The sequence below is a fragment of the Rhinatrema bivittatum genome, chromosome 3, assembly GCF_901001135.1.
Source record: "Rhinatrema bivittatum chromosome 3, aRhiBiv1.1, whole genome shotgun sequence".
Classification (NCBI taxonomy): Eukaryota; Metazoa; Chordata; class Amphibia; order Gymnophiona; family Rhinatrematidae; genus Rhinatrema; species Rhinatrema bivittatum.
Genome location: NC_042617.1, coordinates 41,830,101 through 41,974,279, shown reverse-complemented (window position 1 = coordinate 41,974,279; position 144,179 = coordinate 41,830,101). Strand labels below are relative to the sequence as shown.

The window sequence follows — 144,179 nt, the reverse complement described above, 5'->3', positions numbered from 1 at the left end:
CCGCCGCTGGACCACCAGGTAATTTAAGGCATTTGGGGGGGGGGTTCGGGAGGGTGGGGGATTTAATTTAAAGGGTCGGGGGTGGGTTTTAGGGGGTTTTAGTGTGCCGGTTTTCCTGCCCTCCCCCTTCCCCCCCTTCCCCCGATTTACGATTTTTTGACGATAAATCGGGGGAATTGATATTTTATCGTGGCCCTAATGATTTTTGACGATTTAAAATATATCGGACGATATTTTAAATCGTCAAAAAACGATTCACATCCCTAGTGCACGTACCTGGGTTTACACGCGTGGCCGGGCCCATAGTAAAATGTGCACTAGGCCCGGCCATGTGTGGAAACCCCAGTTTTTACTCACATAGCCCTTTGAAAATTCACTTGTAAAAGAGCATCTAAATGCATAACTCTTCTCTGCAAAATACAAGAGAGCAAAATACAATAGAATTTCTTGTACATGCTCAGATCTTTCAGTGGGAGGATGTCAGTGTCACTTAATCCAGATGGCAGTTAAAGGCTAGTTTAAGAGATGCTTCAGTGTGATTTGTCCACCATCTGGTCTCCTTGCCAACTTGCCCTGCTTCAGATCCCAAGAGTCTGCCATGTCACACAGGCAAGAGGTGGTTGCTAAGTTACCAGTTAGACCCTGCCTGCACCTGTTGTTTGCTCTGAACAGCTCTAGACTTGAATGGAAAACATCAATGGATGAGATGAACATTTTTGTTTAAATTTGAGGGCACCCTCCATTCATTTCAGGGGTCCACAAATAAAATGAAAATTGACTCATTTGTTGCATTTTGCCCATTCATTTCAAATGATCAAATGAATGCACATCCCTATTAAGTAATGAGACACCTATTTGTCTCAATGCATACTGAATATATATATAAACTTTCTTGCAATTTGAGATCCTTTGGATGGAGTTGGCTTGATGTACCTTCCATGTGCTTGGCCCATATGTCTGAAATCCGTGACCAAATGTTTTTAGTTGATGGGCCTCTTATTTGGGCCTCTTCCTGAAGAGTTCTGAGCAGTGCTTTCAAACTTTTAGGAAACAAAGACGCTTTTATTTATACAGGCATTTGGTGGGAAGGAAGATAAAAAGAATATATGAATAGGAATTGTGTGGTTGTCAGGTGTGACATCATTTGTTGATATACAGACTGTTCTGGGGTTCAACGCTTTTATGGCTATCATGAGCATGCCTTTGTAATGGGCAGAAATTGCATGTTGTTTGAATTATATGTCTGCTTTTTACTATGAATGTGACTATGTTATCCACTTAGATTGTAGACAGAAGGGCTACAAGTTTTCTAGATAAAATAAATAAGCGTATCCTTGTTAAAAGGGACACATTGCTTACTAAGGAATCCAATGGAACATTACATTGAGTTTTCTTCTGTAATAAGGTAATGTAGAAATTATAAGCCTTCTTTATGTGACAAGCATACTTGCACATCTTCAGAATCTTAAGAAGCACTTTTGTTGCCTTTTCTTTGACCTCTTCTCCAGCACACTCCCTTGAGCCCAATGCTTCTACAGATGGTCTCCAGCTCTTTTTGCAAATACCAAATGCTGCAGTTTCAATGTTTTCTATAAATGTTAACACTTCTATTGGAACACATCCAACCTATATACTCTGTGGAACCTAGGTAGCTTAACTCCTTCAGTTCTTTGACTTCTTTATGATTAATCAATGTTGTCATTGCTTTATTTTCATACACAGTCCAAAGTCAACAATAAAAGCAGTCGCACATATTAGGTGTTTGGTGCTTTTGATAAGATTTGTAAGGAAACTGGTGACATGGAAAGAATTCATAGCATACCTGAATTTAGAACATCTGTGTATGGGTAGATTTTCTTTATTGTGTAAATGGCAGCAGATTTTGGTATGTTTATTTTAATCAACTGATAACGTTCTGCTGTTTCTCAAAGTATTGAGATAACTGCTAAGTTTTAAGAGACCAGTTTTCAACAGTGTGCTTAAATCACCAAACATGTGCATTAGATGGCCCACAGAGATTTTTGGAAGTATTTTAAAATTTCTGCACTGGGAGCCATGCAGGCTTTAAAATATATGAATCTCTGTCCCCAAAAGTATACGTGTACTTGTAGAGCATATATATACATGCCAAAGTGAAAAAGTGCACATCTACTTTTATAAAACATGTATTCGTACTTTCACACAGATACTGCATCCATTTCTGCTGTACCAGGTACTTGATAAAATGATGCTCCTTGCTCGCCAACCCAATTTCATGGATTGGCGAGAAAGGATACTCACCTTTCTAGTTACTGAGCATGAGGGCAAGCTCTTCCCCACCTGTGGGATGTGCAGAATCCTGCAGACCATGAATGCTGCCTGGAAGGCCCTGAGGAGGCAGCATAATCAGCAAATGGACCATCACCATGGAGTAAGTGCCTAGAGAAAAGTAGAAGCAAAAGCTACTCTTTAGTTTAGAGAAAGCTGGGTACTGCTGTCAACCCCCTTCCCCAAAGGTTTCCCCAGATCCTTACAAAACTGAAACCCTCTTCCTTGCACCATCGTCTCATCCACGCATTGAGACTCTGGATCTCTGCCTGCCTCTGGGGACCTGCACGTGGAACAGGAAGCATTTCAGAGAATGCCACCCTGGAGGTTCTGGATTTCAGCTTTCCACCTAAAATCCTAAATTTGGCTTCCAGAACCTCCCTCCCACATTTTCCTATGACAGCCGGCTCCTCCCCAGCACTGTCTACAATCCTATCTAGGTGATGTGTGAGGTCTGCCACCTTCGCACCAGGCAGGCAAGTTACCAAGCAGTCCTCATGTCCACCAGCCACCCTGCTATCTACATTTCTAATAATCGAATCACCAACTATGATGGCCGGCCTAACCCTTCCCTCCTGGGCAGTAGCCCTGGGAGATTTGTCCTCAGTGTGAGAGGACAATACATCACCTGGAGAGCAGGTCCTTGCTACAGGATCATTTCCTGCTACACCAGGGTGATGTTCTCCTACTGGGAGACCTTTCTGATCCAAGGCAGCACTGGGGTTGCCAGACTGGATTTGGGACTTGGCTACTATGTCCCTGAAGGTTTCATCCATGTACCTCTCTGTCTACCTCAGCTCCTCCAAGTCTGCTACTCTAGTCTCCAGAGATCGGAATCGTTCCCTGAGAGCCAGGAGCTCTTTGCACCGAGTGCACACATACAGGGCCGTATTTTAAAACCTGCATGCGTGGGGTACATTTGAGCACACTACAAATGTACGCCCAATTTTATAATATGCATGCGCAACTGCACGCATGTTATAAAATCCAGGGTTGGTGTGCACAAGGGGGTGCACACTAGTGCACCTTGCGCGTGCCGAGCCCTAGGGAAGCCCCGATGGCTTTTCCCATTCCCTCCGCCCCCCCCACCTTCCCCTCCCTTCCCCCATCTAACCCGCCCCCAGCCCTACCTAAATCCCCCCTACCTTTATTTTGTTATTTATGCCTGCCTCTGGCAGGCATAACTTGCGCACGCCAGCCGGCTGCCGGCGTGCGATCCCCCGGCATGGCCGCTGTGCCAGAGGCCTCGTCCCCGCCCCGACCCAATCCCCGCCCCTTTCACAAAGCCTTGGGACATATGCAAAATAGGCTCGGCGCACATAACCCTTTTAAAATCCGTCCCACAGTCTCTCACCGGCAGGTAAAAAATCATACATGTGACACTCAATGCGAAAGACTGGGAAGCCCCCCTCTTGCTGCTGGATTGCTGTCTTCATCTTAATTTTACTGAGTTCCTAGTTAAGTTTAGGATACAAACGGAGTTGGAATTAGAGAACTTTAAATTTACAGGTGTATTTACTAATTAATCAGCTAGTGTCCTACAAGGGGATGATTAAACTTTCAATAAGGGCTGGTACAATAGTATGATTTAGATAAGACCCTGATTGATGTTTAATGAGAACGTGTCTCTTGCCTAAAAATCAAGGGTTGAGTGAGTGGGAAAGACAGACACTAGAATTAACTATCTCTGGTTTGCTTATTACCTCAGACACACACAAAGTCTAAAGAATATATCCCACTATTTCACCTTTCTCCAAACTTTTATAAATCCAAAGATTCCTCAAAGCTATACTTACCAATCCTTTTTAACCACCATTAAATTGATCTTCCAGTCTTCTTCTACTGCAAAGGGTGCGGGGCCTCTGGAAGCTATGGAATTCAATCCCTGGATAGCTTGCGATGACCTCTGGACTCCTCTCCCAGGGGCTGCTGGGAGGAATATACAGATGAGCCTTCCAGTCCTTTTCTACTTGTCTTCTTTTATTGTCTTATTTGGGGGTTTTTTTCATGGGAATGGAAAAATGTAGGGTGTTTTTTCTAACTTATATACTTCTACTTTAAAGAAATAATATAGAGAAGGAAAAAATAGACTTTACTTAAAATGTAGGTGGAGGAGGGGGAGGGAACCCAGCTCACATGATTATCTGTCAGAAGCAAAATGCATACTATTAGGAGTGCCAAACTCCACCATGAAAGGTTGAAAATGTTTCAAGCTGTGTAAGTTTGTTCAAATAGGCACAAATAATTATTGTAATCACTTGTAATCACAATCAAAGCTTTACTTCAAGAGGCAGAAGATAGGTAACCATCATAAATCATTTTATAGTAATTGTTAGCTATTAAAAGAAATTGTTCAGAATCATTTTTCATGCTTTGGAAGAGAATTTGTTATTTGGGGATGGGTAAATAACATTTTTATTTTCATGAGTTAGGGATGGCTGCATTAGTTATGGTCACACAAAACAGAAGGCAGGTAGCCACACCATCAATTATCAGATGCAAAAGAAGAAGGTATGGTACACAATTAACCTTGTCCAAAAATTCCAAGATTCTTAAAGAACAATTGTTATTTTATCAGAAACAGCAAAAAATTGCTTATCACAGTATCCAAGTAGCAAAGGCCGACAGTCCTCTGACACAGACCGTGTTTCGCTATGCTGCATCGGGAGGGACCTAAAATGAGGCTTAGATAGCTTAATTTTGCGGATGTCAGCATGAGACCCGATGCAACGTAGAGAAATATGGTTCGTGTCAGGGAACTGTTAGGGTTTGCTATTTGGAAACTGTGATAAGCAATTTTTGCTTTTTCTAATAAAATGAAAATTGTTTGTGGTACCTTCAGTTTTTTGCTACTTGGATACTGTGATAAGTAATGTTTGCTTTTTCTGATAAAATAAAAATTGTCTTTAAGAATCTTGGAATTTTTGGATAACTTCTTGTTTTGCATTAGATATGATTCCATACATAGCTGCATTAAACAGTTAATGCTGAATTTCCAGAAAATGTTATACCTGAAGCACTAGATCAATAATTTATTACACTTTTTAAACAGTCATCCTTGTCCTTTAAGATCAGTTTTTGAGAATATAAAGGATTTGTTCATGTATAGTTGATTTTAAACATGTGAAACGGATGACTACCCCTTTTTTTTTTTTTGCAAAGAAGATATTCAGTTTTCCATTAAAGTCACATATAACATGCATTGTTTTCAAACTGGGAACTACTGTTGGATCCTTGGATTCTCAATCTATTTGCATCCTGATATTCTCACCACTAGCATCGTCTGTCTGTATGACTATATGGAAACATCGGGCATTCCTTTGGCTACATGATATTTTTGCACCCAACCCGTTTTGCTTTTTTAATGCAATAAAAACATTAAAACAGGGTTGTTTCATCTGATTTGCACTGGATCAACATTGGGGTTTGTGATATACAACGAGAACATTCAAGCTGTGTGTTGCAATGGGATGGAAGAGAGCGCTAGAGGGCGCACCCCATTGCGGAATGAGGAGTGTGTGCCCTTGCAGTGAGACAAGTCCTCGTCTGGGATGGAGTGGAGACCAGGCCTCTGCTGACCTGCACACCTCAGTGAGACCAACCACGCAAGTTTGACCTCTGAGTAGTCCTCTGAACACTCCAAGCCCTTTCGGACCTGCCGCTGGGTAATGGCAGAGGCGGCAGGCCGGACATGAGGCAGAGATGGTTGAGGACTTGAACATGGATGCTGATGACAGCGGAGCTGACGAAGCCACATCAGGGAGTGACGATGACTAGGACAGGTTAAAAGCAGACAAGATAAAAGTCCGGGACTCCAGGAGAGCAGAGGGCCTCCCGCCGCTGGCAGACACTACAATAAAGAGCAGCACGAGCACAGGACGGACGACGGCTCAGAAGGAATCCGGGAGCAGCAGACAGACATCTGGACAGAAGGAATTTGGACAACTCTCAGCAATGACATCCTGGACTGAGCCTTGGGACCCAGCGTGATCGACACACCTGACAGATCAGTAGATGGAGGACGAGACCTCTGACCCGGCGTGGAAGACGCAACAGGGGGAATCCTGAGATTGGGCTGAAGACGGCTACTAGGGTTTAATCTGGAACCCAGAAGGAGACAAGGACATCAGGACATGATGGACGAGGGGGATCTTCGGCCCCGTGGGATGGAGGAATCCCACTAGCACCCTACACACTCCAGTGGGGGTGGTCGTGGACCACAGGGCCGCTGCGAGCCCTTCTCAGCCCAGCCGGGCTGGTCGCGGACCACGAGGGACGGGATGACGGATCCTCAGGAACCTCTAGAGGAAGAACTTTGAGATGAAGATATCAGGATGTGAAGACATCAGGACACATCAGGAACAGCAGGACTTGGATACAAGATTAGACGAGACGAGAGGCCAGGAACAATGACGAGGGATCCCACGAAGAACGCCAAGCAAGAGTGGAGAGCAGGAAGTCCAGGAAGGACCAACTCCTCGCAAAGGCAAAGCATGACTGGCAACTGAGCCCTTTTATAGGGCTGAAGAAGGAAGACGCCCAGGGAGGAGTTCCAGGAGGAGCCAGAGGAACCACTCCCTACTGGCCCTTTAAAAGACTGAAGGAGGTGCGGCCCCGCGCCTAAGGAAGCCGGAACAGGAAGACTACAGGACTTAAGACAGCGGCCATGCTGGTGCTGAGGAGAGGAGGAGCCGGAGCCGGCCTCAACCAGGCCCGATGTCGGAGCGGTGGTGTCCTGGCCGCGGAGGCGAAGGTGAAGGCGGCTCCCTGCCGCAGCAGAGCTAGTGCTGAAGGCTCCTTCCCACAGAGGGCATCAGAAGGCATTGGTGGCCTCCGGGCCGCATGGAAGGAGTGTCGGCGGCCTCCTGCCACGATAGGGACACTCGGGCAGCTCCTGCCGTGAAGGGGAACCCCAGCATGGCTCCTGCCGCACCAGCACAATGGCGGCCTCCGGGCCACCGAGGAACGTTGGTGGCGGCTTCTGCCACTCAGAAGGTCCAGGGATGGCAGTGGCCTCCAGCTGCAGAGATAAGCACCAGCTCATGGCTAGGCCCACAAGCAGGAGCACAACACTGTGGTTCCTGATCCATGTGCACTTTGATGTTACAGACTGTTTCACACACAGACAGTTAAGCAATGTAGCTTACCAATTGTGAATCATCTTTGTCCATAATCACTTCTATAAGAAGGAAAAGCAAAGTGCATGGATGTTAAAAACTAGATTGGAGAAACATTAGAGCAGTATTACTGCACCAATGGGTGACCATGCATGGACATTCCCTGCCTCTGACCTGTTTTGTTACAGATCAAACTGAAGTAGACTGGCAAGGTTGTGACCAACAGGAACTGAAACAACGTTGGACTTCCTGACTGAATACTGTATAGCCGGGGGGACTTAATTCTGAATTGGATCTCAGTGATATGCTTTAACATATTTTGTTTACACATTTTTTGGATGACTACTATGGTTTGAAGAATAAGGGTTTTTTATGAATAATGTATGATTTTTAGAATGAAAACCTTGATCATCCAATCCTTGATCTAACAGGGAGATAGTTTACAAAGTATTTGAATTGATCTATGAAATGACTTATTGATGAGCATTGCCTTCAAATGGATGGGTTATGCCACTGGTGGTTTGTTTATAACGTTTCATATTATGATATTTTTGGTGGCGTTACCAATTTGCTGTTTCCAGTGCAGTAGCACTGGTGGCATTTTTGAAAATGTATATAGTAAGTGGATGGGATGCTGAAATGCGAGGATGACCCCTGACAAAGAACGAAGATTACTTAAGCAAAACACAGCCCGTGAAGGGCTTTTTAACAGCATGTCCCTAGGTTCATGTTATGTAATTATGTTTTGGACTCTGAAGTGAATTCTTGATTGATGTTTTAAATTTCATTTGAATTATTACTAAAAATTAGTGACAGTGCAAGACCTAAGATTAGCATTTGTGGATCAATGAGAAAGAGAATATTTTTACTCTTACCCTATTTTCTAACTGACCCTTAACATATTTAAAATATATTTTAACATGAGAGAATTAGAAGAAATCAAGGTCACTATATTTGATTGCTTCATCCATTAGTCGTGAGTCATTATTATAAAGATTTTGTAACACTTTCAAAACTCAAGTCGAAAATTGTGAGAAAATGCCAAAATTCATAGAGGGCATGGAAAATGCCAAATAGCATGAATTATATGATCTTCATGTCAACTATGGCAAACACTGTCCATATAAAATATTGCATTTATTCTGGGTTAAGATGGTAGCTGCAAAACCTAGAGCAGCATATAACTTTGGCTTTCTCCAGATACATGTATATGTTAACACTTGAAAGTCAATATTCTGCGAACGAGCAAGCAGAAAAGTAATCCAGCAAAAGTTACCCAAATAACTTTACCAAGACATTCAGTAGAATATACTAGATAAGTGTTCTGCTGAATATAGCTGGATAAAGTTATTTGGGTAACTTTAGCATATGGTATATTTCTGACCAGCCTTATCCCGCTAACTTTGTCCAGGTACTGCTGAACATCAGCAACAGCTGGCTAAAGGATAACCACATGCCTGCAATGTCTCCTTCACACCTCTTTCTATCCAGCTAAATTTTGTCTGGGTAATGAGTTACCTAGACAAAATTTAGCCTGGGAGCAGGAAAAAAATGTTTAAATTGCATCTTTTGTTTGGATAACTCCAAATGTTACCTGGATAGAGCCTTTGAGCCTCTCAGAGCTCTCATAGGTGAAGCAGATGGCTCAACCTGTGTATTTATTTATTTATTTATTTATTTATTTATTTAAAGTTTTTGTATACCGACGTTCGTTTGGCAAACATCACATCGCTTTCCATGTAACATAAATAATTATTTATATAATTATTTATGTTACATGGAAAACTATTTATATAATTATTTATATAATTTATATAATTATGTATTAAATAATACTATTAGTACAAAAAGTTGATAGGCCAAAGAAAATGAGATAAAATAAAAAAATCTCTAGAAGACTATATTTGTCTTAGTAATCACCAAAAAACATCTTAAAGCAAAAGTGCTGGCAAAATATATTTTAATAATTCCACTTACAGCTAACATATACACAATAATAAAGGTCCACTTGTGTCTGATTAATATTTCATTCATAGGGAGGTATGTGTTTAAAATTTTCTGTTATGACCCTGCTTGCGGAGCTCATCCTGCTCGCATCCGTGATGAGCAGGATCCAGGTCAATGGGGATAGTTTTACTCCCTTGCTCAGATGGTCTTCCTGTAGCCACCATTGGAGCTGGGTCCAAACCTCTGCCGGTAACCTCTCCATTCACCTCCAGCCGGTAGCTGGAGGTGAATGGAGTAGTTCTGGGACATCGGGTTCCATTGTGACAGTAGGGAACCTTGTAGTGGGCGCATGTGGGACCTTGCCCATGGGACGACTTCTAGGGTTGATGTCATGAGACCAAGAACTTGGAGGTAGTCCCATATCTTGGGGCAAGCATAGCTCAACAGTTTTTGCAATTGGTCCATCAGCTTCCTTCTCCTTGTAGGGGGAAGAACAACCCTGTCTTGTTTGATGTCGAACCGGACTCCCAGGTACTCTAGCGATTGGGAGGGCTGCAGGCAGCTCTTGGCTGTGTTGATGACCCACCCGAGATTCTGCAATAGATTGTTGACTCTGAAGGTCGCCTGGTAACTTTCCCCTGGAGATTTTGCCCTGATCAGAAAATCATCCAGATACAGATGTACACAGATTCCTTCTTTCCTCAGTGTCGCTGCCATTACCTCCATGATTTTGGTGAATGTCCAAGGAGCAGTAGCTAGTCCGAAGGGTAGCACTCGGAACTGGTAATGATGGTCCAGTATCTCAAAGCGTAGGAAGCGCTGGTGGTCGTAGTGGACCGGGATGTAGAGATAGGCTTCGGATAGATCTAGTGAAGTCAGGAATTCTCCCGGTTGTACTGCCCTTATGACTGAGCGAAGGGTTTCCATGCGGAGGTACTGCACCCTCAGGTAGCGATTGATGGTCTTGAGGTCCAGAATGGGCCGGAACATTCCCTCCTTCTTGGGGACGATAAAATAGATGGAATAGTGACCAGTATTTTGTTGGTGCGTGGGCACCGAGGTTATCGCCTTTAGGCTGAGTAGTTTTGTCAGTGTGGTTTCCACTGCCATCCTCATGGAGGGGGAGTGGCACGGTAATCTCACAAATTTGTCTGGAGGGATGCTGTGGAAGTCCAGATAGTATCCCTCTCGGATGATGGTTAGGACCCACTTGTCCAACATTATCTAGACCCATCTTTTGATAGAAGAGGGTAAGTCTGCCCCCTTTGGCTTCTTCCTGTGGATGGGTCTGTTGATTCTCATTGTGGGTTGCGGCCGGGGCCTGTACCTGAGCCGGCTCCCCTCTTATTGTGTCTGTTTCAAAAGGACTGGGCCCTGCCTGCGGGGCGAGGTGCTTGGTATGTGTTTTTGTATGGTCTAAAACGCTGGGCTTCTCTGCCCTTGGTTCTTCGGGGAGAGGAGAGCAGGGTTCTTTTGTTCCTGTCCTCCGGTAACCGAGGTACTGGGGATTCGCCCCATTTGTTGGCTAACTTCTCCAGTTCGCTTCCGAAAAGGAGGGATCCTTTAAAAGCCATTCTCGTGAGTTTCGTCTTGGAGGTCGAGTTGGCTGACCAATTTCGGAGCCATAGTTGCCTTCTAGCTGCCACTATTGATGAGCCTCCCCTGGCTGAGGTATGCACCATGTCTGAGGTTGCATCAGTGAGGAAAGATATTGCCAGTTTTAATGTTTTGGCGGAAGTGGTTGCATCCCTGGAGAGGAGCAAGCAGGCACGTGTCACAGCGATGCAGCAGGAGGCAATCTGCAAAGTCATTGCTGCGACATCAAATGACTGTTTGAGGATGGATTCCTGACGTCTGTCCTGGGCATCCTTCATTGCAGCTCCTCCTTCGACTGGGATGGTGGTGTGCTTTCAGATAGCGCAGACCATGGTGTCTACTTTTGGGAACCCTAGGAGTTCTTTGGCTGTGGGTTCCAGGGGGTATAGGGCTTCTAGGGCCTGTCCTCCTTTGAAGCTGGCCTCCGGGGCATTTCATTCCAGGTCAATCAATTGTTGTACAGCCTGCAGCATTGGGAAATAGCTTGAGACCTGATGGAGACCGACCAAAACTGGGTTCGTCTTTGGCTTCGCTGTGGAACTTGTGCCAGGAATGGCCAGCGTCTTCAGGCTCAGAGACATGAGATCTTGTGTCTTTGGAGAAGAACCGCATCATGGTTCGTATGGTTCCATCCCTGGAGGGATTTCCCCTTCCTCCAGGGAGTCAGGCTCTTCCTCCGAGGTGTCTGTGTCCCCTAGGGGGAGGCTTTTGCCTGGCTGGGGCACATCTCGGGAGGTCCAAAAGGGGTTTGGAAGGTCTTGTGCTTCTGGTGGAGACTGTGGCTGTGTCGCAGGTGGTACCAATTGTGCCTGGACAAAGGTTTGTAGCCCTTTGAAGAATTTCACCCAGGAGAAGGTCCCTGGGTCCATATTGAATCCAGTGGAGTTCCCCGAGGTGCCCATCTGAGGAGGGATCGGGTCGGAGATACAGAGGTCTGGGGTACTATCGTTGGTGGAGCCGGATTCCTCTATTGGCTGAGAGGGGCCTTGCATCGGTTCCCCCAGAGTCTCTTCGCACTGCAGGCATAGGGCAGAGGCTTCTTCGGATTGCGCAGCTCTCAGGTGGCAGACTGGGCAGAGGGCTTGTCCCTTGGCTTTCTTGGCTGGCGGTGCCATGATTTGTGCACATGGAGTGGCTCAAAAGTCATCTGTGCACGTAGGTGTGCGTGCCAGGAGACTTAGTTGTGCGCTCCGGGTGCGCCGACGATATGCGTGCAGGAAGCGGAAGATGTGCATGCAGGCCGCTATTTGTACACTTATTGGGGATGTGCGCGCCGCTGTGCGCACAGGCCTGGGCGCGTGGCACCCTTGTGTGTGCTGCTGTGCGCCCGGCACCATTGTGTGCGTCACTGTGTGCATGGCACAGATGCGCGCGCCACTGTGCGCACAAGTCGTTTGTGCGCCCGACTCGCCGCTGAGCGCACAGCTCAGTTGTGCGGACAATACGGCGATCAAGGGGGGGAAATGGCGCCGACGACCACGTGGGCAAGATGGCGACCCCCCTGGAGGGTCTTCACGTATGTGGACTCTCGCACCGGATCGGGGTCTAGCCTGGATGGGGCTGCTCAACCCGATTTAACAGACGCTGGAAGGACGATCTGAGCGGCTAACCGAGCTATGTAGACCGGAGGCTTTAAGAAAGTTTTCTACCTTACCTTGTCTCGGCGCTTCCCGGTCTCGTACCGGGCAGTCTCCGGCTGTGGGGGGAGAGGGAAAATACCTTCACCGCCGCGCTCAGTATTGCACCCACTGCCTCTCAGCCACTCTGGGGGCTAAGTCCACGCTGGGAAAAGGCTACCAGACCGAGGCTTGCCTCTGAGGGATCTCAGAAATCACCTCAGGAATTCTCGACTGGGGGAGGGACCCTTTAGGTATCACCGCAGGAGAGCAGGACTTGTCTTGTAGAGGTAAATTTCTTTCTTCTTTGGTTTGGATTTTCCTAACATTGTGCAAGTGTGTGTAGTGTCCCTAACTGCTTAGGAGTCGGAGAAATACTACATATACCCTGCACGGATATATGTAGGCTGACGTCAGCTGGAAATCTGACTCCGTCTCCTAACTGCTATCAGGAGTACACTATACCCATTGGTCCTGAATCCATCTGCTACACGCTAGGAACTACGGTATATTTTTTACTTTTATTTTTAACCTTCATGTTTATGCATTAGAGCTGTTCTGCTGTTTGCAGCTGATCTAGCTGGGGTAAGATTGCTTTTGTATCCCTCTATGTTTTTCTGATATCATGTTTGTCCTTGTACAAAAACAATATGTAACAATTGTTTATTTCACTTTATTTTTTAGATCACCGGTCCCTCCTGATGCAGTTGTATGAAATACAATCCATGTCGGGAGACCATGGAAATTTATAATAAACCCATAATTCTTCATGACATTTCTGTGCAATTATAAATAAATATCTTTTAAAGATAAAAACTTTGGACAATTTGAGATTTCATTGCCCCATCATTTATTATTTTTGATTAATTTATGGTTGGGGCAATCACCTTTTTCTTTAGGCTTCCAGCAGTCCCAGGTGAACTTGGCAGAAAGAGTCAGAATAAAGCAGCAAGCAGTAGCAGGGCTGTGAGCTGAGCCTTGACTCAATGGTTCAGGTGACGTCACTGGGTTAAGTATTAGCACAGCTAGCATTCCATGGGAAAAAGAAGTGAAAGACGAAGCTGAAACAACAACAGTGGCAGGCTTCCAGTAGTCCCAGGTCACCTCCGGAGAGTCAGATGATAGCACCATGCAGTAACAGTACAGAGTTCTTTGGTACTATTCAGTAGCGGCTAAACAATTACGCTGATAGTTTACGCTTCCAGCATGGGCTGGAAGCAGCAGAGAGAGATCGCATGCTGCTGTGATCCTGGGCCTGCAAACAGGGCGGCGATTGAGGTACCAGGTGAGTGGGAAGACTGGGGGAGGAGGGGGTGGGTAGTGTGGAGAGAGGATCACATATTTGTTTTTTAATTCTTTGAGGAGGGAGGGGTAATGGGGGGAGAGGACCAGCAGTATTATTACAGCTCCTTTCATTTTGGAGGGGTTTGGTGAGGCTCTGGCAGCAGAGATTTGGAAGATTAATGCTGGTAGGGGATGGAAACTGGACTAGAAAGCTTTCAAGCAGGTCTAAAGTTATTCAGCTAAGTTAGCCAAATAACTAAACCCTTCTTTGTAACGCTCCCAGCATGGGTCTTTTTTTATCCGGTTAAATTATAGCCGGATAAGTGACTGAATATAGCAAAATGTGTCATTTGGATGGATAACTTGTGAGTTATCCATCTAACTGGCTTTTGAATATGGACCTCTCTGTGAGTGAGGTAGATTGGTTATTACTTCTCCAGGAAGCAGCTCTTACACCTTTCCACAGCAAAAGAAATTGACTTTTGCAAGCTGTTAACACAGAGAATAATTTTAACCCTGTGGTTTCTTTTAGAGGCACAAAGAATAATTTTAACACTCTATTTCTTTTACAAGCTTTAAACAACACTTTCCTCAACAAACAAAATACCAACAAGCTCTGCTTAACCACCAGCAGTTGTACCTTCTACTTTTAACACTCTTTCAGAAGGGGAGAAAAGCAAATTGGACAGACTCATAGGAGGAAGGGATCAGATAAGCTATAGGGGATAAGCTATAGGGGATTACAAACTGGTTAAAAGACAGGAAACAGAGAGTAGGATTAAATGGTCAATTTTCTCAGTGGAAAAGGGTAAACAGAGGAGTGCCTCAGGGATCTGTACTTGGACCAGTGCTTTTCAATATATTTATAAATGATCTGGAAAGGAATACGACTGTTATAATTAGTGAATCGTTTTTTGACGAATTAAAACAATCGTCAGATATATTTTAAATCGTCAAAAATTGTTAGAGCCGCGATACAATAACAATTCCCCCGATTTATCATCAAAAAATCGTAAATCGGGGGAGGGGGAGGGCGGGAAAACCAGCACCCTAAAACCCACCCCGACCCTTTAAAATAAATCCCCCACCCTCCCGAAGCCCCCCAAAATGTTTTAAATTACATGGGGTCCAGTGGGGGCCATTTTGGTGCCATTTTGGTTCCTGTCACCCGATGTCACGAGTGCAGGAGATCGCTCCCGGACCCCCGCTGGACCCAGGGACTTTTGGCCAGCTTGGGGGGGCCTCCTGACCCCCACAAGACTTGCCAAAAGTCCAGCGGGGGTCCGGGAGCGACCTCCTGCATGTGGGCCATATTGCCAATATTCACTCAGGGCAAAAGTAGCACCGGCGCCATTTTGACTTTTGCCCTCACTATGTCGACATAGTGATGGCAAAAGTAGCGTCGGCGCCATTTTGAATATTGGCACTAAGGCCCGCGTGCAGGATGTCGCTCCCAGACCCCCGCTGGACTTTTGGCAAGTCTTGTGGGGGTCAGGAGTGTCTAATTTGGGGACTCATAGCTTAGGGCACAAGAACACTGTCTTTGTATGTCTTTTGAAAAGGAGGCCCCCCCAAGCTGGCCAAAAGTCCCTGGGGGTCCAGTGAGGGTCCGGGAGTGATCTCCTGCACTTGTGACGTCGGGTGACAGAAACCAAAATGGCGCCGGCGCTACCTTTGCCCTGTCATATGGTAAGGGCAAAGGGCCACCGGCGCCATTTCTTTTAACGCAGCCGTGGCCCGAGAGTGGGAGATCGCGCCGGGACCCCCCCACTGGACCCCAGGTAATTTAAAACATTTTGGGGGGCTTCGGGAGGGTGTGGGATTTATTTTAAAGGGTCGGGGTGGGTTTTAGGGTGCCAGTTTTCCCGCCCTCCCCCGATTTACGATTTTTTACAATTTAAAAAAAACAAAAACCATGACGATCAGATTTCCCTCCCCCCCCCAGCCAAAATCGATCGTTAAGACGATCGATCACCCGATTCACATCCCTAATAATTAGTGAGGTTTAGGTGGACCCTTGGGCACTGTGGCAGCTGACCACACCCACGGGGGTGGGGGGGGGGCCACAGGTCAGGCTCAGCTTAGGACACACAAACACAGAGATTGATCTTTTATTAGACAATGTGGTGAAGCCACCAGAGATGGCAGTGGTGAGCAGCAGAAGTTGCCCGGCTGGGCTAGTATCACTCAGGCGCTGGATCAGCGACTCCTCCGGTAGCAGTGCTGAAGTGGAAGGAACTGAGAATAATGAGTACAGTGGAATATGCACAAAGCCCCAGAATGGAGAACCCCAGGATAGGGAGAGCAGGCCCTCGAGGAGCGAGTACCTGATCCCTGAGAGCTGAGAGGCTTAAAGGTAATGTAGTCACATCTCACATCTTTGTGCCATCTCCACGTGGGAGATGGCACAAAGGCTGGAATGGAGGCAGGCCCTCGAGGAGCGAGTACCTGGTTCCAGGGAACAGCTCTGAGGTGAAGATGGTAGTATTCACTGGTGTTGAAGATAGCGAAGCCTTCCAGGCAGAAGAGAAGGTAGGAGCAGGCAGCGAGTCAGGGAACATGGGCCCTCGAGGAGTGAGTACCGGTTTCCTGATAGCAAACAGAAAAGCAAGTGAGGCCCCCAAGGAGCGGGTACCCCTTTAGCGTTAAAAGTCCAGTGGAAGATTGGAGAAACAGAGTAGCTGGGTACAGAGAGTGAATCCCATCCGTAAGATTCCCCCTTGCTAACTCAAAGGCTAGCAAACATCATAGGCTTTAAATATCCGGGCAGCGTGAAGTCATCACAGGGGGACGCCCCTGAGGTTCGCGCCAAGTAGGAAATAAGAGTGAGGGCAGTGCGGCGCACGCGCTAAGGTACTAGCATAGCATGGTGGGAGGCAGTGCCCAAGCCGGTCCGGAGATGCCAGAGAGGATGGTAGGCAGACGCCATGGCAGCCAGGAGTCCATCCATAGCGAGAGGAGGTGCAAAGAAAGAAAGGTAGGCGGAGTGAAGCCATCGGGAAGGGACGGTTGCAACAGTACCCCCCTTCAAAGGGGCGATCTCCTCTGCGGGTACCAGGTTTTGGTTTCCAAGGATGCGAGAGATGAAACTGATGGAGCATCTCTTTGTCGAGGATATTAGCCAGAGGCTCCCATGAATTTTCTTTGGGGCCAAAACCTTCCCATGACAGAAGGTATTCCCAGGTTTTGCCTCGTTTGCGGACATCAAGAATGGCTTCGACCTTGTATTCTAGGTCATCTTCTGCATTGATAGGAGATGGTTCCTGAGATTTGGAATAGAATTCACTGATGATGAGTGGTTTCAGAAGTGAAACATGAAAAGTGTTATGGATGTTCAATCCAGGTGGTAAAGTCAAACTGTAGGTAACATGCCAAGATGTCGGAGGATTGTAAATGGTCCAACGTAGCGAGGAGCAAATCGAGAGGAGGGTAACTTCAGTCTAAGGTGCTTAGTGGATAGCCAGACTTTGTCACCAGGTTGAAAGACAGGTGCTTTGGAATGATGAGTGTGATAAAACCTTTTGGCTCAATCACTCGCTTTGAGTAGCATTGTTTCCGACTGAGTCCATAGTTGATGGATTTCTTCAGCAGTGGATTGAGCTGCTGGGGACGTCACTGAGAGCTTCAGTGGAAGTGGCGGTGATGGGGAACGTCCATATACCACTTCAAATGGTGTTGATCCAGTTGATGTTGCTGGATGAGAATTAATGACGAATTCAGCCCATGGTAACAGTTTGGCCCAGTTATTCTGACGGCAACTCACATAGGTCTGTTTCAGGGTCCTATTCATCTGTTCAGTTTGGCCATTAGATTGAGGATGATAGGCAGATATATAATCTAGAGATATGTTGAAGAGTTTGCACAGGGCCTTCCAGAATCTTGCCGTGCACTGTGATCCTCGATCCGAGACTATGTGCTTTGGTAGACCATGGAGCCGAAAGATATGAACTATGAAGAGCTTCGCAAGTTCCGAGGCTGAGGGTAGGCCAGGTAATGCCACGGAGTGGGCCATCTTGCTGAAGCAGTCGACTGTGACCCAGATGGTATTCATACCCCCAGAAAGAGGTAGATCAACTACAAAATCAGTAGCGATATGCGTCCAGGGCTGTTCCGGAGCTGGAAGCGGTTGCAGCAATCCCCACGGTTGGCCAGAAGTAGGTTTGTGCTTGGCACAGTTGGCACAAGATGCCACATAGGAGAGCGTATCTTCCTTGATAGTTGGTCACCAATAATACTTCTGTAGCTTCAGCAGGGTACAGCATTGACCAGGATGGCCAGCCAGCTTGGAATCATGTGCCCAATAGAGACCTTTCTTTCTGAAATGCTTTGGCACGATGGTTTTACCGGCGGGCGCAGAATGAGTAGCCGCTAAGACGACTTTCTTCGGGTCGATTGTGTGTTGTGGCTCTTCTGGAATATCCTCCGAGAGAAAGGTGAGTGATAGGGCATCAGCTCTGGTATTCTTGTCTCTGGGGCCATATTTGAGCACGAAGTCAAAGCGGTTGAAAAATAAGGGCCATCTAGCTTGTCTATAGTTAAGACGTTGCGCATGGTGGAGATACTCTAGATTCTTATGATCCATAAACACGGTAATTTGATGTTGAGCGCCTTCGAGCCAAGGCCGCCATTCCTCGAATAAAAACGTAACAGCCAGAAGCTCTTTGTCACCGATCCCATAATTCTCTGCCGGAGAGAAACGCTGTGAGAAGAAAGAGCAGGGACGTAAGGACTTGGAATCTCCAGTCTGGCTTAGAACAGCCCCCACACCGACATCAGAGGCGTCGACCTCTACAATAAATGGCTTGTTGGGGTCCGGATGACGTAGGCATGGTTCCGTGGAAAAGGCAGTCTTTAAATCTTCGAATGCGGAAATGGCCTCCGCTGACCATTTAGAAGCATTGGCCCCTTTCCAGATCATAGCAGTCAAGGGCACCATTAAAGAAGAATAGTTATTTATAAACCTTCTATAGTAATTGGTGAACCCCAAAAATCATCTCAGGGCCTTCAGGCTGGTAGTTGGGACCAATTCTTGATACTTTCTAATTTTTGGGGATCCATCTGGAAGCCATCTTTAGATACAATGTAGCCAAGAAAAGGCACAGAGTCTTTATGGAATTCGCACTTGGATAGCTTGGCGTAGAGCCGGTGTTCTCGGAGTCTTAGTAGAACTTGCTTGATGTCTTCTAGATGAGTAGACAGATTCTGAGAAAATATCAGGATGTCATCTAGGTACGCTATGACACTCTTGTACAACAAATACCGCAGAATGTCATTCATCATGTTCTGGAACACAGCGGGTGCGTTGCACAGGCCGAAGGGCATTACTAAGTACTCAAAATGACCATCTTGAGTGTTGAAAGCCATTTTCCACTCGTCACCACTGCGAATCCGGACTAAATTGTAGGCCCCCTTCAGGTCAAGTTTCAAAAATATCTTGGCCCCCTGAAGCCGGTCAAACAGCTCTGAGATTAAAGGCAGGGGGTAATGGTCTTTAATCGTAATCTCGTTTAGACCTCGATAGATGATACAAGGACATAAGGTTCCGTCCTTCTTCCCCACAAAGAATCCTGCGCTGGCTGGCGACTTTGAAGGTCTAATGAAACCTTTCTGTAAATTCTCCTCGATGTACTTGGAAATAGCCTTATTCTCTATTGCAGAGAGTGGATAGACACGTCCTTTAGGAGGTTCAGTGTTTGGTCATAAGATCTGTGTGGAGGGAGAATGTCAGCAGCTTCTTTGGAAAACACAACACTGAATGATGCGTATTGAGGCGGCAGTCCTGCCATCACTGGAGTTGTAGGCATGCAGAGAACAGGAGAAACTTCCTTGAGGCAACTGCCATGGCAACCTGGGCCCCAGCGGGAGAGTTCCAAGGAGGACCAGTCGAATTGAGGCTGATGCAACTGCAACCAAGGTAACCCCAGAACGATAGGGTGCATGGCCTTCTCTAACACAAAGAAGGGAATTGTTTCCTTATGGAGGGCTCTGGTGCGAAGAGTCATTGGTTCAGTGCGATAAGTCACATCACTGGGCAAAGGCTCTCCATGGATAGATGACAAGAGTAGTGGAGCTTCTAAAGTAACGAGGGGAATCCTCAAATGTTCCACTAGGCATCGAAGTATAAAGTTGCCTCCTTCCCCCGAATCCATAAGGGCAAGAGTTTGGATTGTAGATGGTCCGCAAGTCAGGGAGACTGCTAGAGAGAGCGGAGAAGAAGGCCTGGTAAGGCCTAAGAACAGTCCTCCTGCAGGACTTAGGCCCATCCGTTTTCCGGACGAATAGGGCATGTTGGGACATCGTGACCAGCTTGTCCACAGTACATACATAGGCCATGCCTCTTCCAAAGTATTCTCTCTTTTGAAGTCAAATGACTTCAACAAAGTTGCATCGGTTCTTCTCCACTGGCAACAGGTACTGCTGGAACCATCCGAAGTGCAAGTTTAGCACGAGTCTCCTTCTGAACCGGTCCTTTAGTAGGCTTGAGTTCTTTCACCTTATCATGAAGCCGGTGGTCAATTCTAGTAGCCAAAGCCACTAGTTCATCCAGCTCGTTCTTCAAGCGGGTATTCAGACCACTGAAGAAGAGAGTTTTCAGGCATCTAGGTTCCGAGCATAATTCGATAGCAAGAGTCTTTACTCTATTGCAAAATCAGCCAGTGGTAGGTTGCCATGCTTCAGGTCCACCAGATCAGAACCAGCAACAGTCACTCGAGCAGGATCATCAAAAACGGATTTAAATAATTCTAGAAATCCATCAATATCCTGCAAGATTGGATCCTTACGTTCCCACAGCATTGAAGCCCAAGATAAGATAGAATATAAGTAGTCTTGGCGCAGGTTGTGGGGAAGTGTGCAGGCTGCAATGTGAAATGCATGCAGCATTGGTTTAGGAAACCTCTAGTTCTTTGATTCTCTCCAGAGAAACAAACTGGAGCAGTCAGAGGTACCATAGTCTTTATAGTTACTTCAGGTAACGGACCTTCATTAATGGAAGCAGCGCCTTGCACCTTCTGTGCTTGTAGCTGATGAAATGCTGAAGCGAATTTCTCCAATGCATCTTGTAGTTCAGCAGTGCGTAGGGCCAGGCCTGGAATGGCCTGCAAGGCATTGAGCTGTGCCGGATCCATGGAGTTAGCAATCTGTTATAATTAGTGAGGTTTAGGTAGACACTGTGGCAGCTGACCACACCCACGGGGGGAAGTCCCGTGAGGGGCTACAGGTCAGGCTCAGCTTAGGATAAGCACAGAGATTGATCTTTTATTAGACAATTGGTGAAGCCACCAGAGGTGGCAGTGGTGAGCAGGAGAAGTAGCCCGGCTGGGCTAGTATCCCTCAGGTGCTGGAACAGCAACTCCTCCGGTAGCAGTGCTGTAGTGGAAGGAACTGAGAATAATGAGTACAGTGGAATATGCACAAAGCCCCAGTATGGAGAACCCCAGGATAGGGAGAGCAGGCCCTCGAGGAGCGAGTACCTGATCCCTGAGAGCTGAGAGGCCTGAAGGTAATGTACTCACACAGTGGTTCCACATGGGAGATGGCACAAGGGCTTGAATGGAGGCAGGCCCTCGAGGAGCAAGTACCTGGTTCCAGGGAACAGCTCTGAGGTGAAAATGGCAGTACTCACTGGTGTTGAAGATAGCGAATCCTTCCAGGCAGAAGAGAAACACAGATAGTTCTTTATTAGACAGGAAGTAAAACCACCAGAGGTGGCAGTAGTGAGTTGATATGCTCGGCAGGGCTGAAGTCCCTCAGATACTGGGACTGCGATCTCTGGGTTGCTGAGCTGTAAAGAGAGACTATAGGTAGTGAGTAGACAGGGTATGCTGGATACATAACCAGTAGTAGATGATACACTTACAATTGTAGATATCTGTAATGGCTTCTATGCAACAGAGAGTCTTCAGTAGATTCAGGAACAGGAGCCGTAGGCGAGTACTGGTTCCTATATGCAGTCTGGAATAAGAACTCACAATATCTGTGTATGAGATGGCTTCTGGAATAGAAGAAAGTCTTTGGAGAGTTTTAGGAACATAGGATCTCGTGGCGCGAGTACCGGTTCCTATCTGTAATCTATAATATTAATGTACCAGATATAGGTATGCGATAGCTTCTGAGATAGAAGCAAGTCTGTGAAGAGTTTTAGGAACATGGGCCCTCGTGCCGTGAGTACCGGTTCCTATCTGCAATCTGCAATAGTAATTCACGATCTCCGTACCTGCGATAACGTCTTAGACAGAAGGGAGTCTTCAGAGATTAGGAACATAGGCCTTCATGGAGCGAGTACCGATTCCTATCTGAAATAGAACTCACAGTGTTCACGTCTGCGATCGCTTCCAGGCAGTAAGGATGTTCTGAGCATTCAGGGACGTTGGCCCTCGAGGAGCGAGTACCGGATCCCGTCTAGTAGTCTGAAATCAAGAAGAGAGAGCGGGGCCCCCGAGGAGCAGGTACCCCTTGGTAAGTTTGTGGAGGCAGAGCAGCAGAGAAGTTTCCTCCTTGCTAACTCGATTCGTAGTAGCAAACGAAGACCTTTTAAGTTGGAAGCGGATGATGTCACTAGGGGGGACGCCCCTGAGGTTCGCGCCCTTGCCGGTATAAATTCTGGAACACGCTTGCCCGCATGCCCTTACGTCATCAGGAACATAGCGGATCCACATCAGGCCAGCCCGGGGAAGTGGCAAGGAGAAGCCGCGGCAGCATCTGTCCGTCAGAACCAAAGGGAGTCGCCACAAAGGTAGAGAGGGTGGAGCGAGGGCGAGAACAGGCATGAACGCAACAAGAAGGTAGGAGCAGGCAGCGAGTCAGGGATCATGGGCCCTCGAGTACCAGTTTTCTGATAGCGACCTGAAAAGCAAGTGAGGCCTCCGAGGAGCGGGTACCCCATTAGCGTTAAGAGTCCAATGGAAGATTGGAGAGGCAGAGTAGCTGGGTACGGAGATCGAATCCCATCCGTAAGATTCCCTCTTGCTAACTCAAAGACTGGCAAACATCGTAGGCTTTAAATATCCGGGCAGCATGACGTCATCACAGGGGGACGCCCCTGAGGTTCGCACCAAGTAGGAAATAAGAGTGAGGGCCACATGGTGCACGCGCCCTAAGGTATAGCGGAGCATGGCGGAAGGCTGTGCCCAAGCCGGTCCGGGCGCGCCCTAAGGTACAGCGGAGCATGGCGGAAGGCAGCGCCCAAGCCGGTCCGGGGACGCTGGAGAGGACGGCAGGCAGACGCCGCGGCTGCCAGGCATCCATCCATAGCGAGAAGAGGTGCAAAGAAAGGTAGGCAGAGTGAAGCCATCGAGAAGGTACGGTTGCAACAACGACGAGTGAGGTTATCAAATTTGTGGATGATATAAAATTATTAGAGTAGTTAAATCACAAGCGGATTGTGATACATTATAGGAGGACGTTGCAAGATTGGAAGATTGGGCATCCAAATGGCAGATGAAATTTAATGTGGACAAGTGCAAGGTGTTGCATATAGGGAAAAATAACCCTTGCTGTAGTTACATGATGTTAGGTTCCATATTAGGAGCTACCACCCAGGAAAAAGATCTAGGCATCAAAGTGAATAATACTTTGAAATCGTCGGCTCAGTGTGCTGCAGCAATCAAAAAAGCAAACAGAATGTTAGGAATTATTAGGAAGGGAATGGTTAATAAAATGGAAAATATCATAATGCCTCTGTATCGCTCCATGGTGAGACCGCACCTTGAATACTGTGTACAATTCTGGTCGCCGCATCTCAAAAAAGATATAGTTGCGATGGAGAAGGAACAGAGAAGGGCAACCAAAATGACAAAGCAGATGGAACAATTCCCCTATGAGGAAAGGCTGAAGAGACGGCTTGGAGAAGAGTCGCCTGAGGTGGGATATGATAGAGGTCTTTAAAATCATGAGAGGTCTTGAATGAATGATGCGAATCGGTTATTTACACTTTCGGATAATAGAAGGACTAATGGGCACTCCATGAAGTTAGCAATAGCACATTTAAAACAAATTGGAGAAAATTATTTTGCACTCAACGTACAATTAAGCTCTGGAATTTATTACCAGAGGATGTGGTTAAGGCAGTTAGTGTAGCTGGTTTTAAAAACTGTTTGGATAAGTTCCTGGACAACAAGTCCATAAGCTGGTATTAATCAATTTGACTTAGGGAATAGCCACTGCTTATTGCCGCCAGTAATAACATAGGATATATAATGTTTGGGTACTTGTAACCTGGATTGGCCACTGTTGGAAATAGGATGCTAGGCTTGATAGACCTTCAGTCTGACCCAGTATGATAACTTCTAATGTTCTTATGATATATTGCTTTTCTGTGTTAGTTGTGTGCATTAAAGCTAGCAAGGATGATATCTGTATTACACTATTTGTTCTTTTTCCTGAGTCTGAAGTTTGATGGTACAGTTTTAATAGTACTACTACATAATTTAAAGTTGATTTTTTATAAATGTATGGGGTGGAGTAAGAACTCAGAAATATGTACGGAGAAAAAGAAAGCAAGAATTTTCCTTAACAAGGCCTACCATATTAATAAAATCTAGGAATGTTTTCAAAATGAAAAGTAAATTATCCCATATCAGGAAAGTTCAAAACGCTTTCAACATTCTACCAAAGAGCTTGTGTGACCTGATTGGCAGCAAAATAAATATAACGGGTGGTCTGTTTAAGGCATTTTTCCAAGTCCAATCATATTACATTTTCATAGCATCAACATTTGAAAACACTGTAACTGTTGCATCAACAAAACTATACCGGAATATTTCCAAAGCAGATGGCAGTTAACACATCACAGAAACATGCAGATGCAAGAGCCAATTTCCATAAATGAAAAGCTAATGAAGGAATAATTAGTGACCAAAAACAACATTTGGAGCTTTAAAAGTTGTCAAATGCATTATGTCAGGATTAGAGAGAAATCATCGCTGCCATGGAATACTTTCATTAACTATCCTGATCCTTCTGCACAATATTCTGTTCTAGTAGACCAAGTGATAAAATAAATAGGCATACCTTCAGCGCAAGATGTGTTCAGAAGTATGACTACTTGTGATAGCGATAAAAAAAAAAAAAAAATCCATCTCTAACATGGGCATTCATGGCATGGTGGGTGGAGGGGGTCGGGGTGTGAATACTGGGATTGTGATGGCAGGTGCCAAAACTTGAAATGCAATAACTTGGGGTAAAACTTCCAAAGTTCTCAAAGCTAATGAGATTTAATCACTCTTTTTCATGCATATTTGTATTACTGCAATCAGCAATCATGATCTGATACATCCCTATCCATAGGAATCAGAGGTGGGGGTTTATGATAGCAATCATCGACTCAAGATCACTTAGCTCCTAAGTAGCACATTTCTGCACGCGGTCTTTGAGATAAATGCAACCAGTGCTACATGTATTTATTATATGAGATTTCGTCTCACGGCCTATATGGGGATATTCCCCTTATGCAGTCCTTTTCCTTCTGTATTAATTGACTTACCCTGAAACTGAGTTCTACTGAGCATGGCTTATACTTATGACATCTGGAACATCTGGATTTGAAGGCACAATCTGTTTTCTTAATCCTTATCACACATATAACAAAACTACTTATTAGCATTATCCAAGCTGGCAGGCATCAACAGTGTAATTGACAGCTTTCTTGCTTTCATTTGTACAATTTTTTTTTATTTTCCAGTTTAAATTAAAGCACTAGCTGCACTCACCATCACTTCTTAACAAAAGTAGAAACCAGGGGGCATGGATGTTTCGGTTCAGTGTACATGTTTACAGGACTTTTCACCTCTAGGTCACCAGATCATAATCATCTCCATGTGATAGCAACCTAAAGTCATTACCATTTGAAAACTCATCGGCAGGCTTTGCTGTGATGATAGAATTAATTAGTATCTGGGTCTCTCTGGCAAGCTGCCAAAGCAGCAAAAACTGGAAATTCTAGTAAAAATGCAGGTGCGCTTGTGGCAGGCTACGCGCTACTCATTTATGTTATTAGAATGAAAATAGTTTTCTAAGTGTTGCACCTTAACCATTTAAAATAAAAGGACACTCAAGGAGAATAAACAAGTTTTATTAAAGAGCTAAGCTGGCAATCAAGTAGGCATTTTCTCTTCTTCAATCACTGTAAACAAATTTCTTTAGTTAATGCAATTATAAAGTGTTTCATAATGCAAACAATGCAAGGTGACTGTTCAAAATCTTCAGGTTACTCTTTGTATCAATAATCCACTTATTTTATCTTTCAGATATTTTAATTTGGACCCAGTTCCCTGAAGAAATTCCAGAATAACATCAGATAAGTAAAATTTTCGTTTACCCATCTATCATTTAACTACAGTTATATTTTCACTTTGATTTGGAGAGCTGGTGCTTTGTGTGTCTTATATTTCGGGTGCTGACAGGCACTTCTCCAGAGAATCAAGATCTCTGCAGGTAAGTATTCCATATACTTTACTATACTTCTTGTGTGTTTCTATTCGGGGATGATAACTTTGATACCGGCGCTCGGGCGCACATGTATGTGTGTATGCAGGACATGGCCATATTATAACATACGTGCGTATATGCGCGCATGCTGTAAAATAGGTTGTACGCGTGTACATGTGTGCACAAATTTATATGGACGTCCACATGTACATGCAAATGCCATCTCGCGTAACTGGGGGGATTTTAATAGACACCATCACCGATGCAATTATTGGTTTCCCCAGTTTGTGCCCAGTGCGACCAGGTAAGGGATAGAATTTCCTAAACTCCCTAGTTAAATAGCCTCCCTTTTAACCCTTTTAGCACTAACCTTAAAGGCCCGATTTTAAAAGGCCTGTGCGCATAAAAAACGAGGGTTATATGCATGGCTGGGCCTTGCGCATGCCGCGCGCATTTTAGAACAGGTCCAGCCACGCATGTAACCCATTATATGCAGAAGTGCTGGGCCAACAAAAAGGGGTGGGCCGGGACAGTGGACATTGGGCCCTGTCCCGAAGAAGCATGCGCCGGTAGCCAGCCAGCATGTGGAAGATACTTCTGCTCGGGAGGAGCAGTAAGAATTAAAATTTAAAAAATGGGGAAAGCTAGGGTAGGTTTAGGAGAGGGGAAGAGGGAGGAAGAGGGAGGAAGGGATAGAGTTAGGGTAGGAAAATTCCCTCCCAGTTCACTCCTTAATTGTAGCGGATGGGAGGGAACTGGGCAAAGGCTTGATCACTTGCCGCATGTACTTTTGACTTTTCTCCCACCCTGCGTGCGCAAGTTGCGGGCCACCCACACATGCGCATGTGGATGTTAAAATCCGGCACTCATGTGCTCGCAAATATCACATTTTATAGCATGCACGCATCAATGCACGCATGTTATAAAATGATTGGATCCATGTGTGTGTGCTGGGAACCACGCACACAATGATGCATGCGTGATTGTTTTAAAACCTTTTAAAACCCCGCTGACTAGCCTAGAATATTTTATTTTATTACTTGCATGCCATCCGTATCAGTGGTAAAGTTATGCAGCAGGGGGCCCAGGCGCGTACCTGTGTTTGACAGCAATGAGTCTGGTTACTCAGGAAATGCTGAAAAGCTTTAGGTGAATTGAGAACAAAGCTAGCTAATACTGCTTGAGAACGACATGAACTTTAATTCTTGATCAGGTCATCCATCCAAGATCCAGGCAGACTCTCCATCTACTACATTATCTTTAACCAAATTAAAAGGAAATCTATCTTCTGTCAACCAAACTTTTCTGCCACCTAAGTGTAACCCTCAGTGTAGATCTCGCAGACTTAAGGATCAATTTTAAAAGCCCGGCGCATGCATTAATTAGGCAATGCATGAATAAGTTGGGCTTGCGCATGCTGAGCAGATTTTAAAAGCTGGCAAGATACATGCGTATCTCCCTCAGCGCGCACATCTAGAAAATTTTCAAAAAGGGGCTGCGCGTGGTCTGGTCAGGGCATGGGCATTTCGGGGCATGAACCAGAGATATGCATGCAAACGCTTACATAATCCGGTGCACGACGAAGACCCCTGCCACATAACTTTACTTCTGCTATGAATGATGTGTAATTTAGAAAATAAAGAAAAATAGGTAGATCTGTGGGTTTTAAGGATAGGGCCAACTGGTGGAGTAAAGGCTCTCTCTTAACTGGGCGAAATGGGGACGAACTTGTAAAACTGGGAATGGCGTCAGCATACACTTCTTTAAAAATTCCCTGATTTATTTGGTAGAAGCGGGATTTGCGCACCCATGTGTGTACCCACATAAATTTGGCGTACATGTGCACGTAGGCAGGCTATTTTTACGGGCCGACACACATGTACACATGTTCACCCACGCGCCAGTTTGAAAGTTACCGTCTTATTGTACTGAGACACTAGCTAATTAAAATCAAAGGATAAGTGCAGTTACCCTATTGTGAGAGCACAATGATTAAGAGCTGAGAAGTATGAACTGAAACTTGAGGCATCAAGTATGGCTGTGACTATGAGATATGAAATGAGTGAGTGATGTGAGACAAGGGACAACTGACTGTAAACCATAATGATGAGACTTCTTATGTTCACAGTATATACACATTTACTCTCATACTCACTGTCAGACTTATACATTCCTCCCTTCTCCAATACAAAAGATGAATTTATTTGTTTCCTTTAAAACAGATCTTATTTATTTCATGTCACTTTACCTCTGTGACGGATGTTTTTCTAGCACAGCTGAATTTATTTTTCTATCTTTAATTTCCTTTCTGGAGGGTAATAACCACTTAACTCTAGCCCAGGGACAGGTTGGTTATGATTGATGAGCAACTAGGGGGCATTCCAAGAAGTTAGCAAATAGCACATTTAAGACTAATTGGAGAAAATTCTTTTTCACTCAACGCACAATAAAGCTCTGGAATTTGTTGCCAGAGGATGTGGTTAGTGCAGTTAGTGTAGATGGGTTCAAAACAGGTTTGGATAAGTTCTTGGAGGAGAAGTCCATTAACGGCTATTAATCAGGTTTACTTAGGGAATAGCCACTGCTATTAATTGGGAATAGCCATTGCTATTAATTAGTGTTTGGGTAATTGCCAGGTTCTTGTGGCCTGGTTTGGCCTCTGTTGGAAACAGGATGCTGGACTTGATGGACCCTTGGTCTGACCCAGCATGGCAATTTCTTATGCTCTTATGTTCTTAACTGGAATGTAATCACGGTTCAACCAATTTCCTTATAGCCAATCTTAAATAACAGACTAACTTCAGAATAAGTCTATCACCAAAGGACTTCCCTCTAGTCTAAGGGCTCTTATTCATAATCTATCTTATGAGCTAATAGGTATTTTTATTTAATTTTGTATCCTTTCGCTCAATTCTTTGCAATCGGCTGTTTAAGCTGATAAAAATCCGATCAGCTGTTTTTCTTTACTTTTAACTAATTATTTCTGTATCTTTCTCGGGTTTTTCTTTAGTATAAACATTTTCCCATACACACCCCCACATTCACACAAGTGTTTTCTCACTAATATTATGTGTTTTTCATAATTCCTAGATCTCAGAGAAGCCAACAGTGACAAAGGCTCCTCCTTCAGCACAGCTCTGCCCTCAGTTCTAAACTGTCAGGAAGATTCCTGCTTTGATGATGTCACTAAGGAAACAATTCTTGCCCTGCTTATATTCCCTATTTAATACCCATGAACCCACTTATAAACCCCTTAGCTATAGGTTGATGAGTTGAGAAAAGACTTTTAATAGCTTTAAAAGTTCCTTCTAAATAAAGCTGATTAACTAAAAATTACTGCCCTTTGACCTAAAAAGTTATAGTTTCACTTGTCTGTTAACATGTTGGCTTCTGGTAAGCGCTGTTTTTCCATGGTGTCTCCCTAGTGATGGCTTCATAGAAACATAGAAACATAGAAATGACGGCAGAAGAAGACCAAATGGCCCATCTAGTCTGCCCAGCAAGCTTCACACATATTTTCTCTCATACTTATCTGTTTCTCTTAGCTCTTGGTTCTATTTCCCTTCCACCCCCACCTTTAATGTAGAGAGCAGTGATGGAGCTGCATCCAAGTGAAATATGTAGCTTGATTCGTTAGGGGGTAGTAGGGGTAGTAGCCGCCGCAATAAGCAAGCTGCACCCATGCTTATTTGTTTTACCCAGACTATGTTATTAGCCCTTATTGGTTGTTTTTCTTCTCCCCTGCCGTTGAAGCAGGGAGCTATGCTGGATGTGCATCGAAAGTGAAGTATCAGGCACATTTGGTTTGGGGTAGTAACCGCCGTAACAAGCCAGCTACTCCCCGCTTTGTGAGTGCGAACCCTCTTTTCTTCTCCCCTGCCGTTGAAGCAGAGAGCTCTGCTGGATGTGTGAAGTATCAGTTTTTCTTCTCCCCTGCCGTTGAATCAGAGAACTTTGCTGTATATGCATTGAAAGTGAAGTATCAGGCTTATTTGATTTGGGGTAGTAACCGCCGTAACAAGCCAGCTACTCCCCTCTTTGTGAGTGTGAATCCTTTTTTCCACATTTCCTCTTGCTGTTGAAGAACTCTTACTTTTTTTCTGGGCTGATGGACCTTTTTACTAAGCATAGCACCTGAAATTTAAAATTCATATGAGAAATCCTCTGAAACAAAGTCCAAAAATCACTCAGAAATCACAATCTTAAAACCCCAAACTGGTCCAAACACATGTCACCCCATTCAAGAAACACCATAATACCTATGAAAATCATTACCCCAAAAGTACCTATGCTCATATTTTGAAAATTATATTTTAACCACAAATAATAGTCTACAAAGTTTGGCTAACAGCTTCATACTTGCCCACAACTAGAAATTAAATTTTCCAGAGGTCTTTTCCATGTTTTTAAACTCCAGAAACATTCACTGTAAAACGGGTCAAATTGCAGCTATAAAATTCAATTTTAACCCCAAATACTGGTTTGGTTCAAGTCCCTAACTTCTTCTTTCATGACTCCAACCAGCATTTTATTTTAAATGAGGTGTTTTTAATGTGTTCTTAAACTTAATGGCGTTGGGTTCACCAAAGTGCTTTCTGGAATGTAAAACTTCAGTTGGGGCCTCTTTTCAGGCTCCCCACCTGAATCGCAGCATTTTAAAATTTTAAATGTATTGATTTCCCCTTTTTTCTATCGTTTAAAATTTACATTGGGCCGGGTCCAGGGATCTTGCGACCCTGCTGATGTCATCCGTGATGTCAGTGGTCGCGGCCTGCACCACAGGATCACGCTGGGGGCTTTCCCAAGGCTCCCGACACCTTCAGATGCCCAAATACTGCAGCATCTGACATCACGCAAACCGCATGATTCCACAGCCTGTGGCTGAACTGCAAGCATGCCAGCCGTACCGCCCGGGCCTCCAGTTGATTGATGTTCCAGCGGGACTGTTCGGCATTCCACTGCCCCTGGGGCTGTTAACTCCAGACAGTGAGCCCCCCAACCGTGGAGACTCACATCTGTCGTGAGTATACAACCAGGCCAGAGAGCACAAGGGAAATCCCTTTTTCAGATGATCCTCCTGCAACCACCACTGGAGGCGGGAGCAGATTTCTATTGGCAAGTGGAGCCAAACTGCATAATCCTGAAACTGTGGGTTCCAAAGAGATAGCAGAGAGCACTGAAGAGGACGCCCTTGCCCACGGCACCACTTCCAGGGTAGCTGCCATCAAGCCGAGTATCTATAAGTAGGACCACACTGTCGGGCATTTGGTGTTCATCAACTGACGCACTTGAGACATCAATCTCTGGATCTGAATTTCCCACAGGCTTTGCTTTTCTCTTCTCACCATAGGTAGATTCTGGAACAAAAAACTAACCTGGGGGTGCGCCCCTTTGGCTCATGGCTTTAGTTGTGTGCCGGTGGCTGCGCACCGCAGGGCACTGGATTTTATAGTGCCAGCGCTTCAGGATGACATCAGAGCAGGTCACCTCCTCCTCAAGGGTCCTCCGATTCCCTGCTGGCAAAAAGGCTCCTTCGGGACAGCTGGTATGTCTCTCACAGCCCCCACTTATGCCACAGGGTGCTGGATTTCATAATCCTGGCACTTTGGGGGTAACGTCACAGCAGGTCACCTCCTCCTCGAGGGTCCTCCGATCTCTTGCTGGCCCAAAAGGCTCCGTTGGGACAGCTGGTATGCCTCTCACAGCACACCCCCCCCCCCCCCGTGAACATAAGTATTCACGCGCAAATAATAATAATATTTGCACATCCCCTAATTGATATGCATGTTGGGCTTTTAAAATTCAACCTTAAGTGCACAAAAATGTCCTTTTGTGCAATATTTTATAAGCTAAGTTCAAATTTGTGTCCTACAAGCCAGTATAATGCATATAATATTGGGATTTCTTGTGCGCGCTATTTTGCCATGTGCGTGGGGTTCACGACATGTGTGCCCGGCATATACGCACAGTGAGTGGAGTTATCTCTTCCACGACCCAAGAGCCCATTGCCTAGTTTACACACGCTGAGGTAGATCTTTAAAAAGTACACGCGCGCGTACTTTTGTTCGCGCAACCGGCGCGAACAAAAGTACGCCGGATTTTATAAGATACGCACGTAGCCACGCGTATCTTATAAAATCCGGGGTTGGCACGCGCAAGGCTGCGCAAAATTGACAGCCTGCGCGCGCCGAGCCGCGCAGCTTGCCTCCGTTTCCTCCAAGGGAACTTTCCTTCCGCGTCCCCCCCACCTTCCCCTCCATTCCCCTACCTAACCCACCCCCCGGCCCTACCTAAATCCCCACCCCCTACCTTTGTTGGGTCTGTTAAGCCTGCTTGAAGCAGGCGTAACTTGCACGTGCCGCCTCGCATCCCCCGGCACAGGCCGCAGTGCCGGGGGACTCTGGACCGCCCTCCCGGCCCGCCCCCGAACCGTCGCCATACCCCCAGACCCGCCCTGGACTGCCCCCTGACTCTGGACACGCCCCCGGACACCTCCCTCCCGCCCCTTTTACGAAGCCCCGGGACTTACGCGCGTCCCGGGGCTTTGCGCGCGCCGGTGGCCTATGCAAAATAGGCGTGCCGGCGCGCGAGTGGAGGATTTACGCGCGCAGGGCTTTTAAAATCTAGCCCAAAACGTAACAGAAACATTCTTTGAGGAGTCCTTACCTTTTTTACATTTCTTCCCTTTCCTTCCTCTCATCCTTTCCTCACCATTCTATATTGTCCTACATTCCTTTATTTAGTATATAATGGGCCTGACCTGGGCTTTAAGGTCCCTTCAGCACAACTATGGCCTGACTACTCTGCCCCAGCACTCCTCCTCCTTCTCCCTGCACTGTTGTTCCATGTCTATCTGTGGCCTCCACTCTCCTCCTGACACTCTCTCCACTCTCGTTCTCCTTCCTGCTAGACCTAGCCATACACCTTCCATATCCTTACACATGCAAAGTTATTCAGCTCCATTTTTACTTCAGCTGCCATCTTTTATGCAGCTCTTTCAAGATCCAAACTTACATAGAAAACAGACAAAGGGAGAATCCAAGATGGCTGCACGCTAGTCTCAGGCGTTCCGGACCTTTGTTACCCTTTTCCTTAAATTTTCACTTGGATTGCCGCAAAAGCCGTGGAATTTATTCCTCCTGAACTGAATTGGGTAAACGGAAGCAAGATCTTACCCTGAAGCTTCTGAAATGTTAGCTGTGACTGGTCCTATGGATCAACACGTGTTCCGGACCCCTGGAATTGACTCCGAAGTGAGGTCCTTGGACGGTGAGGCAGGTGGTGATCCACCGCACCCCGCTCCGGACCCGGAATCATCTTTGTCGCCGGAACCAAGTCGGGCCCCTCCTCAAACCCCCCACCGTGGAGAGCGCTGACGAGAATAGCGCTCTCCTGTCTCGCGATGAAGATCTTTCTCTGCCGGCTGAGTTGGCGTTGGTGGAGCCGCTAGAGAAGGGCAATCAGCTGGAGCGGTGGCCGGACGGCGTGGGAAGGAGTTGCTGAACCTGAAGCTGTATTGGAGTGTACCGGGGTCCGTCTACAACCGGAGATGGAGGTATTGATTGATATTCTTAAAAAACCTTCTTCAATAACATTAGAAAATATATGGGAAGCATTAACCAGACTTACAAATCAGCTTTCAAGATTAGTTTCTCAACAGCAAGATCTAACTGTTCAAGTTAATGATGTTAAAACTCAAGTCTTGGAAATTAAAAATCAAAGGGAGGTTCGGGACATAAATGACTTGAAAATTCAAAAAACAGTGGATATAATTGTTACTGGCCATACATATTTACAGAATAAGATGGAAAATTTAGAAATCACTGTTCGCCGTTGTCATTTAAGAGTTCTGAACTTTTCCAAGAAAAAGCTGGTGAAACCAATTGAAATGCTTAGAAAGTATTTCCTGGATATATTACAGATTAAGGGCCTCATTTTCTAAAGTATCGCAGGCCTGTGATACTTTAGAAAATCGCGCTAACGGTGTAGTTATTGGGCGCGAAATAGAGAGCGAAAAGGGCCTTACCTTTCCGCTCGGCGCGCTGTCCTCGCGCAGTCGGCCCCGGTGACGCCCCCGACTCCTCCTCTTCCGGGGCCGACTCCGCCCTGATTTCAGTAGCGCAGGCCTGCGCTACTTTCGCTAGCTATCGCAGGCTTGCGCTAACAGCGCAAGCCTGCGATAGCTTTGGAAAATGAGGCCCTAAGGAAGAAATGATACCACCTATCTCTAAAGCATATTATCTACCAGTTAAAACATCGGCGCAAGTGAATACTAGACCAGAGATATCCCCCAGAATAGATATATCGCATCTATCTTCCTTTCTGGAAACATCTATGGAAGAAGAAGAAGAAGTAAAGACATCTACTCTGACTGTGACGTTAGAAACCCTAGCAAAAAGAAAACGTTTCCTTTTAATGCGCTCAGCAGTGATAGGCCTAGGTGCTTCTTTCTGGCTTTATTTCCCGTGCAAGTGCGATATTAAGCATGCTGGAGTAAAATATGTTTTTTTCGATCCTTTGCAATTAAATCCATTTTTGAATAGTAAAATTAAGTCAGCTCCTCCCATTGCTAGAACCAGCTCTGAGACCGACTAATTACAGAATAATTGTACTAGCGTGTGTTCAAGGCCATTTATTTGTGAGATATATAAAATCTTTTTTCTTTCGTAATTTCTTTCGATTCTCCTCACTATTGAGGTCTAACAAGATGTAACAGAGGTAATTGGAATGTATTAGATATTATGGTTTTCTTCTATTTTTTGATATTGTAAACCTTTGTACATCATTTCCTGTCAAGTATATGCTTGTTAACTGCATATCAGAAAATTATAAATAAAGATATTAAAAAAAAACAGACAAAAACAAACACGCACTCACTCACCCTCTCATCCACAGACCCAGAACAAGAGAAAAACAATAGAAAAAGCCTTCAAGACACAATACAGGCTACTCTGCTGTCTCTCTTTGTACTTTTTTTTTTTACCTTTCCTCAGCTTCTCTTTTCATCTTCCACCTCTTCACTCGGGATTCAATTATTCTCCTATGCTCCAGTCAACACTGTGTTGCGTTTCCTTTTATAGCACTTTTAAGAAGAGGAGGAAGGATGAGGAAAAGTAGACTGAACTTGCTCAGATTTCTGGCTTTCTGCAACGAGGATTCATGAAAGAATACACTGATTTTTGTTTTATTACATGATTGATTAGATCTGTTTGCTTTTTATGATATACTTGTGCATTTATAAATTGCAATAAATATAAAGTAAATTAATACAGATTAAAAAGAAATTTTTAATGCTGGTATGTGCTTGAAATAACTGAAGTAAAATATTTGAAAGTTTCATACATGATGCATAATGGCTGTTGCAAACTTCTTAGAAAGCCATTGTAAGGTGCAGTATATGGCATTATTTATCAATAAAAATACAACTAGTAGGATCTGCATGCCTACAGCCCACCCATGTTAACCTTGTGCCCACCCAAAAAATCTATTCTGGCAACATCACTGCATCATGGGGGTGGGCAACTTTAAAAAAACAATTTTCAAAGCTAACTCTTAAAAGGTATTGCCTTCCAATGCACTAAACATTGCTTGGAAGTAATAGTTAAATATTAACTTTCAATAGATTTTAAAAATCTTTTTAAGGTAACTGAATTATAAATGCTTTTGAAAACCACATGCTTGGACAGTAAGGGTTGAGGCCATATTCTGCAAAGGTTAAAAGTGTTAAACAGGCATGGACATTGTTTAAAAATACAATCCTAGAGGCGCAGTCCATATGTATTCCACACTTTAAGAAAGGTGGAAGGAAGGCAAAACGATTACCTTCATGGTTAAAAGGTGAGGTGAAAGAGGCTATTTTAGCCAAAAAAAATCCTTCAAAAATTGGAAGAAGGATCCATCTGAAGAAAATAGGATAAAACATAAGCATTGTCAAGTTAAGTGTAAAACATTGATAAGACAGACGAAGAGAGAATTTGAAATGAAGTTGGCCATAGAGGCAAAAACTCATAATAAAAACTTTTTTAAATATATCCGAAGTAAGAAACCTGTGAGGGAGTCGGTTGGACCATTAGATGACCGAGGGGTGAAAAGGGCTCTTAGGGAAGATAAGGCCATTGCAGAAAGACTAAATGAATTCTTTGCTTCAGTGTTTACTAATGAGGATCTTGGGGAGATACCAGTTCCGAAGATGATTTTCAGGAGTGATGAGTCAGACGAACTGAAAAAAATCACCGTGAACCTGGAAGATGTACTAGGACAGATTGACAAACTAAAGAGTAGCAAATCACCTGGACCGGATGGTATGCATCCTAGGGTACTGAAGGAACTAAAAAATGAAATTTCTGATCTATTAGTTAAAATTTGTAACCTATCTTTAAAATCATCCATTGTACCTGAAGACTGGAGGGTGGCCAATGTAACCCCAATATTTTAAAAAGGCTCCAGGGGTGATCCAGATAACTATAGACCGGTGAGCCTGACTTCAGTGCCAGGAAAAATAGTGGAAACTATTCTCAAGATCAAAATTGTAGAGCATATAGAAAGACATGGTTTAATGGAACACAGTCAACATGGATTTACCCAAGGGAAGTCTTGCCTAACAAATCTGATTCATTTTTTTGAAGGGGTTAATAAAATTGTGGATAAAGGTGAACCGATAGATGTAGTGTATTTGGATTTTCAGAAGGCGTTTGACAAAGTCCCTCATGATAGGCTTCTAAGAAAAATAAAAAGTCATGGGATAGGAGACGATGTCCTTTCGTGGATTACAAACTGGTTAAAAGACAGGAAACAGAGAGTAGGATTAAATGGTCAATTTTTTCAGTGGAAAAGGGTAAACAGTGGAGTGCCTCAGGGATCTGTACTTGGACCGGTGCTTTTCAATATATATATAAATGATCTGGACAGGAATATGACGAGTGAGGTTATCAAATTTGTGGATGATACAAAATTATTCAGATTATTTAAATCACAAGCAGATTGTGATACATTACAGGAGGAGCTTGCAAGTTTGGAAGATTGGGCATCCAAATGGCAGATGAAATTTAATGTGGACAAGTGCAAGGTGTTGCATATAGGGAAAAATAACCCTTGCTGTAGTTACAGGATGTTAGGTTCCATATTAGGAGCTACCACACAGGAAAACGATCTAGGCATCATAGTGGATAATACTTTAAAATCGTCTGCTCAGTGTGCTGCAGCAGTCAAAAAAGCAAACAGAATGTTAGGAATTATTAGGAAGGGAATGATTAATAAAATGGAAAATGTGATAATGCCTCTATATCGCTCCATGGAGAGACCGTACCTTGAATTCTGTGTACAATTCTGGTCGCCGCATCTCAAAAAAGCTATAGCTGCGATGGAGAAGGTACAGAGAAGGGCAACAAAAATGATAAAGGGGATGGAACAGCTCCCCTATGAGAAAAGGCTGAAGAGGTTAGGGCTGTTCAGCTTGAAGAAGAGACAGCTGAGGGGAGATATGATAGAGGTCTTTAAGATCATGAAAAGTCTTGAGCAACTAGATGTGAATCGGTTATTTACACTTTCGAATAAAGGAAGGACTAGGGGGCATTCCATGAAGTTAGCAAGTAGCACATTTAAGACTAATTGGAGAGCATTCTTTTTCACTCAATGCACAATAAAGCTCTGGAATTTGTTGCCAGAGGATGTGGTTAGTGCAGTTATTTATTTTATTTGTATATCTTTTCTATACCGTTATGGAGAGACCAATGTCTCTATCTCTACGGTTTACAGAATAACAGTAAAAAACAATAGTTGATGAAATATCACAGTTTAGAATAAAAATTACATTAAAACAATCAATACAAAAATGTAGATAAGAGTAAATAAAAATGCAATTACTTAAAAGAAAAAGCATAAAAGAAGGAGTAAAAAGAATGAAAAAAATAAAAATCAGGTTTATAACTCTCCGTCTTGGATTCAGGCTGCATCTTGTGGATTACTCGTGTAGGCTTGCCGAAAACACCAGGTCTTTAACTCCTTTTTAAATGTTTTCAAATTTGACTGCAGTCTCAAATTGGGTGGTAACATGTTCCATAATTTCGGACCGGCGATTGATATCGCACGATCTCTGACCTCACTGAGGTGTGCAGATCTTACCGTAGGGAATGGTGAGCAGACCTTTATTAGCAGATCTTAATTCGTGTCGGGGTACCTGTAGTCTTACAGTCGAATTTAGCCAGTCGGTTTTTTCTCCATATAGAATTTTGTGAATAATGCATAACATTTTGTGTTTTATTCTAAATTCAATTGGTAGCCAATGAAGATTTTGTAGAACAGGGGAAATATGTTCTCTACGACTGGTATTAGTCAGCACCCGAGCTGCAGCATTCTGTAAAATCTGTAATGGCTGAATCGATGATTTAGGTAGGCCCAACATTGTGGAGTTACAATAGTCAATACCAGTGAACAGCATCACCTGGAGTACATTTCTAAAATTGTCTCTGGAGAGTAACGGTTTCAAACGTTTGAGCATCCTCAATTTACCAAAGTCTTCGTTAACTTTCTTTTTAATATGGGTCTTAAAATTTAATTCGAAATCAATAAAAAAGCCTAAGTTCCTGGCTACATCAACTAATTTAAAACTAGTATCATCATTCAACACTATAGTTTTTTGTTCCAAATTTACATTTTTTCTGTCTAACACCATAAAAACGGACTTTTCCAGATTTAAAATTAATTTCATTTGGATTAGCAGTTGGCTGATAATCTTCAAGTACATCTCAATACTTTTAAAAGTGTCTTCTAAACTACATTCAGTTGGAAATAAAATCTGGATATCATCTGCATAGACAAAATAAATTAGGTTAAGACCAGTTAAAAGATGGCATAATGGCAATAAATAGATATTAGAAAGGGTAGGTGAGAGGGCAGAACCCTGCGGTACTCCAGTCTCTAATTTTATTTTGGCAGATGTCTTATCTTTAATTTTTACTGAGAATTTATTTATTTATTTAAAACTTTTATATACCGGTATTAGTATGCAAACATCATACCGGTTTACATTGTAACTGAAAGATTGAGAATACAATTAACAGGGAGGGGAAAGGGAGGGAGTAAATACATAGTGCAGTAAGATGAAGGAGAGGGAACATCAACTTTGAGAGGTAAACAGGAAAATTAATTACAAAGGACTATATACAGTATTTACAGGAGGCTATTAACAGTGTACAATTTGAGAGTCGCTTATGTGAGGATTGTTCGAGAGGGTTGAGAAGAGTAAGGTAAATGGAGACAATTTATTCTGGGAAGGCCTGTCGGAAGAGCCATGTCTAGTTTTTTTCTGAATTTGGAGTAGCATGGCTCAAGTCTGAGTGTAGTCGGGAGGGAGTTCCATTGTTTAGGGCCTGCAATGGAGAGAGCGCGATCCCTTGTGGTGGAGAGGTGGGCTTTTTTGATAGGAGGTACTGTTAGGGTACCTTTGTTGACAGAACGCGTGGGTCGGTCAGAGCGTACGGGGCAAAAGGGTTCATCTAGCCAGTTAGAGTTGTAGGAGTAGATGGATTTGTGTATTATGGTTAAGGTTTTAAAGAGGATGCGGGATGTTATGGGGAGCCAGTGGAGGTCTTTGAGTATGGGAGTAATGTGGTCTGATTTCCGTGAGTTAGCAATAATCCTGGCGATGGCATTTTGGAACATTTGTAGGGGTTTCGTGGTGGAAGCGGGTAGTCCGAGGAGAATGTCCTATTGTTCAAAAAAGAAGAAAACCATTTCAAAGTATTGTTTAGGAGACCTATTGTTAATGTAGCTGGGTTCAAAAAAGGTTTGGATAAGTTCTTGGAGAAGTCCATTAACTGCTATTAATCAAGTTTACTTACAGGCCGATTCAGTAAAGTCCGTGGGAGAGCGGGCGAATGCCCGCTCTCCTGGTGCGCGATACAGTATGTAAATGAGGCCCGGTGGTAGAAACGGGCAAAAGGAGCGGCGGCTGTCAGCGGGTTTGACAGCCAACGCTCAATTTTGCTGGTGTCGGTTCTCGAGTCCGCTGACAGCCACGGGCTTGGAAACCGGACGCCGGCAAAATTGAGCGTGCGGTTTTCGACCCGACAGCCGCCGGCCGACTTCAAATTTTTTTTTTCTTTTTTTTAAACTTTTTTTACTCTTCGGGACCTCTGACTTAATATCGCCATGATATTAAGTCAGAGGGTGCAGAGAAAAGCAGTTTTTACTGCTTTTCTGTGCACCTTCCAGTTGCCGGAAGAAATTAGCGCCTACCTTTGGGTAGGCGCTAATTTCTGAAAGTAAAATGTGCGGCTTGGCTGCACATTTTACTTTCTGAATCGCGCGCGAATACCTAATAGCGCCCTCAACATGCATTTGCATGTTGAGGGCGCTATTAGGTTCGGCGGGTTGGACGCGCGTTTTCCGCCCCTTACTGAATAAGGGGTAAGGGAAAACGCGCATCCAATGACAGGTTAACAGCACTGTACTGTATCGGCCTGTATGGGAATAGCCACTGCTATTAATTGCATCAGTAGCATGGGATCTTCTTGGACTTTGGGTAATTGCCAGGTTCTTGTGGCCTGGTTTGGCCTCTGTTGAGGATGCTGGGCTTGATGGATCCTTGGGCTTTGCCAGCATGGCAATTTCTTATGTTCTTATGAGGCCTTGAGGTTTAACTGCTGAGGTGTGTCATTTTTTTAAATCAGTTAGGGAAGTATCCTTTCGAATATCGAATTTTGAGAAAGTTTTTAAAATGTCATATCATACTTTAGTTACACGCACAGCTCCTATTTTCGACTTTTGCCTCTTCACTGAAAATGCAATACTAAGAGTCAGCTGCTCAGAGAACCACAAAAAGACTCTGCAATAATATTATAGAAAAGGGTCAGCGGGATAAGCTATACATTTCTCATCTATCGACAAAGGGCAAAATTAAATACCCACCACATGTACATTTAGAAGACTGACGCGTTCCCGCCCACAGAAGAGCAAACCCTAGAGGAGCCTGAGCAGATGCAGCATGCACGCGTCTCCCTCTCGCAAGCACACGTCACGAGCCGGCGCACGCGCGCTCTGAACCGGAAACACAGGTAGCTGTGACGTCGGCTGCCATGACGGCTTTGCAGCGGTGCGTGACGGCTCCGGCGGGCAGGCATGGCGCCTCTGTTATCTTCCTGCATGGATCAGGTGCCTTGAATAAATCTTTAAAGGGGTTTAGCGCTCTAGGTTAATTTTTTTCACCCCACGGGGAGAGTCCCGTGTGAGCCAAAGCAGTGCTTGAAGGACGTGGGGGGTCTTCGGCACGCATGAGCTGGGATAGGACAGACCAGGGTTGAAGCTGTCTGGATGGCTGGGAGGGGGTGACTCTTTCTGCTTGTGCTTCAGCTGGTTACAAAATGGGGGGGGGGGGGGGGTCAGTCTGCCTGATTCAGTGTTGTGTATAATTCGAGCGGCACAGATGCGTTTAGCACGTAAAAGTGTGGAAGGAGAGAGAGAGAGAGCGCCTACCATTCAGCCTGTGGAAACAGCTTCTCACCCGGTTCTCGTTCATTTCTTTCTACCATCTGAGCAGCAGTAAACATAAATTCTTATCCTGACTTGTGGGCATTGTTGCTTCTAGTACACATTTTCTCCGATTTTATCATGTCAGTGTAAAATCTAATGTATATATGTTTCATCATATGCAGTGGAATACTGGAGAAATAGAAATACATTTTTTTCCTGCAATGGGCAAAATATAAAGATAGCAGCGATACTGCAGAGTCACATTTTCAAAGGACAGAGCTTTTTTTTTTTTTTTCCTACTTTTGTTGTATGGATGTACTATCACAATAAATGACAGCAGATAAAATATCAAAATAATCTATAGACAGTCTAAAGGTGTTTAGGGTTGTAAATGCAGCTTCATACAGTTTATCCCCCAAGTCTTCTGTTTAGGGTTGTAACTGCTGCTTTATGCAGGCCATCCCCATGTGCCCTGTTTTTGCATCCTAGCATAACACTCGTCACAACAACAGGGGTGCAGCAGCTCCACCAATATCACAAGACGTCACCCTTACCCACAAATGGACAGTGATGGGGGCTCAGTGGGCCCACACACAAACAGTGTGGCTTGGTGGCCCAAACTAAACACAACCCACTCCCCTGGAGTCTCTCATCTTTCTCCTCCCAGCAGGCAGGCTGAATTACTTCTCTCTTTCCATGGGGGCCAAGTATCTGGCATCTTCTCTTCCTCAAGTCCCTTCTCTACAAAGTGAGGACATGGGGAAGGGGAACAGAGGTGTCACCATATGCATATGTTTTGGGGGAGAACTACAAAACAATTCAAGCAGATAGGGGGGGGGGGGGTAAAATAAAACAAAAAACAACCCTTCAGGTTTATAGTTGTATATTGAAACACTTTTAGAAAATGTGGGTGTCAGGCAAAATTGTTAGGGGAAGGGAAGTTATTGATGCTTCTTTTTACTTGTCACAGCTCTGCACCCACCTAGCTCCTTTTCTGATCCAGGTCCAACACAGCTCTTTTTTACCCCAGAAGCTGCAACTCCTATCTGACTATGTTACCCAAAGATTTTCGTTTTACATTCATGGTTCCTTGTATTGCCTTTTTGACATGTTCTTTGTAAACCGGTTTGATTTGTATCTAATGCAAGAAGATCGGTATATAAAAACTATAAATAAATAAATACACTCCTGTTGGACATGGCTTGAGGCCTTTACTGCTTGCTGTTCCCTACCCAAGCTGCCAACTCTGCCCCCCAAAGCTTCTTTCTAGCCCTGGACTAGCTGGTCCTCCCAGTCTGTGGCCTCTAATGTTCCTTTGCTGCCCCAGGGGCTGCTGCTCTTTTCACCCCACAGCCTGGGGCTCAGAGTTGCTGCTGCTCCACCTTTTTCTGGTTCTGGGTCCACAGCAGCTGCCAGATGCCAAATTTTAGTCATGCAGACCTAATACCCTGAGTTTATTCAGCCCAGGTTTTAATTCTTCCCCCCCCCCCCCCCTTCATTACAATAGAACTTTGTTTTCTTCCAGATATCTGTACCAGGAGCAGCAGGACACCTCTAATTTTATTTTTTTGGTGAGGTGTTCGAAACAAACCAAGCTCCATCCTACCTCCCAAGCTCCCTAGTTGCTGATATCATGTGGGGCAAAAAGTTGCTAGTGCCATGGCCCTAGTAGCCTTTCCTATTCAGCTACACTATAAATGGCAAGTATAACCCAAGAGCACTGTAAAACTAAATGAATCAATAATAAATACATGTTTGTTCTTTCTTTTTTTTTTTGTGAATTCAGTGTGGAACGTGCTGGATCCACAGCACTGGAAAATCAGTCTTCCATTTATTCATACGCAGTGGCAGCTGTGCAAGCTTCCCCACATTACCCTGAGAGTAGTTCAGCCTTCATTGTCTGTGCAGTCTTGGGGGGGGGAGGGGGGGTCTCTGTGGAAAATAGCAGGGATGCCACTTAGTGTATATAGTACTGTGTTTTGTTTTCTGTGTGTGTGGACACATATATTGAGAGAGAGCAAGAAACCAGTTTCCTTTTTAGGGTTTGCCAAACAGCTCTCGGACAATATTGACTTTTGGTCTGTGCCCAGTTGACCCAAGTTTCAAATAGTGCCCAGCTCTGTGACTCCTTGCCTGTTGTCCTGTATGTTTGTATTTTTGTCTTTTGGTAATGCTTGTACTGTGAGGTTGAACACATTCTATAACACAGGATTATTGTACCAAAAATTTACTCTTAAAAAAAAAACAAGTTATGCATAGGGTGTGTCCCTTGGCAAGTGCCTTGTAGAGAATAAAGTTTCTTGGTTACAGAGGAAAATAAACTCTGAATTGTAGATACTGCATGATGGTCTTCACTTTGTAAATTTAAAACGCTTCTGTGTTTTTCAGGTGATACTGGGCAAGGAATAAGGGAGTGGATCAAACAAACTTTGAAGAAAGATTTGGCTTTCCAGCACATTAAAGTTGTTTATCCCACAGCACCTGTTAGGTACTGTATCATGTGTTAAATTTACAAATTCTCCCCTTTTAGTTGATCCAAGATTGAACAGATGTACCATACATTCAGAACATCTGGTACATCAGTATTTTGCTGTACATTGCTTTATTTAGGATTTATTTTAAAAACAGCAGTCCCACTTGATATGACATTCACATTTTCAGCTGGTTTGCATGCACATGAGGACTCCACTATTGTTGGCAAATCAGTGTACTGAACAGAAATGGATTTGAAAAAATGTGGGGGAAAATAAAATATATGATGTAAAAAATACTTCAGAGAATCTGTTTTATGTATAACTGCTGAGATTTTGTTACGACATTAGATCAGGTTCTTTCTGAAGTGGCCTTGATGTTAGCGATGGGTGGCCCATGTCATTATGATACAAAAAGACGCTTGGGAATAATCTGGATTATCAAATGCAGATTGTATTGGGATACACACCTACTAGTTTTGTTGCTAACATTTTTTTTTTAAAGATAAAATTATCATGCTTTCTGAAAAATGAAAAAAATGTTGGATTTATCATTTAAAATAAGTAAATAAATGAGGGCTGTCCCAGTGACTCGCTGGCAGAGCTATCCAGAGCGATCTGGTTTCAGTTTCTGGTTTATGTCTTCCGCCCCCTCCCTGGTTTGGCTGGGATGTGCCTGGGGTGGCAGGGGAGTCGCAGTAACTGTGCAGTGGCAACGCCCATCAGCCAAATTAAGGGCCCAGGGTGACTGCAGGGTTTTGGAAGGAGTCCTGCCTGGTGCATGGGCCTGTGGCCAAGGATCATCACTGCAATGAGGGAACCTCCATAAATTGGGTGAGGTTTTCAATTAGAGGGTAAAAGAACATTCCTCCTGTAGTTGTGAATGGTGCCTGCTTCCCATCCAGCTGAAACCCTAAGAAGCAGACAGAAACTGCCAGGTAAAAAAACAAAACAAAACAGGTTTTGCATTTCTTTTTATAAAGTAGATCATTTCTAATGTGCTGTACTGGTTTCTTTTCACTAATGCGGTATGTAGCTTAGCCCTTTGAGAGAGTTTTGTAGAAAACTTTCTTACGTTTGAATTGCTGAAATTGTGAACATGAAAACTGAAAATAATGAGCTGCAGTTAAAACGTCAGTAACATAAAAAGAAAACTTGCCCCCTTTTTTTGGGTCTGAGACACTTTTCATTTTAAATATTTTAAACAGCTAATAACAGGGGTTAGGCACCTTCAGTTTGCGAGTGCCACAAACCAGTCTGGGTTTCAGACGATCCATAATGATTACGCATGAGATATATTTGCATGCTGTGGGGGCTTGCATACAAATATACCTCCTGCATATTCATCGTGCAAACCAGAAAACCCCAGATGTTTGCAGCACTTGACCAGCAGCGTTTCCTACCCCTGCTCCGTAGCATGATTTTCTGTTTGTTTGGTTTTTTTTTTTGGGGGGGGGGGGTATTTGTACTGTGCTTTCTCCCAACATTTTCCCCTTCTGTTATTCTGCAGTAAAAAGGGAGTATAAAAAAAGAAAAATACCTGGCCTACATTTTATTTTTCCTGACAGATGGGAACTGCATATGGAATATTGCATCCAAGGCCCCTGTTCCTGATAAGCACCATTAACCGAAACAGTGATATAAAACAGATGCACTTAAGTAATGCCTGCTACAGTTTGGCACCGACATACAAACAAAGAAAGTTTGTAAAGATATGCTTGCTTTTATTGGTTGAAATGTAAATAGCAGAATTCTGTGCTGACCTACTCAAGCCGATTTTTTTTTTCTTTTTTACTATTTAAATGTATGCTATTTACTTTGCAAGGCTGTGTATTTTTCACTTCCCTTTTTAAGAAAAGGTATTAATAACTAAAAAAACCCAAAAAACTAAACTTGGACGCTATAAGCCATAACCTTATCCCCCACCCATCTCCCTCCCCAAAATTCCTGGCATGCATTTGTGAATTGTATATGTATTTTTCTTTAATTAAGTGCAAATACTTGTAAAAAAAAAAAAAGAGAACTTACACTGTGGAACTTGTTACCCCCCCTGACACCCCCACCTCACAGATTTTCCTTGGACCTATTATCCTTTAGAAGACTAGTGAAAATCTGGCTTTTTGAGATTGCGTTTGCACCAGCCAATGACTTGAGCTCTACCAAACTTTGTACAGACTTATTGTACTGAACACTGTTTCCCAATTGGTGTGCCTAGTCACTGCTTCCTGATGCTCAGGTCCAAATCTGCACATGGGCTCTGCTCTCAGCAACTCACAGCAACAAGAGAAACCAGTAATGACTCTTGAATGTGCAGGAGCTCCTTTCGGAGCACATGTGTAGTCATCCATGCCTCTCCTGCCTAGCTACAGCATGAGCCACAGAGTGTGAGAATGAATGGGTAACATGAAGGGCACGGATAGCCAGGCCCCACTTTGTGCAGCATACAGATTACACACAGCACCTCTCCACTTCCCCCTCCCGAGCACCTTCCTTTGCATCCTTCCAGCCTCTGTCTTATCTCCAGGCTGAGTGACATGGGAGACCGTGAACTGAGCACTAGGTGTGACTCATTGTGACTGCTGGTAATAGTAGCAGCAGCAGCGGCAGTGGAAGAGCTCTGGCAACCATGTGTGAGAGCCAAGGTCACTAACTGAGTCAGCTGCTTGCATCGCACCTCACCGTACAGGTTTCTGCTTTCTTCTGTATATAGAGCAGGGGTAGGCAACTCTGGTCCTCGACTGCTGCAAAAAGATCTACTTTTCAGGATACTCACAGTGAACATGGATGTAGCATATTCGTAAGCACTGCATCTGTTGTAAGCAAAAATATTTTATACATATTCATTATGGACATCCTGAAAAACAGACCTATTTGGGACACTCGAGGACTGGCTTTGCCTACCCTTGATGTAGCGCGAACTGGAGTGGGGACGTCTTGTACACAGCGAGGAATTGAGAGGCTGGGATAGAGAGAGTGGAGTCCATGGTATGGTGAAGAGCTGAGAGTAGGGAAGGAGCAGGAATCTGTAGCCAGTGAGGAGCGGAGGGAGCAAGATTTATTTATTTGAAACTTATATTTCGCATCATCCAATTATTATTGATCAGAGCAGATTATGTAATAACGTTCATAATACTTAAGAGTGGACTAAGTGAAGTAGAAAGCAACAGAGGAGAGAGAGAGAGAAAAGGGGCCCAAGATGAGACTATTTTACACTCACTGCAAAAGAGCCCAAGGAGGTGTTACTGAAAAATGTGCTGAAGCTGTGAATAAACCCACAAATGCAACTTGGGATGCCATCCCCTAACGCCAGTGCCAAAGAATCCATGTGGATGGGAGCAGCACTATGGATTCATGGGTATTGACTGGAAGAAAACATAAATTCTCTCCATGTTTTCTTTCTCTGCTCCGTGTAGTTTGGTTGTGCCACGTGACATTTTTGTTAATGTTCGGTGTGCCTTGGACTTGGAAAGGTCAGGAAATGCTGGTATAGAATCTGAACTGTGCATAGAACTGCAGGGTATTAACCAGTCGCATGGATCTTTAAACTGTAACCCCTCTTACCCCTATCTCCTTGAGCAGAAACACCGATCTATGTTAAATTCTTGTGCTTTACAAAGAGTTGTTCTCTTGCTCCTGCTCACTGTAATTTAAATCTCCCTGCACCCAGTGTAACTAAAACCTGTTGTAACGGGCTTTGAACTCTCTAGTTGGAAAAGCATGATGTAAATAAACAACGGTGATGGTGATGACATGTGCGGGAATAGTGTAGTGAAAAGCAGTTTTATTCTGATTCTGTATAAGATTTAAGGTTTGATTACAATATCTGCTGTGCCTAGTAAGTTACAGGACGAGTTTCTGTTGTCGGATGTGTACATTATTTGCTCCTTGTGTATGCTTGGAAAGTTTCTCCCGGTATTCGGTTTCTGAGGGCACGTAATCCCAGAATTAAACGACACTGTTCCTACCCTCCAATAGCAATTTGGTGGTTGTCATTGAGTCCTGATACGCTAAACAGACATCACTTCTTGAAAGGAATATTTTCACAGGAAACGCTGAAGGTCCTGTACTAATACTTTGTATCAAGGCTGCATATCTCCTCTTTTCATTGACAGTAAACTGCTAGATTCACATTTTGTTCTCATGCACAATCAACTTGTACTATACAACAGGAAAAGTACAAAATTATCGTATTTTCTTTGCATCTGCCCACCGACACCCTTTCTTTCTGCCCCCTCCCTTCCTTGAAAAACACTCACAAACTATAGCAGAACGATGAATTGAGGGGTCAGATTCCTGTGATTTCCTGGGGAAGCATCTCACAAAGTAACATATCCCTTGGAAGCTTTGATCAGTGAAGTTTCTTTATGAGACCAGTTTTGTCCCAAATGGGCTTATTCCAGAAATCAAGCAATCCTCCGCTCTCTTATTTTCAAAAAATCATTTCTGTGCAGGCCAAATTCTATGTGCCTTTCCCAAAATGATTTCAGTATATATCATTTAAAAAGCTGCTGCACATACCTACAGAATCCTACTCTTTGCAACAAAAGCTAAGTTGATTCTTTGGCATTCTAGTACAAAGTTAGTTACAAGGTTAAAAAGGAACACCTAATTGGGTAAGTTGTGTCCTGTCTGTAGACAAACAAGAGGAGGTAATTGTGTCATCCTTTGGGCTATCTGAACCCTTTACTGGTATTGTTTGAATTTCCTGTGTTTTGAAGTTGGCTGCAGGCCCCATTGGTCACGTGGCAGAACATAAGAGCTAACCAGGAGAGAGAGTGCGCAAGCAGTTAGTAATAGGGACGCTGCAATTGACTGGGACATGGCATGCGTACTAGAACGCCATTCTCACATAAGTACATCCAGTGGGAATATAGCCTTTCAAACCTCTTTTAGTTTGCTTCCTTCAAATAGGTGCATTAAAATGAAGGAGAGGGTGAGATTCAGAAGTCTTATGCATGTTTCTTTGTATTTTCTTACTGGCCATAATGAAAGGATTATTTTTTTGATTCCCTCGATCACTCCCATTTGGCATGAACGTAAACTGTAAAAGGACCTGACAGCACTTTTTCTAACCTCACCCATTGAGATGTATCTTACAGTTGGCCATCTCCAGTCCTCAAAAGTCACCAGCAGACCTGGGTTTTCAGGATAATGAATATGCGTGAGATACATTTGCATGCCCTGCTTCCATTGTATTCAGATACACCTCATGCATATTTATTGTGGAAATTCTGAAAACCAGGTCCATTTCCGTCTCTTGAGGATTAGAGTTGGCCTCTCCGGTCTATCACGTTTACCCTTGTAAATTGAATTAAGTGAAAAGCACAGGAATAATGTCTCGGGGAAGGTAAATTCAGACCCTCTTTTTCCTTATTGGACTGCAGAATCTTTCATAATTCTTGCTTGCTTTTTGCCCCAGACAGATTTAATATACAAATTTCCTGTTCTGGTATATGTATATATGTGTATATGTATGTATATATGAAAATGTGAACTTACATAATTCAGTTATGCCTGAGGAATCCTATTAATCATTTTAATTCTTCTTAACGGAGAAAAGGATAAACCCATCCATTTCTGCAAGCTCTCTTTGATTCTCTGGATTACCAGTATGGTGTTTACCTCCAACATGTTTTTCCAATTTCTTTATTTAATAGATCCCCCAAATATTTCAATTTCACAGACTAACGATAATCCTGGGATCTCATGGAAATCATCTTGTTCTCCCACATTTTATAATTTGGAATTTAGCCAATTCACTGAATATCCTGATAATTTTTACAATAAACTAATGATCTACCTCACTGTCTGAAATGAAGCACCAATGTTAACAGCAGGTCTTTGTCCTCATAGAACTGTTTTCTCTCTCCTGTTAAGATCCCTTTGATTTGACTTGTTTGTCCAGTCTTAATTGCCAGTGGTTCAATAGCAGTAACAAACAACAAAGAGAAGAGAGGACAACCCTGTCTGAGTGCCCCTTTTTAGTTTAAACATTTGTGATGATATAGTATTTGCTGTCGAGGTCTCTGTAAATTGCCTTCCTTTATTCAATGAATAAATATTTGGTCAAATTCAAATTTTTCTATATTCATTAATGAGTGTTCCCACTCTTCTTTTATCTACTTGTAACTTCTACATGATTTGAACAGGACCTTTTGGCAGTGAACCCCCTTGATCTGGGTGGATTGTATCCTTTATTATTCTGTGAATTCTTTCTGCAGTTAGTTAAGTCAGGATTCTAAAATCTCCAGTCAGAAGTGAAATGGGCCTGTAGCTGGCACGTTTCTGAGGGATCTTTCCCATCTTTTGGGATGGTTGATATTACCTCTTTATACATAGCTTTCAGAAGTTTCAGCTATTCCAGACTCACATCATGTAATTTAGTTAACGCTGGTGCCAAAATATCTAGAAGTTCCTTATAATACCCCACATTAAATCCATCATCTCCTGGTGCTCTACAATTAGGTATGCATCTAATTGCTGCAGATATTTCATGCTCTGCTATTGGTCTGGTTAATTATCTACTTTGCCCCTGAGATAACTTGGAGATATTTAAACATGTAGAAAATTCCTCAAAATGCCCCTTTTATCCCCTGCACTTCTGTCTGATATTTTCCATAATGTTTAGCAGACTCCTCATTGTTTTCAGATCTGATATCAAATGTCACATGTCACTCCACATAGCTGGAGTAATCCATCCCTGGTCTTGGGTCGTTTCCAAATATGCAAACATTTTACCATGCTTGTTCCCATATGTATATCTATAATTCATTCTGTATAAAACGTGCTACATTTTCTTTGCAAATATCTTATTTAATTCATATTTAAGTTATACATTACAATATTTAGTGGACTGTTTTGTTTCTAGTTTCTTTGGCATTTGGTATGAATAATTTTTGACTATAATTGAGGATAGTACAGGATATAAGTTTTTTTTTTTCTTTTTTAATAAATACAAATGTATTTGGCAAATGATTTTTCTGGTATGCCCAAGGCAGCATTGCAACCTTAATTAAACAATAATAAAATTACACAGTTTAAATCAGAGGGTAAGTACTAAAATGCTCAGTGGTCTTTGTTCTAAAGCATATAGGGATAGACTTAAAGATCTAAACTTGTACACCCTAGAGGAAAGGCGAGATAGGAGAGGTATGATAGAGACACTCAAATATCTCAAAGACTTTCATGCACAGAAGATGAGCCTTTTTCAGTGGAAAGGAGGCTCTAGAACGAGGGCCATGAGATAGTGAAAGGGTAGATTCAGGAGAAATCTTAGAAAATATTTCTTTACAGAGAGGGTGGTGGATGCATGGAACAGCCTTCCAGTGGAGGTGGTGGAGACCAAAACAGTATCTGAATTCACGAAAGCTTTGGATAAATACAGGGGATCTCTAAGGAAGTAATGCTAATTGGACAGATGGGCAGACTGGATGGGGCATTAGGTCTTTTTCTGCCATCATGTTTCTATAAAAAACTGAAACATCTCAATGTCTGGGTAATAAAATAGCACTGATGTAATGTGCTGTGCTGTGCTAAGTATATATAGAGGAGCACTATATCTAGTTTATTTAAATGCCTGCACAAAAAGCTAGGTCTTGGTAATCTTGCAAAAAGACAATTATCTATAACCCAAACCTGCATTGCGAACTTATTCTAGTGGTATGGGGCAATGCAGGAAAGCACCCTGTCTCTAGTCTTAGCCAGTTTAGCCCTGGACATGGAAGGCACCACTACAACGCCTCCATTAGCAGAGCATGAATCACGAGAGGAGGTGTAACACATTAGCCAATTCTGCAGATTCACCGTCTTTTTTTATAAGTTTAAATGCTATAGTTAAAATCTTATAAAGCAAATGGGAGCTAACCGGCTTTTTAGCACCGGTGAAGTACAATCTGTATACTTTGAACCAGACAGAAGGTGGCGAGCTGCTGAATTTTTGACTAACTATGTTTTACAGAGGCTTTTCTTTGGCATGCCCACATAAGAGAGAATTGTAGTAGTCCAAGCATACAGATGCTAATGCATGGATAACTGACCAAATATAACATTGCTTAGGATCAAGCAAAGTTGCTGTACCTGGTACATCTGAAAAATATCACTTTTACAGATAGCTAAAAAACTGTTTTGTTATATTTATATACCATTTCTCTCAATAAAAGATTTGACTTGAAGCAGTTCACAACCATACAATAAATACATCAGTATGTAATAGTTTCATGCAAAGCATCATAAAAATAGAAAACTGCAGGAATGATAAATAGAAAATCAATTATAAAATCCAAACTACGAACTTGTGAGCTGACAGGTTAGAGGGTTACCAGCCAAAAAACAATGGCAAGGCAGTTTTGTGGAAACTGTGTCGGGAGGGACCAAACATCTAAATTAAAACAAAGGCACTTTATAGTCTCATAAAAGGACAACAAAAGCACCAAAACTCACACAAGGACATAAATGAACGGCAACTTACCATATATATATAGAAATAGAGAATCATAGAAATGACGGCAGAAAAGTCTGCCCAGCAAGCTCATATAAGTTTCTGCCGTGCCATACAAGTCACACCCATACTTAATTTCCCAGACCGTCAAAGTCAGGACCCTTGTTGCTTGCTGTTTGAGTCAATTCCACATTACCTTCTGCTGTAGAAGCAGAGAGCAATGTAAGAGTTTCAACTTATTGGTTAAGGGTAGTAACAGCTGCATCAGCAAGTTGCCCCTGTTTATTTGTTTTCCCAGACTTCCAAATTCAATATCCTTGTTGCTTACTGTCTGAATCTAATTCTCCTTTTCCCCCTGCCATTGAAGCATAGAGTAATAATGGCATTGCATCAACAGTATGAAGACTTATTGGTTAAGGGCTAGATTTTAAAAGCCCGGCTCGCCTAAGTCCTGGGGCTTCGTAAAAGGGGCAGGAGGGGGCGGTCCGGGGGCGTGGTGACGGTTCAGGGCGGGCTGGGAGGGCGGTCCCGAGTCCCCCGGCACTGCGGCCTGTGCCAGGGGATGCAGAGGTGGCGCGCGCAAGTTACGCCTGCTTCAAGCAGGCGTAACTTGTCCAACAAAGGTAGGGGGGGTAGATAGGGGATGGGAGGGGAAGGTGGGGGGATGCGGAAGGAAAGTTCCCTCCGAGACCACTCCAATTTCGGAGCGGCCTCGGAGGGAACGGAGGCAGGCTGCACGGCTCGGCGCGCGCAGGCTGCCGATTTTGCGCAGCCTTGCGCGCCGACCCCGGATTTTATAAGATACGCGCAGCTATGCGCGTATCATATAAAGTCCAGTGTACTTTTGTTCGCCCCGGCGTATGTTTTTAAGATCTACCTCAGCGGTAACCACCACACTAGCAAAGTACCCCCCATGCACTCATTACTTCATTTCTATCCTCTAGTCTTTAGGGATTCAAGAGGACTGTGCAAGAATACAACGATATAAAATGTTTGTTTAAACTTCTTTAAATTCTAAAAATAAAAGAGAGAGTTCTAATATCACAAAAGTGTCCAAACAGCGTTCAGAACATTATATGCAATGCCACAAAAGTAATTATTGAACCTACCAACACGGATGGCTATTCTTAATACAGAACGATAAATCATGAAGGTGGATTAAAAGTAAGGTTTAAACACATTCTCAGACAGTGCCAAAACAGTCACATGATGCCTGCTGTCCATCAAAATAGGACCGCCCAAAAGCAATGACGTCTGTACTAACAGGAAAGGATGTATACTGTTAGAGGGAAAGAGAACGTTCAGCAGCACGCGTTTTGAGGATGACCTCAAGTTAACAGAACAGAAGCCGAAAGAAAAATAAATAAATAAACTCAAACGAATCCAAAAACATAAACTCAAAAATTGCACTCAGAAAAAAAAATGCAGACCACTCTATATTGAGGTTTAAGCCGTGGGGTGAAGTGTCTAAAGTGTGAATCCATTTTTGTTCATGTTGGGTTAAAGAAATGAGAAAAATGGCCTCCATGGGGACAACAACAAACCGCCTCAGTTACAAAAACATGGGCTTCCTGCCAATGTTCGATATGAGGCGCATTTTCGCGACAGCCATCCTAGCACACACATGTTATAAAATCGGCGTGTCCATGTGCAAGCGCCAGGAACCAGGCGCATATGTATGCACGCATGCCCCTTTTAAAATCTATCCCTTAATGTTTCTATATTTTAAAAGTTTTGTATTCAACTTCCATCTTCTGATGATTGCAAGCAAGATACATGAACCCATCTGCAACACCTTTGGAGCATGATAGATTCTCTTAACTGCTTCAGTCATCAGCTCATCTGCATAGTGTCTCAGATATGAGCATGAGATCTGTTCTAAAAAATGACTTATCCCTTCCCAGAAAAGAAAATGTATTCACTGCTGCCTGGGTGATGTAATCTCCAAATGTCATTTAGCACTAGTAAAGCTATCCGATACTTCAACAATTTTCTTGTACCACAATGTGTAATATTGACATCAATATAAGGATCTATCACTATTAAAATACTCTCCTGAGATGACCTTGATATGTTTACATTTCTGATCATATTAACGATCTTTTAGTTTACTTACTTAGCTTTTCCTATATTCTGCAACCTCCACGATGTATCGTAATACATATTTCGGCCAGAGCGAGAAATCAATAGATAACCGTCCAAGAACCTTTACTTGCCTCCGTTTTGTGTATAATTGCTGAAACTGAAAAAATTAGTTCCTTAATCAATCTGCTAATTCCTCTCTACCTCCCTGAAAGAGAGCTGCTGTGTATTGCTGCTGCTCATTTTTGATTCACTTTGCTGTGCCCTGCAGGTGTTGAGTGAGTTTCTTGCAATAATCCAGCATTTGCCACCATCGAGTTCAGACATGATAGTACTTTAGATCTTTTCACTGGACTGTTAAATCCTGGAACATGAATTATATTGATTTTTCTTTTTTTTTTGTATTGTATAGTCTTGTATAATTGTTAACAAAATCATTAAAGAATGAAATGTGGACCCTTTTTCTGTCTCTGGTTTCTTAATAGTTTCTCCATTTGAAATGTCTGTTGTACTTTTTATTTTCTTTTTATCAGCTCTGTCCCTCCTAGACCCCCCTTAAATCCCCTTATCCACTTGCACACCAGCCCCTACACCTCACAAAGCCATACATATGCTGTTCTCCATTTGCTACCCATTTTTGTCCAAGGACACGATAATGACTTCTGTCCATCCTGCTCTCCTTATCAAGCTATACCCATTTCATTGAAACTATATACAGTTTTTCCAACAGGTTAGCTCGATATATTCCAGATTTATTTTCATATATCCCATACATCTAGATAAAGGGCAATTCCAACAATTATTCATATATTACCTAAGTCAATGGGACTTGGCCATACACAGCTTCCCATCTCTCTATTCAAATATTATGGGTTCAGTCAAACATTCTCAATCCTGTCATACAAGTCCAGGTGATCCGTTTTCAAATTTATTTATTTAAAACAATCTAAATATCACCTTCTTCATCAGATAAACATTGGTACAGTCTTTTGTATATCCAGAAATGCACATTTGTCATGTTCTGTAACCAGTACTCTGTCCCATCAACTGACAGGTATTTCCAATAGTTTCTCTGCCAGGCTAGCAATTCCTTCCTCTTCTATGTGCACTGCTGGCATTTCTTTATGATCTGGGCATCAGTTCCCTTGTCTTGTCAACCAAGGCCTTGTTAATCTCTACCGCTACTTTGAACATTTGCCCAGTCAATTTGTTTTAAATCAAATTGCCACTAGGGCTAAGGGTTAATTCTGTGTGTACTTGATTTGTCTTTGAATCAGTAATTAATTAGCTTCTTTAAATCTGTTGTGTAGCCATATAATCCAACATCCCAGCTCAAGGAAGAAAGAAATTCTCTTCTCACACCACAAATATTGTTCATGGTTTTAGACCACCTTCAGTATTGCCTGTGTTGCAAATCTCAAGAATCTGAGAATTATCTTCTCAGTACAGGTGTTTGGATTCTGTTCTGCAGTTCTGTACTATGGAAAATTATAGCCATGCTTCTTTTTGTCTAACTAAATCTGTGCTTCCTCTCAGATAGATTTGCCACACAATTGTGTGGCCAGGCCTCTATTTGTATACGTGGGGTATTAACTTTGTCATCTGCAGCTCTCTTACTGCAGGTCCCCTCGTTCTCCGATCTAAATTGTCAGGGCCTCCACCATGTGCATTTCCGCTTTCTTTGGCGCTTCAGCACAGTTCAGTTGGCCACGTGTTCCAGACTCACCGCCTTCACCCCCGATTCAGTGCCTCCTGCCGATCCTGACACCACACAGATGCCGACCCTAGCCTCACTGCTATAAGCGCCAATCACGCTTAAGGCGCTTCTCCACAGGCTCAAGGATACCATACCAAACTTTGTAGATCAAATATCAATTTTTTATTGTATATTAATAAGCAATGCAGGTATCCCTGGGAGATACAGCGTAGCAGCATTTCTCTGGCAAGACGCTCATGAGAAGCACTACTCTCTGTCTCTCCTTGTACTTCAGCTAAGTCTTCTTTTATAGATAACATAGTCTTAAGAAAGTAAATCCCTAAATTATATAAACCTATAGGAGTTTCACATAGTTTCTCATGTCAAAAAGAAGATAAATTAGACCTATATTACCCTGATCCCCTTCCCAAATTGGGGCCTACTTGCTTGGTGTTCACATCAATCTTCTGTTAGTCTTTTGTCCTGACATTTTTTCACCCGCTCAGGGAGATATTCATGGCTTAGGCTGTTTCTACAGGTGCTACTGTAGTTGACATTTTAGCTTGAGATTCTGACCTTTTCCTTCTGCTTATTGTGACCCTAAAGCCATCCATAAATTCTCAGGGCCTCCACCATGTGCATTTCTGCTTTCTTTGGCGCTTCAGCACAATTCAGTCGGCCACAGTTTCCGCCTTCACCCGAATCCAGTGCCTCCTGCTCATCCTGACACCACACAGATGCTGACCCTAGCCTCACTGCCATGGCCCTTTCCTTTGTCCATGGCATAGACCGTGCTGCTTTGCACTTCCTGCTGTCCACCTGTGCAGTCTGCTGGTATTCTTAGATCCCCAGGGAGCAGTGGTTGCACCGTTGCTTCACTGGGCCATTTCTATAATTGTCCCCCCCTGGTTCTGGGGTAGTTTTATTTAAGCTCACACAAAGTTATTGGCAAATAATGGAGTTTTATCAGTGGAGTGGAGGGAGCTTTAGGTCATGCAGCCATCCTTCACGACAGATCTCTAGCGCCACTCTTCCATTAGTTTCTTTGTCATGATTTCTTCCAGCGTTTCCTTTTTTTATTTCTTAACTAAATAGTAGCTTACATAGCTACCCCACTGTTAGCAAACAGTAGAACTTGTCAACCAGTTGTTTTGTATTATTTGAAAAAAGAGGTAATCAAAATAACCTAACGTTCAACACAAACTTAAAATCCAAAAACAAAATTATAAACTGTTATCACAGGGTTAGATTGTCTACTGCTTTATCATATATTTAAAAAAAATGTGTTCAATAGAGCATTGATCAGTAACATCTGGTGGTGCTTCATGGCTTTGGATTTATTTTCCAAAGTTTAAATGCCAAAACATTGGTGCACAATATTTAAAAAAATAATATGATTAAAAAAAATGCTGTAAATGCTTATTTCAAGTTGTCCCACGTACTCCGAACAGTTAACCTTTATGATATCCTCCAGTTTGTTCCCTTGATCCATGTGTATTCTTGTATGATTTCTTTTTGAGCTGAATTTATCTTGTTTTATATACATTTTTAGTGCTTTGCAATATGTGGTAGGAAAGCACCTCCAGGATGATTTAGTTCTACTCAGAGGCATAATAAGTATTCATAAACTGTACACGTCGATTTCAAACTTGGGGTGAAGGTTGCCCTGTTGAGAATGACCTGCACCTGAAGAAGAGGCCATTTTCAAGTTGGAAAAATGCCTTAAACCCATGCATGTGCATGGTGTGTTTACCCTTGTTTAGTTGTACTTTTGTTCCCATCTCTCCCGTAGCAATAAAATCAGTTTTTCCTCTCCCATACTCATTATCACAGTAAAGTATAAAAGAAGTTTAAGCACAATGAAAGAAAAAGCTTTGTAAATACCGAGAAACAAACAGGAAGAAGGAATATGAAATTAAACATAGCTGGTCTGATTCGAACGTTTGTCATAGGTCAGGGATGCGCACCACCAGTAAAGGTTGGGATTGACCCAATATGTATACTGACCAGGTAGAAAGACAGAATGAACAACTTTCAGAAGCTGTGGTACTGAATGGCATGTGTATGAATAATTAGAGTGACGTTTGCTAAATAGTGCATTTTGTACTGCATTCTTCTGAATTTTGTTGAGTTGGAATAGCTTGTGGGGAATTTTGTGTAGGGACCCTCTTGGTCCCCACTAGCTAAATTGTCCCTGAGTTAGGATTTAGTATTTGCAGACTATCCCTGCAGGTACCTCCAAAGAGGTTTGTCTGAATTGGTCAGCAGTTTCCCATAAAAGCCAGCTTTGTGCATGGGGTGCTATGGCATTTTTAGTTGGTGTTCAAGGAAGCCTGAGGGGATATCTTTTGTATTTTTTTTTTTTTTAATGTGATCTCCATTGTTTTACTATACCTGATTCAGGAGAAGTGGCATTTTTTGTTGGAGTATTTTTGGAATTGGAGCTCTGAGCTGAAAGAGTAGTGTGGTAGCTGATTCCCTATTTTTGGTCCCACCCCCAGGCTCATCCAAGCGAAGACACTCTGCCCTATCCGGTACCCCCCCCCCCTCCCCCAAGTCTGGAAGGGATTGTCTGGGAGAGTAGAAGAGGAGTTTTGGGAAGAGCTCTTTTGTTGGGGGTTTGTTTTTTCTGAGAGTTTTGTTTTTTGGGGTCCTGTGCTTGCCTGAGGAGGATTTTCTCCCCTGCCTCAGGAGGTCAGGAAGGTGCTATGATTCTTTCCGCCCAGCTAAGAAGGGACAGTAGTGACTTGACAGAGGAAGAAAGTATTTTTGCAGAGAGTTAACACCAGTTCCTGCCGATGAGAAGGATATTTGTGGTTTCTGCTTTGGGAGTATATCCCAGAGGTCCCCCAATAACAGACACAGAGTTGAGATTCTGGCCCCACTGGGTGTCCACTTTCCACCTTCTGGAGAGTCAGATCTTTTCCTAATGCTTGCCATCCTAAAGAACATTGACTCGGCTATTAAAATTGAGAAAGACTTTTTATTTTTGTGAAAGGATTATCTGGAGAATTTTGTTGTGGATTGGGCTGGAAGTATTTTTTTGGTTACATTACACTTATTTTGGAACACCCCACATGAGGTGCTGGGTGCAGAGACTGTGTGAAGAGTTCAGCAAACAGCGAGTACACCTGAGGGGGGGGGGGGGAGGAGAGGAGAGTGAGAGCAGAGACATTTGGTTGTATCCATGCATGGCCCCCGGCACCCCAGTCAAGAGGATCCATGCCCCAGGATTAAGAAAACTGGGATTTTAGCATGTCCTCTGCACTAATTCAGCTCTAACATCGAAGTGACCAGTCTAAAAGCAATGGCTGTATGAGCACAAGAATAATTGTATCCCTTTTAGCATAGTAGGACTAATCGTATTGTCTTGTAATGTTATTCGTTACTAAGTCAACAACAGTATGCTTTTGATTGAGCTGATTTGTATAAATTAATTGTAGGTGAACTTGCTTGACCATCAATGCAAGGCATCGTTGCCTTCACTTTTCAAGGCTTTTCATTCTCCCTTGGGCAGTACTAAATGAAATACTTTGAATCAAGTGATCTACAGTCTTGGCTCCAAGGTGCCAAATTAACGAGAGGGTTTTCTTTGAAATTTTTCTTGCTCAGTTTAGAGTAGAAATATGCCTCATAATGAGCCAAACAGTGTGGGAGCTCAGTGGGTGATCCTCTTGAAATGAGCCTTGCTTATCATATTTCTCTCTTCAGTTATTTTATTTTATTCTGGCCAAAGTAACATGTAACTAAGCAGGCCAGAGTTAATGAAACAATTTTTACTATGCTGTCTAGCCCTTAAATATCTTGGCTTTGATCATTTTCAGAACTGGCTCTTGAGTTTCTTAATCAGCCCAGTTACGAACTTTATCCTGTAATAAATTGTGATTTTTAGTTGGCTTCATTGTTTCATGCATAAGTATTATGGGTATCTGATCTCAAATTTAGGAACTGAGCAAAAACACTAATTGTAAAAGCTCAGTATAATAATTTTACAGGCCACTTAGCCTTTGTCAGGTCTAGTTATCATATTAGGATTAACATGAGAGAGGCTGAAGAAATAATTCAGTTCTCTCTTTTTTTTTTTTTTTTTTTTTTTTAAACACTGTTCATTTAAAACAGTTCATGCTTTTATAACCCTTTGCTAAATGCACTTTGTGTGGCAGACCTGTTGCTTCTCTCTTGCAAATAGATTTGAAAATTCATCAGAAGGTGAATCCATAAAAAGAGATTTATTTGGAGGAAGCATGATATTGCTGATCGAGATTATCTTAGCATTAAAGTTAAGGTGCATTGAGGTCAGGATATGTTTTTCTCGCCCCCTCCCTACCCTATAAAACACAGGTAACCACAGTTTCAAAACAGAAAGACAGGTCAGTGATCTTCCATCCCACGGTCCATTCAATAGGATATTTTTGTAGGGCTCAGTTTATCAAAGGATTCTCATTGGCCAAACTAAGGGAGAATTCGCAAATCTTTTTCTCAATTGATATGTCAGACTGCTAAGTTGCCGCAGTTTTAAAATCTTATATGGAGGTAATTTTAAGAGAAATTACACAAGTAAATGTAACATGCTATTGTAGAAATTTTCAAAAGCTATTTACATGTGTAAAGTGCACTTACAGATGTAAAACCTATGCCCAATTCAATGTCTTATATTGAGCAATTTTCTTAAGCCCATTTACATGTGTAAAGCCCAATATTAAGTGTGCACATATTTTTTTAAAATCAGGCCCTGTTTTTGTTTAGAATATGAGAACAAAATTGAACCACCAAGCTTGGTCACCCGAACTAGGAATAAATTGTTGCATACCAGTAGCAGCACTGTTAGGAAAGTAGTGCAGGAAAACTATAATATGTTATCAGACATGCACAGTCTATTATGTTATCAGACATGCAGCAGGCTGTTCCTTTATGGTAGACAGTTGCTTGTCTTCAAATTGTATTTTTGTTCTGTTCAGTTAAGCCGTTTTTACGATTTTCTTATTTCTTACAACTGTTTGCAAGACTTCCCAGACCTGGAAAGCTTCTTTCATGCTAGCTATGGTCCTAGACTTCTAGTCCAATCTCATCTTTACCGATTTCCTTCTAACGCATTCCCATCTTTACCTGCACCTGAAAGATGTCACATCCCTGCCAGCCCTCTTCCAATTGACCATAGTAAATATTATGTACAAAAGCAGTGCATTTTTGTCATCAGATTAAGCAGAAATTATTTTATAAAAGCAAAACAAGAATCTTGCACTCCAGTCCTGCTAGATATCAGCAAGGTATTCTTGTTGCCATTTTAGTCCGCTTGTGTATGTAGAAACAAAGATGGATAAAGCAGCTGTAGGTGAGACCCTTTTTACAGGACTAACCTAATTCATTTATGAGTAGGCTTTCAAGAGCCAAGCTCCCTTGAGGTCAGTGAGGAGCTGAGCTCACACATTTCCCATACATAAATCATTTCTCTACTATTAATCTAGGTCCACATTTCTGCTTTATTTAAAGCAGGAAAACGTCTGATCTGTATGCTTGTAGGTATGTTGGAGGTTCCTTGCTCAACAGATTGTGCAGCAGGTTATCTTCATGAATTTTACTAAACCGGCTAACAGAGGAATTTACCTCAGAAGTGAGGAGACGTGTAAAGCAGGGCAAATACAAACCTAGATGAATGACTGAAACAGATATATGGAAATCAAGGTTAACACAAACAAAAAAATATATATAAAGCGTTACCTTTTCATTGGACTAAGTTAATACATTGCTTGGCTTAGCTTGCAGGAGCTAATATCGTCTTACTCGGCTCAGAATTGAATGAGCAAACAATGACATTTCTACCAGAAAATATACATGAATCGTAAAAGGCATTCCAATGATAATCTGAAGGGGTCTGACGAGTGATCAGAAGGTGACAGGCAGTAATAGGCCTAATCGCCTAACAGACATTGGTATCTCAGGATCTGCCCATAGTTGGTTCAAATCTTTCCTCCACAATAGATCCTTCAAAGTTAAAATCAACAACAAAGAATCGCTATTAACAAAATCCAATTTAGGAGTTCCACAAGGATCTTCCCTTTCCCCAACCCTTTTTAATATTTACCTCCTACCCCTTTGCCAATTGCTATCTGACCTTAATTTAATTCATTATATGTATGCAGACGATGTACAGATTTTTATTCCTATTACAGAATCTATTTCAAAAGCACTTTCCCACTGGAATAACTGCCTTATATCTATCACTAACCTCCTCAATAGATTAAATCTGGTCTTTAACTCTTCAAAGACGGAGCTCCTCCTCACAACACATTCATCACTCATAAGCAGGTGAGAGATCTAGGAGTAATTCTCAATAATAGACTAAACCTTAAGAAAATGGTTAATACTACATCCAAAGACTGTTTTTACAGACTCCAGGTTCTGAAACGACTCAAGCCACTTCTTTTTTTTTCAAAGATTTCAGAACAGTACTCCAGGCGTTGTTATTCTCCAAGATTGACTATTGCAGTGCCCTCCTCCTTGGCCTACCCAAATTGACCATTAAACCGCTTCAGATGATTCAAAATGCTGCAGCGAGATTACTGACCAACACCAGCCGCGGAAATCATATCTCACCCATCCTCAGAAACCTACATTGGCTACCTGTAAATTTCAGAATCCTTTACAAAGCAATTACCCTAATACATAAATCCATCCATCACCAACTCCATCTCAGCCTTGAAATACCCTTCAAACTTCATTCCTCCAATAGGCCAATTAGAGATAATCATAAAGGTACTTTGAATTACCCCCCAACTAAAGCCTCACGCCTTTCCTCGACCAAAGACCGAGCTTTTTCAATAGCAGGTCCATCTATTTGGAACAACATTCCGTCAAGCCTCCGACTAGAACCCTGTCTCATTACATTCAGAAAAAAACTTAAGACGCAGCTATTCCACCAAGCCTTCGAAGATCCTCCAGACAACCCTTAATCTTCTTTTTCCTCTCCTGGACGTAGAAGATTAAAGTCTTACAACCATTCAAACGAAGAACTCTGGCACTTACTGATTAAAGCATCTTTTGCTTTAATCCAAATTCCTTTTGGACTATGCTTCTTTAATTATTTTTTGGCCTTTAACTTCCTTCCAGCTCTTAAGCTTCCCAAGTTTTTTACTCCTTGTTAAATGTAACTTTATCTTATTCTCTTCTCTTGTTAATTACTTTTATTTATTGCTTCTGTTATACCCTTGTTTTTTGTAAACCGATCCGATATGGTTTATTTACTATGAAGGTCGGTATAAAAAAGTGTTAAATAAATAAATAAATAAATAAATAAATAATAGTTTATGGCTCATAATGAATTAAGAATTCTAGGTCTTTGAGTTTTACCTTGTCAGTTCCAAAGTGTCTGATCATTTTAATTTCAAAAGTCTTAACACCTCCTAGATTGTTCAAAATTTTCCTTTAATTGTCCTAAAACGTATGTGTCTGTGTAAAAGAGTGCAGTTGGAGTCTTAGGGAGTCATTTATCAAAATGCGATAAGGCGTTTTCGCATGCGTTAAGCCCTTACCGCATGCGAAAACGTGTTTAACGCATGCGATAGCACCATATCGTATGGTGCGATGCAAATTCAGAAAATAGGAGGAGTTAGGGGCGGAGAGTGGGCTGGGTTAGCCTATCTGCGAAGAGCTATCGCTCAGCTGTAACGCCGATTTTAACAACACCTCTTTTAATTGCGTTAGGCTGTGCGATAGCTGCTGTGACTGTGCGGTAAGGTTTCATTGCCTTTTGCAGTCTCCCATAAGGCCTATTTGAAGTGAATTGAAGGAGAGAGAGAGAGAGACTGGCCATAATGTCATCCCCATAGGTAGGTATTTGTATCCCTATGGTAAGCTCACCTAGTAACTCAAGGTGGGGGTTTAGGTATGAGTGTAGGGGGTTAGGGGCCACTTTGACATTCTATGTGACACATACGAACAGAACAGTGGTCTCTGGTGAAGATTTGATGACCTTTGGAGTGAGGAAACTCACTCCAAGATGAGATTTGTGCAGTGTTCTCTCAACCTAGCTTGATGGACTCTCTACCTGGATAACATCAAGCTAGGTGGAGAGAACATTGCCCAAACCTCATCTTGGAGTGAGTTTCCTCACTCCGAAGGTCATCAAATCTTCACCAGAGACCACTGTTCTGTTCGTATGTGTCACATAGAATGTCAAAGTGGCCCCTAACCCCCTACACTCATACCTAAACCCCACCTCGAGTTACTAGGTGGGCCTACCCTAATGATACAAATACCTACCTATGGGGATGACATTATGGCCAGTCTCTCTCTCTCTCTCTCTCTCTCTCTCTCTCAAAAATGGTCCACCCAGTGGTCATATGCAGGAAATACAACAGGTCTGACACCTATCACAAATTCAGATAATGTTATCACAATGTGCACTAATGTAGCTCTTTGCATAGGTAATTAGCACAAATTGTGATAAACTGAAATTTTTGCATAAACCACGCCCCTTTTGCAATCACATGTGGTACTTACCGCATTTTGATAAATCCAGGCCTTAGTTGGATTTATCAAAATGCGGTATGTGGAGGTGATTTTGTAGGGTGCATACCTTTCAGTGGACCTTTATTTTGATCCAGATTCCCCTCACGAGAAGGTCGTCTCTTCTCCACAAGCTTTAATTGCAGTGCCGCACTCTTACTCAGTGGTGAGTCAGCAGGTTAAACCACTGGATGGATTTCGAAGTAATTAAACTGCTCTAGGAATTACATCGCAACTCAGATGTGTTTCTACAGAAGGGGAAGGCATTCAAAGCCATAGTGAGAAGGGGATGGATAGGCAGTGGAAAGAATTCCATCAGCCTCAAAAGTAAACCCAGTATTGAAGCCCCAGGCTTCCCTCTCCGCAGCCATGGCTGCCAAAGTCGATACCACGTTCCTCGGTGAATCAGGCCCCCACCTAGCAGAGATTTCCTTTGGTGAGAAGTCCAGGCTAAAAATGACATGGCTGGCTGTTTAATGTAGCTGAAAAAGAAGGAAACTATATGGTAACAAAATGATTCAATTTGTATGAAATCTCTCTTTACAAAAATAAAATAAATCGAGCCATTTAACACACTCCAGAAACCTAGTAGTTGTGCTTTTGGTGCTGAGTACAAAAACACCTTGCCAAGAGTTAATATGGAAAAGAAAGTTTGAACGTGATCCTGAAATAATACTTATCCATTATACCATTCTTCTTCATGAAATGCCATCATGTCCAGGGTAACGGGGGGGGGGGGGGGAATTACTTATTTAGCCCCTAACCAGTCAATGTACACGGTCCAGCACCTGCAAGACCAGTGCAACACCTGACCTACATCAGTTTGCACTGATGGCCCTCCTATTTCTGCTCCTGGTGCACGCGCCGCAACATAAAAGGAAAGCCCAAAACACCCAATAGGCTGCAGGAGGCCGCTAAAGTTGGCAGTGGAGGGAGATGTCACACAAGTGTCAGTGTGATCATCATCAAGAACAGGAGTTGCAGGAGGGATGATTAAGAGTGGATGGGGAAAAAGGCAGATGGAGAAAAAAAAGAGAGACTTCTTAGCCTCCAGACAGATGAATCCAAAACAAGTGAGTTATGCACCTCTACCAGCAGATGGAGACTGAGCAAACTGATGTCACAGTACATATACCCCAGCCTGCCAGTATTTTCTGTCCCCAGTAGATGGTGGATGTGCATTTCCCTACTGGGGATTGCTTCAGTTTTAGAGGAGAATTAATTGGAGATTTGAATTGCCCTGCTCTCCTGCGGTGATACCTTATGGTCCCTACCCCAGTTGAGAATTCCTGAGGTGATTTCTGAGGTCCCTAAGATGAGTGTGTTGGTCCAGTAGCTGGGTATAGGCCGGCGTGAACTTAGCTGATTAAGCAACTAAAAGGCAGCGGGTGCAGGAAGCCAAGCACAGCAATGATGGTATATGGCTTCCCCTCCCCCACAGCCGGAGACCATTCTGTAGTCGGCCAGGAAGGCTAAGTTCAGGTATGTTTAAAAAAAAAATAAAGGGGGAACTACGAGGGAGAGAGGAGGCTCCAGGGTACTCCCCTTCCCTTGGAGAGATTCGGAGCTAATTCTGACACCTGGACAGCCCTGTTGAGGAGCCCGCCCTGAACTTCCACGAGGGAGATGTCATCATCCCTGCGACTGCCGGCCTGTTAAATTGATGGATTTTCCTTTCTCCTTTCTCCTCTCTCTTTGTCTCTTCCCTAGCTGATGGGGAAGAAGAGAAAAGCTAAAATTGTTACCTCCTCTCCTATGAGCCAGTAAACCCGAGGCCCGATGGACGCTCACTTGATCAGAGGGAGCGATATGCCAGTCGGTGACTGCATTGTAGGTACATCTAGTGCCTCTTTGAGTCCAGGCACAGGCCCTTCTCCACCACAACCTATTGGAGCTCTGCCGGCTGAGATGTTCCAACCTATAGAGTTGTTGAATCCTTGCCAGAATGAGAATGAATCTTTATCTGAGTCTACTCATTCAATGAAGAACTGTGTGGAACACCAATATAGAACTGTGAGTGAACCCATGTTATCAACTAACGTGGAATTGGTGCAACAGTGATATCACCCTCACAGACTTGTGGAGGATGTTAGCTAAGTTAGATCTAAATGTCTCTCAAATAAATGCACATCTTTCCTCTTTAGTTAATGCTAATAGAGTTTCTATTGAACAACATGATAAGAAAATATCCGACTTAGATGTTTCTGTCTCTACTTTAAACACTAGATTTCAATTATTACAAAATAATGAGAGTATGTATATCAAGGATAATATTTTGCTACATACTGAAATGGAAAATGTGGAAAATCTGATTACATCTAAGAATCTGCGTTTAGTCAATTTTCCACATACTCATCTTCTCTCTCCACATTAAATGTTTAAGACATTTTTACAAGAAATGTCTTATGATGAGGGTGACATCCCTAATATATCTAACATTTTCTATTTTCTTAAACAGAGAGGTAATGTAATTCTAGATCGGAGAGAAAATGAAGAGAGTTTCTAGTCCAGGAATTACTACTTTCCTAGAAGAGTCAATCAATGTGATCTCTAAAAGAGCTACTTTGTTTGTCTCTCTTTGTTCAGAACAGGAAAAAGATTTGGTTTTTCAAAAATTCTTTAAAAGTAAAGATGTGTGGCCAGAGGATTTTTTTATTTCCAGATGTCTCCAGAGTCACTCAGGCTCGTAGGAGACACTTCCTATCATTAAAAAATAGAATCTTAGCTATTGGTGCAACATTTTTTTTTTTTTAATTTCCTTGCAAGTGTTTTGTTTCATACCAGGCTAAGAGATTTATTTTTACCGACCCCTCTCATTTGGAAGCATTTCTAGTAGATAAAATAGACTTGAGGGATGGTCCTTCTTAGCTAAGTTCAGGTTAAAAAGGCCAATAAGTATTCAACCTCCTCTCTGTCTCAATGTGATTGGTTTTTCTTTCTATGGATGTTTTATCTTTCTTTTCTCCCCCAAATTATTGGGCTCAGTAATGCAGGGTTAGTATGTGGTAATGATTTTTACTTTGAATCTGTATTTACTTACTGCATGTACTTTTTTTTCTTGAATTTTGTATATTATACATAATGAAATTTCAAGAAAACATTTAAAAAAAAAAAAAAGAGAAAAACAGTCCCTGGGGCAGATTTCATGTTTGAGCCAAAGAAATCTCATTTTAGTTTCTTTGCATATGTTCCGTATAGCTGAATACGTTAGACCACATTTTGGTGCCATATAAGTAAGAGAAGGCAGTTGAAAATACTAGTAAAAATTCTTCTCACAATTTTTAACGAGGTATTTGTCATAAAAAAAATAGGTGATAATAGAAGACTATTTCCCAACGTTATTAGTGCAAACAATTTTTTTTTTATTTCAGTGACCTCATACCATGCTTCAATAGTGCTATGTTTGCACAATCATTTAGCCATTATGTGCGGGATAGCATATGTTATTTTATGCTGCCACGCTCTGTTTTAATCATTGGTCATTCAAATATTTTTGTTTGCCATTAGTGATAATACACCATATGATATGAATAAAATCAAGTATTGAAATTATTGCATTGTCCTTTCTTTTCCATGACATGATTTAAGTGACGTTCTTTTGTATATCATTGTTATAATTTTGCATTGTTATATACAAAATTTGAACTACTTAGCTTAGTCATGAAGAAACACTTTTTGACCCAGTGCCTTGAGGTTTTTTTGACAAGCTGCCCGACACGGTCCGTGTTTCGGCTGAACACCTTCCTCATGGGACCATCTGTAAAAGAATAATTATTCACATCGTTCATCTATAACATGCAAAAAATCATTATTATGCACCATAGGCTAGGTACGAACGATAGTTTCAGTTCAGCGTCTCAACACCGTCATCTGGTAATGTGTTTCTTCAACCAGAGAGGGGGCGCCTGAGCGCCATTTTTAAAGGGCTCTTGGTCAATGCTTAAGCTCCACGTAATATGATGCTATTGACGTCAGGAAATCCACATATGTAAAGTAATTAATGATCACAAAATAGAGTACCGTTCAATGGCGGCATTTAACCCCTCTGGATGTACACAGTTCAAATGAAAAATCCAACGCTGCTCATGCAGATTTAATAATGTTTGTGGATCTGTTTGTGGTTGTAACTCCCTTGACTGGTTCCTCAGCAGGGGACGGCAGCTCAGTGGGCACCACACAAGCACCTCCTGCTGGTATGGATCCTTCTGCCTTTTCTTGGGTAGAATTTTTTTCAAAGACTGCAATCTTTCCTTCAGGCGCAGTCCTTAGCACTGTCCAATCCTGTCGGTTCAGATCCTCAGGCGGTGGCCTCCCTCTCTTCCGGTACTAAGTTTAAGTGCCGAAATACTCCTCGAGCTGCAGGTGTTCCTGACAGGAATCCAGATGGCACTGATGATGAGGCAGATCCTGACTCCCTGGAGGATGGAGAAATCCCTCTGGGACTGGAACCGTATAGAACTATGTTGCAGTTCTTTCATAGAGATGAATTACCGGCCCTGATTTCCCAGATATTGAAGATGCTGGGAGTCCCTGGGGCAGATTCCATGTCTGAGCCAAAGAGAAATCTCATTTTAGTTTCTTTGCATAAAGCTTGTTTTTTCCCTGTTATGGAGGCCATTCAAGAATTGATTGATCTTGAATGGAATGCCCCGGAGGCAAATTTTAAAGGGAGTTGAACCTTGGTGTTGGATTTCTTGGCGGGTAATGCATTTTGACCACTGCGTAGCCTTTCCTTGCAGTTACTGACTTTGAAAATGGTGTTTCTGGTGGAGATTTGTTCTGCGTGTCAAATTTCTGAACTGCAGGCCTTGTCTTGCTGGGAGCCGTTCCTTTAGATGACTCCAGGGGCGAAACAGCTGCATACCGTTCCTTCCTTTTTGCCTAAAGTAGTCTCAGATTTTCACTTGAATCAGTCCATTTCCTTACCATCCTTGGATAAGGAAAGAGATATGGAGGAATACCACCTGTTGTGTCCCTTAGATGTCATGAGATATCTGGAGGTTTCTAAACTTTTCTGAAAGACGGATTGCCTGTTCGTCCTTCATGATGGAGGAAAACAGGGTGAACCAGTTTCACGGGCTACAATAGCTCACTGGATTAAGGAGGTGGTCACAGCTGCATATGTGGCGGCTGAAAAGCCATTGCCCACTCAAGTTAGGTCTCATTCCTCTAGGGCTCAGGCAGTGGAATGGACAGAGGTTAGATTGTTCTCTCCCGTCGACATTTGCCGAACTGCGACGCGGTCCTCCTTACACTCCTTTTCCAGGTATTATCGTCTGGATGTGCAGGCTTGGGAGGATGCAGCCTTTGCACATGCAGTTTTGTCGGGACCGCGGGCAGCCTCCCTCCCTGTTTGGGAATAGCTTGGGTACATCCCACTGGTTCTGGGTTCATCTGCCTGGACACTAAGAAATGAGAAATTACTACTTTCCTGATAATTTTCTTTTCTTTAGGACAGACAGATAAATCTATCTTCCTGCCCTTGGCTGCTGAATGATTGCGCTATGGTCCTCTTGTATGGCTAAGACTTTCCAGGGATTACTGCTAAGTGTTGATCCAGTCCCTAAACTAGTGTTAATACATTTTTGTCTGAGCTTGTTGCTTGAGTACAGTATTAGTTGTCTGTTTTTAATCGTTTTTTGCTAGTCTGTCCACAGTTGCTTTTGAAGAGAATACTGGCAGGCTGATGTCACTGCAGGAGTATATATACTGTGATGCCAGTTTTCTCCATCTGCTGGTAGAAGTGCATAACCCACTGGTTCTGGATTCATCTGTCTGTCCTAAAGAAAAGGAAATTATCAGGTAAGTAGTAATTTCTCATTAGCCAGGACAGGGCATGTAACTGAGATACAGGGATAGCTGGGAAGGAGTCAGGAAGTTATGGCAGGATCATGGGAATGGTTCTGCAAGGGAAGGCTAGGAAGGGATCTAGGGAGCAATGAGATGGAGAACAATTATATGAAAGATAGAATGAAAAACGGGAGGGGCATGGAAGATGGAAAAACAGCATTCTCCTAGGACAAGCAGGATGGTAGTCCTCACACATGGGTGACATCATCAAATGGAGCCCGGCACAGAAAACTTTTGTCAAAGTTTCTAAAAACTTTGACAGACACACTTGACAAACCCAGCATGCCATCATCCATATGTCCACACAGGGTCACTCTTCAGTCTTTTTTTTTCCGCGATGCTGAAGCCTCGCGACTATGGAGCTCACACTCTTTTTGTGTGGAAAACTATTCTTCTATTCTTCCTGAGTCCTGTTGGGTCCCTCTGCGCTTTTTGGGGTTATTTTTGGGCGCTGTAGTAAGTTTTCCTTGTTTGCGGTAGATTACTGACAGTGTCCCCTCCTGGAGGCCACTGGGCACTGACTGCGCGTTGCATTCTTTTTCCCATAGCATCATCCGGCTTCTGCCGTTGCCCCCAGTGCCCCCGGACTATGTCCATCACAGATCCTAATGAGGTCTGTGTCTTGTGTCTGGGGACATCGCATGATGTCTGTGGCTGTGATCTTTATGCCCAGATGACCCCCAAAGTTTGTGGGGGGGCACCTTGATAAAATGGAGAAATTGTTTGGTGCTAAAAAGTCGGAACCCTTGATATTGGCATCGGGGACTTTGACACCAAAGGGTAAGGAGATCACTATGACCCCGACCCCTTTGGTGTCTTCCTGCTACAGATTGCCAGTTTAGAACTAGGTGCAGGGGACCATTCGATGTCTGTTTCTTCTCATTCCAGTTCTGGATCCTCGCCATCTCCATCAGCTCTGGGAAAAGACCGGCCGAACATTGGGAGAAATTGAGAAAACATCGCCATAGATCCTTGTCGTTGCATGTGTCTGACCACAGGAGGGCACTGGTACTATCCATGCTGCCGCCGAAGTGGTCCCAGACCAAAGAAGCCTTGCCCTCCGTGCAACCAGAGAGACCACGGCGATCCCCACTGAGGCCAGTGGAGGGCACAGATCCCCCCCATGGTTCCGGGGCCGATCGGATTTCGCCGCTGCCTCCTCAATCTCTCCTGTCCTTGTCAGCATTTGAGGAGTTGGAGAGATGTGCAGCTGGCAGTCGGCCGAGCCCTGCAGGACACTGAGCCACCAATTCCACCGGGACCACTGCCGCCACTGGAGCCGACTCCATCGGTGCTTGCACCTGTGTTGGAGTGGCTGGACCTGCTGCTCAGTGTCTTGCTGACATAGCCTGCCCCGATGCCCCGAGTCACCTCGATGATGAAGGGAGCATCGATGCGGCCTCCACCAGTGGCTATCCCGGTGAGTGACTCCTCTTATGGGGATGGACCGTTGGGGTTGATGGTGCCACTATCGCGCAAGGTACCATGACCAGTATTAGTCCTCCCAGGGCCTTCAGGATTGATGCCGTCGGAGCTATCGATTCCCTCGGTGCTCCCAATGCCCACAGAGCCTTTAGTGCCAGTTCACCCTCCAGTTCCAGTGGTGCCTTTGGAGCCCGTACCGGTTCAATTAGTGTCGCCGAGACCATCGGGGTCTCAGCATAAAACTTCACTAGGGGCTTCACTTCAGGTGTCCCCGGGCACAGAGAGTGAGGAGGATGCCCCCTACGATCTTTGGGAGGGCAAGTCATCCCAGTCCTTGATGGAGGACTCTGAGAACTTTGTGCTGGGCTCCATCTCATGATGTCACCCATGTGTGAGGACTAACATCCTGCTGTCCTAGGAGAACACCTATTACATGTAAGTAGCTCTGCTAGCACAGAAGACGGGGCCCAGGAAGTGAGTGGGATGGAAAGTAAAAGAAGAAAAATGAGAAAAAACCAGATCCAGAAGCAAAGGAGGATTGTATGACAGAAGATGAAACATTTTTGGAAATGGTATTATTTTATAAGAACAAATCTGCAGAAACCATGAAGATTAAGGAACATGGCTGGTTTCAGTAACCTGAAGCTGGGCACCTTATTGTTGAAAAAGGATTATAAAGCATAAAATGTACCTGTTAGCTATAAGAATTGGATATTGCTGGTATTGCATCCATGCATGGTTAAATTCACTGGACCAATGATTAGAACCTTGGATGGATTCTGTGCCTTATTAGCTGACTTCCAGTTATATATGATGATACTCAATATTTATTACACAAATGTTATGTTTTATTATCCTTTTGTACCAGTTTTATGTGGGTTGATATTTCCTGTTGGTGGAATCTCATTCATGCTAGAAATTCCCATTGGATTTGACAGTTTTTTGGGTTTGGGGTATTTTTGGGGAGAGGGGAGGGTGGTTAGTTTTAACTGCTCGGTCATAAATTATATTAATGATTTTTTCAGGTCATACACACCTATGATGGGGGCCTTATCCACAGTGTGGTTTGACAGATATAAAATCTCCAATGAATGCCCAGAGCATCTTGAATCCCTTGAATCAATGTCCCAGCATCTCGGAGATTTGATTAATGAAGAAATTAAAGCTGGCATCCCTAAGAATAGGATACTTCTTGGTAAGCCATGTTTTCTAACATACTTTCCAAAGAAAAAGATGGCTTATGAGGTTGGGGTTTTTTGGCTCCATGAGTATGCACGGACTGCACATCCACACATCAACTTTAATTCAGGACTGAATTTGTTTTACATTTTGATAGGAAACCTTTCCACTCAGGTTCAGGATACTGGTGCTGATGTTTGTTAAAAAAAAAAAATGTAAAGGCAGAAAGAAGCAATTGTATTAGGTATTCATTTATTCGTACAGAATATCACTTATCAATTTATTTCAACTCTTGTTTTTTTTTGGGCATCTCATTTGCTGCCCTCACAAGATGATATCTGACAAATAGTGTTTCTTTTTCAGCCCTGTTTCTGCAATAGAGTTGGTGTTCAGATCTTCTCATGGTCAGCTCAGCCATTCATCCTTCTGAGGTAGATGGCATAAGTTACTGGGTAGCAATGCTCACTGTTTTTCTAAAGCACTCTGGATAAAAGCTCCACATGAAGCAATTATCAGACATCTCAGGGCATCTATTAATATACTATTAATATCTTTTTCTGGCCCTAAGAATAGAAGCACTTTAATTGTGTTGTGTGGCGCATGACCATCGATTTAAATGCCTTCGCTCTGAGAAATGAGGGCTTGCGTTAGAACCTAAGAAGCGCCATGCTGGGTCAGAGCTCAGCATCCTATTTTCCAACATTGGCCAATCCAGGTCACAAGTGCCTGGCAGATCCCATAAAGCAGATCTGATTCCGGTTACTCATTCCCAGGACAGCAATAGCTTTCTTTAGTCTTCCTGGCTAATAATCAGGCCGATTCAGTAAATGTCGCAGGAGAGCTGGTGAGCACCCGGTCTCCCGACGCGCGCACAGGCCACTCTCCTGTGCGCGCGATTCAGGAGGGAACAACATGCAAATGAGGGCCCACGGGTCCCTAGTGCCTCCTTTTTGACAGAAGCGGCAGCTGTCAGCGGGTTTGACCCGTGGGCCGCGGGCACATTTTTAAATTTTTTTTTTAAAAATGTTTACTTTTTTTTTTTAATTTTTGAGGCCTCCGACTTAATATCGCTATGATATTAAGTCGGAGGGTGTACAGAAAAGCAGTTTTTACTTTTAATAATTTTGCTGCTTTTCTGTACACTTTCCCGGTGCCGGCCAAAATTTCTGAAAGTAAAAGAGAGAGATCAGATAACCTGGGTCTGTATCGTTATTCTGGATTAATAGTTCCTCATCTTATTTTTCTATTGAAACATATATGTCAGTGTCCCTCCTGTGGAATCAGTATTCATATTTGGTTGCATACAGTGGTAAAAACTTATTATCTCTTATACCCTCACTCCCTGGCAATTTTCAAAAGCCCACCTACACATGTAAATCCTTTTAAAAATTCAGCCCACTTTGTGCACATTTTCAAAAGAGAAAGTATCCATATTCTTTCTCTTTCAAAATTACAAATGCTATCTGGGTTTATTTGAAAATGTTCCCCATTTGTATACAGTAGAACACCATATTCCAAAAGGATTGGGAACATGACTTCTGCATAATGGATATTAATTTATAATGGGGGTTCCCCCAAATGTTTTGGATAAGTCACTTTTCCACGAAATGGAATTCTTTCTTAAGTACTTGAGAATTTTTGGATAATAGATGTTATTCCTGGATAACAAAAACATGAACTGAAGCTCATGATTTTTTTTACCAAATAATGGATGTTTTCAGATATTGGATGATAAAAGTTGATCTACTGTGCTTAAATTTCTTGTACCTACCTTGTATTTGAGGTACATTACCTGGCTAAACTCTTTAGCCCGGATTTTAAAAAGGCTATGCGCGTAAATTTCGAAGTTTACGTGCGTGGCTGGGCCTTGCGCGCATTTTACAATGGTCCCGGCCATGCATGTAAACCCCGTTACTCGCAGAAGTGCCAGGCCTCTCCAAAGGGATCGGGCCGGGACAGCACCATTAGCCACTGTCCCGGGGAAGTGCAAGCCAGCAGCCGGCCAGCATGCTGAGGTTACTTCAACTCCAAAGTTGAAATAAGTAGAAAAACAAAAAAAACCCTAATAGTTAAGTAGGGGTAAGGGAGGAGAGGGGAAAAGGTAGGAACACCCCAGAATTCTGAAGGAACTAAAAAATGAAATTTCAGACCTATTAGTAAAAATTTGTAACTTATCATTAAAATCATCCATTGTATCTGAAGACTGGAGGATAGCAAATGTAACCCCAATATTTAAAAAGGGCTCCAGGGGAGATCCGGGAAACTACAGACTGGTTAGCCTGACTTCAGTGCCAGGAAAAATAGTGGAAAGTGTTCTAAACATCAAAATCACAGAACATATAGAAAGACATGGTTTAATGGAACAAAGTCAGCATGGCTTTACCCAGGGCAAGTCTTGCCTCACAAATCTGCTTCACTTTTTTGAAGGAGTTAATAAACATGTGGATAAAGGTGAACCGGTAGATATAGTATACTTGGATTTTCAGAAGGCTTTTGACAAAGTTCCTCATGAGAGGCTTCTAGGAAAAGTAAAAAGTCATGGGATAGGTGGCGATGTCCTTTCGTGGATTGCAAACTGGCTAAAAGACAGGAAACAGAGAGTAGGATTAAATGGGCAATTTTCTCAGTGGAAGGGAGTGGACAGTGGAGTGCCTCAGGGATCTGTATTGGGACCCTTACTGTTCAATATATTTATAAATGATCTGGAAAGAAATACGACGAGTGAGATAATCAAATTTGCAGATGACACAAAATTGTTCAGAGTAGTTCAATCACAAGCAGATTGTGATAAATTGCAGGAAGACCTTGTGAGGCTGGAAAATTGGGCATCCAAATGGCAGATGAAATTTAATGTGGATAAGTGCAAGGTGATGCATATAGGGAAAAATAACCCTTGCTATAATTACACAATGTTGGGTTCCATATTAGGTGCTACAACCCAAGAAAGAGATCTAGGTGTCATAGTGGATAACACATTGAAATCGTCGGCTCAGTGTGCTGCGGCAGTCAAAAAAGCAAACAGAATGTTGGGAATTATTAGAAAAGGAATGGTGAATAAAACGGAAAATGTCATAATGCCTCTGTATCGCTCCATGGTGAGACCGCACCTTGAATACTGTGTACAATTCTAGTCGCCGCATCTCAAAAAAGATATAATTGCGATGGAGAAGGTACAGAGAAGGGCTACCAAAATGATAAGGGGAATGGAACAACTCCCCTATGAGGAAAGACTAAAGAGGTTAGGACTTTTCAGCTTGGAGAAGAGACGACTGAGGGGGGATATGATAGAGGTGTTTAAAATCATGAGAGGTCTAGAACGGGTAGATGTGAATCGGTTATTTACTCTTTCAGATAGTAGAAAGACTAGGGGGCACTCCTTGAAGTTAGCATGGGGCACATTTAAAACTAATCGGAGAAAGTTCTTTTTTACTCAACGCACAATTAAACTCTGGAATTTGTTGCCAGAGAATGTGGTTCGTGCAGTTAGTATAGCTGTGTTTAAAAAAGGATTGGATAAGTTCTTGGAGGAGAAGTCCATTACCTGCTATTAAGTTCACTTAGAGAATAGCCACTGCCATTAGCAATGGTAACATGGAATAGACTTAGTTTTTGGGTACTTGCCAGGTTCTTATGGCCTGGATTGGCCACTGTAGGAAACAGGATGCTGGGCTTGATGGACCCTTGGTCTGACCCAGTATGGCATGTTCTTATGTTCTTAGATAGGGGTATAGGGAAGTTCCCTTCCAGTCTGCTCCTTAATGGGAGCGGACTGGGAAGGAAATGGGGAAGCCCAATTCTTGTTGCCACTCGTTGCTTAGTGAAATCCCGCCCCCCCCCCCCCCCACGCTTGCGAGTAACGGGCCACCCACACATGCGTGCGTGGCCATCGGATTTTATAACATGCGCTCGCATGTTATAAATCGGTGCGTGTGCCGGGAACCATACGTGGGTCTTAAAATCAACCCCTTTTTCTCTCTCTAGAATACTGCTCCAGATAATTGTATTCGTCTATCTCCAGAAAATCTAGGTTTTGCTAGAAAATGAATGGAATTGCAAAAGACAGTGCATTCCTATCTGCCATGCACAGCACAAATGTTAAGCCACTGTCCTTGCCGAAGTATGATACACCGGCCAATGAAAACAGTCGGCTTTTCATTAGCGTATGCTTCGGTGTGTGTAAACAATATGGTTTCACCCATACAGTAATGACAAATTACTTTCACTAGTAGGAGAACTACAGATTTCTGTAACCACTACAGACCGCATTGCTCTCATAATGGAAGCACATTATTTTTTTGTGTATGTAGTTTTGTTTGTCATATCAGACTGTGAGCCAAAACATTACTTTGTCCTGTTTTACCAAGAATACATTTTTTGTAAATGTAATACCTTTTTTTTTTAAGTAGTATTCATCATTTCTAAACTTTTCTTCCTCTTAAGATCTTTGTGGTTAAAAAAAACCTGGATGTAAGGAGGCAGTGTGCCAGGAAAATAAGCCTGTCTTATTGTACCTATTTCCTTTCCTCCTTCAGAATAAACTGTGGTCCATTCTCAGCATTAACATTTTAAGTATGTTTATATATGAGATATGTTTTGTTCATTTGGCTGTTGCATATTAGTATTTGGAACCAGGCACCCAACAGTTTTGAATGCATTTAATTTGGTAGATATCCAGGGAGAGCTCCAGGAAAAAAGTGTTGTTTGATGGGTCTATTGCAACTAGTGCTGTTGAGACATAGAGAACCTCACCTTTATCAGTTATTGAGCGTCTACCAAGTTGTTCCTGGTGCGTGCTTCCCTGTGTTCTGAAAATTGACATGTCTTATGCAAAGCCTTCGGTCTTTGAGGGGTGGTTTGCAGTTTTGGCTATATCCTTCTCCTATATAGGTGTTTATTACTGCAGCGACCTCTTCTTTGGCACATCTCAGCGTTTGCTTATCCATCGTAAAAGTACTGCAAGATTTACTTTATTCCTGTTCCAAACAGCTATGAGGCTACTTCTTCAGTACGTTTGGGCTTACAGAGCCTAAACTGAGAATTGAACCAGTGTCTCTTGTCAGGCAGTGCTGAGCACTAACGGTTGTGCTGTTTCCATCATGCAGAATGTTGGGAATGATCCGTTAAGCCAGGAATGGAGACTAAAATAGAAAATATCCGATTGCCTCTGTATCGCTGCATGGTGCACCGCACTTTGAGAACGTTGTGCAGTTCTGCTTGCCCCTTCTCAAAAAAGACAATGGAACCAGAAAAGATGCAGAGGAGAGTGACAGATTGATAAAGGGGATGGAACGCCTGTCCTTTAAAGATAAACTACATAGGCTAGGGTTCTTCATCTTGGAAAAGAGATGGCAAATAAGGGATGTGATAGAAGTTTATGAATTAATGAGAGGGGTGGAACAGGTGAATAAAGGATGGTTATTTACCCTTTCAGATAGATCTAAAACAGACAAGGGACGTGATAGAAGTTTATGAATTAATGAGGGAGGAGGAACAGGTGAATAAAGAATGGTTATTTACCCTTTCAGATAGATCTAAAACAGACAAGGGACGTGATAGAAGTTTATGAATTAATGAGGGAGGAGGAACAGGTGAATAAAGAATGGCTATTTACCCTTTCAGATAGTACTAAAACAGACAAGGGACGTGATAGAAGTTTATGAATTAATGAGGGGGGTGGAACAGGTGAATAAAGGATGGTTATTTACCCTTTCAGATAGTACTGAAACAGACGTTCCCAAACCTGTCGTCGGGGCCCCCCAGTCAATTTGCTTTTCAGGATATCCTCAATGAATGCACATGATAGAAATGTTTGTGTAACGGAGGCAGTGGATGCGTATTCATTGCAGATACGCTGAAAACCAGACTGGCTGGGGGCTCCCTAGGACAGTTTGGGAACCCCACTGTATTAAAAGAAAAAAAAAAAAAGGGAACACTTCATGAAACTAACAACCAGCAGAAACAAAACAAATCATAAAAAGTACTTTTTTCACAAAGCACACAGTCAACTAGCATAGTGGGTTTAAAAGAGATATGGACAAGATTGTGGAGGAAGAATCCTTCATGTGGTTTTGTACCTTATGGAAAAAGCCATAAAACATTATTAACCTGATAGACTGAAAAAAGCTATTACTATCCCTAGAGATGACTAACAAGAAATACAGGACATCTACTTTAAGGGATCTCCCGGCCTGAATACTGTTGGAGACAGGATGCTGGGCTCAATGGATCTTGGTTTGACCCAGCATTGCATTTCACTTCTTATGCTATGATTTTCCTTTGCAGCACATCAGTTCATCTGGATTCCAAATGCTGTGTTAGATCAAAGTGATGAAAAATTGTACCCTGATATAATACTCATGGGGGAGAGGAACAGTAGAGTTTTTGCAGTAAAATTGTGCCATTTAGCTGTTGGCTGAAAAAGATGTCAGGCCGCTTTGCCAAGAGAGAAATCTGGCTAGGAAGTCATTCTTGTCACCAATTCATAAGAAGAGAATGTGGTTGGCTACTGCAAGGAAGTTGCCTTTAACCTTGTTAAAGACATTACGAAATTGTTAAGCAGGAAACAGAAGAAAATAATGAGTAGTTGGAATTTTACATTTTAGTCCTTTTGCCAAGGAGTAGATGTGCTATTCCTATGCAGGAAAACTAGAAATAAACATTAAAAGGGTCAAAACTCTGGTAATTCAACATGTGTTTTATGTATCATGTCAAACCCAGGCTTATATTGAAATATCTTTTTTAGAATCTTAAGGGTTTGCCACCAACTGTAAGTGCTCATTGAAATCAATGTCTGCACTGAACTTACTCTACGGTATCTACCTAGAGACCTTTGTGGTACTAAGAGATAAATTGCAGACTTTTCCATGGAAAATTGAATTCAAAGAGCTAGCTTTTGTATTAATTTTTCTTTTAGCAGTGTGAGCCACATGAAAGTAGCATTACCTAATATTCCTCTACACTGAAAGTGACTGCATTGTAAAGGATTGCCAGTGAGTAATTGTAGGTTGGCTTGCCAGGTTGTGACTAACTGGGTGCAAAAGTTTTAGGTTAAATCATTTAAAAAGTAGTAATGAGTTTTCAGTGCATGCATTTTTAAACAGGATGTAAAATATATTCTGTCATGTACGCAGCTATTGCAACTCTAGATTTTATTGGATTTTTTTTTTTTTTTAAGAATATCAGATATTTGAATGTGTTATTAACCTCCACAATGAAACTTGTTTGTACCACTGATAAAAAGGTGTAATGCATCGGCTCTAAATTTCCCTGAGACCCCTCCTTCTCCCTTTTTTATCACAAATATTTAACATATTTTTCTTTATTCTACTTGGTTTTGTTAGTTTTGTGGCTGAATATTATGATGATGTCATGATCGGTTAATTCAAGTTTATACTTGAATGGCTTATTTGAAAAACATAAATAGAAGAGAAAAAAAGGTTATAATTTCAAATAATTAAAATGTGGTTGTTACTAGTAGAGAGCTTCATTTTTCCTTCAAAAAAAAAAATAAAGTGGAAGACCTACATTTAAAAGAGTTATTAATAAAAGTGATTTTATGTTTTGGGGGAGGCTCCTCCAGCTTTTGCCATTTGGTTTTGTTTACGAAGATACTGGCAGAGTTGTGATAGAAGAGGCAGAATATATATCCCCCTCCCCACTACCTTTTTGTTGGGGAGGGGGAGATATATTTTGCCTTTTCTTTTGCCTCCATATATATATTTCCGTTGAATACCCAAATTAGCTCTGTTAAAACTCCTACCGGTAAGCTGTAAACAAAGCAGTTATTGGAAGTACAAGGGAAATTATTTTAAGCAGCTGGTTAGCTTACGTGAAGAATTTTGTACTGCAATAGACAGTAGTGAAGCAGAGAATCACTGATATTATTAGTGTAATCCATATTATTAGTGTAATTATTTGGTATAAGGCCTATAAGTCCTGAGAATAAATATGCTGTTTTTCTTAGCCTGCTTGTAACAAAAAACAAGTCATGAGATTAGATATATTAAAGAGCAGTTACTCAGAGGCTAACTGTAGAGATATCAGAGGAAAACAGGACAGTAGTGACTTGGCCACACCTAATTGCTTGCTGGTGTGATTAAGACAGACAGTTGGGGCCTCAAGAAGACATGGGAGTAGCCAAGAGAGAAACTGAAACTAGGTCAAAGGTCAGCAGAATCAACATAAAAAGACCTACTTCAAGTTAACTGTTTGAAATCAGAGGAAAAGCTTTTGAACATTATAAGTGGTTAAAGAAATGCCTGATGAGCTGTTGCTGATTTCCCGGTGCTGTGTTCCCATATTTCCAAAGCTATATCAGACTCACATTGGGAACTGTGAGGGGAAGTATTTTTGTGTATATTCCTTAATACAAACTCCAATATTTTATGCTTTTATTGCTTATTTTCAGACTTATAAGTAAAATTTCTATACTTATTAATAAGTATGTTGTGTGTGTGTGTGAGTGTATATATGTATGTGTGTGCGTGTATGTATGTATGTATATATGTATGTGTATATATATATATATATATATATATATATATGCTTTCCCCAAAAAAACAAAATATGAAAATGGAAGGTAAAAACTGAACAGAGCCAAAAGTTTAAATGAGATACTTTCTATATGGGATGAAAATTCCCCCTGATGTTGAAGCTGTTTGGGTGGTAAAGCATCGAGACCTTTATGTTGGGGTGTGTGAATCTTTGGAAACACGTCTAGGAACACATCTGTGAATATGGTGCAATTATAAAGAAAAAGAAAACAAGGATGATACAATTTGATTAAGCTTGACCTGATTTGTATGTTTTAGCAAGAAGTTACTCTGCTATATGGATGATTTTTGATAAAAATCTGTGTAGAAAAATATGAAGAAATAAGATAAAAATTGAGTGGGATGCTTTTGATGTATCCTCATATATGATTGTGTGTGTGTGTGTGTGTGTGTATATATATATATATGTATGTATATATGTATATATATATGTATATATACACACACACGCGCGCCAACCCCTGATTTTATAACATATATATATATATATAATATTGTATAGTTAATTAAGGTGAGGATTTGCTAATGAATAAATGATCCGTCTTTTTGAGTATAAGGTGTTACCCCATTTTAGGATTCTGTGATGGATATATATACACACACACATATATATATATTGTGTATATATCCGTCAGAGAACCCTAAAATGAGGTGACACCACTAATGTTTTAAATTATTTGAAAGATGATTAATGTTGCAAGTTTTATATCACAATGGCAAAGAATATCAAAACTATTCAAAAAATAAAATGGGCACATTAACACACACATACATTTATCAATTGCCCTAGTCGATCATTCCTCATTCACAAGACTTCTAAACTCTCTGTATTGTTATGCATTTATAACATGTATAGATATCAGCATAAAACGTTGTCAAAATATATACAAAGTGCTTGTAATGAAACAATGACACACTTGCAATAAAGCTGACTTGCCGGGCAGCCTCTATTTTGATGTTCCTGACAGCATCGGGGAACGGCAGTTATTTATTATTCAAATGAAATCCAGATTTTGATGCGTTATCAGTATTAATGCTGACCGGCATACTATATATCACATGACTATGACCCCTCCTGATGAAGCCGTTCAGCGTTAAAACATTAAGGGGAAGATTTTAAAAGCCCTACGCACACCAGGCCTAAAGCCCTGAGACGCGTGTAAGTCCCAGGGCTTTTCTGAATGGGCGGGTGGGAGGGGGCGGGGCAGACTGTCTGGGGTTGTGGTGGTGGGGCGGGGTGGCAGACATAACTTTTGAGATAAAGGTACAGGTGTTTTTTTATTTTCAGGCTGGGGGGCGGGACAGGGAGGGGAAGGTGGGGGGGGGGGGGGGAACGGCGAAAGCCAGCTGGTCTCCTCGAGGGCTCAGTGCGCACAAGGTGCACTAGTGTGCACCCCCTTGCGCGCGCCAACCCCTGATTTTATAACATGCGAGCGGCTGCGCGCACATGTTATAAAATCAGGCGTACATTTGTGCGTGCCGGATGCATACCTTTTAAAATCTGCCCCAAGGCCTTTGTAATACCTTCCATCTTTGTGGGCATTCGAGAAAATGCAACTTTGTGTCATTGATGTGGCTGAGAATTGAGTTATTGGATCTTGGATGTCTTGAGTTCGACACTTTCAAATCATCTGCTTCAAACCTCTGTGAATATCTTAAGCGATTTGACTGCTTTTTGTAGAATGCATTACAGCTTTGTACAGTCATCCTTATAAGAAGGATTTTGCAAGAAGGAGGCGTGGATGGTGATGTTGTGGTGTTCATTGGGTGAGTTGGTATGCTTTGTTGAACGACCATGTTTTTAGATCTTTTTTGAAGGTTTTTAGGTTTTCTTGAGTTCTGAGTTCAGTTGGGAGGGAGTTCCAGAGTTTTGGGCTACCTAGAGATATTGCTCTCTTTTGGGTTGAGGTGAGTTGATTGTAGCGTGTTTTTAGAAGTCCCTTATTTGCTGATCTGAGGTTTCTGTTTGGGGTATTTAGTTTTATAGAGGAGCTTAGCCAATTTTCTTGTTTTTCATATATAATTTTATGTAGGATGGATAGTACTTTGTATTCAATCCTGAATCTTATTGGTAGCCAGTGTAGTGAAATAAGTGTTGGAGTGATGTGGTCGTGCTTTTTAGATCCAGTGAGGATTCTTACAGATGCGTTCTGTATGATCAGGAGTGGGTGAATAGTGTTTAGAGGTAAGATGAAAAGGAGTGAGTTACAGTGATCTATGTTGGAGAAAATTAGTAATTGAAGGACTGATCTGAAGTCATTGTTGGCAATAAAAGGTTTTAAATGACGGAGTGTAAGTAGTTTATGATATCCGTCTTAGATTTTTGTTGTGATTATGGTTTTTGAAAGAAAGTTCCTGTCAATTATTACTCCGAGGTTGCGAGCATGATTGATTGGAGATATAACCGTATTTTGGTTCATTAGGTTGAGTGTTGGTATTTGAGGAGAGTTGTTCCTTCTGTCTAATAAGATCATTTCAGTCTTGTCGAAGTTGAGGATGAGTTTTAAGTTGGTTAGTATTTCCTTTATATTGTTTAGGTAAGTTGCTGTTAATTTGTATGTTTCTTCTAGTGATTTTTTTACTGGGATTAATATTTGAATATCATAAGCATAGATGAAGTGGGTCAGATTGAGATTTGATAGGAAGTGGCGTAATGGAAGCAGATAGATGTTAAAGAGCGTCGCTGACAGAGCGGGATCCTTGGGGAACTCCAGTGTTTAGATTGATTTTCTTTGAGAGGGAATCATTGAGTAGCACTTGGTAGGATCTTTGTGATAGGTAAGAGGAGAACCATTGTAGGGTTGTTTCCTTAGCTCCAATTTCGGATAGACGGTCAATCATGATGGAGTGGTTTACTGTATCAAAGGCTGCAGATAGGTCGAGTAGGATTAGAAGGTAGCTGTGGCCTTTTTCAAAACTTTTGAGTACGAAGTCGTTCATTGCTAGTAGTAGCATCTCAGTGTTCAGTTGCTTTCTGAAGCCAAATTGAGTGGGTAGCAGGATGTTGTTTTCTTCTAGTTGGTCAGTGAGCCGTGTGTGGACAACTTTCTCAATGATTTTGGCAATGAATGGGAGGTTTGATATGGGTCGGTAGTTCAGTGGGTTTTCTGGATCAAGATTATTCTTTTTCAGAATGGGTTTGATGATTGCCGATTTTAGACATTCTGGGTAGTTTCCTTCCGTGAGGGAGAAGTTTACGATTTCAGTTATCATCTTAGTTATTGGTGGTTCGATATTTTTTATCGTTGGATTGGGTATGGCGTCAATAGGGTGTTTGGCTGGGTTCATTTTTTTAATGATCATTTGGACTTCCAAAGAAGTCTTGATTCCTCAAATTTCTCCTTGATACCTAGAAAATTGGGTTGCATCAGTGCTTCTGAGCATATTTAAATCAGACTATGTGGCAACAAGTTTTTACAAGCATTTTTGTTTTTTTACTTTTTTTGTTCTCAGTTCATGTTGACTTTATGGTTGGAGTATGCTCAAAGTGCCAGTGTATGTGTTGTTGATACCAAGAGATGCTGCTGCTGCATATCCAAAAGGGGATAATAAGGATCATGCATATTGTCATGAAACTGATAATACATTATGGGGCGGATTTTCAGACTCCGCGAATAGGCCTACTTTTGTTTGCGCTCCAGGCGCAAACAAAAGTACGCTGGATTTTAGTAGATACGCGCGGAGCCGCGCGTATCTGCTAAAAACCTGGATCGGCGCGCGCAAGGCTATCGATTTTGTATAGCCGGCGCGCGCAGCCTACCCCCGTTCCCTCCAAGGTCGCTCCGAAATCGGAGCGGCCTTGGAGGGAATCCTCTAACGCCCTCCCCTCACCTTCCCCTCCCTTCCTCTACCTAACCCACCTGCCCGGCCCTGTCTACACCCCCCCCTTACCTTTCTCCGGGGATTTACGAGCGGGCCTCCTGCGCGCCGGGCCGCGCCGGGCCGCGACCTGGGGGCGGGTACGGAGGGCGCGGCCATGCCCCCGGACCGCCCTGGGCCGTAGCCACGCCCCTGTACCCGCCCCCAAAACGCTGCCGACACGCCCCTGAAACGTCGCGATGACCGGGCCCGCCCCGACACGCCCTCGACACGCCCCCTCGGAGAACCCCGGGACTTACGCGAGTCCCGGGGCTCTGCGCGCGCCGGTAGGCCTATGTAAAATAGGCTCACCAGCGCGCAGGGCCCTGCTCGCCTAAATCCGCCCGGTTTTGGGCGGATTTAGGCGAGCAGGGCTCTGAAAATCCGCCCCTATGTGATTTGGCTTGATGGCCAACCCAAAAACCTGTGTAAAAGAGATTTTTTCACTTTTTCTGAGATCTATACTGCTTAGGAGCAGTGTGGAGGGAGCGGTATTTGGAGGGGGCGGGGGGGGGGGGGGGGACTTAAACATAAGATCAGAAGTTTTTTCATAAGTCATGAATTTAGGTGAATTAAGTCCTAAGATGGTCATTTTTAAACAGGCACACTGGCGCACATGTGCACATTCGTCAGCCTGCATCCACGTATATGCACGCATATAATAAAATAGACTGCCCGTGCGCACATGTGTGCTTAATTTTAAGTGGGCATGTGCCTATGTGCACAAATGCTGCTACCGTGTAAGTGGAGGGGGGATTTTAGTACACATGCGTGCTGACGCCATTTCCAGTTTGCCCAGGTAAGGGATAGGACTTCCACACCCTCCTAACTTAATAGCTTTCCATTTCCCCTGTTAGCCCCTACCTTTAAAACTCCGCTGATCTTTTTTTTTTTTTTTTTTTACTCGCATGTCTTTCATAGCAGAAGCAAAGTTATGAAATACGGGATCCCAGCGTGCGCCTGTGCGCGTGTAATTATTTACATGTAAATTTGAAGTTGAAATCCAGGAATGCCTAGGCCCTGCCCAGACCACGCCCACACCCTGTCCCTTTTTTGGAATTTTTGCTTTCTGCGCTTAGCTGGAGATATGCACTTACACGGGCACCTTTTAAAATCTGCTTGCTGCATTCTGGCCCAACATATCTCCCGGTTTTGGCACATGCCAGGCTTTTAAAATTCACCTTTAAGTGTCTGTAAACACATCTAAGCAAAGGAAGGGTCCCAATATTTTTCAAAAGTAAGCTTGTAACATTGCAAACAAATGAAAAGCGAAATTAATTCATGGTGAGCTTACTGTTCATACTGGAGACAGATACTGATGATGATGATGACAAAACCTCTTGGATTTTGTAAAACTATTGGGGCGGATTTTCATACTCCGCGAATAGGCCTACTTTTGTTTGCGCTCCAGGCGCAAACAAAAGTACGCTGGATTTTAGTAGATACGCGTGGAGCCGCGCGTATCTGCTAAAAACCTGGATCGGCGCGCGCAAGGCTATCGATTTTGTATAGCCGGCGCGCGCCGAGCCGCGCAGCCTACCCCCATTCCCTCCGAGGCCGCTCCGAAATCGGAGCGGCCTCGGAGGGAACTTCCTTTTGCCCTCCCCTCACCTTCCCCTCCCTTCCCCTACCTAACCCACCCACCCGGCCCTGTCTAAGCCCCCACCTTACCTTTGTCAGGGGATTTACGCCTCCCGGAGGGAGGCGTAAATCCCCGCGCGCCAGCGGGCCTCTTGCGCGCCGGGCCGCGACCTGGGGGCGGGTATGGAGGGCGCGGCCACGCCCCCGGACCGCCCCGGGCCGTAGCCACGCCCCCGTACCCGCCCCAAAACACTGCCGACACGCCCCCGAAATGCCACGACGACCGGGCCCGCCCCCGACACGCCCCCCTCGGAGAACCCCGGGACTTACGCGAGTCCCGGGGCTCTGCGCGCGCCGGTAGGCCTATGTAAAATAGGCTCACCGGCGCGCAGGGCCCTGCTCGCCTAAATCCGCCCGGTTTTGGGCGGATTTAGGCGAGCAGGGCTCTGAAAATCCGCCCCATTATATGTTGATGTCACTCTAAAGATCTAGTAAATGAATCAGTTGTAAGTGACCATAACCAGTTAAAATGTTACCAGAGGCATTAAGCAAGATTCAAGCTGATCTCATTTTTTCTAATCAACTTGCTGCGACATATGTTATGAAACCTAGACAGACAGTGCTACATTTCCCCACTTTTAGAGCTTATTCATTTGGAACACTTCAGTTATCTTGTAATAGGGATGTGCAACCATTCGTTTCATTTGTTTGGACGCTTATTGCGTATCTCACGAATGTACGCACAACGAATGGTGTGTCTAATGGACGCACTATAGACGGATGTGCATACCATTTGTTTTGTGCTACATTCATCTGTTCATTATGGATGTCCAAAAACTAAAGAATGCACATTCCTATCCTATAATAGCTGTTTTTGCTTTTTTTGAAAAATAAATCTTGCTGATATGACTTTTTTTTTTTTGACACTTTTAGGTGGATTTTCAATGGGGGGAGCCATGGCAATGTATTTAGCTTACAAATATCATCAAAATGTAGCAGGCGTATTTGCTCTTTCCAGTTTTCTAAACAAGGGATCTGTTGTTTACCAGGTGAGTACCAAACTTAACTTCTGAACTATTTTTATAAAACATTTTAAAATCCAGTACAAAGTAGAAAAATGCATATTTATCACTTGTCCTGTACCTAATATCATAGCAGAGCCAGTGGGGCCAGTAGGCTTATGTTAAACTGCTACACTGCAGTTACCTTGGCCATAGTAGCCTAAGCCTTAGGAGGCCAAAGATCTTCATTGCCTTATAACCAACCCATGGCACAAGATGTTAAAACATTAATCTTACCTTGATGTTTTTACTAAATATGTGCTGAATGCATTTCCAAAATAGAGCACATAAAGTAGCAGTAATACAGGTGGAATAATAGCAAAACCAAACCCTGTCAGAATCACCCCCTCCCCAACATGTCATGAACATTTGGTGTGGATAGAACTCCAGACATAAATGTTATTAAGGGAGAACACACACAGAGGACCAACCTAGCAATTCAATAAGCCTTCTTTTCTTTCAGAGAGTAGGCTGAAAATGGCTTTCGGAAATATACTGACTTTTAGTTTTTCTTTGTTAAGGGCACAATTCTTGTGGTTAATGCATAAAGAGCAGTGACCCGTAGCTTACTGTATCCGCAACTTAAGTTGCTTCAAAGGAAGCATCATCTGCTGTCTTTAATCTCAGACTTTATGTTCATTTACAAATCACAAGAGCCCTCCTAAATTTTAATTATACCATCCACCCCAGGTTTTGTTATCCACGTGGAAGGTAATTTGCTCAGTGTTGATCTACAGTTACAAAGCAGATGGATATATTAAAACTAAATAAAAGTAGAAGAGAGACAAAATGCATCAAAGGTCCACTAGAAAACTCTGTTTTTGATCACAAGATCACAAGAAAACTAAATCATATATTTCAATGCATAGGCCATATTTAGGGACTTGTGTATTAAGCTGTGCTAATGTTCTCATGCTTTACTGGCAGTGCTTGCAGCTTGCTTAATCTCAAGGGGCTTAACCTGCATTAAAATGGTGCATTAATGTGCTGTTTTAACATAGCTTCGTAAGTAGACCCCTTAAAGCACCATCACAATTTAACTACACCTATACTTATTTCATTTATAGACGTATAGAAAGCGCAAAGTCAGTATGCACTTATTTTAATGTATTGCACCCAATAATTTTCTCTACAGTTAATGGTGTTGTCTTACTCCTTGTTTAAATCAGGTGTTCCCATAGATAGAAACATAAGGTCCTTCTCTTCTTAGGCCTGACTAGTCTGCTCAGTTTGCTTCATTTTGCATTGCTATATTGACCACTCCTGACCTTCTCTTCACAACTAAATATTTGCTTCTTTTACATTCATTCATATGTTTAAAGTATTTGAATTTCTTTATCATATTCCTCACTCCACTTCTTTCTTCTAAGCTATATGTAATTAGATCCTTAAGTATTTCATAGGGCTTTTGATGCAGACTCTGCACCATTTCGGTAGCCCTTCTCTGGATGGCTGCTACCCTTTGGAGGTATAGTCTACAGATTTTGACACGTTATCCCTAAATCAGATCTCAGCAATGTCCTAGATAGATGCGTAATCATCTCCTTTATTATTAGCAATAATATTATTATTCATTTTTACAGCACATAGTAGTATGCAGCATTTCAGTGTTATACAGACACATACGAGACATGCTTGTTTGCACATACAATATGCTTGTTTAAACATAGGTTTTATCTTGATGTTCTGGAGTGGGGGGAATTTGTCATTAGAGTGTTGGTTTCTTTTATTTTTATTTTCTTACTTTACCCCTAGATTCATCAAAATGCTATAATATCGCATGCATAACTCCCACGGTAAGAGAAAGGGGCGTGTTTAGGATATTTTTTTAGAATTACCACACCACGTGTAACATAGTGCTTCGCATAGGTAGTATCGCATGGTGCAGTAAACGTTTCGTACCCCGTGATACTTCTGTTTTGCAGCTTACGAAGTGCCAAGAGAGAGAGAGACTATTTATAAGGCCCTCATAGTAGTCAATGATTTATATCTCTATAGGAGGGCCAGCTAATAGCTCACAGTGAGGTGTTGGTGGTGGTTTAGGGGCCAGTTTTACATGCAGACTGAGACATACGAGCAGCACACCACACCTCTGTGAAGATTTGACGTCATTTGGCGTGAGGAAAGTCTCTCGTCCTAGATTGATGGACTCTATGACAGGGTACCATCAAGCTAGGCCAAGATAACATAGTAGAAATCTCAACTTTGTGAGACTTTACTCACTCCAAATAACTTCCAATCTTCACCAAGGTGTACTGTGCTGTTCATACAATTCACTCTGCATGTAAAACTGGCCCCTAAACCACCACCACCACCTCACCTTGAGCTATTAGCCGGCCCTCCTATAGTCATATAAATAGTTGAATACTGTGAAGGCCTCCCCAGAGGCTCTCTTTCTCTACTCTCTTTCTCTACTCTACTCCACTCCCTCCTCCCCTCTTCCCTCTCCCCTCTCAGCCCAGAAATGGCAGAAATGGAATTTGAAACTTCATCGCAAATTGCGTTAAGGCCATTTCGGGCATATCGCACAGCTTAACACCAGGAAAAAAGGCGTTAAAACCCTGCAATAACATGCATTATGCTATCGCACAGTGTGATATTGCCCCTCATTTTCATTAATCCCACCCAAACCCCTCATCCAACCCCTTTCAAAAAATTTGCATTTGTGCCGTGTAATAGTACAATTATCGCAATCGTTATGACTTTAATGTATTTTGATGAATGACCCTGTTAGTTCTTTTATGGTGTTAGCATAATTTAATTTTTTCTGTTTTTTTAATTGATTTAGTTTTATATTCAATTATGAATGCTTTGCTATGTTGTTATTTATTGATGATTTATTTTTGCTGACTTAGGTATGTTTTGTTCTTTTGTTACTAGAGTTTATTTTTATATTTTAATTGCTCTGTATGCTATTTATTATTTTATTGTTCTTTATTGATGCTTGACAAAGTTTGGATTTTGTATGTTTTATTGTGTTTAGTTTTATTGTACATTACTTAAGTTACAATTTCTAAGATATGCAATCAGTCAGATTTGTATAAATAAAATAACTAGCAGCCTCTGTTCCAAGAAACAGTATAAAAAAAAAAAATGAATAAGATGCTTTAGGTTAAGAAAGAAGCCATGATTGGGTGGTGGTGGGGGTTGTGGGACTAAACTGGGTGCATCAGGACAACCTCAAACCCCTCACCTAACATCATTCACTTAACAAGCCATCACCTAATACAATTGTACATTTTACCTCACCCCCCTCCCTGCTCTTCATGCGCACATACAACCTTAGTATACAACCCCTGTACATATTCTCTATTTATTGACTCCCTGTACATATTTTCTCCTCCTGTACCCGTCCTCACCCCCCCGCCCCCCCCCTCGTCAAGATCACCCTCACCCCTCCCTCCCCTAGTTTTCGAGTTCTTACTATGTTACTATGCTCATGTTACTCACAGTTCTTTGTAAAGGCTCCGCCTATATTTATCTTGGTTTGTAAGTTATCTGTAAACCGGCACGATGTGCAAACGGTTGCCGGTATATAAAATTAAATAAATAAATAAATAAATAAATAAATTAGAAATGGGAATAGTTGAAAAAGGGGTAGCTTTCTTTTTTTCTACTGGCTATGCCTCTTCCTAACTCCTTTAGCATTCACATGAATCTGGCCATTTCCTTGCCACTTTGCTTTTCTGCTCTTAAATCATTAGATAAGGACACCCCAAGATCGCGCCCCTGATTGTTGTTCGAGTTGATTGTGAGCCATTTTGCTGTTCACTGGTATGAAAGGTACTGTGCAGAGTAACATTCTGTGTATTCCCAAGCGAGCATCTCGGTTGAGTAGATTTTCAGTATTGTTTTGCTGAAAGCTATAATTTAATTTATTTATTTTTATTAATAGGTACTGCAGAATAACAGCACCCTTCCTGAACTGTTTCAGTGCCATGGAGCTCTCGACGAGTTAGCTTTTCACTCATGGGGCAAAGAGACCAACTTAGCTTTGCAGTCCTCGGGAGTGCCAACAACGTTTCATAGCTTTCCTAATCTTTATCATGAGCTTAGCAAAACAGAGCTGGAAAACCTGAGGTCCTGGATTTTAAAGAAACTGCCTGAAGAAGCAACAGCACCTAGAAACTAAGAAGTGCAATTTTTTAAAACAATTTTTTTTTTTTGCTTATCAATTCTAATAATATTGAGATGCAGCTGTGCCCCATTATTACTATGGTTTTTTTTTTTTAAACCTAATAAAATTATGTACTGTATTTTGCCGCGTGCTTCTCCATACTATGCAGACTTTTGAAATTGTGTATCGGAACTCTTCCCATAGATGAGGATGAAACTACGGTCAGCTGAACATTTGTCACCCGTGTGTCTAAAGGCGCCTGAAGTGGGTGGTCAGGCTGCCTCCTCTTCAGTGCATGAACTTCTCACATCTGCTCTGTGTCCTGTCGGAGAGGAGCCTCAGATTCTGGCTTCCAGTCTGTCTGTCAGGTCTACAGCAGAGCACAGCCTTGCTGCCAAAACCTTGGAGCCAGTACATGTGTTCGGGTGCATTAGGCTATTAGGTTGCTCCGTTTCTTCAGGTTTTAGACAAAAATGCTCATTCTTTTTAAGTCTTCCCCTCTTATGCTGCAAAATTCCTGAATCTTGTAAATGGTGAGAGATTTAGCCCATGGCATTTTTTTCTCATGCTGTAAGACGAGTATTTGGGCCAGTGGGGGACACCCTCTCCTGTTCCATAAAGATTTATTCCTCTGCATATTTTTTTTTTTGCACACCTGAATTGCACAGAATAGAGGCCTTTGTAAATATATTCCTTTCCTTCCTCGACAAAAAAAAAAAAAGAGCTGGAAAGGAGTGTTAGGGGAAGGTTATCTTAAATCCTATGCAAAGCTTTTGGGAAATCAGTGAAAAGGTGTTAGGGAGGCCACAGGCAGCCGTGGAGCCAGGTTTTGAAGAGTTAAGACTCCTGAGCTTAGAAGTTAGGTGCCTAAGTCACTCACCATTAAAAACTGGGCAGGGCTGAGCATTTACATTTATTTGCTTGAAAAGTGGGTGGCTACAGGCATGAAGCAGGGTGGGAAAAATGGTTGAGGTCAATATTCAAAGCGTGTTCAGCGCTATTTAGCCAGATAAGCGGGACTTAAGCAGCTAAGGAGTGGCCGCTGAATATGTGCTCGTGTTCAGCGGCCGCCGCTTTCCCGTACACATCCCTTATACGCCTAAAATATACATACAAAGAAGTGGGCCTGCATTGGGCAGATTGGGGGCAGACAGAGTTAAGCGTATAAGTGTACGTCTAAGTTTAGATGTCCCATAGCGTAGGTCTAAGCTTAGCCGTGTAGACTTATCCGGTGACGTGTGCATATATACGCGTATACACAGCGGCTTTGCTGTGCCGCTGAATGTACATCGTAACATAGTTGGAAAAGATATATCCGGCCAAGTTACTTGAACGGCCAGCTTTGAATATTGACCTTGTTAGATGCTTAATGTTGCTTTTCAGCACCAGGCACCTAATTTAGGGGTCATTCACTAAAGCTTTATCGCATGCGAAAAGGGCCTTTTTGCATGCGATATAATGCAAATTGGGAGGAGTCGGCGGTGTCTTCGCTGCCGGCGATAACGTTACCAATTTTATCGTCGCCAGTAGCGCGCCGAATAGCACTGGCGACGATTTCGCACTGAATAGCGGTGGCGCTATTCAGTGCGAAAGCCGGCAGCGAAGACAACCGCGGTGGTGCGAAGGCTGCGGGCTTTCGCAAGCCACCCCCCATTTTCGCTGGATTCATCATCCTGCGATGAATGATGAATCCAGGCCTTAGTTTCCTAAATCTAGGCAAATGAATTGCAGAGCCAAGTATTAGGGGAATATTCAGCGGAAAACTTAGCATCGAAATGTAGGCTCTAAGTGATGCACCAAGTGTTTTGTTTTTTTTAATTGCCCCCCCCCTTTTTTTTTTTTTTTTTTTACCTTTTCTATTACTGGGCTAATGTTAAAAATCTGAATTGGTTTTGTGAAGCTGCGGGGCAAGTGTTTTTACCTCTTAGGGTAGAAAAACCTTCAGCTTTGCACATTTCAATCCTCTTCTCAGGAGGTAATTTTTCTAAGTATATTCCTAGTTAAGTTGTTGATTGGGAGTTATTGCAGTAGTGTCTGGTGTAGTGTTGGGAGTAGACTTGAATGCACAAAAACCTGCTTTTTAATGCACCACTTTGAGGAAATTACCTCTCTAGAGGGGTATTTTTCTTTTTTCTGCCAGCAAGTTCCGAGGGATCTAATTTTAGACATTAAGAGAAGGAAACTCGGTGACAGTTCAGAAAATATACATGCCTAGTTGTACTTACAGGTGTATCATTCCAGTTTGTTTCTCTGTTTTACAAATTTAACCAAAACATTTTTTAGCTTTACCCCAAAGCGAGATGTCTTGGCATTGTGGTATTCTCTGTGTCTCTTTTTACTCTGTTGCTATGCCAGGATGTTGACTGGGCAACAGCCTTTATTTCCTGAAAACTACACCTCCCAGCCGTTTTTGGGGTTTGTATTCACCAGACCCCCGTGACTGACATCCTCGCTGCTCAAAGCCACTTTAAAACAAGACTGTCTACAGCATTCAGCTGCAGCCAGGTACTGGCATAAGGATATGAGCAATTGGAGTTTGCAAGAGCTCAGATTTATTAGTTTGCTGCCATCCTCCTTTCCAGTTAAAACAGTCTCTCTGGTACAGCAAGAGCATGCCAAAACCAGCTATTGGTCTTCCTGTCACTACACTTCACCTGCACATTGTATCCATTGCTCATGTGGTCTGATCAGTACTTTAGTATATTAACCATAAAGCTTAGCCTGTCATGGGTCTCAGCAGATTTATTTCTTTCCCTGACGTCTCAACTAGTATACAATTTCTGTATGGTCTTTTTGATGCTCAGTATGCAAACAAGCTATCCTTTGCTAATTTATATAATAGAGCACTCGATTTTCTAGAAAGAAGTGAAATATGATTGCCCTAGGTGACTCTTCTACTATTCTCCCCAAAAATATCCCATCAGGGATGACATCAATAATACACTAATCCGATGGGAATCATACCTCACGGAGATAAGAGATCCTCTCACAAATGGCACTCACTCTCAGCCAAAGCAAAACGGAAATTCTACACCTTTCCAGCAAAACATCTACACCATCCACTGACCCTGCAACACCACCCAAATACAAAATGCCTACAACAGTTAGAGACCTCGGAATCATCTTGGATAAGGAACTAAACTTTAAATACCATATCAGCACACTGATAAAAGAAGGTTTCTGCAAACTACAAATCCTTAAAAAACTTAAACCCCTGCTACATCCTCCAGATTACCGGACAGTACTGCAGTCCCTCCTCTTTGCTAAGTTAGATTACTGCAACGCCCTCCTAATAGGCCTACCCACTGCCACCACCAAGCCCCTCCAGCTCCTTCAAAATACAGCCGCAAGATCACTAACAAACTGCAAAAAATCAGATCACATCACACCTTTACTCAAACAACTCCACTGGCTACCTGTCCCATTCAGATCTCAATACAAGACCTTCATGCTCATTCACAAAGCAATCCATAATGGCAAAGCCACTTGGTTACAAAAACCACTTAACCCTAGCAACCCTATAAGAAACCTTCGCTCAACCAACACAAGTTTACAACTCCCTCCATTAAGGAAGTTAATCGAGTCTCCACAAGAGTACGTGCTGCATCAATAGCAGGTCCCCACATCTGGAACACCCTGCCAGTTCCACTCAGAACAGACTCCTCTACACCATCCTTCAGAAAGAATCTCAAAACATGGCTCTTTCTGAAAGCATTCCCCGCAGAAAAGTAATCGAGTTCTCCCTATCCCTCACCTCCCCTCCCCTTTCCCCCTTTTCTACTTCCATATAGCCCAAACCAATTCTGGTCGCCGCATCTCAAAAAAGATATAATTGCGATGGAGAAGGTACAGAGAAGGGCTACCAAAATGATAAGGGGAATGGAACAACTCCCCTATGAGGAAAGACTAAAGAGGTTAGGACTTTTCAGCTTGGAGAAGAGACGACTGAGGGGGGGATATGATAGAGGTGTTTAAAATCATGAGAGGTCTAGAACGGGTAGATGTGAATCGGTTATTTACTCTTTCGGATAGTAGAAGGACTAGGGGACACTCCATGAAGTTAGCATGGGGCACATTTAAAACTAATCGGAGAAAGTTCTTTTTTACTCAACGCACAATTAAACTCTGGAATTTGTTGCCAGAGAATGTGGTTCGTGCAGTTAGTATAGCTGTGTTTAAAAAAGGATTGGATAAGTTCTTGGAGGAGAAGTCCATTACCTGCTATTAAGTTCACTTAGAGAATAGCCACTGCCATTAGCAATGGTTACATGGAATAGACAGTTTTTGGGTACTTGCCAGGTTCTTATGGCCTGGATTGGCCACTGTTGGAAACAGGATGCTGGGCTTGATGGACCCTTGGTCTGACCCAGTATGGCATTTTCTTATGTTCTTATGTTCTTATGTCCCCCACTGCCCGGAACATAGTAAATTAAGTTCAGTAGATATTCTGCTAAAAAGTTATTATGTGAATCAAGTTTTTTGTTCAAATAGTTTCTTATAGTGACTCTGTTAAACTGTTACAATGTACCATGTCTTCCGACATCCTGTTTTATGTAAATCGGTGTGATATTTTGAATTGAATATCGGTATAGAAAAAAATATATAAATAAATATATAGATGGATAATTATAGCTATATATAAATATAGATAACTATATAGTTGCTCTCCTTGCTTGTTTACTAAAGGTGGTAGAGTATTTCATCTACCATTAAAGATGAAACCATCTCCAGCCCTTGCTGTCTCGCTTTACTTCTTTATTCAATTGGTCAAACATATTTGAAATCCATTGTCACAGTTTCACCTCCCATGCTGTGCATAATCACATCCCTTTCTTGAACTGGCTGCTCTACCTTTTTCTTTGATGAATTCCTATTCCATCTTACTCCTGCGCTATGAAGCAATTACTACAGTTGAATTTATGTTGCTTGCTTCATATTTTCCTTTCTTCTTTTAGTTTATTTTGCCTTCACTCTGCTAGCCTTGGCGTAGATATAGCCATGACTGAGAACTGACTTCTGTCCAATCTTGAGGGTAATGTTCAAACAGCCCGCATGAAGAACTTTTTAAAGTGGGCTTAGGCTCACAAGTCTGCTTTGTAAATTATCTGAAATAATGCACGTATAGTCACCTGTGCAAAGTTACGCCTTCTTTATCCTAGGACAAGCAGGAATGCAGTCTTCACACATGGGTGACATCATCCGATGGAGCCCAGGATGGAACTGTGAGCAATGGATGGCTGGCGCCATCTTAAAAAAATGCCGCAGGCCATCCATTGCTCTTACCATGTGTCAGAGGCCGACCAATGGCACCAGTAGCCCCTGTCACATGGTAAGGGCAAAGAACCACCGGCACCATTTTGATTAGTGGCAGCCGACGGCCCGAGAGGGCGAGATTGCTCCCGAGACCCTGCTGGACCACCAGGGACTTTCAGCAAGTCTTGGGGGTCGGGAAGGTGGAAGATTGCAATTAAATTTGAAGGGTTGGGGTGGGTTGGGGTTTTTGCTTTTTTTTTTTTTTTTAATATGCCCTTTCTTCTCCCCACCCCCCCCCCCCCCCCCAAAAAAAAAAAACGATAAGAAAACCACAATGAAATTTTGTGGGTTTTCCTATCGTTTCGGCAGCCCCCTGAAACACAACAAAATAGGAAATATCATAAGAACATAAGAAAATGCCATACTGGGTCAGACCAAGGGTCCATCAAGCCCAGCATCCTGTTTCCAACAGTGGCCAATCCAGGCCATAAGAACCTGGCAAGTACCCAAAAACTAAGTCTATTCCATGTAACCATTGCTAATGGCAGTGGCTATTCTCTAAGTGAACTTAATAGCAGGTAATGGACTTCTCCTCCAAGAACTTATCCAATCCTTTTTTAAACACAGCTATACTAACTGCACGAACCACATTCTCTGGCAACAAATTCCAGAGTTTAATTGTGCGTTGAGTAAAAAAGAACTTTCTCCGATTAGTTTTAAATGTGCCCCATGCTAACTTCATGGAGTGTCCCCTAGTCTTTCTACTATCCGAAAGAGTAAATAACCGATTCACATCTACCCGTTCTAGACATCTCATGATTTTAAACACCTCTATCATATCCCCCCTCAGTTGTCTCTTCTCCAAGCTGAAAAGTCCTAACCTCTTTAGTCTTTCCTCATAGGGGAGTTGTTCCATTCCCCTTATCATTTTGGTAGCCCTTCTCTGTACCTTCTCCATCGCAATTATATCTTTTTTGAGATGCGGCGACCAGAATTGTACACAGTATTCAAGGTGCGGTCTCACCATGGAGCGATACAGAGGCATTATGACATTTTCCGTTTTATTCATCATTCCTTTTCTAATAATTCCCAACATTCTGTTTGCTTTTTTGACTGCCGCAGCACACTGAACCGACGATTTCAATGTGTTATCCACTATGACACCTAGATCTCTTTCTTGGGTTGTAGCACCTAATATGGAACCCAACATCGTGTAATTATAGCATGGGTTATTTTTCCCTATATGCATCACCTTGCACTTATCCACATTAAATTTCATCTGCCATTTGGATGCCCAATTTTCCAGTCTCACTAGGTCTTCCTGCAATTTATCACAATCTGCTTGTGATTTAACTACTCTGAACAATTTTGTGTCATCTGCAAATTTGATTATCTCACTCGTCGTATTTCTTTCCAGATCATTTATAAATATATTGAACAGTAAGGGTCCCAATACAGATCCCTGAGGCACCCCACTGTCCACTCCCTTCCACTGAGAAAATTGCCCATTTAATCCTACTCTCTGTTTCCTGTCTTTTAGCCAGTTTGCAATCCACGAAAGGACATCGCCACCTATCCCATGACTTTTTACTTTTCCTAGAAGCCTCTCATGAAGAACTTTGTCAAACACCTTCTGAAAATCCAAGTATACTATATCTACCGGTTCACCTTTATCCACATGTTTATTAACTCCTTCAAAAAAGTGAAGCAGATTTGTGAGGCAAGACTTGCCCTGGGTAAAGCCATGCTGACTTTGTTCCATTAAACCATGTCTTTCTATATGTTCTGTGATCTTGATGTTTAGAACACTTTCCACTATTTTTCCTGGCACTGAAGTCAGGCTAACCGGTCTGTAGTTTCCAGGATCGCCCCTGGAGCCCTTTTTAAATATTGGGGTTACATTTGCTATCCTCCAGTCTTCAGGTACAATGGATGATTTTAATGATAAGTTACAAATTTTTACTAATAGGTCTGAAATTTCATTTTTTAGTTCCTTCAGAACTCTGGGGTGTATACCATCCGGTCCAGGTGATTTACTACTCTTCAGTTTGTCAATCAGGCCTACCACATCTTCTAGGTTCACCGTGATTTGATTCAGTCCATCTGAATCATTACCCATGAAAACCTTCTCCATTACGGGTACCTCCCCAACATCCTCTTCAGTAAACACCGAAGCAAAGAAATCATTTAATCTTTCCGCGATGGCCTTATCTTCTCTAAGTGCCCCTTTAACCCCTCGATCATCTAACGATCCAACTGACTCCCTCACAGGCTTTCTGCTTCGGATATATTTAAAAAAGTTTTTACTGTGAGTTTTTGCCTCTACAGCCAACTTCTTTTCAAATTCTCTCTTAGCCTGTCTTATCAATGTCTTACATTTAACTTGCCAATGTTTATGCTTTATCCTATTTTCTTCTGTTGGATCCTTCTTCCAATTTTTGAATGAAGATCTTTTGGCTAAAATAGCTTCTTTCACCTCCCCTTTTAACCATGCCGGTAATCATTTTGCCTTCTTTCCACCTTTCTTAATGTGTGGAATACATCTGGACTGTGCTTCTAGAATGGTATTTTTTAACAATGACCACGCCTCTTGGACATTTATTTCATTGCAAACAAATGCACATCCGTAGTGTTCCAAAGCTGCCATTTTCTCTCAATGGTCTTGCACACTCATGTACTCTGAGCTGGTCAGCACTGCAAGTCTGCTAGCTGTTGTGCAAGCATCACATGTGCTTCAGTCAGTTGTGCACACTCCTGTCGGACTGCCTCTTCTCTCTCTCGCGTCCTGTTCTCACTAAGGGCTACCTTCTATGCATGGGCTTGAAGCTCAGCATTGGCGACCTCCAGTTCCCATGTCTAGGCTTGCTCTTGCCCATGACTCTGTATTAGTACCTCCAGCTGCCTCTTCAGCTGTACCATGTTACTTTTCATGGCAGGAATTTCCTTTTCATGCAGCTCTGGTGAGATGTAGGTTGTCTGCAGGTGGTCCATATTCTGTAAGAGCTGCTCCTTCTCCAGCTGGCTGTTGTCATGCTTCCTGGTTGCATCTGCCAACTGTGCCTCCAGGCCAGCGACTGTGATCTCATAAGATTTCCTTGGCTCAGTATGTTGCCACAGTGGCACATGCTGAGTCTGCATTGCAGCCCCCAGCTTCTGCCTCAGCTGCTCACTGGCCGCTAGGGCATTCTCCACTTCTGCCAGGGAGCTCCGGACCTGGAAGGCCAGCATGGAGATCTGATCTTTGAGCGCTGCATGGTCCGCTCTGATCTGCTGGCAGCTCTTTAATTCTAATGCCATCACTTCCAGTTCCTTCCTGAGGATCTCCTCTTACTTCTCTGCTTTCAGTTCCTTCTGCAAACAAACTACTTGGATTTGTAATTCTTGCACTACTTTGAGAGCCTCTTATTTATTTTTATTTATTTAAACATTTTTATATACTGACGTTCGTTAGTGACATCACATCGGTTTCCATAAAACAGAAATGCAGCAAGAGGCTTTACAATTAAACTGATATTAAATAGGGGAGGGGCTACTAGATAACAGGAGCTAGGAAGGAAGGGGAAGGGTGAGCTATAAATATGAAAGGGGCTATTAAAATTAATGGTAGCAATAATGATAATAATTATGTACAAACATTAAATATACGATGATGTCACGGGGTGGGGGGGTAGAAGGTTCAAATAACATACTGAAAATATGAGATGGCGAAAAGGAAATACATTTTGGATTGGGATATTAAAATATTATGTGTTAGGATAATAAAGCATTGTAAACAAGTCCCTCTTGTTTCTATACAGACTTTTTCTCTGCTTTGGCTATCTCAGCCTGCAGTGCCTCTTGCTTAAAGGTCAGCTGTAAAGTACCCTTTTGCATCTGTGTTTCTATTAGCTGCTTTTCTTCTTGCAATTTTTAAATTCTGGCCTTTGAGGAATAGGGTTTGCTCCTCCACCTTCAGGAGCTGGACTGATGGTCCTCTATTTCCTGCTTCTAGTACCAATTACACCCAACTAACTTCTGTGCTTCTGTGGGGTATCCACAGGGAGTAAGAGCTCCTCATATCTTATTGCCCAGATATTCAAAGCTTCCTCATTGGCCCTTTGCTGTTCTGCTACCCTCTGTGTCCACTTTACCTCTGAGTCCTGGTGGTGATGAAGTGCATCCTGTAATTCAGCCTGTAAATGTCCAACTTCACCCCGAGTAGCCTCCTCTTTAAACTGCTCTGCTGGCGGCCTCAAACTATTATCGATGTGGCATCTCTTCTTTTCACCACCATCTTCAGGCTGTTGGCTGGCATCCTTATATCTCCTATCTAACTGGTGGCCTTAGCAACTTGAGCCAGGTCCTGGCTGAGAGAGACCTGGACTGCCCTGAATGTGCAGTTGCTGCTTCTCCAAATCTTATTCCCCTTCTGTTGCACCACAGACTTTTCTCACAGCCTTTAATCTCCCTGCACCTTTGCCATCTGCAGTGCCTCCCTCTAGTCCTGCTGCAGTGGTGGTATCTGGGCACTCTATAGTGCCTTTTCCTGGGCTCCCTATAGTGCCTGTCTTGGATCTCACTGCAGTACCTGCATCCAACCCCATAACAGCACTTCTGTCTGGCCTCTCTGCAGTGTCTATCTGGTTCCTCTGCAGCTCCTCCCACAGGTCAATTGGTGCTGCATCCAGCAGGCCATTCTGTATTTCCCCTCCATGAGCAGTCTGTGTTGTCTTCTCAGGGCCTGGCTATGAAGCTCCACCATGTGTTTTCTGGTATCTCAAACTCCTTTATTGCGAGTTACCTGGTTTTCAAGCTGTTCTTGCAACTCAGAGTCTGCTTTAGCTTCCATCCCTTTGCTGCTTTCAGCCCTTTCTGGATTTGAGTCCCTCTGAAGGGTTGAGTGGCAGTCAGGTGACTCAGCTGCTGTGCTGCATCTGCATCCATCTGTATCTCTGCCAGACAGACAGTTATCTTTGCCCAGCGTGCTTCCCAGGCCATCAGGTTTGTTTCCTAGTGGTGACATCACACCAATTATAGGTGACTGGGATGATCTGGTGAAACTCAACAAAAAGAAGATCTAGATGGAATTGCATGCAGCTACACTATCAGAATATTGTCACACTTTTTCCTTTGTGTGATTCCTCCTATATATTGCTGATCTCCTCTCCCCCTCCCATTATTATGGTGGTCTAAAGGGTGTTGGTTGCTTATATTATTGTGAATCATATTACCTGGTTTTTTTTTTCTCGTTTTGTATGCAATACCATGTTTTTTCACAAAGTAGATACTTTGAAAATGGCAAAATTCAATAAATAAAAAATTATAAAAAAAAAAAAAGAATATTGTCACACAAAATGAATCTCTAGGGGCCTAGAATTAATAAGGAACCTTTTTTGTTTGTTGAGAATGAAGCTTTTATTACAAGATGAAATGCCGTGTTAATAAATGTTCCCATGATTTGATGATAGTTATTGTTCAAATAACCAAACAATCCATTGATATACATGAACAAATAAAAGAATATTGTACTGTATTTCAAAAGAATCTCCCAATGGAAGATTTTGAATAAAAAATGGAACCTTGGCAGAAACCACTTGATTCATTTAAATCAGAGTTTTAAAAAAAAAAAAAAAAAAGGCAAAATAAAAAAATTTAAGAGAGACTAATTTAATTATTCCAAAGAGTATATTTACTCCTTGGATGAATAAGAGTAATTCAAAATGCTTCAAACAGTCAAAACATTTTTCATCCTCTTCAGAGGGATCATCTAAAAAGGATGCTCCCCTGATAAGATAGGAGAAAAAAGCTGTTTCATTTGCTAATCCATTGGTTGTTTCTTCTCATCATCTTTCTAGAAATGACTCGAGACATTGTTTAAGGCCAAGATCACAACATTACATAGGGAATTGGCATCAGCAGAAGTCAGGGAAACCTTGAGCTAAGTCCCAAAACATCTTTGATTACCATTAGAGTTTTCTGGGACCATTTATAATTTATCTAGTCACGGATTGACTCAAATAGAAATTGCTGTATCAAATAAAGGGTTGTCCTTTGTTCCGATGTCTAATTATGACTCTATTTCCACACATATGAAACTTTTCCACTTTTCAGATGGTTGAAAATTGTGTTGTTTTTTAGTCAATCCACCACATCAAGGGATAAAATATCCTTGTTCTGTAGATCTAGATGGATGGATGCCACCAGGTCCCATTGACCCTCATGTACAGGTTTTTGAAAACCTTGTCCTATGTGACTTAGCTAAGTTGGAGAAGACCAAGGTGTTTTTAAAACAGTCTTACACATACCAAACGCCAGTCTGTCAGGTCGAGACATAATCACTCTATTGTGGTAAAACTGGCAGACAAAGGGGGGTGGTGTGGTAGTTTTAGATAGACAACAATATATGGAAGAGGCCTTTTACCAGCTTAAAGACAATACATTTTACATACCACTACAAGAGGATCCAAAACTGGACATTCAGAGGCGCATTTTCAATATTTGTCAAATAGGTTTACATAACAGTCATCAGTGAAAAAAAAAATTAACTTTGTATATAAGCCATATCCTTTTATGCCTGCCTTATATTTGGTATCAAAAGTCTACAAATCCTTTCAGGCACCCCCTGGATGGCCTATAGTGTCTAGCATTGGCTCAGTTTTTGAACCAGTAGCCAAAACGTGGATTCCTTGTTACAACTAGCAGTTAGTAAGACCACATCCTATATAAAAGACTCCACTCATTTCATTAATTTGTTGGATAAGCTCCCACCTATCCCAAATACCGCTTTTTTGGTCACTGTAGATATAAGCTCTGGGGCGGATTTTAAGAGCCCTGCTCGCCTAAATCCATCCAAATCCGGGCGGATTTAGGAAAGCAGGGCCCTGCGCGCCGGTGAGCCTATTTTACATAGGCTCACCGGCGCGCGCAGACCCCGGGACTCGCGTAAGTCCCGGGGTTCTCCGAGGGGGGAGTGTCGGGGGGCGGGCCCGGTCGTCGTGGCATTTAGGGGGCGGGTCCGGGGCGTGGTTACGGCCCGGGGCGGTCCGGGGGCGTGGCCGCGCCCTCCGTACCCGCCCCCAGGTCGCGTCCCGGCGCGCTAGCGGCCCGCTGGCGCGCGGGGATTTACGTCTCCCTCCAGGAGGCGTAAATCCCCCGACAAAGGTAAGGGGGGGGTTTTAGACAGGGCCGGGGGGGGTGGGTTAGGTAGAGGAAGGGAGGGGAAGGTGAGGGGAGGGCGTTAGAGGATTCCCTCCGAGGCCGCTCCGATTTCGGAGCGGCCTTGGAGGGAACGGGGGTAGGCTGTGCAGCTCGGCGCGCGCCGGCTATACATAATTGATAGCCTTGCGCGCACCGATCCAGGATTTTAGCGGATACGCGCGGCTCCGCGCGTATCTACTAAAATCCCGCGTACTTTTGTTTGCGCCTGGAGCGCCAACAAAAGTACGCCAACGCGCCTTGTTTGAAAATCTACCCCTCTCTGTATACCAATTTTGATACTGTTGCAAGCGCAGCCTTTGGGAGCCGATGGTGTGGACTCTGTGCGCGTCACTTGGCTCATAGGAGAGTGGAGCCCTTGGGCCACGGAGTGGCTCAAGTCGGGACACGAGTCGCACCCGTGGTGAGGTGTGTGTGCAGGAATGAGCAGCACAGGAGCAGAGCTGGACGGAGCTTAGAAGACTGGATGTAGATGTGGAGACTTGGACGTAAACTTGGATGTAGACCTGGACGAAGTCTTGGATGTAGACTTGGACTTAGACTTGAAGATGTGGAGACAAAGACTTGGAACTGAGGAGACGAGGACAGGAGACAATGAGGGATGAGCAAGACCCTCAGGCATCCTACACAGCACGTGGCGCTGGTCGCAGACCCCACTGTGTTGTGCCCTACACAGCCGGATAGCAGGTAGCGGACCATGAGGAGAATGGGACAGGCTCAGGAAGTCTCTTAGTGCAAGGTTGCAGTGACCCCTCGGATCCTCCGGAGTCAGGACTAGGAAGACAAGATAAAACCTTGGAGCTTGGCAACTCGGACTAAAAGCAGGGAATCTCCAGAGGCACGGGTCCTACAGGACCTATTTTATTTATTTATTTATTTATTAGTTTTTATATACCGGTGTTCAATTTGGACTATTACATCGGTTTACATTGTAACTGTATTCAAGAAGAAGGGGTTTCCTGTTTTACATTATAACATCAATATAGTCTTATTTAACATTGTAAATAGTTCTTACTTAACATTGTAATTAACTTTTATTTAACATTGTAACTTTACACTTTATTAAATTCTTACTAGGAGATTAAACCTGAAACAGTGACGGCAGTACGTCCTACGTAGAGTCTTTGGAAAGGATGTTGTATGGGTCATTTACGACAATACGTCTTGTTGAGTGTCTTGTCATATATTAACATGAATATTGAGATGTGACTTATATGTCCTTATCTAGTGTCTTTTCACATGGTAGCATCGGCAGGGGTATTAGGTGGTTATTGTGAAAGCTTTTTGGAAAAGCCATGTTTTAAGTTTTGTTTTGAAGGTTTGCAATGTTGTTTCTAGCCTTAGATGTAATGGTAAGTTATTCAAGAGAGAGGATTCGGCCACAGACAGAGCACGTTCTCTTATTGTGGTCAGGTGGATTATTTTTTGAGAGGGAATTGGGATGAGACCAGTGTTGTTGGAGCAGAGGTTCCTTTTTGGGCTGCAGAAGTAGAAGGATGTGTTCATCCAGTTAAACTTGTCAGTGTAGAGAGCTTTGTGGATGAGGGTGAGGACTTTATAATGTATTCTGATTTGAATGGGTAACCGATGTAGGTTTTTGAGGATAGGTGAGATGTGGTCCGATCTTCTGCTGTTTGTGAGTAGTCTTGCTGCTGCATTTTGGAGTAGCTGCAGTGGTCTGAGAGTGGTTGTTGGGAGGCCAAGCAGGAGGGCATTACAATAGTCTAACTTGGAGAATAGCAGTGCTTGGAGGACCGTTCGGAAGTCATGTGTGTATAGTAGAGGTTTGATTCTCCTTAGGATTTGTAGTTTGAAGAATCCGTCTCATATTGTGTTAATATGCTTTTTGTAGTTTAAGTCGTCATCGAGGATAATGCCAAGGTCTTTGGCTGTGGAAACTATTAGCTTCTTTGTTTCAGGTGCTGTGCAGTTTTGCGTGCTTAATGTGGTGTGATTGTTTTTTTCTATGTGTATAATCTCGGGTTTTTTATGGTTGACGGAGAGTGACATTTGCGAGAGTAGTTGGGTTATCTTTTGCAGGTATGTGTTCCAGAATTTTACGGTGGTTTCCAGAGTATCATTCAGTGGGAGCAGGATTTGAACATCATCTGCGTATATGTAATATGCTAGTCCTAGTTCGGTTAGGAGGGTGTAGAGGAGGAGGATGTAAATATTGAAGAGGGTGGATGAGAGGGAGGAGCCTTGAGGGATGCCGTGTAGAAGGGGGATTGGTTTGGATTCTGATGAGTTCATTTTGACTTTATAGGATCTGTCTGAAAGGTATGATTTGAACCAATTAAGTGTGGAGTTGCATAGGCCGATATCATTCAGTCTGTTTAAGAGGATTTCATAGTTGACGGTGTCGAATGCTGCCAAGATGTCCAGTAGGATCAGTAGATAGGAGTGACCACTATCAAGGCCTTTGAGGATGGTGTCAGTGGGGGTGAGGAGTAGAGTTTCCGTGCTGTAATGCTTTCTGAATCCGTGTTGTGCTGGTGATAGTACGTTCTGGGTTTCCAGGTTTTCGGTGAGTTATCGGTAGATGATTTTTTTCAAGGATCTTGGCAATAAATGGAAGGTTTGATATGAGTCTATACTTTGATGAGTCAGATTTGTCAAGTTGAGGCTTTTTGAGGGTAGGTTTGATGGCGCATTTAAGCCTGTACAGAAAGATGCCGTGTTCGAGGGAGAGATTGACTATACCTGCTATAGTTTTGGCGATGATGTTAGGGATTTGTTTTAGTAGTTTTATTGGGATGGGATCAAGGGGGGTGTGCTGCGGGATTAAGGTTTTGGATGATTGGTTCAATTTCAGCAGATGCAACTGTTTCAAAGTGAGACCATGTAGTAGCAAGTGGATAAGGTAGATTAGTAATTGTCTTGTTTGTGGTCGGGTTTGTTGTGATTATTTTGTCAATTTTGTCCTTGAGGTATTGGGCAAGGTCATCACAGGTGGTCGTGGAGGTTTTGTGGGAGGGTGCGTTGTCTGTAGGTTGCGTCAGGTCCGTAACATATGCAAATAGTGCTTTAGGATTGAATAGATAATCGTGAATCTTTTTGGCATAGTATTCACGCTTGGCTTTTTCTGTGTCAGATTTGTAGATGAATAGAATGGTTCTGTATTTATCTTTGAGCTGGGGGCTTGGGTCTTCTCTCCATTTCTTTTCGGTTTGTCTTAGTAGTCGTTTGATGTTTTTTAGCTCTGGTGTGTACCAGGGGGCTTTGTATTTGGAGGTTGTGGTGATTTTCTTTTTGATGGTTGGACACTTGGTTTTCGCTACCTGTGAGTTGATTGAGATCCAGGAGTTTACTGCAGAGTTTGGATCGTTCATATTTATAGTTTTCAGTGTGTCTGGTAATATTTCATTTAGGTCATCGGTGGAGCATAGCTTCGGTGGAGCATTAGGACCAGAAACATGACGGAACTTGGGATACAAGGAGACTTGGGACATCAAGGAAGGCTCGGGACATAACTGGAAAGGAGTCACGGACGTCCCTCTGCACGGACTCACGGACATCTCTCTAGAACCTATCATTGATAACATAAGAACATGCCAATCTGGGTCAGACCAAGGGTCCATCAAGCCTAGCATCCTGTTCCAACAGTGGCCAATCCAGGCCATAAGAACCTGGCAAGTACCCAAAAACTATGTCTATTTCATGTTACCATTGCTAGTAATAGCAGTGGCTATTTTCTAAGTCAACTTAATAGCAGGTAATGAACTTCTCCAAGAACTTCTCCAATCCTTTTTTAAACACAGCTATACTAACTGAACTAACCACGTCCTCTGGCAACAAATTCCAGAGTTTAATTGTCCGTTGAGTGAAGAAGAACTTTCTCCGATTAGTTCTAAATGTGCCACATGCTAACTTCATGGAGTGCCCCCTAGTCTTTCTATTATCTGAAAGACTAAATAAACGATTCACATCTACCCGTTCTAGACCGCTCATGATTTTAAACACCTCTATCATATCCCCCCCTCAACCATCTCTTCTCCAAGCTGAAAAGTCCTAACCTCTTTAGTCTTTCCTCATAGGGGAGTTGTTCCATTCCCCTTATCATTTTGGTAGCCCTTCTCTGTACCTTCTCCATCGCAATTATATCTTTTTTGAGATGCGGCGACCAGAATTGTACACAGTATGGGGTCTCACCATGGAGCGATACAGAGGCATTATGACATTTTCCGTTTTATTCACCATTCCCTTCCTAATAATTCCCAACATTCTGTTTGCTTTTTTGACTGCCGCAGCACACTGAACCGATGATTTCAATGTGTTATCCACTATGACGCCTAGATCTCTTTCTTGGGTGGTAGCATCTAATATGGAACCTAACATTGTGTAACTATAGCATGGGTTATTTTTCCCTATATGCATCACCTTGCACTTATCCACATTAAATTTCATCTGCCATTTGATGCCCAATTTTCCAGTCTCAGAAGGTCTTCCTACAATTTATCACAATCTGCTTGTGATTTAACTACTCTGAACAATTTTGTATCATCTGCAAATTTGATTACCTCATTTGTCGTATTTCTTTCCAGATCATTTATAAATATATTGAAAAGTAAGGGTCCCAATACAGATCCCTGAGGCACTCAACTGCCCACTCCCTTCCACTGAGAAAATTGTCCATTTAATCCTACTCTCTGTTTCCTGTCTTTTAGCCAGTTTGTAATCCACGAAAGGACATCACCACCTATCCCATGACTTTTTACTTTTCCTAGAAGCCTCTCGTGAGGAACTTTATCAAACGCCTTCTGAAAATCCAAGTACACTAAATCTACTGGTTCACCTTTATTCACATGTTTATTAACTCCTTCAAAAAAGTGAAGCAGATTTGTGAGGCAAGACTTGCCTTGGGTAAAGCCATGCTGACTTTGTTCCATTAAACCATGTCTTTCTATATATTCTGTGATTTTGGTACTTAGAACACTTTCCACTTTTTTTCCTGGCACTGAAGTCAGGCTAACCGGTCTGTAGTTTCCTGGATCGCCTCTGGAGCACTTTTTAAATATTGGGGTTACATTAGTTATCCTCTAGTCTTCAGGTACAATGGATGATTTTAATTTTTACTAATAGGTCTGAAATTTCAGTTTTGAGTTCTTTCAGAACCCTGGGGTGTATACCATCAGGACCAGGTGATTTACTACTCTTCAGTTTATCAATCAGGCCTATCACATCTTCTAGGTTCACCGTGATTTGGTTCAGTCCATCTGAATCATTACCCATGAAAACCTTCTCCGGAACGGGTATCTCCCCAAGATACTCTTTAATAAACACCAAAGCAAAGTAATCATTTAATCTTTCTGCGATGGCCTTATCTTCTCTAAGTGTCCCTTTAACCCCTGGATCATCTAACGGTCCAACTGACTCCCTCACAGGCTTTCTGCTTCGGATATATTTTAAAAAGTTTTTACTGAGTTTTTGCCTCTACAGACATCTGGACATGGAACGAACATCAAGACATGGGACAGACATCAGGATCTAGAAACACGGACCTCCGGACTTGGAACAGGCATCAGGCTGAAGAGAAGTCTTCAGGAACATCTGGAAAGATGCGAAGACAACAGAGGAATGAAACAAAACTCCTTTTGTAGGGCAGACTCAGGAAGAGGGCAGAGACAAGACATTGGTGAGGCGCGGGCACTTCCTGCCGCTGGCCCTTTAAAGGAAGGAAGGAGGGGTGGCCGACTGCCTAGGGAAAGGCCAGAAATAGGCTGCAGGACCACGGAGAGCGGCTTCCTGCTGCACAAGGGAGAGCAGGCCCAAAGCGGAGGCAGTTCCTGCCGCTGAAGAATAAGATTGACGGCGGCTCCCTGCTGCGAGAAGAGGAACTTCTGAGCGGACTCCGATCTGCTGAAGAGGACATTGGGAGCGGCCCTTAGGCTGCGGGAAAAGGCCCGGTGTCAGCGGCATCCAGGCCGTGTGGGCTGAAGGCTTCGGGGCGGCCTCCAGGCCGCGAAGAGGCAGAAGCAACAGCATGCCTGCCGTGAGGCACGGAGGTGGCGTCGGGGAGCGGAACAGGCCCGGTGAGGTAGGGGCACAACAGATACAGCTCCAACACTGCTCTCTGCATCAGTGGTGGGGGTGGAAGGAAATTAGAATCAAAAAGCTACCAATAAGGGCACTGAACTCAGCGGTTGGAGTTTCAGATAAGTATGAGAAAATAAGTGTGAAAGCTTGCTGGGCAGACTGGATGGGCCTATTGGTCTTCTTCTGCCGTCATTTCTATGTTTTATTTCCATGTTTCTATTCCATAATCTGAAGCATGCTAAATAATACAGGCTATTTTACCTCAAAATAACTGTGATCTTTCTGAAGTAGTTTTAACCTCTCATTACTTTGTATTTGACAAACAGATCTACCACCAAATTAAGGGAATGGCTATGGGGGTTGGCTATGGCCCTCTCCATTGCTTGTCTATATGTGGATGATTTTGAAGAGCGCTTTGTGTACACTTTGTGGTATACTGATGACCTTTTTTGGATCTGGCTTAATACCATGGATAAATTCCACCAGTTTATCCAATGGATTAATAGGCAGGACCCCAACTTAAAATTTACTGTACATTTTGATCCAGTCCAACTTCCTTTTTTAGATTTGATAGTTAAGAAATATCATGACAAATTAATTACTTCCATTCACCAAAAGGACACAGGTAGGACCACATTGTTACATAATTCCAGTTTTCATTCTAAAAATCTCAAACAAAATATCCCTGTTGGCTAGTTTTTATGCCTTCACAGGTTATGCATTCGATCCATAAATACAAAAATCTGGCAAAAATCTTACGTTTTGAAGATCGTAGTTGCACTGCTAAATGTGTCCATCAGGCTTTATATGCTAATCAGGGTAATCTTCTTTTGGGCATGTCCTATGATACTCTTGAGTGATTGGTGAGTGTGCTATTCCTTACTCCAATAGAGTGTTTCCGATTAGAGCCATTATATATAATCATTGGCAGGTCCTATCAGGTATGGGCCCTTTTAGGGCAGCCCCTAACATTGCATTTAAAAGAAATAAAAACCTTCGGGACCATTTGATATCTGCAGTTTTGCCCCCTTTGAATACTCCTCCTCCTCAAGGCCAGCATTCACCTTGTGGTAGTTGTCATGTATGCCCTCATTCCCTTACTCTATCTGTTTTTCAATATCCTGGCCTCACTAAAGGGTACTGCATTTCAGGTATATCTGATTGTAGTACCACTCAGGTAATCAATGTCATTTTATATCTCTACAAATTGCTCTTCATTGGCAAACTAAAAGAAGTGTTTGCACTCATATAGTGGAACACAAAAGCTGCATTCGTACTGTAAAAGCACAAAACCCCCTTGGTGGAACATTGGGTTTCTTTAAAAACATAGCCTTAAGGATTTGACATTTTTTATAATTTGCAGAGTGACTTTACAACGTGGAGGGAATATCTCCCATGTTTTCATAGAGTGGGAACAGTGGTTTATTCATTTTTGGGGAATGCAAAGCCCAAGAGGACTAAATCAAGTTTTGGAATTTACATCTTTATAATAAACTTATGCTTCCCAGTTGGGGGTTGCTTTCTGTTTATTTCTTAGTTTTGTTACGCTAGTTCACGTAATCTTACTAATTCTATGTCACCTGAGATCGGCATACCAGTATTTAGTGTGCATACATGATGACTTTCGGCTGCTTTATTCTTTGATGATCTGGTATGGTTCTGCTATGGCAGGTAAGTTTATTTTGGTTTTTTTTGTTTTTGTTTAAGAAAATGGACATTTGCAAATGGCAATTGTTGGTGTTTGAGTAATTTATATGGCATTTTTAGAGGTCTTTTTTTCTTTTTTTTTTCCTTTCGTTCTATGTTGGTTACGTTTAAAATTTGGTTGAAAATGTTTTCATTAGTTTTGTTTTGTTTTTTTCTTTTGGAGGCCTATGGTGTACCAACTGCATTTATTTAGTTATCTGATTGCTCTGGTAAAATCCTTTGGGTGTCGTTTTCAGTCCTCCTCCAGCTCGCCAAGAAACATGTTGAGCTGTTCAGTTATGCAAGCTAATGTAAGTGGGACTCGCTCTTTAAAGTTTTTCATATTTTTCAGGGGCTTGGCCTCGGTTATAAAACCTTTCTTGGTATAGCTAAAACATATGCTCGTTAGCGCTATAATTTGTTTTTTCGTATATAGAATGGCAAGAGCGAATGAATATTAGCTTGTTGTGATAGCACAAATAGCGTTAGATTTATATATAAACCCCAGTTTTATAAAAGTAAGTGGCGGTGTTTTGTAATCAGTCTTTTTTGTGTAATTCTTTCAGTTTTTTCTGGTTAAAAAGATCTGATTTACTTTTCTCTTATTTGTCCTAATTTTGAATCTTTTCCAAATGTGAGGATCAGCAACCTAAATGTTTATCTCATTGTGAAAGCACTTTTGCAGTTTTCTTCAATTCTCTTGAAGGGACTACACGCTATTGGGCGAATTTTAAAAACGCGTGCACACGCAAATACTGGGGGATACATGTGTGGCCAGGCCCTGCACGCGCCAAGCGCATTTTTGAAAAGGCTCAGCCATGCGCGTATCGGGAGATACACGCACAAGTGCCGGGCCAGCCAAAAGGGGCGGGACGGGGGCATGGTCTGGGCGAGGGCCGGCCGGGACAGTGGCCATTAGGCCCTGTCCTGGGGAAGTGTGCGCCGGCAGCCGGCCGGCACGTGTAATTTACTTCTGCTCCAAAGGAGCAGGTAAGTTAAAAAAAAAAAAAAAAAATGGGGTAACTGGTTAGGGGTTGAGGTGGAGAGGGGAAAAAATAGGAAAGTTAGGTAGGGGTAGTATGTTATAAAATTGGCGCGTCCATATACCTTGCCTAGTAAGAGTTATAAAAATGCCCTTGTGGAAACTGATTTTTATATAACCTTAATACTTTATATAATCTCCCTGAGGAAGCTCATTTTTAGTGAAACAGGAGCCTCTGTCAGGGTTCTTTTGAGTTCTTCTTACTTCTTAGCACGTGTATATATTTAGGTGACTCTTTTTGATATTTGTGTGAAGGTGTGGGTTATGAATGTTTATAGACTGATGTACTGTGATGGCTGTAAAATATGATTGTATGTTCTTTTAAGATGGATTGGTTACCCTTACGAGTGGTTTATAGGTGCCATATGAATCTGTACCAAAATAATATTGATAAAAGTACGCCTCTGGTTTTACTCCCTGCCTGTTTGTCCCCCGTCTTATTTCTCTGATTTCAGTGGTCAGATATGGAGAATAGCACACCAGCAGTGAGGTAAAGATCCCAATGTGGTTTCCAGCCAAACACTTCTCGGGTATGGTGGTTAATCCTTGCTATCTGCTGAGAATGCACGCTGTTTTGCTGCTGATTGAGGGTATAGTGATTGGATTAGCTTTAAGGGCCCATTACGAATTGCTTCAAAATGAAAAGTGTAGTACAACACAGGCTTCAACAAAAACACTTTTCAGAGCAAGGAATAATTAAAAGATGGAGCTGGAAATGTAAAAACAGAAGTCATTTTTATATTAAATAGACAATGTGATGAGTCATCCTTAAACAGTATTGGAATGTACTATTTAGTGAATCTGTTCTGAGAAACCTTTTACCAAAACAGCTGAGATTCAGCAACTCTAAAAACATTAGACTGCTCAATACAACATACTTGTGGGAAACAGAACACTTAAAACCTGGATACTTGTCAGCCTGTGGGGAGTAGGGGAAGGCAATTGTTCAGTATGCAAATGTGATATACCTTTAAAAGAATTCATCAACCATCAAGATGGGAAGAAATATAAAACGGACTCATTAATTTCCCTGGTGCAATTTATGTTATAGAATGTGTCTGTAAATGGATGAATGTAGATTCAAAAATACCATCATAAGGGCATTAAATAGAAAATGACCTAATTCTGCTGGCTACAGACACTTTAAATCATCAAATAATAAAATGCTAGATTTCAGATTGTGCGGGATTATGAAAATTGATACACTGAAGAGATCAGGAGATTGAATGAAAACCATTAGTAAAAGAATCAGAATGTTTGGGGTTTTTTAAAAATTCTTTTTATCCATATGGAATGAATGATTTCTTGGAATATAATCTATTCATGTATATTTTTCAATAGGTTTTGAATTCTGTAGTCTTTTCATTATAATATCAGTTAGTGACTTTATCTAATTAAGATTTATACGGTTGGCAATAGCATGAAGTTTAACTGTTTCTGCACATTTATGATTTTTGAAATGTACAGATGCATTTAAGATGTATCCCCTCAATTGATATTCAGCTTTTTACACAATTATAATTTATTGAATTATAGTTGTGGACTTTTTATTAATGCTATGATTATTAATTTATTAATGGCTGAACTGCATGATTGAAGGCATGGGTTTCTCATGTTCTTTCCTTGCTTTTTGGCTGTTGCAATGATTGTTAACTAGTTTAACAATTTAAAAATCTTTATCTTTGACTGACTGTTACTCCTGCAAAAGGAAGTGCTTTGTGAAATCTTGGGGGTTTTTTTTTTCTATTCCTGGTCTGCTGGCTTGACGCCTTGACTTAAGGCAAGCCAGAATAAAGAGTTTGTACTTCACTGTGCCGGTGCATGGTTTTTCCTGTCGGTTGTGAAGACTTTGGTATGACAGCATGGCAGGAGAGAAGCGGAGGGTCCTTTGGGTGCAGCTTTGTTATGTCATGTTCTTACTTAGCGAGATTCACAGGAGGGACAGTTCTTTCTTCTCTAGTATGTTGTGCCCTAAGCCAATTCCTGCCCCTACAGTATCTCAAAGGGAATGAAACCGAAGCCCCGTAACTGGCAGCAGCTACTAACGACATCCTGCTGTTAAAGATATTGCGCTTTTTTATATTATTATTATTATTTCACCAGCAGTCATGTCAGCAGTTTGCTCTGAGAAAAGATGTTCAAAAAGCAAATGAAAAAATATGGTTACTTGAAATAGTAACCTAAAAAAAAAAAACCCCCTCTCTTCTGTTGCCTCTGGCTTGGTAATTATCGAAAAATGAAATTGAAAAAATGTTTCCAGCAGCAGCTGAGCTAACATTTCTTTAACATAAAGGCAATTACAACTTCTGAGAAGTATCACTGTTGTAGATTACTGTAACAGGAACATAGAAGATGTCAGCAGATAAGGATCACACTTGGTCCTCCCAGTCTGCCTGTTTCAGGGTTTCCCAAATCTGTCCTAAGAACCACCACAGCCAATCGGGTATCAGAATACTCACCATGATTAATCATGAGATACATTTTCAAACACTGGAAACCCAGGCTATGCAAATTTATCTCATGCCTATCTTTTCTGAAAATCTGACTGGCTGTGGGGTTCCCAGGACAGGTTTGAGAAGCCCCTGGCCTCTTTGTTCCTGCCTATTCTGCTGTCACAGGTCTTACTTAATCTATAGTCTTCTCCCTCCCCCTCCACTAAACTCTCTTTATATCTGTCTCAATGCATCGATGTTTCTATTTTTCAACATCCACTTCTTGCTTTTGAAGAATTTGTACTGGAAATACACTCTGCAATAAGTTCTAGTGTTCAGTCCTTCTTGTGGCAAATAGTAGAAAAAAAAACATGCAGCTCTTTTCTCAGTTATGCTCTGAAGAAAATGTCACAAAGAAAGCTATGGTGACAATTATTTCTGAAAAATTTTTAAGATATCAAATGTAGGCCTATGTAATCTCAAAATAGTTTCATGTTGAAAATTAAAATAAAAACTATAAATAGGTCTAAGTCCCAGTTCCAAAATACAAAACAGATATCACATGTAGTAGTCTTGGAGGATGGTTTTATTCTTAATTGATTTTAATGTGTTTCAAGCGAAACAACTTCCTCTGCATTCAGGCAGCAGATGGAGCCGGAGCCAGAGTAAGAAGCTGACATCACGGATATATAGTCTCGCTCCAACATCAGCCCGCCAGTATTCTCCGTCTCCAGCAGATAGTGGACACGCATTTCCCTACTGGGGATTGCCAGTAAAAAAAAAAATAAAAAGAAGACGGCAGAGAAGAAGATAACTAGAAGATGAGACTATATAGCACCGCTTACCTCCTGATGTGATGCTATTCAGAGAGGCTTGGCGATGAAGACTTTTGCCTTCTCCCCCTGTAGCCGGGAGTTGTTCCTGCTCTTAGTCAGGGAGGGCTGAGCTCAGGTAAAAAAAATTTCTTCGTAAAAAAAATAAAAGGAACTTTTTAGTGAGGATTCTTCCTACCAGGTCTTCTTCCTTGGCATTCAGCTTCTCTCACTCACATCTCTGGGTTGTTCTGTAAAGTGTGAAGGCAATTCAGGCATAGTGGTTTGAGCAGCCTTTTGGCTAGGCTCCACTCTCAGGCTTTTCCTTCTTGGCGTGTGGTAGGCCACCACAGCTAGTTTGCGCATTTTTGTGTGTGTCGTCAGCATGCACCAGTGTGCCTCATTGTACATCTAAATCCACGTCTCTTTTTGGGTGCGTGTGACTGAGCATTTTTTCTGGATGGGTATCCTTTCTTCTGAAAACATTTTGTGCGCCTCCTTTGGGCACCCATTTTATGCATGTGTATTTGGATGCACATTTTGTGCATCTAACTGGGCGCATGGCTATACGTATGAATTGAGCACATACCAACCATGGCGCCGGCAGCAAAGAAGTCTAAGCGCTTAGAAAATGGCAAAAAAAACCCAAACACTACTACCCTCGGTATTTACAGAGCTACTCTGAGCAGATACAGATCCTCCATCAACTCCACTAAAAGTGACTTTTACTCCAAAAAAAAATACATGATTACCAATTTAACCCTAAAGTTCTCTTTTCTTTATGTATCGGAGCTTATTAAGACTACTCTGCCTTCCCTTCCCCAAGTTAACTTACAACAAAAATGCAATGAATTTGCATATTTTTTCTGAGGCAAGATCTCTAATTTAATTAACAACATTTCTCCCTCTAATACACAATGGATCACACTGCCAATCAATCCTGAATTATCTTGGATGAATTTTGAAAATGTATCAGCATCTGAAATTGAGATACTAATTAACAAAATGAACCCTGCAGTTCATCCACTTGATTCTATTCCAACTAAAACTAATACCCAATATCATTGCCAGTTCCCTAGCAGATAGCACTAATACTTCCTTAAATCAAGGATTTTTTTCCGATATATTGAAATGTGCTGTCATTAAACCAATATTTAAAAAACCCAAGCTAGTTATAACTGATCTGAATAATTTTAGACCCATTTCCAATCTACCTTTTGTAGCCAAACTGATCGAGAAAGTTGTTAACCAACAACTGATGGAACACTTAGAGACCAATAATATTTTATATCCTACACAATTTGGATTCCGTAAATTTTTTAATACAGAGACTTTGTTTCTCTTACAGATACCATCTTAAGAGTATTAGATAATGGTCAATCTTATCTTTTATTAATGCTTGACATCTCTGCAGCCTTCGATACAATAAACCATGAGATTTTAATAAATAGGCTTGTACGCGCTCATGCAAGTTTTTAAAATCTGCCCCATAAGTTCTTACTCTAATATGCTCTCCCCACACACAATCTCACATTCTGTACACACACAAGCTCTCACTCTATATGCTCTGTTATATGCACATACACAAGCTCTCACTCTCTCCCCCCCCCCCCCCCCCCCCCCCCCCCCCGGCCCCATGACAGTGGTTCAATGACAGCACAAACAAACACACCACTACTGTTCGCAAATTGCACCACATCACACTTTCAGTCTTGGCTTTATTTTTTTTTTCCCCTGAAGTACAAAACCCAGCCGAACGAACTCAGGCCGCTCCCTGATGAGATAACGAGACCACAGAACCTGCACCGACTCCCAGTTAACTAGAAGAAGCCAAGCGGAGCTCCCCAATCAAAAACTGAACAGAAAGTCACAGTCCAAGGAGATGAATTGGCCAACGGCTGCCGAACCTTCGCCGCCGCTGTCAATGAACTGCACCTTGAACATGATGATGTTGTCCTCCAAAACGGAGTTGCAGCCCGTACAAACTGCATTGGATTATTAGAAATTTTATGTAGAGAATGATAGTTTTTAGTCTTAAGTTAAATTTTATGTTAATTTTATGATTTATGATGTTTTATTGATTTTATCTGTTGTAAACCGTTTCGATAGATTTCTGAGCGACAGTATATAAAAAATGATAAATAAATAAATAAATAAATAAATAGTTCCCTGGGCAAGGGCACATATGCGACCTCTTCAACGCACATTGCTTTCCCAATGGAACCGCAGCCACAGGACTATGCGGTGAGGCTACTCCTACCATTGGAGGTGAGGTCTCAGTTGTAGTGGTAGCTGCAGGTGGATCATCTCAGGAAGGGAGTTTCCCTGGAGATGCTGGATTGCTTGGTGCTCACATTAAATGTGAGTCTTCTGGGTTGGGGGAGCTAACTGTCAGGAGTTAATGATGCAAGGTCACTGGAATATCAAGGAGCGGCAGTGGAGCCTCAACTGATTGGAAGCACGAGCAGTTCAATTAGCGTGCTTGCAGTTCACCAAGCATCTAGAGGCATGGGCAGTCCAAATAATGACAGAGAATGCAAAGACAGTGGCTTACTTCAGTTATCAGGGTGGAACCAAGAGTCAGCAGGTGTCTGAGGAGATAGATGCACTCATGGAGTGGGCAGAGCAACATCTTCTAGGCATATCCACCTTTCAGCTACTTGTGGAACACTGGAGCCGCCGGACCTAGTTCCACAATTTTTCAGTCATAGATGGGACCCAAAAGCACTGGGCTTCGACACACTCATTCAGGAGTGGCCGTGTGGTGCCCTGCTGTATGCATTTCGGCCCTGGTCTCTGGTAGGCAGGATCATCTGAAAGATTGCTAGTCAAACCAAGACCGTCCTTTTGGTGGCTCTGGATTTGTGCCCAGAGGCCATGGTATGCCAATCTGCAGAGACTGTTGGTGGGCAGTAGGGATGTGAATCGGGCTTCGGATGATTGAAAATATCGTCGATATTTTCAAAATCGTCAGAAATCGGGGGCTCCCCCAAAATGATAGGAAAACCCCACGATATTGTTCGTGGGGGTTCTTTTATCGTTTTGGGGAAGGGTGGGAAAAACGGCACACAAAAATAACCCCTAAACCCACCCCGACCCTTTAAAACTAATCCCTTAGCTTCCCCCACCCTCCGAACCCCCCAAAAAACGTTTTACAGGTAACTGGTGGTCCAGTGGGGGTCCCAGGAGCGATCTCCTGCTCCCGGGCCATCGGCTGCCACTAATCAAAATGGCGCCGATGGCCCTTTGCCCTTACCATGTGACAGGGTATCCGTGCCATTGGCCAGCCCCTGTCACATGGTAGGAGCACTGTTTGGCCCGCACCATTTTTAAAGATGGCGCCGGCCATCCAGTGCTCCCTCCATGTGACAGGAGCCAGCCAATGGCACGGATACCCTGTCACATAGTAAGGGCAAAGGCCATCGGCGCCATTTTTATTAGTGGCAGCCGACGGCCCGAGAGCGGGAAATCGCTCCCGGGACCCCCACTGGACCACCAGGTACCTGTAAAAAATTTTTGAGGGGGTCAGGAGGGTGGGGGAAGCTAAGGGATTAGTTTTAAAGGGTCAGGGTGGGTTTTTTGTTTATCTGCTCGGGCACAGCTGATAAACAAAACCGCGATCGGGACGGATGAAAAAAAAAAACCACGATGTGAATCGGAACCGGAATCTGAACTGATTCCGGTTCCGATTCACATCTCTAGTGGGCAGTCCCCTCAGTCTACCACCTTGGAAGGATCTGTTGTGGCAGGGACCCATTCTACACGAAGATCCTGGTCGGTTTTGTCTTACGGTTTGGCCATTGAAAGGGCTTGGTTGTTGAAATGGGGTTATTCGCCTGCTGTAATTTCCACCTTACTTCAGGGCAGGAAATTTTCTAATTCTCTAGCCTATGTTAGGGTTTGGAGAGTTTTCGAGTCCTGGTGCTCTGAGTGAGGGTCTCCACCTCCCAAGGTGGATAGTCCTTTAATTTTGGAATTCTTACATGATGGCTTGCATAAAGGCTTGGCTTTAAACACTTTGAAGGTTCAAGTTGCAGCCCTTGCTTATTATAGGGGGCAAGTCTATGGAGGGCCTTTGTCTTTCCATCCTGATGTGTCCCGTTTCTTGAAGGGAGATAAGCATCTTCATCCCCCTTTGCAGTTTCCGGTGCCTCTGTGGGACCTTAATTTGGTCCTGTAATCCTTGGCAGGTCCGACCTTTCATGGGAGATCTGGGTTTTATTCCTGAGCCTGGCTTTTGCTGCTTGGGTTGTCTGCTTTTGGGGGTGCTGTGTTCACAGAGGCCCAGCAAGAGAAAATATCTGCTGTTTTGTGTTGGGTGATACATAGAAGCCAGAGTCGGAGTACATCCCTGCTGTGTTCCCAGAGGAAGCTATGGTCTGTGGCCCCTGTCCAACAACTGTTTCTGCATCGGCCAGGCTAGATGGAAGGGAAAGAGAGGGTTGCAGATGGTGAATTGGGGAGCCCAAGCAGATGTGAATAAAGGGTCATAGTGCCATAGCATATACCCAGATAATTACGAAATGCTTGTGGGTAATGAAATCCTAGCCAAGCATTCATTTTTAACATTTTTTATTTTCTATTGCTTGGAAAGTTTCCAACGCAGGATTTTATTTACATTTATAATAGTTCAGATTGGATACAAAATACAAAACTTGGAACATCTGGATATAAAGAAAAGTTATATAATGGTTACAATTATGGAAATACGTTTTTATACAAAAGCTGACAAAATAGACGGATTGCAGACATTTCAGTATGCATGAAGTTAAATATATTTTTTTTGCTCTTTTCCAAATATGTGTTAAAATGACATTATGAAATAAAGTATGTAAACATTTTAAACATTAAGGTGGACTTCTTGGAAAGCTGACATTTTTCCCAGTGAGGAAATAATCTTTACCAGAGTTAACACAGAAACATCTTTGACTAGTACCAGACCACAGCATAATATTACGTGAAACTCTGAAAAGCAGCACGGTTTTTAAAGTACATTTTTAATTGTGATCCTTTTGTATGCATGTTTATGAGTTGTGTTTTTTCTTGGCATATTTTATGTGCTGGCCTTTCACATCTGGAACATGCTTTTTCTGTTCACTTTGGCCTAAAAGTTAGTAAAAGATTTTCCACATGGACATTTGTAGAATGTCAGGTGACTTGGACTAATTATAGCTTTGGTTTCTTCTATAGAATTGTGTGTGTGAGTGTATCAAATAGTTGGATCCGGATGATTTTCTAAGTTGGGTTCACAAATTCCCAGAGCTTAGAATAGGTTGCGCAGTAGCTACTAGCTAAAATGGCACCAGGAAGAGTTTTCACAAACACATTGGATTCATATCCCTGAGAGCTCGATTCACCCAAATTCAGGCTGTAGAGAAACTTCCTCGATAAAGTTATACTTTCAATGTGTAAAAAGCTTTCCCCAGAAGTTTGAGAAAATCAAATGAACCCCACTTCGTTCAAGATTTTACATCAGTCCCTGCACTGCATCATGCAATTCATTACAATATGAATGATTCACATAAGACTTTTTTGAGATATGCAAATTCTCCCTCCTAACATCACCAACATCTGCAATTGGATAGATAAAGTGCACTGAGCCTGCTTTCACCATGATGTCAGCTCTGAGGACCAGGAGCCAAAAGTGCTTTCTCTTGCTTTTAGTAACCAAAGTGCCTCATTCAGATATATTTAAAAATACTTCTGCACCTTTATCCCATAGGAAGCAATGTGGAAAAAAATTTTGGGGAGTCAATTATTATTATTATTTTTAATTTATTATTTATTAAATTATAACATTTTAAACAATGAAATAATCCAAGATTGAAAAGAAATTTCACATACCATAAACATGGAATCATCCACATATCCATAAATTATAATATATTTAGCCTACATCTAGAGGTGAGGAGGAGAGAACCTGTTAGGTAGTATATCAGTTAGCTTATTGCAACCAAATTTAACCCCTCAAACTACATTGAACGGATTAGACGCTAAGCCCTTGTCCCTTAGAAAATGATCTAACTGTACTGGATCTAAGAACACAAATTTATTATTCTGATAAGTTATTAAACACTTACATGGAAATTTAAGAAAGAAACTGGCACCTATATCTAGAACCTTTTGTTTATAAGAAAGAAAAAGTTTCCGACGTACCTCTGTGGCCCTGGAAACATCTGGGAAGATCTGGATTTTTTTGTCCATAAAAAGCCAATTGTTTATTCTGGAAATATTTATAAAAAAACAAATCTTTATCTTGTTTCAATGAAAATGATACCAACAAAGTAGCTCTAGTTAAAATGTTATCAATAGAATCCTCAAGAAATGTGGAGATGCCAGGACTCTCTAAAACATCCATTCCCCCACCTTGAACAGTAATCTTTTTCTTATTAGAAAGGTAATAAATTTTCGATAAGACAGGAATCTCTTCTTCCTCAAAAGACACGATTTCACACATATATTTTCTAAATAATTCTCTAGAAGAAAATAACCTAGATATAGGAAAATTTAAAAAATGCAGATTACTTGATCTCATTTCATTTTCTAACGCCTCAATCTGATTGTGAAGAAACAATTATCCTTAATAAAGGATGTACAAGTAGCTTGTAAAGGAACAAACTGGGCGTTAACTGTAGAAATAGAAGTCACCATATTATTTAACCTAGTACCCTGCTATTCAAACTTAGGGCTGGATTTTCCTATGGTGCACAGGTTTTTGAATTCCGCAGTAATGGGGGTTGGGGGGGGCAAAATGGGGGGGTGGGCCTGCGAAAGCCGGCAGCGATTGCACCACCACGGTGTTATTGCTACTGGCTTTCGCACCCAATAGCACCCAATAGTAAGGGGTCTTACCTTATCGCCGCCAGCGAAGTTTCAGCAGCGTCTGCCCCGACTCCTCCCCTTCTGGTCCTGATGCCTCCCCAACTCCGCCCCTATGAAGCTATCACACGCGAAAAGGGACTTTTCACGTGCAATACGGTAAGAAAATGACCCCCTTAGTTCTCGTTTCAGTTGAGAAAATATGAATCTGAGATATTGAACTAGACATCTTTTTGTCCACCTTAGCAACCAATCTCCATACATCTAAAAGTGTGACATTTTCTGGCTCTGTAGCTCCCTCAGCTAGTTCACTTATAGCAGGTATTATTGAGGGAAGTGGTATCATGGATAGATTATTTTCATTTACTACTGACAATATAGAAGCTGAACCCAAATACTTCTCCGCCTTAGAGCTCCCTTCCTCAGAAGGGAAATGCAAACTTACTCTAAGGGTATCCACAGCTACCCTAGCCAAAGTCACATCATCCAATTGTGATACTACCAGTTGAAGGGGTGGTTGCGAGGGCCCTGGACTCAAAGATATCCCAGAGGGTGAACTAGCCCTGATGCAGTCCCTCATGGATAACTCACTCAAATGTAGAACGTGGTCATCCATTGGCCCATGCTTTACTGATGTGGAGGATACGGGAGAAGAAATCCATGTTTTCAATTTTCTTTTCTTCCCCATTTCTCACCCAGGGTTGCGCCCCTTTGGCGCGCGGCTTCAGCTGTGCGCCGGCCGCTGTGCGCTGCCAGGCCCTGTTTTTAAAGTTATTCCAGGCACTTTCCAATGACGTCAGGGCCTCCGAGGGGAATGCCTCTCCCTCTCTCTCTCCTGGCGTCGGCGCAGCCCGAGCGACGTTCGGCTCTGAGGTCCTCCCTGCACACACGTCTCTCCTTTTTCCCTCAGGGGGGTCAATTATTCTAAGTTGATAATAAGCATTTTACTTACATAAAATGGTTGTCTGAAAATGTGACTAAAATTGCAGGCATACATTTCCTCTGAAAATATTCCTGGGAAAAAGTATTATTAGAAATTTTCACCTGCTTTTTGTGCAGGTACGTTTTCCTTTGAATATAATGCACATGGGGTAATTTTCATGTAAACATGGCATATATCGGAGTATTTTTCCAAAGCCCATTTATGTGTGAAAAACTCTGTTTTAATCTCATAAATTCTTTTGAAAATTACCTCCATAGAATTGAAAGTGTAATCTATGCACTTTAAGGTGAATTTTTTTAAAATTGTGCACGTAAAAAATAGCACTTGTGTGCATAAAATAGCACATACATAAGTGCATGCTATTTAAAAAAAAATCCCAACATACACGTATAAGTCTAGGTCTGCGAGTAAACTTACGCATGTAAAAAAGGGCTGGGCTGGGGCATTCTGGGCAGGGAACAATGTTTATGTGAGAAAGTTACTATTTTCTAAGCAAGTTACGCATATAAATGTGGCACCTTACTTGCTATATTTACTCCTGCTCAATACCAGGAGGAAGTGGTCATAAACCATCTTAAAAGTGAAAAAATGTGTGTGTGTGTGGGGGGGGGGGGGGGTCCTGGGTGAAATGGGGGGACTTCAGGTTGAAGAGCCAGGAGGGTTTTCACGAGCTGCGGGTGGACTGGGCATCGGGTAGACTAATTGGTAAAACTGGATATTTCATTGCCGCACATGTCAGAAAATCCGCCGACTTAACGAAAGGTAAATGCATCTAAATGCAAATAAAATCTATTCAGATGAGGTAAGTTCTAAAATAAAGAAAAAAAGGTAGGAAAGGGGTTTTAGGGGTCAGGGAGGAGAGGGGGAAAGGGAGGCAGAGCAGGAAGGAGGATTGGGAAGTTCTCTCCCAGCCAGCTTCTTTATTGGAGCGGGCTGGGAGGGAACTGGGAACCATCCGATCGCATCGCTGCGCGTAGTTTATAAAATCCCTTCCCCTTGAGTGCATGAGTCCCGATCCGCCCACACTTGTGCGCACGGGAACTGTATTTTATAACATGCACACACACGCGCCAACGCGCTCATGTTATAAAATAACCGCATCCATGAGCGCGCACCGGGGAACCGTGAGCACATGGACGCCAGCACTGTTCTTTTAAAATCGACCCCTAAGGCTTTTCTCCAATTCACTAAGGGGAAAACCCTCAGTGAATCAGGTACTTAGATAAGTAGCATTTTAAAACTTATTCAACTAAGTAGAAGCTTTTGGTAGACTTACCTGCTTTCTTACATACCCGGATAGTTCGAAAAACTCTACTCATACAGACAAGTAGCACTTTTTAGACGTATTTGGCTAAGTGCCTCCTCTTATCCAGATAAGACCAAACTTGCGCAGCTCACAGTTTTATACACATGAGCATGTTTGCGCATTTATGTACTCATATTTTATAACCTGTGCATATGGACGATTACTTTCAAATCGGCGTGTAGGTGTACTTTGGCACATGTATACCAGTGGGTGCCCAGGAAAGCGGCTGTTTTATAATTGACACACACATATGTGCGCACGTTATAAAATAGACTGGCTGTGCACACATGTGAGCACAATTTTAAATGTGTGCACACCAGGCATGCAAATTGGGTTTCTACTTTGTAAGACCGGGTATTTTAAAACCAACGTGCATCCACACACCATGTCCAGTTTCACCGGTTCACCCTGTGCTGAGTTAGGTCCTCCAAACCCCCCTGTTTTAATAGCCTGCACTCCCTTCAGTTACCCCAGACCCTTTAAATCCCTCTGAAATTGCTGGTTCTTTTGTTTTTTGCAGTTAAACCTCCTCCTTAACAGAAGTAAAGTCACATGGCAGAGGACCGGGGCGTGTAAATATTTAGATGCACATCTCTTAGCTACACCCTAAAATTCCCACGCACACATTGTTCTCCTTTTTGAAATCAAGTGAAATGTGTGTGCAGCGAGAGATATACGTGCATCTGGTCAGCTTTTAAAATTCTGGTGGCACATGTAAGCCCAACTTCTGCACACATCCCCTAACCGATGCGAGCACCGAGCTCTTAAAATCTACCTCATGGTTTGTGTGCAGGTTATAAAACACTGTAGCAACTTTGCGTGCACCTATATTTACGTGTGTATTGGCACACGCGAGTACTTTTGAAAGGTGGAGGTAATTTTCAAAAGGATTTCTGCTCATAAAAGGAATTTTGAAAATTGCTACTTTTACATGCGAAAACTCCTTGGAAAAATCACTCCACAGGGCTGAATTTTCAAAAGGTTTTTAAGTGCATAAATGAGCTTTTGTAAATTGCTACAATATATGCTACTTTTACACATGTAACTAACTTCTTTGAAAATCTACTCCTTTATTTCCCTTCCCAGACCTAAATAACCTCAGGACTACTTTTTACCCAGTTAAAAGTATGCCCGTTGTTGACCACCATGTGTACCTTTATTCTGGTAAAGGCTGGGCTGTTTTCATAAATCCAATTTCCCAGGTAAATAGACATTTACCACGCCCGCAGCCCTAACCCCAGAACGCCCCGATGATGCGCCGGCCGTGACATGCCCCTGACATGCCCCCCAAGAAAGCCCCGGGACTTATGCGAGCCGCCAAGCCTATGCAAGATAGGCTCGACGCGCGCAGGGGGTGGAAGAGGCAGCTTTTCAGGGGTTACGCACGTAATCCTTTGAAAATCTGCCCCATGTGTCTCAATCTGTTGTATATCCTTTACAGAAGGTAAGGATAATAAACAATTGGCTTCTAAACGTAATGAGTGTTTAGGTTCATATGTACTGTGCGTACCTATTTATGAGGAGGGAGGGAGAGAGTGAGTGAGAGCCTCTGTATAGAAATCGATATGTCACTCTCTATTTATACCATTGTAAGAGGGGGTACGTTTAACTTGGTGTGGGGTTTGGGGGTGGGGTAAGTTTTGGGGGGTTTACATACACAGAGTAAAGAACAGCAAAGTTGACATCACTGAAGATTTTCTACTGTTTGAATTGATGAAAGGTACAAGAGGAGTTGATTTGTACAATGCACTCTCTACCTAGCTTCAAACACGCTAGGTAGAGACTTATTAATGCAGGTAAGTACAATGGGCCATTATTCTTTAATATTTTAAAAACTAATAAAAAAAAATTTAAATTTTATTCTCTGATCAATAGATAGATAGCCAGTGTAATTGCTGGAAAAGAGGGGAGCAATGATCCCTTAATTAACTTTGTAATAGTATTCTTGTAGTCAATTTCTGCAGAAGCTAAATAGTTTTTATCTGATATTTGGGAAGACACACTAAAAGAGTGTTACAGTAATCTACTGTTGTCAGCAAAAAAGCCTGTACAATATACCTAAAATCTGAGATTGGTAAAATATAGCTAAGATGTCATAAAAGACAGTTTATATAAACCAGCTGTTAACATTTTTTTCAGCTATTCAACATATGTCAAAGATGAATCAATATCAAAACCCTAAATTGCAAACCTTTTCTTCATAAGGAATCAGTATATCATTAAACATTGTTCCCCGATGATGACAGACATCTGGTATTTTAGAAGCTAACATTGCTGCTGTCTTTTTCAAATTCAATGCTAATTGATTTGCAATCAGCCAAACTTGGATGATCGTAAGACATTCAGCCATCTTATGTTCTGTAAAACTCAAATCTCGTTCCAAAGGAAAAAAAAAAAGCTGGATGTCATCAGCATATACTGTATCTTATAGAATGGCATTAAGTTTTCCATAATTTGCACAGTGGTGATAAATAAATATTGGAAATTGCAGCAGATGAAATACTTCCTTAAGGAATGCCCACTTTCAACTGATGCCAAATCGATCTGCCAACTTTAAATGCTCTTCCAGGTAAATAGGAAGGAAACCACTAATATACCTGTCCACCAATACCTAACTCATAGGCCGATTCAGTACGGTGCGCTCAGGCTGAGCGCACCGTTAGCTCCTGTCTAGACACGCATTTTCCATGCGCTAATATTGCCCCTTATACAGTAAAGGGTAATAGCGCGAGGAAAACGCATGTCCAACCCCCCAAAAACTAATAGCGCCAGCAACATACAAATGCATGTTGATGAGCCTATTAGTTAGTAGGGATGTGAATCGTTTTTGAACAATTAAAATTATCGTCAGATAATTTTAAAATCGTCCAAAATCGTTAAATAGGGTGTGGGAAAACCGGCACACCAAAACAACCCTAAAACCCACCCTGAACCTTTAAAACAAATCCCCCACCCTCCCGAACCCCCCAAAATGTTTTAAATTACCTGGGGTCCAGTGGGGGGGTCCCGGCGCGATCTCCAGCTCTCTGGCCATAGCTGTGTTGAGAAATGGCGCCGGTGGCCCTTTGCCCTTATCATGTGACAGGGCAAAGGTAGCGCCGGCGCCATTTTGGTTCCTGGCTCCCGACGTCACGCATGCAGGAGATCACTCCTGGACCCCCGCTGGACCCCCAGGGACTTTTGGCCAGCTTGGGGGGGCCTCCTGACCCCTACAAGACTTGCCAAAAGTCCAGCGGGGGTCCGGGAGCGACCTCCTTCACGCGTGACGTCGGGAGCCAAGAACCAAAATGGCGCCGGCGCTACCTTTGCCCTGTCACATGATAAGGGCAAAGGGCCACCAGCGCCATTTCTCAACTCAGCCGTGGCCAGAGAGCTGGAGATCGTGCCTGGACCCCCCCAACCAAGCAATGTTGCAGTATGTGCCACTGCTCCTGATGTGCCCATCCCATGGTGTCTTAGATTGTTCAGGTCACTCTTCATGCCACTGTTTCAGATATGTCTCCTCCTTCGTAGTGTCTTGGGATGTTGATTTTATCTCTGCTCCTGCTCCCTTGGTCATCACTCGGTGCCTTAATGTTAATGTGACAGCTGCTTAATCCTTGTCCCTCACTAGGTGTCTTGGAGTTGAAATGCTCCTGCCCTTGCCACGTTGCTCCTCTTTTCTTGCTTTCAGCAGAGGCTGGCAAGCTGGGGACCCTGCTCCCCCATACAGAGATTCAGCATCAACAAAGGCATAGCAAAGGGGAAGTCAATCTCCAAACCTGATTCCCTGGCCCCTTTCCGGATTTATGCCATAGGAAAACTGCATCAGGATCACTACGGATTTTCTCCAGAGATTCCTTCAGCTTTGCCCTGCCCAGGGATAATTAAGTTCACCGTCTTTCAGCTAGTAGATGGTTCAATTAATCCTTCACCCCTCTACCCAGTCCTGATGAATGAGATGCATGTCAGGACCACTACAGACCTTCTCCAGAGATTTCCTCTGGATTCACCCTGCCCAGGGACAGTAAGTTCACCATCTTTCAGCTACTAGACGGTTCAGTTAGGCTTTTGCCCCTATACTTGGATACAAGGACTGATCTGCAGGTCAAGTCTGCTACAGACCTTCTCAAGAGTTTCTTTTGGGTTTAGGTAACCATTTTTTTAAGCTTTGCCCCTCTTTCTGAGAGTTTTGAGGTGCTTCTGCCGCTGTTGCTGGTGCTTTGCCCCCTCATGGTGCCTCAGGGTGCTCATGCCACAGTTGGTACCGCTTGCCTCTCTCATGGTGCCTTGGAGTGTTATTCTTTCGGCTGCTGATGCTTCACTGCAAGTCTTATTAAACTTAAGATAGAAAATAATACCAGTGTTAAAGCCCAAAGACAGTAGAATGCATTGCTTCCCCTGTTGACTTTAACGAAAACTAATTAAATGACCTAATGAAATAAATGAATGAATTTGGGAACCAAAACAAACGGAACAAATTAAAATGGCAACCAAACTGAAATAATGAACCAAACCAAAATGATTTCCTGTACACATCCCTGTTTCCAGTTCTTTATGTTCACCTTAACAAGCGTTTTGTAGATCTCTGTAGTTTAGTAAAATATTAAAAAAAAAAAACAACAAATTGTGATAAGGGTTCATTTGGCTGCCTCTACCCCCTTGAATGGGGAGTACATACTAGAGAAATTAATGAGGAGGTGAGTTATGGCTAGTTGGTATGTTTGTAATAATAGGATGAACCTGGGAGCACTGTAATTTGTCCGACGATAGATCGTACATCTCTGTTATGAATCGGGTTATACTGCACGCAAGCATGAACAAGAATTCATCATGTTAGAACAGATGTTGAAGCTTCCCATTAAAATAACCATCACTAGCACAATATATTATCTTCCATTGGCAAAATGCTCCAAAATATTGAATCTTCCCATCTATACAATTTACACTATGCTGAGAGAAAAGAACTAAGCAAACACTGGTTTTTAAAAGTTGTGCACGGTGGCTGTCAGCATCAGCAGCCTGGCTTTGTGAGCATTTCTCACATCGTGGCCTATAATTCATTTTCCTGCATGTGCTCTTAAAGGCAATATTTATACAGCACACATGCAAGGGAAGCTGTGGGATATATTTTGATTTTCATCAAGTGATTTTACAGATAAAAGGCTGGACATTAGAGGAAAAATTCTATTAACATCGTGCAGAAGTTAGCTGGCAAATATGGGCATAACTTACACTGATTATCAAAGTGGACTTACATGCATAAATCCGCTTTGAAATGATCCTGTCAAAGCTACACACACAATTAGGTTTGCTATTAGGTGCACACAGTTTTACCTAGAGAATTAATGTATATACTTTTGAAAATAAAAAAGCATGCACATAGCCCCAACCCTGCCCAGACTCCGCCCCTTGGAATGCCTCTCCCTTATGAACATGAAGGTGCATACGTACATAATTTTATGCACATATTGATCAAACAAAAGGGACATTTTTTTGCAGGTAAAGCACTACTTTACACACACACACAAGTCCCTTTAAAAATTACTCTCTCTGTGGAAAATGGGAGCAGAAAACATGTCAACCAGTAAAAATGGAGAGAGCAACACTAAGGGCCTTATTTACCAAGGCTATTGCAGGCTTGCGCTGTTATCGCAAGCCTGCGATAGCCTGCGAAGGTAGCGCACGCCTGCGCTACCTGCGGAGTCAGCCCCGGAAGAGGAGTCGGGGCGTCACCGGGGCCGACTCCGCGAAGACGCCGCGGACGGCGAAAAGGTAAGGGCCTTTTCGCGTCCTACTTCGCGCCCAATAGCTACACCTTCTATGGTGGAGCTATTGGGTGCGAAACTGGCAGCGATCACACCACGGCAGTGCGATCGCTGCCGGCTAGTGCAGGATCGCCCCCCCGCTTCGACCCCCACCCTCCATTAACGCAGTTTTCTAAAGTATCGCAGGCCTGCGATACTTTAGAAAATGAGGCCCTAAGAAATCAATTTGATAGTTAAATGACTAATTGGCTCCTCTGAAAACTGACTGGGGTGAGTGCAAAAATTTAAGGTGCCTAAAACGTGGACATGGCTGGGGTGAAGTCAGAATGGGGGGGTGGGGGGCAGAAAGTTAAGTGCCTAACACAGATTTTTATTCCTAGGTGACTAACTTGGGGGCCAAATCTAGGAACTGCTAGAGCAACCTCGATCCTCCCTCTCTCCCATGGCTTTTAAAACCTAAGTTGGAGTGGGGGTAGGAGTGGCAGCTGACAGCACTTAGCGTTTCCCCACATGAAGCTGGGGGACACCGGCATATCCATTCCCATCTTCCCAAAGACGAAATAATGCATGGAACCCCTCTTCCTCCTTCCATCCTGCCCCCCTCCCCACCCCCACAAGCCAAAATAACCCATGGCACTGAGAAAGATCCTGCAATCTTACCCATCCCTGTCCTCAGAAGCCCTCCTAAGGATTGCTGAGCCTAGCCAAGAAGACGCAGGCTTCCTTCCTTCCCCATGAGGCATTCAGAGTTAGAGATGTGCTTCGGCTTAGGATTTCGTCTCGGGCTTTGTTTCGGGGCCACCCCACAGGAATTTCGTTTTTCCCACGTTTGGGTTTTTTTTTTTTTGGGGGGGGGGGCTGATTTTCAGGTTAGCGTGCAGTAGCGGGAGTTAGTGCACGCTAATTCCCATTAGCGTGCGCTAACTCCCCGATAGTGCGCACTAACATTACAGAGTTAGAGCTCAGTAACCCGAAAATGAATTTTTTTTCCGAAATTTCAGAAAAAATCAAATCATTTTTTTAGTTCTCCCGAACCATTCCGAATTAGAAAATTTCGTTGAAATTGCCTAATTTGGGAAAAACGATTGCACATCCCTATTCAGAGTTACTCTTGCTCTGACAGCATACCTGGTTGCATTATGCTACTACTATCATTATTATCGGAGCAATGCAGGGCACTCATCGAGGCTAGGCTTAGACATCATTTGGGAAGCTTCTGGGGAGTGGAGGGAGGGAGATCATTGAGGCTTTCATTGCCATGGATAACTTTGAGTTTGAGAGAGTGGGTAGGAAGACTATAGGCTCATGAGCTTTTTTTTTTTTTGGTGTAGGGCAGGTACAAGAGTGGGGTTATAAGGGAGAAGAAGGTCAGCACAGTTAACTTGGAATTTTAGCAGGTGGGAGAGGGAATGGAAAGGGCTATTGGCCCTGTGTGATAGTTTTTCTTCAGATGGTTAAGAGGAAACTTAGCTGGCTAGAACTAGTTTATAGTGCTAGGTGCTTAAATTATGGTTCCCAAATGCTGAATAATTCCAGGTGGTTACATTTTAGCTATTTAGATTTAGGATGATTTTTAGATGGAAATCTAGGCAGCTAGATTCAGCTGACAATCAGCTTAGATCAGCTTAGCTTAGGTGGTCAACATTTATTAGCGACAGGGTTGCCAGGTAATCATGAAAGAACAAGCACTATTTGCCAAAAAAACAAGCCCAAAACACGTGAGATTAAAACTACTTTTATTAGAATGTATTTATACACAGAAAACACTTTTAAAAATAATTTTGTGAGTGTAATGGAGGAAATACAGTGGCTTGCAATAGTATTCAACCCCCTAAAATGTCAGCAGATTTTTGAGGATTACAGGACATTATCCAGATTGTTCCAGACAGTCAAGCCAATGCAATACCCTGCTCGTTTTTGATGCACATCCATAACCCCCAATGCAAAATAGGAGTTAGCGCATCCAAAATGCGAGTCCAACCAAGCTTGATCTGCACGTTTTTACCCTTAAAAAATTAATGCCTGCCTCAGAGCAGGCATTAAAAAGATTACAAAAAAGCACAAAATACTGCTTTTCTGTAGTTCATCCGACTTAATATCGTGGCCACATTAAGTTGGAGGAACCGAAAAAGGATATCCCCCCAAAAAAAAAAAAGTGTGCCGACAGTTAGGTTAGGAAAAGGGACACTCAATGAGCATCCATTTTCCTAACCCGTGGCTGTCCATAGATTAGGAAAATGGACACTCGTAAAATTGAGCGTCTGTTTCCCTAACCTGCTGACAGCCACCTCTCCTGGGCGCCCGCTGCCAAGGAGGCACTAGGAATGCACAATTTCCCCCAGTGCCTCCTTTTTACCATGGCAGCCCATTTAAATATAACATTGGGTGCGCCGCAGAGGTGCATCGGCGCTCGTTAGGAGAGTGGGCGCTCAATCATGAGCACTTGTTTTCTGCGCGCTGATACTGCATCAGCCTGAGAATGCGCTAAAAGTAAATTTTCAAAGTCACAATTAATATTCAGTAATGACCTCTGTCTAGCTACCCTCTCAAGCAGGCCAGTTGTATGGCTGACTGGTGCCCCCACTCCAGTCTCAGCCACTGAACGCTGTAACTCCTTCAAAGTAGAAAATAAAAAACCAACGGCCCCCACACACTCATTCCCCCTCCCCACCCCCCCCCCCCAGCACATATCTGACCCCCACACACTAATTCTCTCTCCCCACTCCCTTCAAACACACCTCTGACCCCCATACACTCATTCTCCCTCCCCACCCCCTCCTAGCACATCTCTGACCCCCACACACTCATGCTCCCTCCCCACCCCCTCCTAGCACATCTCTGACCCCCACACACTCATGCTCCCTCCCCAACCCCTCCAAACACATCTCTGGCCCCCACACACTCATTCCCCCTCCTCACCTCCTCCAAACACCTCTCTGACCCCCACACACTCATCCCTCCTCCTCACCCCCTCCAAACATCTCTCTGACCCTCACATACTCATTCTCCCTCCCCACCCCCTCCAAACACATCTCTGACCCCCACACACTCATTCTCCCTCCCCACCCCCTCTAAGCACATCTCTGGCCCCCACGCACTCATTCTGCCTCCCCACCCCCTCCAAGCATGTCTCTGGCCCCCATGCACTCATTCTGCCTCCCCACCCCCTCCAAACACCTCTCTGACCCCCCACACACTCATTCCTCCTCCTCACCCCCTCCAAACATCTCTCTGACCCCCACATACTCATTCCCCCTCCCCACCCTCTCCAAACTCAGCTCTGGTCCCCTCACACTCATTCCTCCTCCTCCAGGTTCTTCTTTTCTTTGACTGTTGTCAGCTGAGTGCTTCACGCCCTTCAGCATTCAGGCCTGCTGTACATAAAAGCTTCCATGGATTACAAATAGCCATATAAATCAGAAACTCATATAACTGCAAAAAATGAGACCTCATATATTCAGGACTAGTGTGTAACTCACTTATTCGTGGTTTACAATTTTTGCTCTTAAACCACTAAGAGTGATGGAAAATGAGTTGCCAATTTAATTTTTTAATCATGTCTCTTGAATCCTTATTTTTTTTTCATGTAACAATATCATAAAAAATATGCATTTAAAATGAAAGCTTTTTGATATAAACTGTAGACAATTATCTTAGTTTTTTGACTAAATGATGAGTTGTGTGGAAATGCACTGCCCGACACAATTCGTGTTTCGGAAGATTTCCTTCCTCAGGGTCTCAAATGGTAAAATGGAAAACAATAATCTCTGCAAAGAGAAAACATGATCTGAGATATAAATGTAAATCTCAAATAAAACAAGCTGTTGTTAAGCATACAATACATACATGTCTTGGTTAGAATGACCCGCTTGTAATCACACACTTTATAACAGTGGTTAAAGTGTTTCCCACTAGGATCCACCATTTTGATTATACTTATTTATGCAGTATAATTGGATCAAAGAAAACCAATAGGAAAGCAGCAAATTGAAATAGACCAATCGGCTTGATGTATACAGATGACAATGAAAAATCTTAACCACTGCAGCATGAACAGAAGAATCATTGATACAATTTTTTGACTGGTTAAAAACCATTGATTTGCATTTAAAATTCACTATGAACTCAAGTCTGCACCAGATTTCCTTTCTGGATATGTTGATATTCCAAAGTGAAAATGGATTGGAGACCACAGTATATCAGAAGCAATTGGACCGTAACAACCTTCTAATGTATCACAGTTTTCACCTGCGTGCTTTCAAGAATGGTCTCCCAGTGAGTCAATTTTTCAGAATCTGGCAAATCTATTCTTTCACTACTGAATTTAAAACACAAGCTATGTACTAGCCTCACGAGTTTTCGAACGAGGAAATCTATTATCTGTAGTCAAAATGGCCTATAAGGGGGCACTATGTTACCATCGACCGGCATTCTTAGAATATCATAACAAGAGCTTGGTAACTCAAAACATTTGTGTATTGCAACATTCTGATAAGGCAGCATCCATAGGCCAAAGTATTCAGCAGCACTGGCAAGTACTTCAATTTCACAGTGTGTTTTTCTGATGATCCACTGATTTTTTTTAAAAAGGGTCCCAGTATTAGGAATCGAATTATTCATGAATCTTTACCTCCAGTTGTTAATGCTACAGAAAAGAAACATTATAAAGGCCATTTTGCCTGTGACGTGTTTCACTATTCCTGAAGGTAACGCCTAGCAAGACTCCATAACTAAGGTGTATCATAGGAAGTTGTTCACAACCAACTGTAACTCACAGAATATTGTTTATGTATTACAATGCCCTTGTCCACAACTGTACATAGGACGCACAATGAGACCATCAAAATACGTTTACGAGAACACCACACTAGATTAAATTCGAGTAAACTTGATGCACCCATAGTAAAAATCTGTTTACAACATGACCATACTTTCAACCAATTACGCTGGACAATTTTGGATACAATTATCCTCTCTGAGAGAAGAGGGGATATTAAGGCATTATTAAATTATAAAGAACAATGCTGGATTTTCCAATTGTCTTCCAGTTTTCCATGGGGTATGAATGATAATATAGAGTGGATATCACTTGTTTAATTCACACAGATGTTCATGCTGCAGTGGTTAAGATTTTTCATTGTCATCTGTATACATCAAGCCGATTGATCTATTTGAATTTGCCGCTTTCCTATTGGTATTCTTTAATCCAATTATACTGCATAAATAAGTATAATTAAAATGGTGTATCCTAGTGGGAAACACTTTAACTGCTGTTATAAAGTGTGTGATGAGAAGCGGGTCATTCTATCCACTCTTAACAACGCTTGTTTTATTTGAGATTTACATTTATATCTCAGATCATGTTTTCTCTTTGCAGAGATTATTGTTGTTATAATTCTGCTTGCGGCTAGGTCCATGAGCAGTCTCTCACCTTCACTGCCAGCCTGCCTGCTCTCCTGACGCCATCTCCTGCGCTCTGCGGCAGTCAGAGCCACCGTCCTTCAGCCTGTGTGGCCTGGAGCCTGCTGCCGCCGCCGCTCCTCCGGTGGCAGTCAGGACTGCCGCCTTGATGCTGTTCTTGCGGCCAATGGCTACCACTTGTCTTCCGCAGCGGTCGGAGCCGCCGCCGTTGCTCTGTCCTGCGGCCCGGAGGCCGCCGCTATCATTCCTTCCACGGCATGGAGCTGCTCCTGCCGGGACCAGCTATGTAGCATGGAGCCGCCCCCAGCCTCCTTTTCTGTGACAGGAAGCCACCTACAATGCTGGGCCCTGTTTTGTGGCCTAGTGCCGCTCCTGCTCCTTTTTCGCGACATGGACGCCACTCCCCAGGGTCCTGCCCCCAGGCGCAAGGCGGCACCTCTCTCCAGTTCTTAAAGGGCCCGTGGTGGGAGTAGCCCCGCACCCCCATCTGATGACTTCATCCGGGTGTTTCCTCTTCAGCCCTATAACAGGGCTCTTCCTTCAGTTCGTTGTCATCTTTGCAAGGAGCTGGCTGCTCTTGGACTCTCCACTGTTTCAGCCCTTCTGTCCTAGAGGTTCCAAAGTCCATCTCCGCTTCTTCAAGACACTCTGTTCTCATGGGAATTCCTGTCTTCATCTATGGTTCCAGGTCTCTTGTCATATCCTATGTCACTGTCTTCAGATGCCCCCGTTTTCAGATGACCTTGCCTTCGGGTATCCCTGGTGTTTTCGCCTTTAGATGTTCTAGATGTCCTTGTCACTAGATGCCCCTGATGTCCTTGTCTTAGATGTCCCAGATGAACCTGCCTTCAGATGTCTTCATCTTTAGATGTCTCAGATGTCTTTGTCTCCAGATGATCTTGATGTCTTGTCTTCAGATGTTTCGCCTTCTGGTGACCACTTTCTCCGGCTCCTCTCTGTGAAGCCTTTTCCTCCGATGTCTTGGGCTCTGGCTTCCCCTAGACTCCGGCGGATTGTGCTGTCAGTGGACTTGCCAAGGGGCCACTGCGCCACTGAAGCCTCCTCTCCAGCTGTGTGTGTTAGCGTGCTATCCGGATTCCACCCCATCCTGAATTTTACCTTGCTGTCATCGTTCCACTCATCTAGAGTCCTCGCCTTGCCTCAGCCTAGCCATAGCCTTGCCTCAGCCTAGCCATAGCCTTGCCTCAGCCTTGCCTAGTGCTTTGCCCGACCATATCTCCAAGTACCTTCGCCCGACCATATCTACAAGTGTCTTCATCATGTTCCAGTACCATCGCCTGTCCTTGACCTCTGTCCATCCTGTCGCATTTGCTGTTCCCAAGCGGCAGGTCCGAAAGGGCTATGGAGTGGCCGGATGGCTACCCCAGAGACCGTTATTGCATTGTTGGGTCTCTTCTGGTGCTTCAGGTTCAGCAGAGGTCAGAGACCTTGGTCTTCAGCCTGTCCGCCCTTGCTTGGACACGCCTTGCCTGCCTCGGCGCTTCCTCAGAGCTCCTCTGTATGCACGCCATTGTCCAAGGGCACACTAACCTCTCCAGAATTGGGACCGCTCCCTAGTGCTCCCGCATCAATTGTTATGCCTTTTTGCCATTTGAGCCCCTGAGGAAGGAAATCTTCTGAAACATGAATTGTGTTGGGCAGTGCATTTCTACACAACTCATCGTTTAGTCAAAAAACAAAGATGTCTATGGTTTATATCAAGAAGCTTTCATTTTAAATGCATATCATAAAATAAGGATTCATAAAAAAAAAAAAATAAGGATTCAAGAGACCTATGATTAAAAAATTGAACAGACAACTCATTTTTCATCACTCTTAGTGGTTTAAGAGCAAAAATTGTAAACCACGAACAAGTGAGTTTCACACTAGCCCTGAGTATATGAGATCTCATTTTTTGCAGTTATATGAGTTTCGATTTATATGGCTATTTGTAATCTGTAAAAGCTTCCTTGGTCACCTGACACTATTGCTTGCCGGGTTGTGTCTGCCCTCTGACAGTGACCTACTATCGACAGGCCTCATCGGCAGCAGCAGCCAATCACAGGGATAGCTGGGCACAAGTCCCGTCCACCAAGCCCAAAAAATGTGATTGGCAATAAAAAAAATGCCCAATAATAAGCAACCCGGGAATTGAAAAAAAATAAAAAGCAAATCGCTAGAAAAAAAGCCCAAATTTGCGGGAAATAAGCGAGGTTGGCCACACTAGCTGGTGAGGTTAGGTGCTCAGTCTTTATTGTTTTTTGATTGCCTCATTGCTTCTGGTAGAGAGAATGGCACCAAATGCTTAGCTTCAAATAAGAGCACTAGTAATGTAGGTTAATTTAAAATTTAACAATGTATGATATGATTATACCAGTAGAGATTATGAACATAAAATGTGTTATATTCAGGGTTTCAAAAATCAAGGCTAGTAGATTTTCATAGCTGGTGAGATGGTCCAGGGAGCAAGAGGCAGTGGCATCTTTGGTCCTGATTAGGGACTTTGGCCTCAGTTGCAGTCTTCAGGGGTGGCAGCAGCCAAGGAGAAGGAGATAGCTATTTGACCTCTACCAGAGGCATTGTGAAGGGGACGAGAAGGTATCCTCAGCCCTCATCAGAACCTAGGAGGCAGAAGCAGGGCAAGGGGGAGAGGAAGAGAGTGAGAAGAGTTGGGCGGGGAAGAGATGAGGAGAAGGAAAATGAAAAAGGCGAGGAAGGAGGGGAGATGGAAAATGAGAGAGAAGAGGAAGCAGGAGAGTGGGTAAGTAGAGGAGGCAGAGGACTGTACCCTTGGTGGGGAAACAGAAGGAGAACTGCACAAATGTGGTGTAGGGTAGGGAGTGAAGGAGCCGAGTTAAAGGATTGAGGAGGGGGAGAATTGGTGTGTGGAGAAAAAAAATGGAGGAATATACCTGGATGGGGGGGGGGGAGGAGAGAAAGGAGTGGAGGAGGAGAGAGAAAACTGCATTAGGCTGGGTTGGGTACACTCACCAGGGAAGAAATAAATTCACTATATACTCCTGACACCCCACCAAAAAAGCTAAAACAAATTATTTGGGGGCAGGAGGACATAGTGAGTACAGTCCATGTTGATTGGGACATCCTGACAGCAGTGTCATTGAGAAACAGTGAAATTCTGGATCTGCTAAAGGAGAACTGTTTCATCACCAGGTAATGGAACTCATATAGGAAGGGGAGATACTGGACTTGGTGGTCACCATCAAGTCATAGTGGATGAACATTTGGGATTCCGTGATCGCCGGATGGTGTGGTTCAGTATTAGAACGCAGGCGGTGAAGGTTCATTTAAAGGTGAGGGTTCAAAACTTCAGGAAAACAAAGGCCAAGATTCATTAAGGCTTTTCAACCATTTTGTGTCTATGAAAAAAAAGCCTTAAAAGTAGATTTTAAAACAGGCATAAGCGGGGTTCCTGGCACGCACACATGGACCCAATCATTTTATAACATGTGCGCGCATGTTATAAAATGTGATGTCTGCGTGCACATGCGCGCCGGATTTTAATATCCATGCACGTATGCGCGGACGGCCCGTAACTCGCACACGCACGGGGGGAAACTTTCAAAAATACACACGGCAAAGCGATCGGGCCTTTGCCCAGTTCCCTCCCAGTCCGCTCCAATTAGAGTGAACTGGGAGGGAACTTCCCTAACCCTAACCCTATCCTTCCTCTCTATTCCCCTCTCCTCCCTGACCTCTAAACCTACCCTAGCTTTCCCCATTTTTCTTTTTATTTTAATACTTACTGCTCCTCCTGAGCAGAAGTATCTTCCGTGCGCAGGCCAGCTGCTGGCACGCACTTCTTCGGAACAGGGCCTAACAGCCGCAGTCCCGGCCAGCCCCCGCCCCCTGGCCTGCCCCTTTTTGTTGGCCCGGCATTTCTGCGTGTAACGGGCCCATTCTAAAATGCATGCATCACGCACAAGGCCCGGCCGCACGCATAACCCCAGATTTTTACGCACGGGGGCCTTTTAAAATTGGGCCTTTAGTAAATCAGGTACTAACGTTGTTAAAATAGGGAAATGCCTCATGGAGTCATTGACTGAATGGGAAAATCTCGGGGAAGTAGAAGAGCGGTGGGTAAAACTAAAAGAAGAAATGGTAAGAGCAATTAACGTTTTTTTAAGGAAAGTAAATAAAGGTAAGGGGAAAAAGAGGACACTCTGGTTTTCTAAAGAAGTAGATGAAAAGAGAAGGAAAAAATGATTTGCATTCATAAACTACAAGAGGTCACAGAAAAAGGAAGACAGGTGACAGCATTTGGAAAAGCTAAAAGAAGCAGGGAAAGTAGTCAGGAGAATAAAGATGCTATTAGAAGAAAATATAGCAAATATGTAAAATGGGAGGACAATACTATTTTTAGATAACTTAATGACAGGAGAAAGTGCAAAAGTGGTATTGTGAGACCTAGAGGTGAATGAGAGGAATATGTAGAAGCTGATGAGAGAAGAAAGAGGAATTGCTTAACAAATAGTTGACTGATAAAGATCCAGGAGTAGGAGCACAGAAAAAAGGCCACAAATAGGAATAGAAGTGAGGTAAACGTCAAACAATTTTCAGAAGACTCTGTGAGGAGCTAGCTAAATTAAAATTAGATGAAGCAACGGGGCCGGTCAAGATACATCTGAGGGCTTTAGGGGAACTTAGAAAAGTTTTGGCGTCTCCACTGGCTAACCTTTTAAATGCTTCTTTAGAACTGGGAGTCATTCCAGAGGACTGGAGACAGGTGGCTGTGGTTTCCTCCTCACAAAAGTGGAACTAAGAATAAGGCTGGGAACTACAGGCTAATTAGTCTCACCTCTATCAGGCCGATACAGTAAAAGTCGCAGGAGAGCGGGCGAGCGCCTGCTCTCCTGTGCGCACGATTCAGTAAAAAAAAATATTCAAATTAGGGCCCGCGGTAAAACAAGGTGCTAGGGACACTAGCGCATCCCTAGTGCCTCTTTTTTGACAGGAGCAGTGGCTGTCAGCGAGTTTGACAGTAAATTTAGCGAGTTTGCCAGCCGAAGCTCAATTTTGCCAGCGTCGGTTCTCAACCCGCTGACAGCCATGGGTTCGGAAACTGGACACCGGCAAAATTGAGCATCCGGTTTTCAAGCCGCGAGCCGATTTAAAATTTTTTAAATTTTATTTGTAATTATTTTTAACTTTTGGGACCTCCGACTTAATATCGCCATGATATTAAGTCGGAGGGTGTACAGAAAAGCAGTTTTTACTTTGGGTAGGCGCTAATTTCTGAAAGTAAAATGTGCGGCTTGGCTGCACATTTTACTTACTGAATCGCGCGGGAATCCCTAATAGGGCCATCAACATGCATTTGCATGTTGCGGGCGCTATTAGTTTTTTTTTTGGGGGGGGGGTTGGACGCACATTTTCGACGTGCTGTTACCCCTTACTGAATAAGGGGTAAAGCTAGCGCGTCGAAAACGCGCGTCCAAACGCGGGTTAACAGTGCACTCCGCCAGAGCCCACTGTACTGTATCGGCCTGTATGTGAGCAAATTAATGGACTTGTTGCTAAAACAGAGAGGTCATGCAGTTTTTTGTTTTGTCAGATGAATCGGGTCAGTTTCTTTGATTGGGAGACCAGGGAGTTGGATCCAGGGAGAGCGCTAGATGACGTATACTTGGATTTCAGTAAGGCCTTTGATACGATTCCACATGGATTCCAGAAACTGCAATTATCCCCTGTTTTAGCATTAATTTACTCGCCACCAAGGGCAGACTAACTGGCCGGTAATTCTCAGATTCTTCCGTACTTCCGCTTTTGTGAAGGAGTCACATTTGCCCGTCACATCTGTCAAATCTAAGGAAGTGATGAAAAGGTCAGGAAATGGAGCTGCCAGTATTTCCCTAAGTTCCCTTAATACCCTCGGATGTATCCCATCCGGCCCCATCACCTTATCTGATTTTTGCTTTTGCCGGCTTCTTGTGAACACTCTTCTCTGTACAGAGTCCGGTTTCTTGCCGTTTCCGGTTCAGTTTTGTCTTCATGTTTCTATGATTATGTGGTCCCTTTATTCTGTATTTAGTAAGAGCCTGCCAATGTTCTGCACGTGTGACCGAGGTGAGAGCTTGCCGAAGGCCGGCCCAGCTCACACCCAACATGAGTTTCAATAGGCCTAATACCCTATGGAATCTGAATGTCTTTCTTGCAGGGTTTTCTGATTGCCACCACAGCAGTGCATGCAACTGGGATATACATGATGTAAGTGATATTTTTACCTCAAAATACTGTACTTTGAATTCCCTTTTTCATGTAAAATCTGCTGTTATGAATGCATAATTTTTTAATCGTGTGTTGGGGCAGAGGAAGGGTGTAAGATTTTCCTAGAAAGCTTAATGCCCTGGCACCAGACCTATAACCACTCACCACCCTTCGCCTGTACCCTACTGACCTTGGTAGCAAGCTATCGCCATGGTATACCTTAAACAAATCCAGCTGGAACTGGAACCAGGTTGTTTTTTAATAAATTTAACTAAGGTTTCTCTGCGTAATTTACAAAATTGCGTTTCTCTAAAAACATTCTTGTGTAATTCATTCATCATTTTGAAAGTGATTTTGTTTAATTTAACTTAAAGCCCTTAAATCCTCTCTGTTATTACACTGATTAGCTTCTTGCTCTGTTTCTCTCTCTCTCTCTTTTTTCCTCTTGCCTTTCAGGACAAATGTGGTTTGCAAGAAATCCATTGTTCTCCTCCTTACTTAAAGGGTCCCACTCTGAGCCCCATCAGAGTCATCTAGGGTTATATTTTATGGTTTTCAGGGGCCTGCATGATCTCAGTGAGGGACTAAATTTATTGCACATACCATTCAATTTAGGTTCTACTAGAGCCAATGATTGCAGCAATTGAGAGAGAAAACCAGAAAATAAGCCCCTGACAGAACACTGGTA

At 42.8% G+C, this 144,179-nt stretch overlaps 1 protein-coding gene across 1 annotated transcript; it reads left to right on the top strand.

The window, feature by feature from the left end:
• Positions 1–41,019: 41,019 nt before the first annotated feature.
• Positions 41,020–92,714, top strand: LYPLAL1 (lysophospholipase like 1). Its single transcript, XM_029593182.1, has 5 exons — positions 41,020–41,443; positions 44,150–44,249; positions 73,253–73,422; positions 88,331–88,446; positions 92,354–92,714. The coding sequence occupies exons 1-5, from the start codon at positions 41,368–41,370 to the stop codon at positions 92,588–92,590; spliced, it is 699 nt and encodes a 232-aa protein (XP_029449042.1). The 5' UTR covers positions 41,020–41,367; the 3' UTR covers positions 92,591–92,714.
• The last annotated feature ends 51,465 nt before the right edge of the window (positions 92,715–144,179 follow it).

Coding starts and splice junctions, on each gene's coding strand:
- LYPLAL1 (XM_029593182.1), top strand. CDS start 41,368: ATGACGGCTTTGCAGCGGTGCGTGACGGCTCCGGCGGGCAGGCATGGC. Junction 41,444..44,149: donor TATCTTCCTGCATGGATCAG/GTGCCTTGAATA, acceptor TGTGTTTTTCAG/GTGATACTGGGCAAGGAATA. Junction 88,447..92,353: donor AGGGATCTGTTGTTTACCAG/GTGAGTACCAAA, acceptor TTTTATTAATAG/GTACTGCAGAATAACAGCAC.